The sequence below is a fragment of the Triplophysa rosa genome, linkage group LG22 (genome assembly GCF_024868665.1).
Source record: "Triplophysa rosa linkage group LG22, Trosa_1v2, whole genome shotgun sequence".
In the NCBI taxonomy this organism is placed as follows: Eukaryota; Metazoa; Chordata; class Actinopteri; order Cypriniformes; family Nemacheilidae; genus Triplophysa; species Triplophysa rosa.
This window is the reverse complement of record NC_079911.1, coordinates 8,777,751-8,899,646: the sequence shown is the minus strand read 5'-3', so window position 1 is coordinate 8,899,646 and position 121,896 is coordinate 8,777,751. Positions and strand designations below refer to the sequence as shown.

The 121,896-nt window shown below is 38.4% G+C and overlaps 6 protein-coding genes across 9 annotated transcripts; 3 read left to right on the top strand and 3 right to left on the bottom strand.

Annotated features, from left to right (window-relative positions):
* Positions 1–217: 217 nt before the first annotated feature.
* On the bottom strand, positions 218–22,337 carry ppp3ccb (protein phosphatase 3, catalytic subunit, gamma isozyme, b). 3 transcript variants are annotated; one of them, XM_057321089.1, is made up of 14 exons: positions 21,888–22,336; positions 16,052–16,249; positions 14,327–14,451; positions 10,491–10,602; positions 9,180–9,325; positions 8,959–9,098; positions 8,717–8,794; positions 8,523–8,617; positions 7,544–7,669; positions 7,287–7,364; positions 6,267–6,351; positions 4,287–4,384; positions 3,167–3,193; positions 218–737 (listed from the first exon to the last, which is right to left on the bottom strand). In XM_057321089.1, the coding sequence occupies exons 1-14, from the start codon at positions 21,937–21,939 to the stop codon at positions 562–564; spliced, it is 1,536 nt and encodes a 511-aa protein (XP_057177072.1). In that variant the 5' UTR covers positions 21,940–22,336; the 3' UTR covers positions 218–561. The 3 variants fall into 3 exon arrangements, with proteins under 3 accessions (XP_057177072.1, XP_057177074.1, XP_057177073.1); XM_057321091.1 differs by lacking the exon at positions 21,888–22,336 and adding an exon at positions 17,866–17,978; XM_057321090.1 differs by lacking the exon at positions 3,167–3,193 and having other exon boundaries at positions 21,888–22,337.
* A 3,927-nt stretch (positions 22,338–26,264) lies between these two features.
* On the top strand, positions 26,265–38,559 carry LOC130546123 (5-hydroxytryptamine receptor 7). The gene is made up of 2 exons (XM_057321227.1): positions 26,265–26,806; positions 35,726–38,559. The coding sequence occupies exons 1-2, from the start codon at positions 26,349–26,351 to the stop codon at positions 36,474–36,476; spliced, it is 1,209 nt and encodes a 402-aa protein (XP_057177210.1). The 5' UTR covers positions 26,265–26,348; the 3' UTR covers positions 36,477–38,559.
* A 6,145-nt stretch (positions 38,560–44,704) lies between these two features.
* On the bottom strand, positions 44,705–63,852 carry dmtn (dematin actin binding protein). Of its 2 annotated transcripts, XM_057321820.1 has the most exons (16): positions 63,367–63,852; positions 55,800–55,858; positions 55,471–55,533; positions 55,104–55,253; positions 54,753–54,797; positions 53,834–53,966; positions 53,706–53,750; positions 53,430–53,573; positions 52,201–52,310; positions 50,897–51,002; positions 49,650–49,714; positions 49,212–49,260; positions 49,076–49,083; positions 48,643–48,708; positions 47,650–47,730; positions 44,705–47,332 (listed from the first exon to the last, which is right to left on the bottom strand). In XM_057321820.1, exons 2-16 carry the CDS (start codon positions 55,806–55,808, stop codon positions 47,219–47,221), a joined length of 1,188 nt encoding a protein of 395 aa, XP_057177803.1. In that variant the 5' UTR covers positions 55,809–55,858; positions 63,367–63,852; the 3' UTR covers positions 44,705–47,218. The 2 variants fall into 2 exon arrangements, with proteins under 2 accessions (XP_057177803.1, XP_057177802.1); XM_057321819.1 differs by lacking the exons at positions 44,705–47,332; positions 47,650–47,730; positions 63,367–63,852 and adding an exon at positions 60,153–60,302 and having other exon boundaries at positions 48,681–49,083.
* Positions 63,853–64,127: 275 nt separating this feature from the next.
* pbdc1 (polysaccharide biosynthesis domain containing 1) lies at positions 64,128–65,616 on the top strand. Its single transcript, XM_057321576.1, has 6 exons — positions 64,128–64,195; positions 64,628–64,693; positions 64,780–64,839; positions 64,925–65,065; positions 65,143–65,254; positions 65,385–65,616. The coding sequence occupies exons 1-6, from the start codon at positions 64,160–64,162 to the stop codon at positions 65,495–65,497; spliced, it is 528 nt and encodes a 175-aa protein (XP_057177559.1). The 5' UTR covers positions 64,128–64,159; the 3' UTR covers positions 65,498–65,616.
* A 478-nt stretch (positions 65,617–66,094) lies between these two features.
* xpo7 (exportin 7) lies at positions 66,095–81,176 on the bottom strand. Its single transcript, XM_057321575.1, has 28 exons — positions 81,083–81,176; positions 77,950–78,096; positions 77,669–77,762; positions 77,272–77,438; positions 76,726–76,791; positions 76,359–76,463; positions 76,082–76,247; positions 75,835–75,908; positions 75,624–75,743; positions 74,905–75,051; positions 74,541–74,713; positions 74,156–74,349; positions 73,255–73,360; positions 73,040–73,175; positions 71,946–72,019; positions 71,765–71,845; positions 71,587–71,650; positions 71,392–71,500; positions 71,132–71,238; positions 70,959–71,047; positions 70,470–70,577; positions 70,298–70,380; positions 69,846–70,060; positions 69,618–69,756; positions 69,337–69,497; positions 68,212–68,310; positions 67,971–68,098; positions 66,095–67,867 (listed from the first exon to the last, which is right to left on the bottom strand). The coding sequence occupies exons 1-28, from the start codon at positions 81,098–81,100 to the stop codon at positions 67,774–67,776; spliced, it is 3,264 nt and encodes a 1,087-aa protein (XP_057177558.1). The 5' UTR covers positions 81,101–81,176; the 3' UTR covers positions 66,095–67,773.
* Positions 81,177–83,696: 2,520 nt separating this feature from the next.
* On the top strand, positions 83,697–101,128 carry LOC130545640 (docking protein 5). Its single transcript, XM_057320264.1, has 5 exons — positions 83,697–83,889; positions 85,241–85,537; positions 85,616–85,724; positions 97,880–98,052; positions 98,292–101,128. The coding sequence occupies exons 1-5, from the start codon at positions 83,830–83,832 to the stop codon at positions 99,171–99,173; spliced, it is 1,521 nt and encodes a 506-aa protein (XP_057176247.1). The 5' UTR covers positions 83,697–83,829; the 3' UTR covers positions 99,174–101,128.
* Positions 101,129–121,896: the final 20,768 nt, after the last annotated feature.

The following is a 121,896-nucleotide window of genomic DNA, read 5'->3' as shown; positions in this document are numbered from 1 at the left end:
ATAAAGAAATGATGCCGAGCAAATCTCGCTTGTTTAAAAAAATTCAGAAACAAATCTAATAAACTGAAATTTACAAAATGGATTTTTTGTCTTTTTTAAACTACTGAATCTAAGATGACCTTACACCACCCCAATGCTAAGTCTATATACTGTATATATATATATATATATTTATATATATTCTGTATTTTATATACACATGTAATATCCTTATATATATATATATATATTTATATATATTCTGTATTTTATATACACATGTAATATCCTCATGTAGTTCTTCATCTCAGTTTCCCACTGTTACAGATCTTAAATGTCTTATCTATATCAATCAATAAATAAGAACCATGTTTTTTTTTGCTACGCCCCTTTTTATGGTATTGTGCGATTCTCCCCTGAAGCCGTCCAGGAGATTTTTGCATGTAGGGGGCATCACCTCTACCAAAACGAGAATGACATGAGAGAAAAAGGGTGAGAGACATAGGAAAAATAAACAGAGAGAGAGAGAAAGGAAGGAAAGGACGAGGGTAAAGGAGAGCAGTAGGTAGCTGTTGGAGGTTACTACGCCTGCGCGTTGGTGCCGTTCTTGTCGGGGGAGTTGGCTGCGTTGATGGAGTTGGCAGTGCCGTCCGGCTGGATGCTGTCCTTGCGTGGAGGCATTCTCTCGTTTATTCGGTCCAGACCACGTGCTTCCTCGAAGCTCTGGATCTTGTGTTGAGGGTTGAAGCCTTGGATAGCTGAAAGTGGAGCAGAAGGTAGAGAAACAGCCAGTTAGTCACAGCTATTATGACAGTGACAGTAAAATGACTGAGATACAGCTATAAAAACCTTCAGGAATTTATTTTGCGTCATTTTTGCTTTTAAAAGCATGATTTAAAAAACCAACAAGTATTTAAATGAGAGATAAATGAGTACAGTAATAATCAAAATATGGAAATAAAACCGCTTGCAAACTACAACCTACAAACTATCATACAGAAAATGATATAAGACAAAACGAAGCAAACATGCAATTTTACATCAATGACATTCTGTCGAATACCACAAAAACTCATATAAACAGAATAATTGCAAAATTTGCACTTTTAATGGAATTCTAAATGTGAAGCTCATATCTGAATACAAAGCATTATTTATTTTATAATTTGTACTCATTTCTTCTGTGAAGTTCTCAGAACAGTTCTAAGTGGATTAACTCCAGGTCATGGATTCTCAACATAATTCATGTAGGCTACTTTTAATAAAAATCAGTACATGTCTGAGGTTAATTTCAAAATAAGCCTTGTGGTTAGACTGAAAGCATCATAGACGTCTATTAAAAGTGCAGTACTGTCAGTTCACAAACTGTGAAAGTCCACATTATTTCCACTGTTTTAACTAACATGAATTTAACACCGAACCTTGAACTGGGATTCAAAACACTCAACCTCTGCATATTTAGTCTTTAATAAGAATACCACAAACAATCCTACACAAATCTAACTTATTCATTCTGAACATCACCGGTAACTACCTAGTGTGCATCTACTACTACAAGGCCATTCTTCCTCAAAGAACACTCTAAAGACAAAGATAACGCAAAGCTAAATATACCAAAACAAATAAGCTAATTAAAACATAGGTAAGGGTGCACAACAAAGATTAAACTAGAAAAAACAGAAATGTTGGTGAACCCACGTCATCCATCTGACAGTACAGGCAAAAGCATGAACTGCTCCACTACCTTCTTTGGTCAGATATAGAAACTGATCAGATTAAGTCTCGCTCTGTGGTTTGTTCGCACCCCTGCATCCCCAAAACAGCTGCGCTGCATTTACAATTCGGAGCCTTACAGAAACCACCGTCAACAACCAAGTCCACAAAATACATCACGGCACCTTTTAACAAAAAAAGAGCTACTAGCTCGTATGTTAGAGTGCCTTGAAACATGGAAAAAACAAAATCGGAACTGACCCCATACTCCTAATCTTACTGTGGATTTATCAGTGCACGTTCCCAAGAAAATGTCTTTGTAACGGTTTATAATTTCATAATAAAAAGTTAATACATTTGTAATAATTGTTCTACCCCAAATGAGTCTTTATTTTGGATTATTTTTCTAAAACTGCTAGTTTCAACCAGTTGTTGCCACACAGTCTCCACATGTAGCCTTCGACCTCTGGACTATAAATGCAGACACCCAATACTACACAATACTTAAAAGAAAATAAGAGACCACTCCAAAATTATTTTCAGTTTTTCTCAAGTTTTGTTTCATGTTGTGACAATATCAGTCTCAAATTCTAGGTGAATTATTTGCATTTATTTGCAAAAATTTTTTAATTTAAACTCGTCAAAATAATAAAAAAGAACACTACAAAGAAAACAAGTTGATATTCACGGTTAAACAACTAGGGTTGTTTTCCGATTCCGATACTAGTATCGGTAATGCCACCGATACCACAAAAGATTCTGGAATCGGCAACGAAGACATGAAAACATGCCAGCATATGTCTGTAAGATAATAAGAATACTCTAGTTCACTAGTATTTGTCAGTTTTATTAAAGGTCAAGTCTGAAGCACACCATACAATAGTTATATCAATTCATACAGAACTATAAGTACATACAAATACCCAGATATCGGATCAGTACTTGGTATTGGCCGATACCCTGAGCCCAAGTATCGGAATCGGAAAATATATATATATTAAAAAAAGTATCGGAACATCTCTATAAACAACACAATACGAATGTTTAACTTGTATTTTAGCATCAGTTAAAAAATGAATATATGCTGGAATAAATCAGATTTTTATCACAGTTTTCATGCGTCTTGTCATGCTTTCAGCCTTTAACATAGTTGTTAGATGACTTTGTCATTCCTGAGGTTTGATTCTATTAAATTTCAATTTGAATTGGACTAAAATTGACAACACATGAAATACAGATTTAAGACAAAGACTTATATTTTTCACTGCTACAATACACTCATTTAACTTTACATGGTTTGCAAAACTGCACAAAACCCAACACACACACACACACACACACACACAAGTAACGATAGCAGCAACTACAAACGAACGTAATTCACACGAACGACAGACAGCTCATGACGGGGGGGGGGGGGTTTGGGTTAAACACACAGACAACACTGAGAAGGTTTCACAGATGTCTTGCGTACCTCGTGCTTCCTCTGCTTCTACGGTGGCTGTGTAAGCGTGAGTAGTAGTGCCATGCCCAAAACGAACGGGGAAAGAGAGTGAGTCAAGTTATCAATGCAATCACAAGTCCAATCAAATCCCCACACCTCCACTTATTCATTTGACATCAGCCCAAATGCATCCCCCGGCACACAGGAACAAAACCTGAAGGGTTAGTTGAGTTCAGAAGCATCGTGCAGAACAGATTTCTGGTGAGGTTTGCCTTTGAGAAACCATGCTTTTGAACCTGCGGCGCGAGACATCAGACAAACGCCGTTCTATTTTTAAAGCTGAAGGTATACAATAGCCAAACAAGGAGAAGCCTCTGGCGTAAAACTTCGCGCGACGTACTGTATACGCGTGATGACAGTTTATTTGTGGTCTTCACAGGAAGACGAGAAGCGAGGCAGCTTTGAGCGATGTGTCGCTTTATTTCTGTTTTCTATAAACTTCAACACGACACATTATAATCAACAGACATTATGATTTTATTGCGATACGACAATTGTCCTTGTAAGTGTAAGCTTCCATTAAAAAAGTAAATAAATAAACGCAATGTATCTATCATACAAATGTTATGGTGCATCTATGGTTTCAGCAAAGCAAACCTCATTGTGTAAAAGCGGTGTTAGTAGGCCAGTTAAGAAGGTAGCACAACGCAGCAGGCTGGTGAGTTTTTCATGTGAATGCTGGGAGAGAAAGCATGGCATGCCGACAGGCGCCGGCTAAATTGGGTCATATTGCATCACAGTCAAAAGCCCCCGTCCCTGCGACAGCATCACCCGCTGCATCTCCTCGGCACGCGCCGCAATCTTATCGGAAGTTAGGCAAATCTGAAGAATGTTAGTTGATTGAAAGCAATGTAATTTGGAGGTGCATATTTTTAGAAATGTTAATGAAAGCAATCTGATGATGGGTGTGCTGTACCAGGAGAGGGTGGAGCTGATGGCATAGAGGAGAGAGAGCGAGCGAGAGAGAGGTAAAGACAGAAAGACTAAGAAAGACAGCGAGTGATGGAGTGAGCAGGAAGTTGGTGGAGAGCAGGTATCGCTCTACACAACATTGCATGGCCAGAGCAGAGAGGACAGGCGTGAGACTTACCGCTCTGCAGAGTCTGTCTGCCTCCTGATAACACACCCAAAGGCAACGTGCCAGTGGGGGTCAAGCCCTTTAACTGCAACACGCTCTCATTCTCCTCTCTGCAATAACAAAAACACAGCCTTTAACATTCTTTACATTTATACATATGTAGTTTTACAACTATTATCATGAAATAATCATTTAGTTCGGTGGTTCCTAAAGGGGGCGGTGGGCCACAAGGCCCCAGCTGACTTCTAAGGGGGCCTTAAGGTGACTACTAATTTAAAATGAGATAAAATGAGCATTTTTAAAGGGAACTCAGGGTATAGAGATATTAATTAATATGTTGTAATAGCCTTACACTACTAGCATTTGTAGTTAGAAACGCATAAAAAATGTTCATTTCTTTAAAAAAAACCTAAATGTAATACTCTTTTTAACCTAAGAAAGCCGCCATGTTCTTTTTCGATGACGTAAAATGGTTGCACGCACAGGCAGCCAAACTGAACACAGACACACTAATCAGTTCTTCAGTAAATATAAGGTGCTGTATGATAAAAAAATATATAAAAAACAATGCTAAAATAATAAAGAAAATAAAGATGCCATTTGGTGTATTTTCATACATTTTAATATTGTTGGTCAGAAACAATACAAACATACATATTAATAACCAAAATCGCTGAGAATTTAATATATACACGATATTTTTAGACATTATAAAACGCATTTTATCCAGAATTTGACTTTTTGATGTTAGCCTATCATCTTCTCTCCCTCGGTCATTAGCTGACAGGGGGTAATATTCACGTGTGCTTGAATACAGAATAAATAACCAAACCGCATTGTTATTGTGATTCTCAGTACATTCTCAAAATGTATAAAGTATAGAATAATGGTGGATGCTGATGTCTTAAATAGTCTTAACTGTCTTAAAGACGGTAGTTTAAAGCTATGATTTACCTTGAACAGACTTCTTTTATGGCAGGCATGCTTATTGTGTCAAGAGGACATACCGCCACCTACTGTCCCTGTGTATTTATACATCTGATCTTATGTTTGACGTCGCATATTTCACTTTTATATATGGAAAACGTGTGTGCTTCGCTGTAGCGTTAAGAGAACGGGTTTAGGTTGCAACAACTTGACGTCACAGATTTTGACGCCAAAAAACGTAAAAGTATTTTTTCAAAGTTTACGAATACTGTGACAGTTACACTGTTTTTAATTTCACATTTATAGTCAATGCCATTGTTAATATATTAAGCCATACATGTCTCTATTCCCAAGGTTCATTTTAAAAACTATAAACCAAAATATTAATTTATTATTTCGCCATTTTTATAATGAATAAAAATAGAATTATTGTCAAAATCCAAACCATACTGCTAATATTTAACCTAAAGAATTTGACCTCTCTGATGAAGGAAATTGAGAGAAAATGTATGTGTACAGATTTTGCTACAGTGAGGGCCAAATCTTTTAAATGTCTCAGCATATACAGTATGTGACCCTGTTCAGGATAGTTTAGGAAGTCAACTTTGGGTGAACTATTCCTCAAATAATTTATTCATACTTTGTTTTATTTTGCACAAAAAACACCTAAAGAAAATTCATCATTTACTCACCACCATGCCATTTCAAACCTGTATGACTTTCTTCTACAGAACACAACAGAAGATATTTTGAAGAATGTTGTTAATCAAACAACAGCGCTACATATTGACTTGCACTGGTTTTGTGTACGTACAATAAAAGTGAATGGCCACCCGTTGTTAGGTTACCAACATTCTTCAAAACATCTTTTGTGTTCTGCAGAAGAAAGCCATACAGGATTGAAATGACATAACGGTGAGAGTAAATGATGAAATTTCAATTTTTGGGTAAACTAATCGCCTGGTATGAAAACAAAATGTCTTAATCATCAAGCGAAACAAACCTGTGTTAGTGTTTGTGTGTGTGCGCAAGTAAGAGCTTGGTATATGATGTGTGCAAATTTACCTAAGAACAGAGAAAACTCTGGCCATCTTGCCAATGGCACGTATCTTATTTCGGATTACTTCCTTGCGGACTGCCGGGGTTCCACCTGCCAAACAAGCCGAAATACACAGAGAGAGAAAAGACGATAACTTTAGATCATAATATTGCTTTTGCATTTGTTCAATATTGCTTATATGCCGATTTATTTTATATCTTTAAGTAAAAAAAAGACTGGTTAAACTAGAGCATTTTAAAGAAAATTATCCTTTAAACTTGTCTTTATACATACGTACTCAAGATCAAATGAGGCATAATATCCACAACTCCCTCAAGAAATCAAATAAACCCATTTCAAAAGGCTCACAGACATACAGAAGAAGTGTGTCAGGGCAAGATATAATTATACGCCATTGAAAAAAAGGACAAATCAAAGAACAGTAAATGGGACACTGTATCTCTTCATGACAGCTCTTCACAAGGGGAAGGTGGGCCCTCAGAACGGGTTCATCTGGTTTCTCTATGGCATAACTGTCCTTTATCTCTGGGCTCGAGTTGAGATCATTTAACATTTGGATGAAGTGAATAAACTAAGAATCGTGTAGCCTTAGTTCAGGTTTGAAAGTGAGCGACAAATGGGATAAGAGAACTAAACCCATTAAATAATGCGATGTAAAGTAAGCTTGTAGTTCACACTGGTACTTACCACTTCCGACAAACAGACACTAACCTATAACGTTTAATCTTGCATAATTTTCAACAGATAACTGATTTGATGAACAGAGGGGTATGCTGTTCTAAATAAGAGCTAAAAGCCGTTTTGAGAGGTCCATGAAATTTTGCTTAGGCATACATTGAATGTTTTGATATCTTATTAAATACTAGAGTCTCAATATCTAAGTGCATATCAGTATGTTAATTTACATAGAAGCAATAGAAAGATATCACAATCCTGCAATGAAATCTATAAAGCACAGACCCAGAAACAGGTCAGATCTTGAGCGATCTTTCCACAGGTTGATCCTCTTGTCCACGTGTTCTTACCTTCACAGGTGTCGTCTCCTTCTGACATGAGCTCATCATCCGAGCAGATGTTTAACACGTTCACCAGCATCTCGGTTACTGAAAGCACACAAGAGAGAACTTCAACACAACCTGCCTGATCTATTTGATCTATAATGACCATGTTATGCAAACCCATAATTATGTATATAAGTGTTAAAATTTCTTCAACTTTATTCCATAATGCTGAAAATCATTTCAAGCGGGAAGTCATGAAAAAACTATCGTTTGCTCTTTACCTTTCTCGCCGACGAAGGGTAGTGACCACGTGAAGACGTCCATGAAGTTGGGCAGCCAATACGGGTGAGGAGAGCAGTTGAACTGCCGGATGTTCATGACATTGTTCTCATATTTCAACACAGCAGCTTCAGGGAGCAAAAAGGTACAAACTGATCGGAAAGATTTGGGGCTGTGAATGTTCATCACACACCCTCACAACAGCTTTCCAACAGTGATACCCACTTAAAGGGGTCATATGGCACGAACACGTGTTTTCTGTGTCTTTGGTGTGTTATTAGCTGCCCATGCGTATTAGACACGTTTGGAACTTGATGTTACATTTCTGTCACACGCTTGCAGTATTCGACCAATCACTACGCACGGGTTAACTGGCATAGCACACCTCGCTTTTCAGAGCTTTGTTAAAAATCCCTGCGTTTCAGAGAGGCGGAGCAAAGAGGAGATACAAACATGCACGGTATGTGGAAAATACAGCGTTTTTGAACCTTAAATCGTGTTTACACATTGCATTACATCTAAAACAAACAATAATATTTGTTTTAGCCATGTCATATGACCCCTTTAAAATGAATGTAGTTTGTGTTTGATCCCGTTTTTAGCAAAGAACCCCATTTCCACCAAACACTTCTTAAAGTTCACTTAAAAATAAAAATTCAGACATCATTTACTCCCAACTCTGTCATTTCAAACCTGTGTGACTGACTTTCTTCTGCAGAACACAAAAGTTGGTAACCGAACAGCGCCGGTACCCATTCATTCTATTGTATGGACATTAAATGGGTGCCGGTTCACAACATTCCTTAAAATATCTGTGTGTTCTGTGGAAGAATTTACAGAATTTTAATCATTTACGCAAACCAATTTTGTGTAAATGTCATTTCTAATATTATTAAACGGTCACTTTATCTATCAGCCAATCAGCTCTCTACATACCACCACGACACCACCTCCCCCTCACCCCCTCAGGAGAGCTCTTACCTTTATTGTTATACACATCTAAGTAGTTTGGTGCAGAGAAGATTGTGATTAACGATGGGAAGCCTGTCGTTTGACTTTTTCTGTACATTCGATACCTGCAAGGGGGATCAGTGAAGGGGGGCAGAAAAAAACATTGAGTCAGACGGACCATAAACTTGGCAGCCTGGTTTAAGTGCGTTATGTGACGGACTCACCCTGCGTCCTGGGCTTCATGCGCTCTTATAACTGACAACAAGTTATTATTCATCAGAAAGTCACATACTGCGGGGTAACTGACAGAGATGGAGAGAAAGAAAGGTGCAATTAGTCGCTTCACTCGTCCGTCAATCAAAACCTCGATGACTAATGCCGAGAGGTTCCATTAATATGCAATTGTGAAGTCGGTGTGGACAGCTGCGCGGTACGCTTGTGCACGCAAGCCTGTGTGCTGAAGTACCTGTAGAAATATGAACATCCTCTCACGCTGTTGTGACAGAAGTGCTCGGAGCTCTTCTCGCTGCCGTAGTCCTCGCCTGGGTCGGACCACAACAGGTCGCACATCGGCCCGAAAGCTGGCGGCTCTTTAAACCTGTCTAACTGTTGAGCAAACCCAACCATCAGCCCGTTTGTAAATCAATCACAGTGCGATCTTATACGATCTCAAGGCACGTGTCTTACCTTCCTGATGTCGTCGAGGCAGGTGATCTCTGGGGACAGGCCTCCGTGCACGCACAGGAACTGCTGGTTGAGCAGGGCGGCCAGGGGAAGGCAGTCGAAAGCCTCCATGCAGGCGTCGTACACGCGCTCCGAGTACTTAATCTTGCCTGCGACGAGAGCATCCCAATAAAAACCTCCATGCATCTCTAAACAGGCGCGGACGGGGCGAGCTGCGCTGTCTGTTTGACATATCGCAGTAATGGTGGGTGGGTGGGTGAGTGAGGGCTGACTGCACCTTGCCAACTTTCCAAGGCTGGAGTGGATGGAGGAGGATGATGCAGCATGCCTTGTTAGGTGATGTTGCGGCGGGACCGAGCGCTAATTGAGATGAGCCGAGGAAACCGCCACGGCGGGAGGTTGATTAAAGCAAGCTGAGGCCAAAGACAGGTTGCAGGCAGAGCGAGGTCGCATACCGCCGTTAAATCCTGACATTTCGGAACAGACCAGCCGTGCGGTGTATTGTAAACAGCACCGCTGACAGATGAGAAACAGGCTACCTCGTGATGAGCGAACGTGGCGGAATGGCGTGACATTACCGAATGCTCTTTGATTAGCTGGGTGGAGAGAAGCCAAACAGACCGACTCAATCTGGGTCAATCTTTGGGGGGTAAAGACCGTGCCGATATGAACGGGAAACATGTCTGGTCACTGGGTTTGTGAAGAAGTAACAAATGAAAGTCTAAATTCTACCCATGCTCATGACGCAATGTAAAGTTTCATCAGGGAACAAAAATACCATCCGCTAATACTCATGGTGATCGTTATGATAACGGTTTGACCTCACTGTGGTTTGGGGGGTAGGTGGCTTCCAGGTGACTCTGGATCAAGCCATAAAATCGAGTGTGAACACAACGTAGCAATTCTAAAAATGACCAGTGGTTATCGCATCCTCTGATCATGGACATATAGATCACCGGCTGCTGGTGGAAAGCGAGCGTGAGGGATGAACAATGAGGGTTTGGGTTAGCTGTCAGCGTTTTGTCATGACTGGAATGATGTGTGCTGTAAAATCTAAGTGAGGACTGATGAGCTCTCCACCTTTAGCTTTTCATTCAATACTCTAAAGACAAGATCTCTCTAGGGATGCCGCGATGAAATGGGGAAAATATTGCTATGACAGAGTAGAATGATAGGATGTGGCAAAACCTAATTTCTCACACACACACACACACACACACACACACACACACACACACACACGCACGCACGCACGCACGCACGCACGCACGCACGCACACACACAGAAAGAGAGAGAGGTGGTAAAGAGCTTACATTCTTGTTTAAAGGTGAAGTACTCTGTGAGATGCCGACACTCGTGGTTGCCTCTGAGGAGGAAGAGGGTGGTCGGGTGATTGATCTTCAGGGCCCACAGGTACAGCACACACTTGCAAATGCAAAGAAAAAAAACAAGTATGAAAACACACAACATCAGTTGATACCTTCTATGCACTTCTCTCTAAATTTCCTTCAATACATTTGATTCTTCTTCTTCTGTCATCATTTACTCATCCTCTTGTTAACTGGCACCCATTAACTTGCATTGATTAGTGTCCATACAATAGAAGAGAATGGGTGCCAGCGCTCTTCGGTCACCAACTTTCTTCAAAATCTCTTTTTTGTGTTCTGCAGAAGAAAAAGTCGTGCAGGTTTGAAACGACAAGAGGGTGAGTAAATGATGACAGAATTTTCATTTATGGGTGAACTATACCTTTCAGAGCCACACATTGTAACTCTTCTAAAGACACACACCCTATGAAATGCATTTAAATGCTGCTGATATGGACACTTGGTATAATTAATGAGATCAAAGTGATTACAGAATTAAAAACATGATCCATCAAGAATGAACACAATGTTGACAACCATAATCATTAGCATACTGGATTAACCCAAACTGATATGCTGAAAGGCCACAACACAACAGGTATTAGGTATAAAAGGATTATACCTTTATTCCCTCTGCTTTGCTATTAAAGGAGAAGTTCGCCCAAAAATCAAATATGTCACGGTTTACTCGACCTTATGTTGCTCCTAGTCATCTTTTTGCATTAATAAAATACTGTAGGTGTAGGAATTATTACCCTAATTATTAAATTCATAATACATTTATTGCAAATGTGATACTATTGTTTCATGTGATTAGGTAGTTCACTCCAAAATAAAAGAAAATGATATTTTGAAGATTATATTTTGAAACAACATCATATGGACACAGAACCACTAAGCAGGGCTGTACAGTGCGACATATATGTCCCACGTGCTACGAAAAAATGTGATTACTAGAACTGATTCATAGTAGTTCACTAAAAAAAGGAAGATATTTTGAAGAACATCATCCACAAAACCACAAACATTTTTCAAATCTGTAACAGCAAAAATGTTCTTCTGCAATGTGAAAATAAAGAGAAGCCGCAGCGCTTTGCGTTCACATGTTTGCACTTCTTTAGCGCACTAAAGTGAGCAAAACTCATAGCATATTAACAGATCAATATGAAGTATTATAAGCCTCCCACATGCATACAAAAGAGAACTGCCCATTCACTTTAAAGTGAAAGCAGACTATAAATTTCATGACGTCGCATTCATTTAAATCTTGCATTGAAATTCTTAAACTACCAGTACAATACTGCCAGTCAAATATGTTGATATCTTCAAATCTCATTGGTGCTTGTGTGTCTTGTGAGGACTATCATTCAAGACATGCAAAAAGCAACAATTTTTAAAGTTAATTTAATTTAGTGTGATAGAAAGCATTAGAGTTTTTCTTTAAGAAAGCGAAGGTCACGTACACTTCAAAACCGCTGAAGCACTAACACATTCAAGCAGGCAGATCAGAGTTGATAGGGTAAAAAACTATGATTACAATCTTTTCACATTCGCTTCCCATATCATCTCTCAAGCCAAACCCTCGCCAGTTCTGAAACTAATTATGCGAGGCTAAAATATTTCATATGTCTCTCCTTCAAATCTTCTCCTGTCAGTCATTTTTAACTTAGCTTATCTATAATACGAAACACCTGCAAGGCTCTCCGGCTACCTAACAGCACTTTTAATCAGCATAATACACATTTCTCTCTGTTCTGTCCGCACAGGAAGGAAGTACAGCATTTAGGTCTGTTATCTATAAACAGGCCTGTTTTATCAACGCGTAAAAGTGCCAGAAGCGATATGCTGACAGAAATACTTAAAAGTACAAAGTTCTCCGCACAGCTCGGGGTGGGGTAACCTACGAAAGCGTTTGATGACTGCCGCGTCCCAGTCAGAGGGCATTAGCGGGAGGTGCGGAGGATGACTGAAGTTCGTCCTTTGTGCTCGGTGATGTCCAGGGAGGGAGCATGAACTCAGCGTGGCCTTTGTTGCGAGACATGCACACGCAAAACTCTCTCTCTCTGTGCGTCTCAGGTGGCCCGGGGCTCCGGACCCTCAGCCGTGTTTGATGGTATTGAGCATCAGCGTGTCTCCTCTTTTACGCCAGCTCTTTTAACCGTGACATTTCTACCGGCCCTGAACTTTGCAACAAACGCGCAACGCAGAGGCTTTTTGAGAGCCCGGGCAACAGTGTGACATCAGTCATCAAGGCCAAAGGCATAAAAGCTGCAGGGTGACAAACAGGCCGGTGGGGCTCCTAGCAAGAAACATTTTGCACGTAACATTAGTGATGAAAAACTGACAGTTCCTGTCCTGCGGGATACATTTTTGAAAGGGATAGTTCACCCAAAAATAAAAAGTATGTCATTTATTCACCCTTGTGTTGTTCAAAACCTGAACATGACTTTCTGAAGATGTTATTTCGAGAAATGTCTCAGTAGAAATCAATGGGGACCAGTGTTGTTTGGTTACCAACATTTTTCGAAATACCTTTTGTGTCCCGCTGTAGAAAGTCATATAGGTTTGGAATGACAAGGAAAAGTAAATGATTGTTGAACTCTAAACAATCAACAAATGTGACATGCTGATTTCATCATCACAAGACAAAACACGAGCTGCATGACACAGACCTTCTAAAGGGTACATCTAAACGTTCGTTTTTTGAAGTATTATGATTTGTGTTGTTTAGTGACGCACTAACAATACAAGTTTAAAGTGGAAATGAACCATCCAGTCAAGTTAACATTATTTATTAAATAGGTTTCCACTTTAATCAAAAAATGATATAGTAAACCAGATTAGTGTGATCCTTTATGCATTTAAATGTGTCATTTAATGCTTTTATTCAAATTTGTCTAGTTTGGTAAACTTCTATAAAAGACAATAACACTTTTCAATTTTTATTAATTTCTCATTTTCGAACTGTAAATTATCCTCTGATAATCCCGTGGCTTTACAGTTTCCACGTTTCACGGTCTCAACTGTTATCTTTCCCTATATGTCCTCCACTGTCCTGTATTTAACAGTGTCTCTCCCATTGTGTCTGATGAACTCGGGGAAGCCAACCAACCCGGTGACGTCACCGTCAGCGGTACTGCAAAATGGCGGCGCCCTTGCTACAAAACCTATACAAGGCATCCTTTTTCTTTTAAAGGGTCACACTAATCTGGTTTACTATATCATTTTTGATTTAAGTGGAAAACTATTTAATAAATAATGTTAACGTGACTGGATGGTTCACTTCCACTTTAAGCAAAGCATTTCAGAGGGTGTAAAATGTGACATCATGATCCTTTCAGCAGTAGAACTACAGTTTTACGAGGTAAAACAGTAAACAGTCCCTCACTCGTATCCTTGCAAGTATCGTGCAAAAGTTACGGGGTTCACCGCCTTTACATGGTCATGACAAGAGTGTGATGTTTACACGGACATGGCTAAAATTTTTTATTTTATCACACTAGTCCCATGTTAACATGTGCTTTGTTTAAATCTGGTGTCTACACTTTAAAATCATGTTTTTACTTGCCCCATAAACCTCCACTGTAAGCATTTTACAGAACTCATGATTCTCGTTCTTTTTACAACTTTTTGCTGGAGGTGCTCAACAGCCTGCCAAAAAAGCTGTTGACATAGTTGCGTAACACTTAGGCCTCTTTTTTTTTTTAATCTCTAAAATCTCATTTGCGGACTTTTAACCCTACTTTACATCTGACCGTCAAACATTACAAAGCAACACTTACCTCAATACTAAAATACCCTCGATCCACATAGTCTCCCAGAAATAGATAGCGAGTGTTGTGCGGGGACCCGCCCACCTCAAAGAGCTTCATCAGGTCGAAGAACTGCCCGTGGACATCTCCGCACACTGAAGACGGAGACAGCACAAACACATTTAAGGTTGTAAGCAACAACAAAGAGAAACCCAAAACAACACAAAAGTGATTGTTCAACCAAAAATGAAAATTCTGTCATCATTTACTCTCCCTCTTGTCATTTCAAACCTGTGTGACTTTCTTCTGTGAAACACAAAAGATATTTTGAAGAACGTTGGTAAGCGAACAACGGTACCCATCTAATGTATGGACACAAAACCAATGCCGTTGCGCCGTTACCCACATTCCTCAAAATATATTTTGTGTTCTGCAGAAGAAAGAAAGTCATACAGGTTTGTAATGAAGAGGTTAAATGAAGACCTTTTCATTTTTGGGTGAACCATCACTTTAACAAAGCGAGTCAATATAAGATGTGGTCAACGCACATTGCACAGCGTCATAGCACAAGTTTTGAAGAGTTATCAAAGTAATACTTTTGAATATCAATGAACAAAACACGCACCTCATGCCAACTTTGGGCGCACAAATACTTAAACCACTAAAAGGGAATGCACAGATACTAGGCCCCTTAAAAACAACAGAATGAAACATCGATAGTGGCCACCACACACACACAGGATGTGGCCAAACCAACACAATTTCCTTTCGAGTACTCACAGGGTGAAAAGTCGTCAGAAAGAAAGCACGGCCAGACAAAAATCTTCCCAATCACCACCATTGCAATTTTACATGTCATTATGTGGTCCAATTATTATACCCCAGAGTCAGGGTCGTGTGTTATGAAAAACGTAAGCGTTTGAGGGGGTTGGCAGACAGGGCAGCCATGCCCATTTATATCCACGCACCTGTTTGTGTATTCGTTTGAGTCTAGGGAGTGTTGGGGGTTTCCTGTGGCCTCCGCTGGGGAATTAAAGAAGGGCAGGTGTGGGGGTGTGCGCGAGCGAGCCCTAGGATACAACTGTTTCTCTGACCTTTATAGAGCAACCGTATTATGTGTTGCTGTGGATGACTGGCTCCATATGAAAATAATCGCGTTCTTGTCGCTGGATTGAGGATTATGTCAGGGTCGAGCATAATCTAGAAGATTAAGGATGATATCAGAGACACTCGATCGAGTAACCGCTGAGCCTTGAGGGTACTTCTGCGTGTCCGATACCCTTTTTCTGCAGAAACGGTGGGGTGCTCCTGCAGAGCAGGCTCCTATTTTACTGACTTGAGACAAATGATGATGTAACGGACATCACGCATATACAGATTTTAAACGACATAAGGGTGAATAAACAATGAAATAATATTTAACTTTTTATGAACTATGCCTTTTCATTAAAAAAATGTCCCCCGAACATTAACCACATCATTTTTAAGCTGCTAGCTCTGATCATCTGGCTTGTTTTTTGGTATTGACAGCCAGCTTGGGAGGAATCGGGTGTGTAGGCGACTATCGTTGGCAGTGGACATAAACTTCTCGATCATCTCGGAGCACTAAGTGTGCTAAATGTTCTGTGAAAACCCTGCAAGAACCACATCCTGGATGTAGACGTTGCGCTTGTCTTCAATCACGACAGGTTTGTAGCGTCACCACACGATGAATCATCAGAACGAGCATGAAACAGCACAGGCGCGTGAACCTACCTGTGATAGGGGCCTCTACCTCCAGCATGCACTTCTCGTTGCGGAGGATGTTGGCGCCGTCGTTGATGATGCGTAGGGCCGCTTCCTCCTCAAGACGGCCCTCTTTTACCAGGTGGCTCTTCAAGAGCTCCACTTTGGGCTTGCCGTCCTCATACAGCTCTTTTAAGGGGAGCCCTGTCGTGGGAGGGTACGGCACCGCTGCGGAAAAAAAAGAAGAGTCTTGTAATTACAGGAAAACATGCTGGCAAAGTTTGATATATGATAAAACAGTTTTAACACAAGTTTTAAAAACTTTTGCCTGTGTCAAAGAATGACAGAATCAAGGGCTGCGCAATTTTACGCGCCTACTGTTGAAATCACACAGTGTGAGCTACCTGCAAAAACTGTTAACGGCCATAAAGAGAGCCGATAAATGTGTGTTAAAGTCTCAGGGTCTATCATAACATCTGCTGACCAAGGTTGTCTGTAAGAATCCACAGATTCACCATGAAAGCCAGATGGTGTATGATAAAAATGCAGAACCAAAAGCAAAGCTAAAATAAACTGCTACATTGTTACTTTTAATATGACTTTACAAGCTTTTCAGAAGACATACTTTAAAGGGATAGTTCACCAAAAATGAAAATTCTGTCATCATTTATTCACCCTCAGATTGTTCCAAATCTGTTTAAATTTCTTTGTTCTGCTAAACACAAATATCTTCCTTTGGAAGAATAACCAAACAGATCTCATCCCCTATTGACTCCTATGGTATTTATTTTCCATTCTAGGGCATTAAATGGGGTATGAGATCTGATAGGTTACTGACATTCCTCCAAATACCTTCCTTTGTGTCCAGCAACTATTCCACCGTACACTCTGAATAACAGGCTTTCGGTATCGGTGGAGAAATTTAGTATCTCAATTTTAAAATTCTACAGACTTTATTCCTTCATAACTATAAATCTTGTTATTTATTGAGTAATTTTAGCTAATGCCAAACTTTCACCCATCCAAAAAGGAGCACACCCATGAAGTACCTATAATATTCCGAGCGCTATGTCTATATGTTCCTTCTTCAAAATGAGTCTAAGAGATTTTAACCTTGTGTATGACCACAAAAAAATCTGAAAAAGGAGCCGTGTAAATAATAGCGCACTTCTCTAAAAGCCACATCATTTGAGGAATCACTCATGCCAGAAGCACAATAGATACAGGATAAGTTGCAAGCTGGAGTTTAATACTAACCATGTAACAGTAATAGAAATAAAAAAAGGCATTCTTTACTTTAGCACACTTCTCCAAATACAGCAAAAATAAACGGATGCATGACATTCATAATTGCAAGTTATTACTCAACCCTCAACAAAACCTGAAAACAAGCAATAGTTTGCGAAGAGAGTTAAGAGTTGCAACGAAATGCAACACTTCGCAATACGCTGAGCTGAAAATGAAACGTATGCACGGTAACTGTCATTACCGTTATTGGTCAGGATTTGGGACTCTCCCACAAAGCTATGTGGGTTATCAGAACACATATGGCCACAGCTGGTCCCATCCCATCCCCCAACCAACACGTGCATGCAGGCCTTGTTAAAGCGGCCCTAACACACGCGGTTTCTGCCAATCTCATATTAATCTTGAGTACCTATAGAGTAGTATTGCATACTTCGTATCTTCGAAGAGTATTTAGTTTGATGACATTTATAAAAGATAGATACAGCTGTAAGATTATTTCCGAAAGCATACGGCACGTGCGGGGGGGGGAGGGGTAGGCTGAACCAAAGCACGTGCGCACCCATTGCCAACAAAACACAGACATCAGTTTCACTCACCGCATGCGGTTCATGTCCGGCATCTTTTAGCACTGGGACGGCTCCATATATCAGTTTCAAATGATCTCCAAATCCAGCGTTATATCCACCGTTTACATAACATTCATCACCCAAATGCAGTGAACAAAGAAACGCCTGAACTTCGCGAACGTATGCTCTCTCTCTCTACGTATGCTCTCTCTCTCTCTCTCTCTCTCTCTCTCTCTCTCTCTCTCTCTCTCTCTCTCAAGTGAAAGTGACGTCTGCACATGCTCCTCCTCCTGCTCTCCTTGCTGCTGCGTGGGCGTGCCACGTGCTTTTCCGGGAGAATTGTCCAATAAGAGACTAAGAAAAATTGTTACAAAACAGTTTTATATGTTTGAAAAAAACTTTCCGAAACCTGTCTGATCGCTGGGGGACTGTATGGAGCACAGAAATACTACGTAATACGCTCAACTCGTTTTTTGACAAGTTGACCATGTTAAGCATGAGAAGACAGCACGTTTAACATCGTAAAGAAGTCAGAATGCATGACACACCGTTGCACCACCCCTTTAATAAGACACGAAGCCCTATTTGTTGTGAAAACGACTGCTTAAATAAACCCTCAACAACCCACGGGCTGGGATTTCAGGCATCGTTTGTATAACGCAGCACACCAGAGATCCCTCCAGCGGCTGGCATGCAAACAAACGCCTGCTGAAATCACTCTGCATCCCACCCGGTCTTTGAGCTATTTTCAGTTGTAGGAATTCCACAACATTCAAAGCAGTTCAAGAAGAGCCGGGAAGTTACGTCCTTACGGTCGGGTAAAAGCCCAGCTGTTGGCAGCATCGTGGAATCCTCTCCGCCAGGGTCACAGGACAAGTTGGCACTGCTCGCGCTCCACAAGAATGTGGGTCTGGCGGACCGCCACGGCTTTCAGCCCTGGGACCACAGGCATGATCTGCCACAATAAAACTTCAGGCTCAGATGACTCTGAACCCTCCTCCAGTGGTGAAAATGGAATCTAAGGATCACTTTGTGTTTACAAATAAATGATTTTTGGAGCCTCTTCAGATATACATCATCCTAGTCGAGGAGGAGCAATGAGGGGGGCATCGGTCTGCCAGTACGAGGAAGAGAAAGGTTGAATCTTTCATGCCTGACAGAGTGAAGGAAGGACACCTGCTCATTTGCCTGTTTTAACTAAAGCAGTAATAGGGCTATTATCCGGCTCGAGGGTTGAGTTCATCTTTCTGCGGTGACACCAGTGAAAATACGTAACCTCTCAGCATGGCACATTTGCATGAGAAAATGAAGCCTTCAGGACGGAAGGGAGAGATTTTACTAAGTGTCAAAAATACGCAGCGAGCGCATTGTACTTGTGTACCACACCTAATGATAAAGAATAAAAGCACCCGGAAAACATAGCTGTCGTTCATCAAAGCTCCCCCGTACGGCTATCAAAATATTTTCTCATTGGACCGCACCACATTATTAAGGAAGTCAGTAAAAGCGTAACTTCCTGTGTGTCTCATCTGTGGTTTTATCACAATAACAGCCTTTTGACTTATACAAAATATTCGGGTTTTGCATCCAATTCAGAGCTTCTTGCAAGTTCACGAGTGCTATCTTGGACTACACATGCAAAACTAGAGAAAGAGAGAGAGAGATGGGCCCGGGGTCCGTTAATCATGCATGAGGACAGAATAATTACACAAGCAGGGTGACGTTGACCCTGGCAGCTCCAGTTTCTATCTGTAAATAAGCCAAAAGGTCAAAACATCAAATTCACCACCAGCCTGACAGGGGACTAAAACAATAGGCGGTCGGGCTCGAACTCATTTCTAGGCGACGTGCATTAGATACAGACAGTGATAGGATTTCAGGGTGGGTCTAGTGTTGATGCGAAGCTATGCTAGCGCTTTCCCCACCCAAGAAAAAACATAAGATGTCAAGAAAGTGAACCCTGACTAGTTGTAACTAGTTTCAATGCACACAACACTTTGCTGTGCTAAGCAGGAGAGTGCGAAAGAGTTGCGTGGAAACGTCTAGCAACTAATCAAAGCTTTTTTAAAGGCACTTAACCCCATCCTTCCTCCGCCTCGGTCTCATTGTTTCGAGCGCGACTGCGCTGATGAAAAACGGCATTGCGATCCATGATTCCCAGCGCTCCGTGGGAGGACTCATCAAGATGTGGCCTTGGCGAGAACCTCAACGCCCACACAACCCTTCAATCATGCTGGAGCTTATTCTCACAGAGCCTATAGTTCATCCAAACACAAGCTGCTATAATCATTTACCTTCCAATCCAAACACGCTTTTGTTCTGGTTAAAACAACATCAGTGCGTGTCAACCTAACCAGGCACAATACTTGATCAGTTCCATCACAATAATGACCGGCTTGATTGATTCAATAGTATTAGCTTTCAAAGAGAGGGCTTGTCTTATGAAGTCATACAAACACTTTTGTCCAACCAGAACCAACTCAAAGGTGGTTGTAAAATATTGGCGTCTACGTGGCAAGAATTCAACACATACGCAGTAGTAGTTTAAGGTGCTAACAAATCACAATTAACACTTGCATCATCTCACAGACGTTATTCCCTATCTGCCGTCCTCATTCTCCAATACACGTCAAACCTTCAGTGACGTGTCTGCCTGGCAACCACAGCCGACATGTCCCTACCAAAACATTTTTCAGACGGTCTGCAATTACGCATACACGTGGAGTAAAATCCAGGTGTTGGAGTGCTTTAACTGAAAGAAGGCATTCAGTGAAACCTGGAACCAATTTGCCAGTGTATGGACCGCAATGCTCCCGTTCTCGCAAAACGGGAATAACAGATTTTAGACAGAACCGTGTCTACGGTGCTCTTTAATGATATTTTTCATAGCAATTCAAATTTCGACCTTGTGCATTACATAGCCTGACTTGAAACGAAAACTTCAAATTATTATGGACCCAGAACTATACTACTAAAGAGTCCAGTGACATATGCTCAAGCCTTCAAATTGAGCTGGATCAGAAAACACACCCAGTTGACTGTATCCCATAAGCGACCCCTAAGAAAGAAGGACAGAGTCCTGTGTCGATGGACAGAGCAATTTTAATAAAAGGAGTCAAAGATCCTCATGTACTTTAATACCCAAGAAGACCTAATGATCCAATTAGAGTATTACTCTACTGTCTCTGTACCCTCTGGCATACGAAATTCCCTAGAGCCCTTGATAGGGAGCTGATGCTCACTTAATCGGAGGTCAATCCTTGCTTACCTCTATGTTAGATTATGTGTATAAGCTTAACTGGGATCACACAGACAACTTCAATTAGTTTAGTTCTACCTACAACTAAATCTTTGTGGCCACTGTGACATTCTGCATAGACTCACTGAATTTCACACTCTTATAATGAGGGAGTACATACTCGTTGCCTTGAACTAAGAAGGACAGCAAGAGGATCAAAGCTACAGTAATGTTGCACAAGGAAAGACATTTATTGATAATGTTGACAGTACTTACCTAATTAAACAAACCCAAGATGATCTGGCTTATTTATTTTGATCGTTAGAAACATGAAGACAACATATATATTTATACCATATAAACTCTATTAAACTGAATTTTTTTCTATGGCAGAGCGTTCAGTTTCATTTATCTGGAGGGCTTTGCATATACAGACCACAAAGAGCATCATGCTACAGCAATGATGTCCCTATTATAGTCTAATTTAAGAACCACTTTTATTCTACATAACATTTGACACAACATTTTTACTCAAACTTCGATTTGCTATGATCCTCTCATTTATGCTACTTACATGTAAAGCAGCCTGACAAAACCACTTGTCAAATGGACCTTCAACATGTGTCAATAACAAAAGCAGACAGACCAAGTTACCCAAAAAGTCAAGCAACACAACACATGTGCACGCATGATTGTATTGCTATTACACTCTACTTACCAACACGTAAACTGAATGTTACCCATCAGCTATCAGAGCGGGTAAAGCTAACAGATGAAGTGAAGGGAAACGTACAGTTTTAGAAATAAAATGTACCTTTAACCAGCCGTTCGGTGGTGGATTGTTTATTCTGCTCCTTCCCCGACATCCTTAAATGTCTGTCGGCGGAATAATTGAAATTCCTCTGTGTAGCTGAAGCCAGCTAGTCGCGTTAGCCCGCTAGCTCGGCTAAGCTACCGACGTTTCAGTTCGCGAGGAAAAAGTCCCGACCGCTCCGCTGTAGAAGCGGGTAAACCGAGTCAGAGAGCTCGTCTGGGTCGCTTTGTTGGTATATACACTCAAACGGTGAAGGGAAGGGGGAAGGGGGAGCCCACTGTAGCGGCAGAGTTTTATTTTCTGCAGTGTCTGTCCTTCGGCTTTGCTCACACAGGCGACCCAGCTGCTGTCAATTTCTCACAGGGAGGGGGAGGCGGGGGTATTGGCGAGCGGTCGATTCCCAACGAGTCGATTCCTCGACTCTGAACAGCCCTGGTAGGTGTGAGATTCAAATGACGAGCCACTAAAGTGTAGTATTTTCTGTCTAGTTGTTTTTGTGTAGTGGCGAAGCCTCCCAAAAATAAAAGAAATGAAGCCTATTACTTCCGCATTGCAAAATAAAGTGGATTGGCATGGTGAAAAGAAGCTTACGTTGCCAAAGCATTAGTAACATTATATACGTGCATCTATATACACTATTTAAAACCTAATAAATGAAACTTAATAATAAAAGTAACAATAAAAGACGTGCGACTGAGAGTCAACTGTGCTTAAAAAAACGATTCTCTTGTTCTTGATATATTTTTGACAGAACGTTGCTGATTGGCTCGGACTAGTGAATTAGATTTAAAGACCCAATCACACGCCATAGGGTAACCCTGGGGGCTGGACACTTGAACAACACAAAACCCCCAGTATGGCTTGTGTGATTTACTCTCGTTTACAGTATTGTTTGTTTTGTGTAAGGGACATAAAATGTTTTGTTTGACACTGACATAAAAAGACGAAAAAAACTCTTCACAAGTCTGGTTTCGTCGTGTATGCGCATGTTGCTGAAGATTTGGTACTATCTTTATAGTTTAACTTTATAGAAGTTGTGCAGTTATTACAAAAAGTGTGCTGCTGTAAAAGCTACTAGGGCACACATTTACAGGTGCTGGTCATATAATTAGAATATCATCAAAAAGTTGATTTATTTCACTAATTCCATTCAAAAAGTGAAACTTGTATATTATATTCATTCATTACACACAGACTGATATATTTCAAATGTTTATTTCTTTTAATTTTGATGATTATAACTGACAACTAATGAAAATCCCAAATTCAGTATATCAGAAAATTAGAATATTACTTAAGACCAATACAAAGAAAGGATGTTTAGAAATCTTGGCCAACTGAAAAGTATGAACATGAAAAGTATGAGCATGTACAGCACTCAATACTAAGTTGGGGCTCCTTTTGCCTGAATTACTGCAGCAATGCGGCGTGGCATGGAGTCGATCAGTCTGTGGCACTGCTCAGGTGTTATGAGAGGCCAAGTTGCTCTGATAGTGGCCTTCAGCTCTTCTGCATTGTTGGGTCTGGCATATCGCATCTTCCTCTTCACAATACCCCATAGATTTTCTATGGGGTTAAGGTCAGGCGAGTTTGCTGGCCAATTAAGAACAGGGATACCATGGTCCTTAAACCAGGTACTGGTAGCTTTGGCACTGTGTGCAGGTGCCAAGTCCTGTTGGAAAATGAAATCTGCATCTCCATAAAGTTGGTCAGCAGCAGGAAGCATGAAGTGCTCTAAAACTTCCTGGTATACGGCTGCGTTGACCTTGGACCTCAGAAAACACAGTGGACCAACACCAGCAGATGACATGGCACCCCAAACCATCACTGACTGTGGAAACTTTACACTGGACCTCAAGCAACGTGGATTCTGTGCCTCTCCTCTCTTCCTCCAGACTCTGGGACCCTGATTTCCAAAGGAAATGCAAAATTTACTTTCATCAGAGAACATAACTTTGGACCACTCAGCAGCAGTCCAGTCCTTTTTGTCTTTAGCCCAGGCGAGACGCTTCTGATGCTTCCTGCTGCTGACCAACTTTATGGAGATGCAGATTTCATTTTCCAACAGGACTTGGCACCTGCACACAGTGCCAAAGCTACCAGTACCTGGTTTAAGGACCACGGTAACCCTGTTCTTAATTGGCCAGCAAACTCGCCTGACCTTAACCCATAGAAAATCTATGGGGTATTGTGAAGAGGAAGATGCGATATGCCAGACCCAACAATGCAGAAGAGCTGAAGGCCACTATCAGAGCAACCTGGGCTCTCATAACACCTGAGCAGTGCCACAGACTGATCGACTCCATGCCACGCCGCATTGCTGCAGTAATTCAGGCAAAAGGAGCCCCAACTAAGTATTGAGTGCTGTAAATGCTCATACTTTTCATGTTCATACTTTTCAGTTGGCCAAGATTTCTAAAAATCTTTTCTTTGTATTGGTCTTAAGTAATATTCTAATTTTCTGAGATACTGAATTTGGGATTTTCATTAGTTGTCAGTTATAATCATCAAAATTAAAAGAAATAAACATTTGAAATATATCAGTCTGTGTGTAATGAATGAATATAATATACAAGTTTCACTTTTTGAAGGGAATTAGTGAAATAAATCAACTTTTTGATGATATTCTAATTATATGCAGCACCTGTATGTCCTGGTTTGGTAGGCTATAAACCCATAACTGCAACAACAAAAAAAACATTACGCGATGATTGCAATCTTGAACCATGATCTTTTCATAATTAAATATAATGGAATCGATTCTATCGACTCCTACGGCTGGATTCGGAATCAGAATCGATCCCCCAGGCTGGAAGCATAGCGGCGCGCGAGCGAAACAGCCCTCTGAGAGAAACTGCATCCTGCTGTTGAAAGTGCTGTTGAAAGTTTTGCCAAACGACTACTGTCCTGTTGTTATTAAACATTTACCCTGGTTTGTTTTATGTTCACGGTCAGATTCTGTTATGCGCCGTTTTGTTTTTGCCCTTTTATTTCCTGATCGTGTGGAGCATCTTTACTCCTTACTCGCGGATTAAACTAAACTCCAATCGACCACAGTACACGCAAACGCATTTCCTATAACATGGCGGCATATGTTTCGCGCACAGAATTTTGGGTACTGTAGTTACAGGTTTTTCAAACGTATTAAAACATAACCTATCGCTATGGAACAACCCCCTTGGATTATTCGATTATCTTGATATTTGATTTTATTAGATACCCCAACCAGTTTATTCATGCAAATACACGCAGTGCAGAAGATTAAAACTATAGGTGAGACAATTCATATACTAATCGAGTATTGTCACCCAGTGGTCAAATACATACAGTAAAATGTTAATGGTTAAAAAACAAAGTTAGAAAATGATCATATATATACATTTATATACAAGTTTTAAAGGTGATTTTCGGTGATTGTGGTATGAGAAGGTACACAATGAAATTGGAAAATCATGCATTGGATGACTTTGTCATTATAAATAAACAGGTTAGTACTACTATTTCACAAAGTAGGTACATTTAAAAACATTATTTCAAATGTACTTAATAAAATAAAATGACACGATTCAAGAACCATTATTGTCACTATGCAAAGTACAGCAATACTAGAACAGTGCATGCAAGCTAAATGACAAATTTAAAGAACTTTAATGAATAGGCTAGGGCTAGTCTAAAAAGATGGTAGTGCGTGACAGTGTTAACTGTTAAAAATCATCCCAACTCTCACATTCTATATAATTCAATCAATGTACGACATGACTAAATATCCGTCCTGCTCATTGACCTCCTTGGTCAAATTGAAACTTTCTTAAAGACAAAGATTCATCGCCAGAGGGCGACCTTTACTGCACATAAAGTGAGCATCTATGCATTTCAGAAATTAAGTCAAAGATTCACTGTTGTTTTTATATGAAGTGTTCTGCAGACACTATAGTTCACGTAGAAAGTGTACCAAAATAGTAGGCTGCATTTTTAATGTTATTAAAGTTGCATTATTCTGTAAAAACGGAGAGAATTGCATTATTGATTAGGCTACATTTAATTACACGTATTAATAATATTAACAAACAACATTATTGCACATTCAATTATAAGATAATTCAATAGCAATAATGTTTTTACCAAAATTAGCAAAAAATATTATTGTTCCAAGAAAAATATAATATACATTAGGCCTACTTTAAAGAGAAATAAGAGGATGGATGGCTGTTGCATATAATGCAGGGTAATTTCTCAATGTCGCGGAGAATGTTCTGAAAACTAGGCTACACACACTCTGTGTTTGGTTTTTCCCACTCGACACACCAGTCCAGTCCAGTGTGGACATGCATATATGCTTTCGTTTATTTGGTTACAGTGGAACAGTGAAGCCAGACTCTGAAAGGTCGTAGGCATAATGACGTTCAATGGTCATTTCATGCGCGCGGATGCTTTATTCACTCTCAAAATATCGATACCGTGATGTTCACGACACTTGGAGCCGAACTGGTTGTGGGATCCAGACACACCGACATCGCATTTCTCAACGGAACAACTGAGTTTTTACCAACTGTGATAACCACAGCGGTGTCCAAAAGTAACGAGTCCTGTGGAGAGCAGCAGAACCTGGACTTGACTAAGACCATCATCATTGGGATAATGCTTAGCACCATAACCGCGATCACGGTGATGGGTAACACTCTGGTTGTCATCGCGGTTTGTGTTGTGAAAAAACTAAGACAGCCGTCAAACTATTTACTAGTGTCTCTTGCCATAGCGGACCTGTCCGTGGCGGTGGCAGTGATGCCTTTTGTTATAGTGACTGATTTGACAGGAGGCGTCTGGTTGTTTGGGGAGGTTTTCTGCAACATCTTTATTGGGATGGATGTCATGTGCTGTACGGCTTCAATAATGACATTGTGCGTGATCAGTGTGGATAGGTAAGTTAATCAATTGTGTAAAGATTTTCTTCTCCACCAACCAACATATCGGTGACACTTTAAAACAACTTTTTTAATGACGTTAGCAAACATAATGACGTTTTTAGAGGCTTAATAGATCATTTTAAAGTGCGCTTGAATAGTCGAGCAATATCAGAGCAATAAACGACAATGTTTAACAGCATTTTATAGCGAAAACTTGGTAACACTTTACAATAAGATTGTATTCGTTAACATGCATTAACTATCACGAACTTACAATGAACAACAGAGTTTGTCAGCTTTTATTAATCCCTGTTAAATTTAGTTAAGATCAATACAATTACTAATTTTAGTTTATGGTGCATTAACTAATGTTAACATTTACCATGTTTGATTTTAAAAAATGTATTAAAAATGCTAAAATTGACATAACTGAGAATAATAAATAAAATTATTATCATGTTAGCTAATGCATTAACTATTAACTTATCGTAAAGTGTTACTGAAAACTTGTGAAAAGTGAAAATCTTATCCAAGCTTTTGGAGTAATAGTTAGGATGTAGCCTATATCATAGTTAAACCTGCTTAATCTAATAATGTAATACCAACATTTATTATAAAATATGATTGCATTTTATTTTTATTTGGAGCAGAAGTCGTCTTTATAACAGTACACAAATCCAAATTGTTTGAAATTGTTCTTCTGACTCAAAGTCATATGTGACAACTAGCCCCCCCCCCCTCTATTCAAAACTGAGCTGACAACACCATTCATTTGTTTTCATAAAATGAAAAAAAATCTTAAACACATGCATTACTCTAAATCAAATAGGCTAACAGAGATTTAAATATCATTTGAAACCCCGCCTAGACTTTGAAGCTGTGTCCTGGTGTGTGTGCAATTTGATAGCTCTCTTTTGATAGCTGGAACCCCAATGCAGGAGGTGAGTTTTGCATACTGCATTAGCCTGCTTAGCTGTAATAATTCAATTAAATAGTCAGTCCCTTTCTAGAATAACAGTGATGAACAATGGTCTGATCAAAATGTGTAAGCATTTAATTTAAAACAAAGACACATTATGCATAATGTCAATTCAAATGCACGGCTGTGAAATGACATCAGTATGGTGGTGTGTCCTGCATAATTAATGGTGCATTTACTTAATAGGGAATATTGAATATCTTTATTATTACACAATGAATATTAATCTCATGAAATGAGAGCTATTGCATTATCTTTTTGTAAACTATATTGGATTTAGCCATTAAGATATATTGGAATTAACCATGAAAAACTGGTAAATAATGAGTGCAGTTTTAGTTATCTTCATTCAGTTTAATTATATTATAGTTTTCAAATAAATAAATAAGTGTATTTATAACAAATGTGTTATAAGAAACTACTGTAGGCTACTACATGACAGTATTGTTTATTGTAAAGTAACAGAAAGCGATTGTAAAAAAGTCAGAAATAGGTTCCAGTATTGCTGTACAAGGTGGTGTATTGTATAAGTACATTCAGTACCACATTTCAATTTTAAAGTACAATAAATCTGTGTTTAATTACTAAAGAAAAGTAATATGTTGTACTTTCTCAGCATAATGTTTAAGTTTTCATGGGTTGGTGATGGTGAGCTGAGAATTTTAAATTCTTAGAGTAATCCGTCTGTACAGTGTTTTTTTGTTGAGTAAGATTTTAATGCTGCATGCTAAACAGGCCCAGACTTCAATTCGCAGCCATAAGTATTCAACTGCTTCACCAACCTTCACAGTTACAGTGAATTTTGCAAGTACTGGAGCTAAATAATTCAAGGATCATAGATGGCTGTAGAAATATTCTCTTTTGAAGAGATTTTCAGCTTTGTGCAAAGTTTCCTCTCAAGCTTAAGGTCTTCATCACAGACGGTAAATCTCTGTCACGGTGACCGGCTGGAAGAACCCAAGCGCAGGCAGCGGCGATGAAGGGGTTAACAAATATATTTATTTAAACACAAACAGAACAAAAACACCCACAATGGGGAAAAACCGAACTAAGAAATAAATATCAAACAAAAAGACTTCCCACGAGGGGGCAAAAATGAAAACAAGACAAATAAACTGAACTCAAGGACACGACCAAACGTCTTAAAATAATACAAGGCACAAAACTCACAAAACACGAACAGGCAAGGAACAGGAACACGGGTAAGCACACGAACAGGCAAGGAACAGGAACACGGGTAAGCACACGAACAGGCAAGGAACAGGACCACAACACAATCCAGACAACGCACATACATAATACAAGAGCACAGGACAAAGAAACAGGAGGGTATATATAGGGAAGACAAACGAGGGATAACGACATGGGGCAGGTGGGGACATTAAACACTCAGGGAAAGATAACGAGGAAACGAGAGGAATGGGGCCAATGACAAGACACTGGAGAGAACGTATATTATTGTCAAACGGACAATAATATGTTTCTCTCCACACATAACCAAAGACTTTGCCATGGCTCTGCTACAGGACCAAGAAAAACATGACTAAGGAGGCAGAGCCATGACAGAAGCCCCCCTTTAATGAGCACCTCCAGGTGCTCACCAAGGGGTAGACGGACAAGACAAGGCAGCCCGAGACAAAGACAAAAACCAGACAAACATGGTGAACATGACAAGGGGTAGACAGGACAACAAGACTACAGGATTGGGGTGGGATAACAAGAACAACAAACATGGGAGGGGGGGTGGGCAAAACAAGAGTTCACGGGGGGAAAACCAAAAGGGTTGGGGGAAACAGTCCCAGTCCCCGGCTGCGCTCGAGGGCGCTGAGTCCTGGGGGACTTAGGAGGAGTCCCGGGGGAACAGTCTTTGGCCCTGGGAGTCTCCCAGGGACCGGCTGGACAGGGCTTGACGCCGGCTGGAAGGCGGCTTGACGCCGGCTGGAAGGCCGGCTGGACAGGCTTGACGCCGGCTGGAAGGCCGGCTGGACATGGCTTGACGCCGGCTGGAAGGCCGGCTGGACAGCACGCGGCTGGACCGCTGACAGCACGCGGCTGACGTGGACGCCGGCTGGACTACCCGGACTGGACCTGCGCGGACTGACACCGGACTGGACGGCTGACGCCGGCTGACACCGGACTGGACGGTGACCGGCTGACGCCGGCTGACCGGACGACACGGTGACCCACTGACGTGCACCGGCTCGGTGTCTGGAGTCCACTGTCTGCCTTGCCTCTTCTTCTTCCGCCAGCCACCCGGCTGGTGGTCGGGTGATGGAAGGAGGTATACAGGACGGCTGGCTCCGGCTGGGACTCCTCGGAGGTGGTCCCCAGGACGCTCGCCTCCCCCGCTTGCCCACGAGGCTGGTGGACGGTGGAGAGGCTGCCGAGAGATGAGGGGATGGCGTGGTGATCCCACAACCCCGATCTGCAAGGGACCGTCCTCGGGGATAGCCGCCAGTCCCGTGAGAGGCTCCGCCATGGACATTCCCCTGGGCTCCTCACGATTCATCGCGAGTTCGACCTGGTCCGCGAAGCCCAGGTGTCTCAACCGGCGCATCTCAGCTGGCTCGAAGGGTTCATCGAGGCAGCTGTTGAAGATTACCTTCAACTCTGCCTCGGTGAACCCCGAGTAGCGCGCGGTGGACAGGAAGTCCATGGCGAAGTCCTTCACAGGGGTCCCCCTCTGGCGGAAGCCGAACAGGACGTGAGCCTGGCGGCTCCTGTACGCCTCGTCCGACTCCATGCCTGCTGGGTTCGGTGTGGCTCGTATATTCTGTCACGGTGACCGGCTGGAAGAACCCAAGCGCAGGCAGCGGCGATGAAGGGGTTAACAAATATATTTATTTAAACACAAACAGAACAAAAACACCCACAATGGGGAAAAACCGAACTAAGAAATAAATATCAAACAAAAAGACTTCCCACGAGGGGGCAAAAATGAAAACAAGACAAATAAACTGAACTCAAGGACACGACCAAACGTCTTAAAATAATACAAGGCACAAAACTCACAAAACACGAACAGGCAAGGAACAGGAACACGGGTAAGCACACGAACAGGCAAGGAACAGGAAACACACAACACAACACAACACAACACAACACAACACAACACAACACAACACAACACAACACAACACAACACAACACAACACAACACAACACAACACAAAACCGAACAGAACAGAACAGAACAGAACAGAACAGAACAGAACAGAACAGAACAGAACAACACAGAACAACACAGAACAACGCACATACATAATACAAGAGCACAGGACAAAGAAACAAGAGGGTATATATAGGGAAGACAAACGAGGGATAACGACATGGGGCAGGTGTGGGACATTAAACACTCAGGGAAAGATAACGAGGAAACGAGAGGAATGGGGCCAATGACAAGACACTGGAGAGAACGTATATTACTGTCAAACGGACAATACTATGTTTCTCTCCACAAATAACCAAAGACTTTGTCATGGCTCTGCTACAGGACCAAGAAAAACATGACTAAGGAAGCAGAGCCATGACAATCTCCACGTACCCAAATACACCCAAAGCACCCCATGCACTTGTTGGAGATCTGTTGATTTCAGTCAATAAGCATGACAAAAAAATGGACTAAAAACATTTTTATTGAAAATAAATGATAAAAGATGTAGCTTTCATTCATTTATTTTCTGAATATAAACATAAAGCCCCATTAGCGGCAAGATGGGACAAGAGTAGGAGAATTTTTAACATTTAGCCTACACAAATATCATTGACAGTCACATACTTATTTCGGAGAAACATGTAAAAATTTTTGCATTTCAAGTACTTTCAGCGTAGTATCTGAATAATTTCATTACAACTTCTGTATTGTTCTGCTCCAGTGAACACGGTGTACATCATGGAGCTATGTTTAGGCATGGCATTGTTGAATCCACAAATGCATCTCCATTGTGATTGGAACAGGCAATGTGGGCCCCTTTACACATCCATAACAACGAATTCATTCCCCCATAGAGAACAATTCATACAATACAGGCATTCTGCACTTTCCCTGTCTGCCAAGAAAACCGTGTGTTTGGGTGCCATTTATCCCAAATACATTTCTTTCAATACAAAAATGGTATAATTGCCTAGAAAAAAATAAAATGTTTGTTTAAAACATTAATCAAATATTTCAATATTTCAAATTCTTTCTTGATATAATGTTATGGGACATGTACATGTAGTGTGATCCATAATAATGAAATTATATAATGTCCTCTGTAATATGTTTTACTAGACATACTGTTCGTGTATAAAACAGGGACAAATAAGATACTTGAGAATACTAATTCATCATTTCAAACTGAAAAACCTCTTGATGAAATCATTTGGATTTCACAAAAGGGGCTTGAAATCCAGATGATGTTGAATTGAAAGACACAATTCTCTAATCAGACCTCTGCAGATCATTTGTTTTATCTTTTTGTGTATCTATTTCAAGTGAATAAGTCTTGATATTATCCATCAGTTCAAGAGGCTTTCATTACACATCATTGAACACTGAGGTGCAAATTGACTAAGATGCATATAATTGACAAATTACAGCCACATAATGATCCTGTTATATTCAGACCTTCAACTTCACTTTGATCCACATTTTCCCTTTCGTCTGACCGCCGCTCCGCTGAAACCATCTGCCTGTGCCAGCTTCAGTCGAATCATAGTCGAACACATAATGTAGCTGTTGGTGCTCGGAACATTGATATAACACAATTACAATTACATTTTGTTCCCTCGACTGTACTTCAAGATCAAAATATTGTGCTGCTCGGACTGAAATGTGTAGCCTACAGCAACTAAAATAATATTGATGTTAGCTTGTGTACCGTGTTACTGTCTGTCTCTATAGGAGTAGATGCAAGTTCTTTAAAGTTCTCAGATGTGAAATATAACTTGATATTTCTTTTGCAGTATATGGTCCCCGATTAATTTCCGACTCATTGAAAGTCACAGTAACAGGTTTGTCTAAGATGCATTTGATTGAACTGCCAATGTCAGCAGCTGTTCAATCTTGAGAAGTGCATTACAATCTACCATATTCTCTTTTCATCCCACTTATGAGCTGCGCACTGTTTCCAATTCAGTTATTATTTGCAGTCTTTGAGTGGCTTCTTGTATTTGTATTTCGTCCATTTGGATTGGGGGCGCACAGAGCAAAGTGGAGTTTAGAACGTACTCAACATCAAAAGATGCCCACACTGCTGATTATTTTGCTTTCAAACTTGGCAAATTTGCTTTGTAACCTTAAAATGAATATTACAAGTAAATATAATGTAAAATGCCACTGTTTAATTTCCAGCAGAAAAAAGTAATTAGGTTAGAAAGCACTTTATGGACTAATATGAAATGGTTTCATGGTCGGCCGATTTATTTGGAGTTTCTGTGTCTGTGAACGAAAGGTTTTAAATAACTTAAATGACCAGTCCAATAAGAGTGTCTCTAAGCTGTTCTTGATCACGAGGAATCTCATGCGTGAAATTAGTTTAAAAGCCAGGCGGGGGAATACACACTTTTTAAAAAACTTTTTTGCTACCTTCAAAATATGGATCCATAACAGATTCAGGCTTGCAGAAAGATCCATTGAAATGAAAAAGATTTCGACGAAAATTAAAACAAATCTGTAGAAGTATATGGATTAAGAAGAAATGATTGGAGAGATCGGGGCACAGTCGGGAGATGTCAGGTTTGAACTCATATGATTCATCTGAGCACCAAGACTCACTCAATGAGTTGGAGGATGTGAACGAACCACGGTGCATTTGAATGTTAACACTTTCAATGCATTCATTCCGTGTCTTTTGTGCTCAAGGTTAATATATCACTACAGAGAGAGAGCCTCAGGAAGAAAGAATTCTAATGCATTGCATGTTCCCTATAAAGTAGGTGTTATTTTAAAAGCTTTTGAAAGCATCAGAAAGCCAAAGTGAACACTGATACTTTCTGACAAAGCCATCACACCGAACGTATGAATAAACATTTAACATGTACAGAGAAACTAAACCTTTTATGTACATGCATCTATATGAATTATGGATTAACACTTTCAGGTGAAAAATATCTGCTCTTAGCTTTGCGAGTTCACTTATCTGAGACTCGCACCCGAGCAGCACAAAACAAATGACCCGTGTTGAGACTTTTGCAGAGAAGCTATAAGCAACCCCAAACCATAATTTATCCCTAAAATCTGAGGTAAATTATAGTTGAATAACAATGGTGTATGGACCTAAACCTGGTTGTAAGCTTAAACTTCACATGAACTGTAAACTTATCCCTGAAATCTGGTTGATTGAAATGTTGTCCCAGGATAAGCAATAATGTTAAACTAACCTAGCTATGTGTAAATTCGCCCCCTATCTCCTATATAGTGCACTCGGGTGTCTGCCATTTTGTAGTGTTGTCCGAATTTTGAGTGAACAACTCATTCCCTACATTTGTTCACTACTTTTTACCCAAAATGCACTCTTATTTTGAGTGTACATCATGTATCATTCACTCACTCTATTTTGATACAACGCTAAACAACAGCCTGATTAGAAACAGCTGGAGGACAGTGACAGTTAATGCCACGAATGTAAATTTATACACTTGTATTTGTTCTCGTTGACTTTTTGAGAATAAACAGATTAAATGAATGTTTTGGACAGTAGTGTTTTATTTGAAATATGTTCAATAATTTTATCAAACGTAATAAATAAAAAATAATAATAATAATTAAACGTGACAAACAGTTGTTTTGTTCTCTTTAATATAAACTAATACAATAAACGTGACAAATAAGGTGAAAATGAACTTTACCATTTTGCAAAACCCATAAAGCCACACAGGTGTAATATAAGCGTTATGATGAATGTCCACGACAGTACTGTCAGAGTACATATTAGATCCCTTAGGAAAATTTACCATGGTTTTACTACAGTTAAAACCAAAAAAACATGGTTACTGTAGTAAAACATTGGTTATCACAAAATAACCATGGTTTTGAAAAACGATGTAAACGATGGTTAATGTATGGTTTTGCCCTAAGTAATCAATGCACCAAAAAACCATGGTTACTACACTTGTACCACAAAAAAAACATGGTTAATTTTCGTAAGGGATATTACATAATATTATGTCAGTGTCCGAAATCTTTCACTCATTTTCATTCACTTCTTCCTTATATAGTGGACTATTTAGCATTCGCTATAGGCTATAGGGAATAGTGAATGAGTGAACTAGTGAGAGACAGGATGTTTATAAAACTTATTAATTGGGTTTGACAGGGTTTTTGTAACTAACCACCCCAAAACTGAGTAAAAAACAAACATTTGGACTCCTGACCGATTGAGACTTAGCTTAGATTTATGCCGCTGTCACACTAGACTTCACGTTCCATTGACTTCCATTCATACGCATGCGAATGTGTTAGACCAGAAACGCAAGGTTGTGCGAAAAAATGTTGCATTTCGCTACGTCCAAAGGTCAAGTTTAGAGAACTCGGACTCGACCTGTGAATTCGTATCACATGACAATGTGTGACCAATAGAACATCGATACGCAACGATGTGACCTTTTCAGTTGGAGGAAATGCTAATAATAATTTCACAATTTTGTTCAAACAGCTTTAAAATAACAAAAACATTCATTCTGAAAGCCTTGAAAGACTTGCACCTCTTGCAAACATGTCTGGTTGTCATGTCAGAGAATCATCTGTACACGCAAAATCCTTTCCACTCTGGTTGCTGATGAACTTCAGGTCAGTAGGAATTTCTTGGGTCTGATGCTTTTGAGATATGTTGAGTCCTGTCTGGCATATTATGGGCAGATCTTTGGGTTCAGTTCAGTTGCTTTGAGGAATGCTGTTCTTAGCTGAATCGTCAAACATGTCATGTGAAGTTATCTTATTAACCGCGTACCTCGTCTATCCTCTGTTTCTGTAGATACCTTGGAATCACTCGACCCTTGACTTACCCCGCAAGACAGAACGGACAGCTGATGGCCAAGATGATAGTGGGCGTCTGGTTAATGTCTGCATCCATCACTCTACCCCCGTTCTGTGGCTGGGCTCAGAACATCAACACGGCGGGAGTTTGTCTGATCAGTCAGGACGTGGGCTACACCCTCTATTCCACCGCTGTGGCCTTCTACATCCCAATGGTGGTCATGCTTTTCATGTATTACAAGATTTTCAAAGCTGCCCGCAAAAGCGGGGCCAAACACCACTTCACCGCCCTTTCCCCAACCCAGCTGCCATGTCCCGAGCCCACGTTAAACACTGTCGAGGGACTCTGCATGCAAGGACTGAAGAACGCCTCAGCAACCGAGGAGTTCTCCACCCTGTCCTGCCTGCTGAATCGCGAACGCCGGAGCGCCTCCATTTTCAGACGCGAACAAAAAGCGGCCACCACGCTTGGGGTGATCATGGGTGTCTTTTCGTTCTGCTGGTTGCCGTTTTTCCTCTTCACAACAGCACGACCGTTTATCTGTGGGCTGCTCTGCAACTGCGCCCCCATTTGGCTGGAGCGGGTACTGCTGTGGTTGGGCTACACCAACTCGCTCATGAACCCTTTCATCTACGCCTTCTTCAACCGAGACCTGCGTTCAACTTATAAAGACCTGCTTCGCTGCCGTTATCGGAACATCAACCGTCGACTCTCGGCTATGGGAGTGCATGAGGCTCTCAAACTCTAAAAGGCTCACAGGCACACTGTACATAAAGCAACAACACTTGGGGTCTTATCCATAAAGGCCCTTTCTCATGGCTCATGCCGGTGTTCATTACATCTAACTGAATGAAGCAAAACGTCAGATGCGATGTTTCCAGAGGTGCCGCATTACATAGTGATCAAGTGTGGAAATCATGATTCTTGAAATGTCGAAACAAACCATTTGATGCACCGATAATGATTCCTGGACAGTTTGCATGATGTTTGTAACTCATTGCTATCCTTAACTCTGCAAAACGCCTATTCCGTAAAATCCAATAACCAATTTGGTGTCATGTTGAGTTGTTTGTTAAGGCAGTGTGAATTAGATGCATAAAGTGGTCATTCTAGACGTTTCATTCCATTCATGTAAATGCAGCAAGTGAGAAATGCAAGCTCGGGCAAAATTTCAGTGTACCTAAATTCAAGTTTGGTGAACTCTAACCTGCGAATTTGTATCACTTGAAGACGTGTGGCCAATATAGTCGTGACCTTTTCAGAAAATCCATGATGGAGAAAACACTGCTAATAGCGTTTTCACGCAATGAAGTATACACAGGGGTCTGTGTAGAAATATCGCATGCTAAAAGTAATTGTACATGTTGTGTAAAATGTTACCATTGTTAGGTCGGTGAGCTTTTTGTTGAAAAGAAAAGGTCCAAAATTGTTTTGTTGCCATAGTATGGCAGTCCTTCAATTCAAATGCATTCCAATATTGTAAAGTCTGTGAAACTTTGTGAGACAAGTTCTCATTTCTGTATTTCAAGACTTGTTGTAATGTACGTTTTCACATTTACTGTGCACACTTCCCATTATCTTGCTACCTAGCAACCTTATAAAAATGGCCTTCTGTGATGCTTTCTGCAAGGCTTTTCGTGTCGAGGTCAAAGCCGTGCGTAACGTTCGCTTGGCGCGGCAATTGAAATCAATTGTACATAAGATGACAATGGCTTTATTTCTTTGATAAGTAACACAAGGTAATGGCCTTTCATTAGCCATTCGGTTTGTTACTCAAAGAATACATCGGTCACGAATTCAAACAAAATACCCTGAACAAACAAATAGACGAAAAACAAGATGACTGAGTAGTATTGCTGATGTTTACTTGTGTTTTCAGTGATTGCTACATTGAAACATAACACTCTGTTTTGCCAGTGGATTACGTTTCAGTGTTTACTCAGCGCATTAGCATGAAAGTATATTGCTTTATTCATTTATTACAAAATGTCATGCCGAAGTAAAATGAGTAAATATAAGCAGGTTACAGCATTCAAATGATGTGCATAAGTGGCGTAGAAGATGCATATGTGAATAGAGTGCTAAGATCAGCCGAAAACACATTAAAACAATTTATCAACACAATTATTTGCAATATACGCTTTAATGAAGCAACATACTAATATCCTGCTGACTGAAAACACCGTTTGATGCCTGTTTGACACACAGTGATGGCACACAGACAGCACTAGATCATTTATGCGGGTTAATCGGTTACACTTTGAGGTTTTGCTTTACTTAAATGTGAATGTGACACACATACTCATGTAAATAGATTTCGTGACGATCGGGTTAGCAACTCCTCTCAAGAGTTTATTCCCGATACCTGTTACATAATTAATGGCCGCTATCCAAGAAAACGCTCAGTGTAGTAAAAATCTGTACTTAGTGTGTAGAGAGAGTGTATAAGTGACACACAAACGTGCGCTTTTATTTTGTAAAGGCTACAGAGCTACGCGCTGACTATGCATGCGGTGTAAAACAACCTTTATTGTCTGTTGTCTGTGTTTAAGTGTGTTTTGAGTAATCTAAATAATGTGAAACGAAAAAAGAAAACTTTATAGACTGTACAGCAGTTGTGTGATATTGTGATTCCATGTGCTAAATACTGAAAAAATATCAGCTCATGAATTAAAACTCATTGGCAACACATTGGCCCTCATCATGCGAACACGGAGAGCTTGTATTAATATTCTCCATGCTGTTCACTCCGTGTTAGTTTTGGAAAATGTTAATATGAGTTCTGGTGTACATGCCTAAACGTATCAATACCAATGTTTTCTTAATAAATATTACCCTCATGAATATTGTATATGTGTTTCATTTACATACTATTAAAAGCCCATGTGTTTGCTGCACTTGTTTACCATTTGGTGAAAGTCTTGAATATTATTAGCACAAATATGTTTACTTCACCTTATCGGTGAAGTCAGCTTATTTAGACTGATCTGGGTCTTTCAGGTGGAAATGACGGAAACGGAAGATAAATAGATTGATTTAACATGATGATTAATCAGAGCGTGTGCTTTTAATTAACACTCAGATGCATTTTACATGCAAAGCGACTTCCTGTGAGATGTTGTTTTCCTCATGTTTAAAACTCATCTGTTTCTCTCGTGAAGTTTCTCACGACAACTGCTTGGATTTTACATCTTGACAACCATTTTACGTCATTATTTCTGAAATGTGTTAAAGAAAGCTAAAACATGCCTGAGCATGCTGGCTGGTTTTTAGCTGGCTGGTTTAACTGGTTTTGACAAACTTTGTTGCTGGTTAGGCTGGACTTAACTGGTTAGCCTGGAAGACCAGTTGACTCACCAGTTAAAACCCCAGCTTGGCCATGCTGGGAGGTCCATCTTAAACCAGCTGACCAGCCAACTTTTCTAACAGACTAGCAATGAAATGGGCAGAAAAATCTTATAGACTAAGATTGTAGGAAGAACCTGACCCATAAATAAAATATTTCAAAATGTAAAAAGATGTTTTTTTTAAAGGGATAGTTCTTCATATTCTGTCATAATTTACTCACCCTTATGTAATTTCATACCTGTATGAATTACTTTGTTCCGTTGAACACAGAGAAAGATATTTGGAAGAATGTTAGTCATTTTCAGTTCCGGGACATCATTGACTGCCATTGTAGGAAGAATTAAATGGTAGTCAAAGGTGCCCGAGAACTCTTTGCTTTCCTAAATTCTTCAAAATATCTCATCATGTGTTCAACAGAACAAAAAAATACAATATTTTTTTCCTACTATGGTGGATGATGTCCCAGAACTGAAAATTGCTAACATTCTTCCAAATATCTTTCTCTGTGTTCATTGGAACAAAGAAATGTATATAAGTTTGAAACAACCCGAGAGTGAGTAAATGATGACAGATTTTTCATTTTTGGATGAACTATCCCTTTAATCTGCATTAAAGAAATTATAGGGGAGACCATAGCTTGTCGTCATATGTTTACTTAATTTGTCATTGTTGGATTGTTACGTAATGGTAATGGTTCCACCATTATTGACCAGGAGACAAAGGTTGGAAATGTTGTCAAAATCATTAAACTAAACATGAGTATTGGTAATGATAACATACAAAAATATCACATCATTCTTTTGGTTAATATAAATTAAAATCAGGGCTGGAAATCTGGGAATGTGGGGTACAGGGAGAAAAATTCAAAGGGGATGGGTGATGGGCCCCCCTCAAAATGTACGATTTCTCATTTTTGTCCATGAAAATGCCTCAAACCCTCTAAAAATAAGAAATATGTCTCTATCTATAGAGTCCCGCCATTGATTTTCAGGCATTTACACCACTGATTATGATTAATACATTGCATGAAATTACATAAAATATGTAAATATAAAATATGTTAATACATATGCAAAATTGTCAACAGCAGTGTGGTTGTATTATGTTCACTTCTTTAAACAAGAGCTCAAGCTTAAATGCTTAATATTTTGATTAGGAGGATAACGTTCACCAACTCGTTCTACCTTGTTACCGAGATAGTCCAACTTCCCTTTGTGACAACTAGCCCCGTTATACCCATATAAACCACAGCATAATTACAACATGCATAATTATGAAGGCAATCAACACACACTAATTAAGTATGTCTAGATTGCCCAAACTCTTCAATTTCTAGGAAATTTTATGCATGCTAGATGATAAACAAACTAAGAAGTGCATCTGCACGCACCCAAACAGTTTTCCCAACGGTGAAATAAACCACATACAGTGAAAACAAGCTGGAGCTCTGGAGCTGTGGACGTAACGGCTACACCACCCAACTAGTGATGGCAAGGTCAGAGGTCCGATCTCCAGAACATACTGATAAATTGCATGCACTATAGTTGCTTTGAATAAAAGCATCTCAATAACACATAAACTCAAGTCACTGGCTTAAATGTAAAGAAACACACCAAAGACGCTATATCATTTACACGAGTGTAATGCCGCATCACTTAGCAATAAGGAAAGAACAGCGTCCCAAATAATCAAGTAACTTTTTTGAGTGCTGCTCAAGGCTCCCTGCGCCCACTTCAGCCGGTCAGAACGTTGCATTCCAAAACTAGACATTTGAATTCAAGTTTCTCACTTGAGGGTTTGCCATCTGCTCTTCTGTCTGTATTCTACAACACTGCTCCATCGAAGTGACAGCTTCTACCTTCTGCTTTATCCCGCCTGGGCGCTGAAGACACCCCTAACTTCGCTTAACCTCAATCTAACAGCAGGAAGTCGAGATTTGCGGGGGGGCTTTCTGCTTGAATCAACCGAGCTATCGAGCTTTCACGCTGAATATGTTCACATTCGCTCCACGCCTCCGAGCTGTGAATACTCAGATACTCCCGAACACCAGCTGAAGTTATCAGAAGAGGTGAAAGGCTTCCTACTTTTTGGGTTTTGCGGCATCATCAAGATTTGCCTGGTGATGCAATACTCAGTCGGGCTCATTTATGAAACATGAACAGAATTTCGGTATAAGTGATATGGAACAAATCATCTCTAAGACTAATATTGCAACCAAGTTACCTCAGATTTCAAAATGGATTATGCATATGGATTATGTATAGTTTCTCAATGGCCCTTTGTTAAGTGATTTGCATTTAGAACGACCCCACAAGTGGCGTCTTTTGGAAAGCGTTTTTACTTTTTTGTTGTTGAAAACACTGAATAAGTAACAGACAGATTTCTGGGAGTTGGGTCACACTCAAAGTAAAATTACATGCACACATGCACTCACAAGTGAAGCCAGCTAATAGACTAATTGAAATGAGATCAAAGCAGAGGAGCATGAAACTTCAAAGTGGTATAAGCTCGAGTATATGCTGCTTGGTGGAAAAGTACATTAGTCCTTGCTTCTGATATATTTGCATTGCCTGGGATCAAAGGGGGCTCATATGGCCATCTGAAGTTTTGTTAATTATCATTCATTTTCAAAACTAATAGGTCCGGCAAAAACATGAATGTGAAATGTACGAATTGACAAACAGATCACCACAAGGATTGTCAAACTAATTTTAAAATACCACATAATAATCCTAAAATACACGATCTACGGAACAGCTTGCAAGCTACTTGATAAAATGAATTGCTGTTGCTTAAATCAATTAATAATTTTCAGTTTTTCTGAATTTACTGTTGAATATCTGGTAACAACAACACAGTTTTCACGTTCTTGAATGTGCCGAATGTAGTTTATGAAAAAGAAACACATCTCAAGAGCCTTGTTCTCCACTAATTTGAACGCAAGACGTCTTGTGTTAAGTGCAGTTAGTCAGTTTACATTTCACAGGTGTTACTGTAATTCGTTTATAAATCGCTGTCTGCATTAATACATCATCAGTTACTGTACATGTACTAAAAATCAATATATGTTGGCATACAGCAAAATAACTGAAGATAGATATCCGATCTGCACAAAACTGAAAAAAGCTCTGTGGGTTTATTGATATGAATTCAATTTGTGTTAGGTCCATGTAACCTCACTGATATATAAATATAAAAATGAATACATTGTTTTAATTAGTAATTTACTCACCCTCATGTCATTCCAAATCTTTATGACATTCTTTCTTCTGCAGAACACAAAAGAAGATATTTTGAAGAATGTTGATAACCGAACAACCACTATTGACTTACATTGTATGAACACAAAACCATTTCTTTAAAAACTGTTTTTATTTTCCACAGAGGAAAGAATCATGCAGGTTTAAAATGACAAGAGGATGAATACATGGTGAGAGAATTTTATTTTCATAATACTTTATCTAGAATAAACTGTATATTTTATTCAGCCGCGGAAAAAAATAAGGAGTAGTTCCCTTCAAAATTTGCCCCCCATTGACTTTCCATAGTAATTTTTATTCCTACTATGGAAAGTCAATAGGGGCCAATTTTGAAGTTAACTACTCCTTTAAGAGACAATTTCTGAGACATTTTCTCTGATTTTAAAATGTACTATTTATAGGTATGTGTTTAGGTAAAATGATCATTTTTGTTTCATTCTGTGAACTAACAATATTTTTACCAAATTTCTGATTGCATTTATTTGCAGAAAAGTGGAGAAACATACGGCAAAGAAAACAAGTTCAGAGTCACTTTTGAGCAATACAAATATTTGTACATGTATTAAAAAAAAGTTAGACAAATATTTTTAAGTGATAACTTTGGTTTTATTCACAGTTTCCATGTGTCTTGTCATGCTATCAGTCTTTCGCATTGCTGTTGGATGACTTTATGTCACTCCTGAGGTTTGATTTTGTTGAAATTCAACAGACACTGGACTGGAATGGCCACACAGAAAAATCGCCAGTGTTAAAAAAGGTCAAATTAACACTCACAGTGTATATATAACACTCTCAAAGTGTGGATTATATATAGACTGTGAGAGTTCATTTGACCTTTTTTAACACTGGCGATTTTGCTGTGCACAACACTGTACATCTAGAAATGCTGATCTGAAAATTTGGAATGGTCTCTTATTTGTTTGCGCGTTCAACCAAGGATGTCCACAATACCTGAAAATCATTTCCGTTGATCTTAGAGTCAGCTGCTCAGCTAGCACAGGAAGTACACTGGAATGTTAAAAACCAATGACAAAACTGACTGGATGATAAATGCACAAGAACCCACAAAGTCTCTAGAGCCCTTTTATGAGCCAAACTAAAAAGAAATGTGGCACAGCTATATCTGAAGGCCTATAGAAATATTTGCGCTGAATAAAAGAAAACGTCTTACGAAAGGTATCAATGGAGAAAAATGCATTTTTGGTCCAGATGGTGTGGTTACAGCATTCATCAACAAGGACTAATGCAGCCTCTTCTAAAAGCAAAATCCTTAAAACGATGCTGTAAAAATGTTAAAATATATAATGAATAACATACATCTCAAGCATGTATTTCTGAAGGTACAGTAACCATAATGGATTACTGAGTGAAACAAGGCTCACACGGCACAAATGAAACAGGCTCACTGCCAGGTGTATACGAGGTGTTGCCGCACGCTTTCATTCCCTGCGGTTATCTTTTGTCTTGATATGAGTCATAGACGGCCACGTGACCCGTCTCTAGTTATTCTATTGTGGGAGTAAAACCACCAGAAGCCCATTTAGACCTCCAGAAAGTGAAAGACATGGCAGCAAAGTCTAATGACCTGATGGACCACCTGAGGGTTTGCGACTCTAACCACACAATGGAGATCAGCAGTAAGCACTCCTGCAAATTCAATTCAGCGTGACATTATGGACAGCATGAGGGGACTTTGTGTGGAAGTAATAAGTAGAAGTAAAAGCGTGGTTGAAATGAACATATTTTATGTATGTGGAAATCTGGCACTCCTATGAAACTGCAATGTATTTTGTTGTCAAGGCTTTTAATTCACAAATATTTGTATTTTCTTTATATATTTGAACAGCTGTACAGCTGCTAAAAGTGCTATAGAAATAAAGACGACTTCACTTTTTAATTATTACAGAAGGCTATGTTTGTAATTGTATATAACCAAACTTCATATACCACTACAAATGCTACCTATGCCAAGAATACCCATTTTTATTTTATCATAAAAGCAAGTGCACTCAAAAAAAAAGATACTTTAAACTATCTTACTACTTAATTCAATTATGTACAGTGGTTCCACATAACAGAAACATGTTATCGCTACTTAAATACTAAATTGAGTAAACTTAAATATCCATGACCAGAAACTCTTTTAAACACAAACATAAAAGAGTATTAAAAAAGTATTATAAAAAATCATTTTGATAAAAGATGCATAAAATAAAATTGTATTACCACGTTTACTCTCAGCCCCGTGAAAAGCATGATGGGAAGCGTAACTCATGTTCCTAGTTTCTATCCTGCTACTTTAATGCTACTAAAGTAATTTATGTACCTCAACTCAAATGGATAAGTAAAGTGGTTCAAAATTGTTGCGTTGTGTTAACTTGATTTATTGAAGTAAATTGAACAAGCATCAAATGTTATTTTGATCTACTTCACTGAAACATGTTATTTTAAAATGCAAACATTTAGGTAAGCCAAAGCATTACTTTTTAAGTCCGTTTAACACAATGCAATTGTGTTTGAACATAAAACCTAATACAATGGTGTTAAAACAAAATGAACTGTTTAAATAAAGTGAACAGTATCGTAAAATCATTTATTTATAAATATGCAGAAAAATGCGGAAGCCTACTGTGTGGTCATGTGAAAAGTGTAAGTAACAGCCTTAATATTTTAAACTATAGGCCTGTCACAAGTCCTTATTATTATTACACAAAATACGCAAATTCAACAAGTGCTTTTCAGTTATCACGATAGACTTAAAATATGTATAAAATGTTTGATCAGTTGACAGTCTGATCAAATCAAATAGAGAATGTTAAAATTACGTAAAAAGAACTTAACATCGCATTAAAAAGAACGTAAAAAGAATGTTAAAATCGCAACTCACATCCCACATTTGAAACAGGATGGCGTACACAATGCACTCAGTTCACCCAAAAAGGAAAATTCTCTCACCCATCCTCATTGGGTCTCATTTTTTCTGTTGAACACAGACCAATACATTTATATTCGAATGACATAATTATAATATGTATCATTTTATCATATACATAATAAGTAACCCTAACTCCAGTCAGTTAATTAATGTCCTCTGAAGCAAAACAATAGGTTTTGTTCTTTGCTTCTGAAAAAAGAAAAGAAAAATTTCGGTACAGCTGAAGAGATGACGTCACATGAATCTGACGGCAAGAGGGTGAGTAAATGACGAGAGTTTTTGGGTGAACTTTCCCTTTAAGAAAGGGACCACTAAGAGTCATTTCTCTCAGCTTTCTGGGCCGTTTTCTTGTTAATATTTGTTTGGCTTTGACAACAGTGTGAACAATTTCGCGTATTTGTTTTCCCCTGAGCCCTCCATATTTGTAAAAGTCAATACATTACAGAGAGATTTGTGCAGACAAAATAATGTCTTTTTTTAAATACAGCAGCAATGATATTTTCTTCTTTTAGATTTGATCCATATGATGACTGAAATGCTGCAGTAATTTAATCTTTTGTGGTTTCTACAATTTAAAAAAATGCTGATTAAAATCTTCTACGCGGTCTGACAGCATTATTGAGCACTACTGACATCTTGTGTTGAACTATTGGAAAAACAGATCAGACAGGCAATAAATGACAATGCTTGTTGTTATCTTAATAAAGCAATTAGTGAAAGATAAATAGATCTGCATTAAAGTTCATCAATCTACTAAATAGCCTGTCTACACTTCTTTACAATTGTCCTTTAAATAAACCTACATTAAATACATCTTTTTCCAGAAACGTGAACAGAAAATAACGCACATTTACATTTTGTCATTTCATTACATATGTCATTTAATACATATGGTATTTCATGTTTGTGCCTACATGACATATATGATATTATATACAGTAATGAGTTATATAATATACAACCACTCAATAAAGTTCTGGCACCTACCCACATTTACCTGTAAGGTTTTTTTTATATTTGTTTTCATATATGACACAAACTGCAACATGAAGGTTTTATTGTCAACATTGCAGAATGATGTTACAGAAAAATGTGTTGAGAAACACGGCGTGAACATACAGATGGCTGGACAGTCTCTGTTGTAAGCATATGATGTATTATTTGATAACCCAAGTAAATAGATTTGCTATTGGCTGCGTGTGGAACAAAGATCTTCTAATGTTGTTTTCAAAACGCCATTTATTACATCCTACAGTGTCAAGCGCCAACAGTGTACAAAGACCAAAAGCCTGAGTTTAGCACCAAGCCTGAGCTTAGATATTTCATACTATTTCACAATATAAACACTGTAGCTATGTGCACGAATAGGTGTCGTAGATCATAACTGAATAAATAATATAGCCTAGACTCAGTGTCCATGCATTTTTTTAAATGAACGATCAAGAAAGTTGTCCCCGAACATTTTGTTCTAGTTGTCAGAAATTTTGTAGGCCCTACATATAAACACCAACAATAAATAAAAACATGATATATGTACAGTGACACATTTAAGTGTAATATCAGTGACCACGTCAAAAAAAAAAAAGATGGTTTAGAATTAAAACTTTGTGTTAATAAATATATAGGCCTATATTATACATTTCTCTGGGCACTTTGAGAATTGGAATAGTGATGTAAGGCGTAAAAGCGGGTTCAAGCAGTTCATCATGGAATTCATATAAAATTCCATAACTATCCAATTTTTGCTGCGATTGCAGGGTATGGCAAGAATCCTCATCCTGCTTTTTATGTACGCCAGCTACTGTTGTGAATATGATTGAAATAACATTTGGTATGTGGAATCATCTCACTTGCTTATCTTGACATGTCTGCATAGCATCCGTATTAGATTAGCATGGATAGTATTAGTCTCTCGGTGGGGAGAGTTCGAGAGTCCGAGTCCAAATGTTAGAAAAGGGACACTTTTTTCTTCAGGTCGTTCCGTTTCCATAGGGACATACGATCGAATTCTGTGATGGACATTCCGAATAAGCTGTGGAATTCCTCTGGAGACAGATGTCTCTTTAAAAGGGGGAAGGACAAATAAAACAACCAATCGGTTTTTATGTACAATAAGATTATGTATACAGTTTATTATAGTTTAAAATAAAAGGGGATTTGCAAATATTACAATCATTATTATTAATATTATTATTAACAATGTACATTATATAACATTAAAGTGTAAACACTGTGGCACTCAATACATTGTTTTGTTTGTAAACTGTAAATTTCAGTTGCGGTTACAAAAAAAAGTTTAATAAAGCTAGTATCTCAGACGTTTAATTTTTTAAAAACTTCTTAAACACAACAAAATTTGTGCTTTTAAGTGGGTTTACCTCTAATCTGGTCCTGTCAACACCCGGTGGAAGCTTACTGCGCCCTCTGTGGGTCACTATCAGCATTTCATACGGATATATCTGAAGTCAGAGACATTTTGTTAGGTTTTAGGGTCATTATATGAAAAATCATGTATTGTTTTGTTGTGCAGGACACTAGACACTAAAAACAAGCTGGGCAATTCCACGCAAATGTCAACCTTAAAGTTTTAACCAAAGGCTTTCACCATACTGATAGGTCGGATGTCCATATTTGGTAGTTAAAACACCCATGTAAAATCTTTCTTAAAGTTTTAAAGCACCTTTAATTTTGTTTTTAAAGCATGATTGTCCATAGTCAAGTTAGTAAATTATCACATCCATAACGGTCCATATTCCTCATAAATGGGCACATAAAAAATATATACTGTATATGTTTTGTGTTTTCTGAAGAGGCTTCCCTTCGGTATTTGTTGGGTATTATTGCTTCTGGTTTGTGCATTTTAATTGACAGAAATCCTACAAATGTATGTTTTCGCTCAAAAACTTTCTTTTTTTGTCACATGCATAACGCGTTAATTTTTCACTCTTTTAAAATAGAAAACTCATTTTTGGACTGATATTTTTCTAATGTCTGGACTCTATCACCAGGGGTTTAGAAAAACATAAACAGATGATTCAATATATTGGTAATAATTACATTCTCTGAGCATTTACATTTCAAGCTTTGACTGAAAATGTCACATGCGTAACGGTGGAGTTGCCCAGCTGCTTTCACATCAATACCATGCTTACGGAAAAACACATGACACTGAACACTACAAATTCTACCTCCAAAGTTTTCATTTCCATGTACATTTTAGTGACATTGCTTAATTCTACATTCAATGGATGCAAGGCTTTAAAGCAATATGGAATATGAGGGCATGTATGACATGGGGTTAGAACGGTGAGAGCATGAAAACTTTGGAGGAGCTTGAGAGTAACAGATTCACGTCACTACATCTACCTCACCTTCTGCTCCAGAATACTAGGAAGAGAGTTTCCTCGGTCCATTCGGCCACTCTCTGATTCACCGTTCTATGAACAGACATCACCCCAGCCCCCAAAAAATCCCCACGGGGACAAAGGAGAAAGTAAATTTAAAGAGAGGGGCCTCCATTGCATCCATAATAATGAAAGTCATTCGATTCATTATTAATAATTTTACTCATTATGAATACATATGCAAACAGCGTGTGGAGATCAAATGAGTCGGAAGCCATGAAACAGGGAGGGTAAGCTAATGTCTGCCACTCAGGGCAAAGATACATTAGTAGCAGGGCGTGGCAAACAGGAAAGGATGTGGTTTACATGTACTGTAAAAAGCCTAATAACAGAAATAGCTGTTGTCATATTAAGATCAAACAGCCATGCTTGTTAAATGAAATAAGCAAAAGCATCTTACCTGTACGCCTGCAGAAAATCCCAAACAAAAAAAGACATTATAATGTGTTTTAAAGTGGAAAATAATTTTGGTAATATATTCCTAAACATATGTGGGATGACTTTGACTTTTGCAAACTAGAACATTATAATCTTACCGGTTTTTGCTTTTCCATTGTCTGTCAAGGTGAAGTCTGCAGACTGCAGCTAGAGGCGTGAAAACAAAATACAAATAAATGATAGCCACTCAATATTGCCAGAAAACAACAGGTGATGAAACATCATGTTCCTCGCATAATGAAAACTTTCAAAGTTTCACTGTGAAAACATCTTGACGGGTTGTGCTTTTGTGTTATCAGAATCATGAACACATGAACAGATTGCCACCCACATGTACACACATGAACAGATGGCCACCCACACCACTGCAACGGTACTGAACCCAAAAACAAAACCCTGTTACTCATTTCACATGCAAAGAGGCGAGCCAATCATATAAGAGGCCATTTGCATATGGTCTGAAAGGTACTGCGACACAGTTTAATTTTAAATGAGAGGTGAAAATAAATAAATATGACCCCAAGTCTGTCTCTTACCCTCGTGAGGCCTGTTCGACTGCACGGAGGTAAAGATGCGGATTTAGTCGCACTGGCTGATGAACCTGCAATGTACAGAAATTACACAAAAATTGTAAGGACAAGCTTATGACTCTGATAACAAGCATAAAAACACACAACACACACAAGGATGGTTACGAATTGCCATGAGACTGTGTCTGTCTTACACTGTGAAAAATGTTTGTAACGTTTACAGAAAAACCATGTAAAAATGCTACAGTGAACTGTATAAAACCTCCACATATACAGAAAAAATAATAATGTCAAATGTGTTTTTTAAAGTATGAATTATACATTTTATGGTTATGAGTGATTTCTATAAATTTCAACAAGATGATACATGTACTTTCAAAGTATTTGTTAAACTTTTTTTGAGTTAAAAATACAATTCACTGTAAAATTTACAGTGTACATTTTTTTTCCATTAACTCTTTCTGTGACTTCACATTTAATTATAATTTTAAATAATCTTCCTTTTATCTCTATACCAGCTATGTACAATAAGGTGTTTTATATAACATTAATGTCATGTAATCAATGTTTATACCATTATTTTCATGTCACGTGTGTAATGGTTTTGCATTTGTGTACAGTATAGTCACGGAAAAAAATTAAGAGACAATTTAAAAAGTATTTTTAGTTTTTCTGAATTTACTATTTATAGGTATGTGTTTAGGTGAAATTATAATTTTTTGTTTGATTCTGTGAACTACTAAGAATATTTCTATCAGATTTTAAATAAAAATATTGTTTCTATTTGCAGAGAATGAAAACTGGAGAATCAGGTCAAAATAACAGAAAAGATGCTCTGTATTTTTTCAGACCTAAAATACAGGAAAGAAAACAAGTTCATATTCACTTTTACACAATAATATTTTTTTAAATTCTAAAATATTGAAAAAACTTGATTTTTATCAGCGTTTTCATGAGTCTCCAACACTGTTGTGATCAAGTTTAAATCATCATGGGATTAACTGTAATAACTGTATAACTTTTCCGCAATGCAAACATCTTGACAATATGTTGATCATGCGCTAGCAGTGGACCTAAAGGAATTCTTGAAGGTAGTGAATGATTTAATTTAAAAATGAATATCTATTTTTAAAAGATGTATCTTATGGCTTTCTCCAACCACTCATTCTGTAGTGTTCAAAATTTCAACAAATATCAACAACAGATTGCTTTAAATGAAACACACGCAGACAGAGCGTTCAAGCATCACATACCCAAGTTTATGTTTGTCCCATCTGGCAGTGAACGTGTTTTTCTGCGGATGAGCACTGATTTCTCGATTTCCTCCTTCAGGATTATTTTGCCCAAATTGGACTGTATCTGTATAACAAACAGCACAGTCATGATTAGAAAGCTCCATTAAGCCTTGCCTCTCCATATCCATCCAGCGCTTACTGAAATTTAATGGCTGAAAAATGAAACACTTCATTATAGAAATGATTCCTTATTCATTCAAGACAAACTCCAGACAGTGAACGATTTTAATCTTACAAGGGTGTATTGATGTGGGACTGTGATGCTGCTGTCAGGTGAAAGCATGTATGTATTTTTTCATGTGGATTGCTTAATCCCATTTGTATGATTGGTCTGGAGTTTTTGATATAGCCAATTATTCATTCTCATTAATAAAGTATTCCAAATTGGGACTGTTTTTATTTAGATCTGTGTATTTGGGACATTTTGTAGGTCTTAATTACGAATTATCACAACATTGCACAGTACCATGATACTACTTGGTATCGTGATACTTCAGATGGTATAGTATCGTAAAATGTTTATGGTATGGAGTGGCTCAGAGATGACGTATTTTTGTAGGCTAACCCGGAAGTAAATTCCCTCAACCGAAAGCCCATGCATTTTTCCCATAGACTTTTGGAAGATCGCAAAAAATAAGATCTGTGATTAACAATTGTTCATGTTGTTTACACGTTTTGTCTATCAAGATAATCTTTACAGATTAACACAATATTTGCTATTTTTGAAGCCTAAATACAATCGCCAGAAGTAAAAAGCTAACACGACAAGAGGCTATAAACAGACAACACTATGTTCGCTCGATATCAACGTCACCAACACCAATCCTCCGACAACTTTCAAACTTGATTAAAAACACGTTCCCTGGCAAGTTATTACTGAGTGAATGAATCCCCAACAATGATTTTAGACATTTGTGCCCATGTTGCATTATTTGCGAGATTTATATGCGCGATGACGTCTAACGTCCCCGCCAAAGGAAGTAGTCTCTTTCAGCAAATTGCTGGCAACTGCTGTTTTTAAGGCGCAAAAAAGCTTAAAAAAATGAAGAGCGAGTTATGGTGTGTTTTATGTCATAGATTAAAACATGAAAATAATTAGAGGTTTTGTTAGCTGCAGACCTTATTTCAGGCGATTTACAAAAAACCCATTCAAAAAACCCATCGACTTTGGCGCGATGGAAACGGAAGTCTCAAAATGCTAACTCGCTTCTGGGGTTTGCATGCAAAAATTCGTCATCTCAGCAGTACTCCATTGTGACAACCTTCTGAAGTTCCTGCTCCTGGAGTTTCTTTGCGTCTTCTGTCAGGTCCTCAAAGTCATCTTCCTCGATTGGTTTTCCCTGCTCGACTGCTTTCTTCCTCCATTCGATTTCTGAGAGGAATAAACTGGTGTTAGTCACGAACGACACGTTTTCTTCTCTGAGAAGAATAAATAGTAATATACAGCCGCAGAAAAAAATAAAGAGACCATTTGTTTAAGAGACCAAATGTTTATTTTATAGGCATTTATAGATATATTGTGGCCATTCCAGTCCAGTGTCTGTTGAATTTGAATAAAAACAAACCTCAGGATTGACATAAAGTCATACAACAGCAATGTGAAAAACTGACAGCATGACAAGACACATGAAAACTGTGGTAAAAATCCAGGTTATCATATAAAAAAATATTTTAAAAATGTTCCCAAATACTGTACAAATGTACAAATATTATTGTTGCATTGCTTAAAAATGAAACTGAACTTTTTTTTCTTTGCAGTATTTGAGGTCTGAAAAAAATACAGAGCATCTTTTATGTTATGTTAACCTGTTTCACCAGTTTTCATTCTCTGCAAATAAATGCAAATAGAAACAATATTTGTATTGAAATTTGGGAGAAATATTGTTAGTAGTTCACAGAATGAAACAAAAAAGTTCATTTTACCCAAACACACACCTATAAATAGTACATTTCAAATGCAGAAAAACTGATTTGGAAATGGTCTCTTAATTTTTCCTGTGGCTGTATATTGTGTCATTGCCAGTCTAAAACTTTCTAAAAGTCGAAAAGTTTCAAGCATTTAGTTATATTTTAAAGAATCTTTTTTCGAACATATACTTTATATTACTTAAATTCTAAGCCGGAATCACATTAGGGAGATGCAGAAAAGGTAATCCCACAATACCAATGTTGATTATAAATAAACTATAAACAATGAAAACCTTAACGTGTTAATAAAAATTGTTCAAACTGATTCATTATTGACTGTTTTACCCAAAATGTGTGTATGCTAATGCTGTGTATTTGTGTAAGTTAATGCTTATGAGTATTGCATTGCATTAATCACATGTTAGTATCAGTTATTGAAATCAATTGTTGGTCACTCAGCTACTTAATATGCTACATAGGCTGTTAGTTTCCAAGGGAAGTCACTAGATTTCAAAGAGAGCTAGAAGATGTATCTCTGTGTCAGGTATGTGGACACGGTATTAAAAACGGAAACTGGACTTACCCATAGAAGCTAGAGAAGGTGGACACGGCCAGTACTCGGTTTCTATCTTTGAGGGCAGGTTGGGATCAGGAGGTTGGGCTGCTGGGAATTTGGACGACTCAATGATGCTGCCATGTTTATTATGGGATGCTCCAGTATGTGTGTCTGAGGAGAGTATAAAGATCCAAAGAACCGACAAAATGTTAATTCATAATATTTCTGTCTTCCTTCTAAAATCAATTGAATATTAATGTACGCCTCTAAATAAAGGCTTTAGGAAACTAAGAGAACAATTACCATGTTTGTAAATTGGAGGCTTCTTATAGATGTTCATGCCAATGTCTAAAAAAACAACATGTGAACGATTATGTTCAAAAGCATATCATTTTGTCATAGAAAAGACTAATCGTGAATTATATAATAACCTGGCCTGTGAAAATGCTGCATGGGGCCTTTGGAGGCGGGACTTATCTTGCGAGGCTGCACCGTGGAGCCCATGTTGGACCCTCCTGGAGACCCCTGCTCTGACGACTCCTTAGACTCTTTTGAAGCAAATATCTGAAGAAAGATGTAAGAAGCCTGTCACATATATAATATTATTAAGAAACGTCAATTCTTAACACTGCAGCTTAATGCTTTGACCCCGATTATGGGAATCTGACAACTTAGCACATTTCAGACTGTAATGGAAGCCAGACCATCATATTTCAGCACCTGCATCAATAATATGACACTGCAAACCAATGCCTTACTGTAAACTATGCTAATAGCTGCCAGGAGCAAAGAACATAATGTACGTTTTATGGTCTATATCAGGTTTTGTTAAGTTTTGTCCATTTCGATCCAAACACCATTAATTATGATAAAGTTCTTGCAAAACTGTTTTAAAAACCTGTCATTGTTCCATATAAAAATAATGATATAAATGGAGGATGCAATTAATTACAAAATGTTATTTTTTTCTTAGATTAATTTATTTAACTATTAATTGTTCTGTATATCTAAAAATTACGTTAAAGGGATAGTTCATCCAAAATTGAAAATTCGGACATATTTACTCACCCTCATGTCATTCCAAACCTGTATGACATTCTCTCTTCTGCGGAACACAAAATAAGATATTTTGAAGAATGTCGGTAACCAAACAACATTGGACCCCATTGACATCTAGACCACTGAGACATTTCTCAAAATATCTTCTTTTGTGTTCCAGAGAAGAAAGGAAGTCATACAGTTTTTGAACAACATGCGGGTGAATAAATCATGACAGAATATCAATTTTTGGGTGAACTATCAATCACTAATAATGATCGTCCCATGATTGACAACGGATTAATGTCTCACCTCAGGGGAAGGAGGAGGCGAGATTGAATGAGGTGACATTGATCTCTGGGGGAGACGGAAAGAGAAAACAGAAGACACACATACATGCATCTTCTTTATGGCCTGACATTTAAATGGCTCACATTTCCGACACACACAGAAACAGATTATCAATCACGCATAACAAAGTTCGACTGTACTAAAGAATAAAGCTACTATTACATCTATGCCTGTTTGCCAAAACATACATACTGATTTCATACAATAAGATATATTGTAAAACATGCAGTAAAGCTTTTTAAATGTATCCTGATGGAACAATAAAAACAAAGAGTGATACAAAGACAGACTCAATGTTTCTGGCATTCTAACCTCTCTGCTTCTCGAGAGCAGATCCAGGGCTGAGATATTGAAATGTGGCTCGTATACCATCAGATCAGGCCGTTCCACCTCAAGTATAGCTTTGTCTTTGGGAATGGCTGCCAAGTCCTTGTATCCAATGACCTGATTGTCCATTCTTGCCTTGGGGAGTGAGAAAAAAGTGTGTAAAATGTAAGATTGTGGAGAAAGAAACAGTTGTCCTCTATTGCCTCATGGGGTTCCTGGGAACTGGGATATTAAGCATGTGCTTTTGACCGAATGGAACTAGTTTTCGTTGAAACTGATAGCTGTATCATTTAAATTTAGGCGAGATCATAATTTAGTGCTCAAAAACAAATACAAATATCTGGAGACTTACCACAATAGGGGTGGCTGGAGAGCCAGGTGCACTAGGACCTCGGGAAGACGGGGCCGTCCCTGTCTGCAGGCAGCAGGCCAAATCAAAGAGGTCATAGGTTATACCTTAACTGGTTGGATTTTATGACATCTTGTTAATGAAAAATAAGATCTGTATCTGATATCATCAATCAAACTGATGATATCTGTCACTCGGCCACACCCCTTTCATTCCCTTTTCATGCAGATCGAACAACACTTAAAAAATTGAGTAATACAATGGATAAAAATAAAAAAAGGCTAAAAAATGCCCAGGTATTGCATCACGAATTTTTACAAATGCATACATACCTTCTGCATGGCTGGAGCAAACTATAAACCCAGGCTTTCGTTATTCCAGCTATACAGTTCTGAAATAAAGCACAAAAAGGCCATGAAAGAATGGGGGGGAAAAGGTTATGGATCATAAGATGCACCAGTAATTTAATTGTTACCAGGACTCATATTGGTATTTCATGACAAATTTAGGGTTAGAGCATTACTCAAGAATTAAATATAAAACTTTTAATTAAAGTGATGTGCTCAATAAGTCATATTAACACGTTTTATCAATACTAAATAATTTTACCAATTTCAACTTCAACTACAAATAGATTTGTGAGTCAATTTAATATCATTTAAATTCATGTGCTTTGTAAAGCCAATTTGATTTAACCTCTTAAACTCTGAAACCCCCCATATTGTCCAATATTGCATCATCAAATCTATAAGTTGTGGAGCACAAAACTAGTCATATGAATTTTACATTTATGTTTAAGAACATAATAACAGCCGAACAACCCCCCCCTCGTAAATCAAACGACTAATATTTAGTTTTACATATCGCGCAAACTTACAAAACATAGATGTGTCGTAACATAACATAGAATAGTTGTCACATTGTTTAAATTGTATAAAATAAGTTTTTAAGTGGATTTTTTCACAGGGACCATATAAATTGCCCACAAATATGAACATATGTATGTGTATTTAATATTGCAATATTATACAGTATATAATAGTGTGATTTCTTTTAAGCAGTAAGCAACCTTCCAGCAACCACCCAGAGCATCTCTGCCACATATTAAAAACTCTTATATTGCACAAATGTAAACTTCAAAGCATTCTTTTCACCAAAAACTTGCTGTTTCTACATAAAACATCCCATTTCCCCACATTACATTAGGAGACTGTATCACAGGTCCTGAAATCCATTTAATTACCCACCAAGTGTTAACACAATAACACCCCCGCTCATATCAAACGCATTTATCTGTTATGTGAATAACAAGGTTGCATGTTGCACTGCTCACACCGCATTCAGAAATGCATATTATTTGTTTACCCTTAAAAAGATTATAAGATATCCGGATAATTCCTTTTACCAGCTGCTGTCTGCTGGAAAATGCATGAGGTGCAGCAAAATTACTTCCACTAAGGGGATAAAACCGAGCAGCTAATTCATTGGATGCAGGGACATCCTGATAGTGTGGGGGAGGGGAAGGGACATATCGCTCACCCTCTTTTACCTTACACAGCTTTTCAGTTCAATAGAAATATCTCATCTCAAATGTTACAACAGCAAGGGAACGCCCCAGTTACTACAGCTCCATTTAAAGGGATAGTTCACCCAGAAATCGAAATTCTTTCATGGCTTACTCGCCCTCTTGTCATTTCAACCCTGTATGACTTTCATTCTTCCGCAGGACACAAAAGAAGATATTTTGAAGAACGTTGGTAACCAAACAACATTGGCCCCCCATTGACCTCCACTGCATGGAAACAAAACCACTGAGACGTTTCTCAAAATATCTTCTTTTGTGTTCCACAGAATAAAATCATATACATGTTTGAATGACATGAGGGTGAATAAATGATGACAGAATTTAGATTTTTGGCCGGACTATCCCTAACATCAGAAAACAGTGGGATAAGTATAGCACGGGTTACCAGATGGTTTTGGGTTGTCGGTCAAAACTGTACTAATTAGCTTGAAAAGTCATTTCAATTGCATATAATGATGAGCCTTGAATATTTCATGGAACGCTCACTATCCTACAAAACTGAGTAGGGTATAAAGCCTCTGGCATTTTGAATCCATTTCCTCTAAAATTGTAGACAAATATCCTCTATTTGGGAAAAAAACAGCTTTTTGATTTGATGAAGTTCTCTCTGGGGTTTGATCTTTTCTCGTTCTGGCTTGTGTTGACCCCTCATGACTCTCACACATAAGGTGTCAGCTATGCATGTCATCGTTTATTCACCCTCATGTTGTTCAAACCTGTATTTGACTCTTTCTTTCTGTCTTTCTTGAATGCATGAATGAATGAGGTTATCCATATGGCTGCTGGTTCTTCTGTGGAACATAAAAAAAGATATTTTGAGAAATGTCTCGGTGGTTTTGTGTCCATACAGTGGAGGTCAATGTTGTTTGGTTACTAACATTCTTCAAAATATCTTCTTTTGTGTTCAGCTGAAGAAAGAAAGTCATGCAGGTTTGAAATGATGACCGATTTTTAGTGGTCAAAATAATGTTTCTGTTGATTTCAGGGCCTCAAAACAACATACAAAATTCCCTCAATAGTTTAGCCAAGAAGTAGCCAGCTGGAGCTAGATTTTCTTAAGAGTATTATACCAAAGGTAACAGGAACCCCCCGTAGACCTTTGAGACAAAAGGCAACAGATCAGATTTCTATTTTAGCCCAAAACATCACTTTCCTCCTCTGTCTGATATCAGTCACACAGGGCTGTCTGTGCTGGTTAGAAGGGTTAGTGATCAACTCGGGTCGGGCCTATTCTGGCGTGAAGGACATTGTACCGAGAACATGTGTGCTGAAGAACCTCAAACCTCTTTACTGCCATGATTAATCACATGAGGCACAATGCAAAGGGTCTTTCATTTGTGAAGAGGGACCCATCTGCATCCAGCTGTCTATAATTCAAGTTCAATCTGCTTAAAAACACGTCCCTGAGCACAAAGCTCAGATAAAGTTTGATTTAGTGGTTATTCACATGATTGAAGTGCATTTAATACTTCACTAAATACTTAATGCATATGGGCTGCCCACATTTTCATTTGAAAAAGGTTTTTGCATTTTTGCAAAGAACATTTTGCAAGACGAAAACAATGCTGTCCAGAAGCACTTCCTGCACTATAAAAAATTTCTTTATATTTCTCTATAAAAGACTTCCTTACTTAGTCTTTTTTTCTTGTTTTCCAGTAAAAATGTCTACAAATTCTTCAATCAAGATGCACTTTCTTGATGAGCAAAATGACCTAAGAAAATAAGTCGTGTTTTTAGTAAAAAAAAACATGAAATTTCAGTGTATGTGCTTAATCTTGAATTACACTCAATTCAAGATTATTTTTCTTACCAAATTGGCAGATTTTTTTGCTTGTTTTAAGATCATCAAGAAAATGAATCTTGATTCAAGAATTTGTAGACATTTTTACTGGAAAACAAGAAAAAAGTTTTTGCATTGTTTTCAGTGTATTTCAGATTTTTAACACTAGCATACATAAATTTTAGAATAAAATACAACAAACGGTTTTTTATTTAAAACTGAATAATGTTAAACCAACATCTTCAAGACTTGTTTTTCATGTGAAATAAAATAAATAAGTAAATAACACACTGAAACAGGAAGTGTTTCTGGACCGGTGTTGTTTACGTCTTGCCAAATGGTCTATATAGAAATTCACAGACATTGAGAGACCCCTGACATTCAAATAAGTAAACGGATACATAAAATTCCATAAAGATCCATTAAATTGAACTCGCAATAACACAATGTCATTTAAATGTACTGTATCTGAATCAAACATAAAGGCAGATCTTTAGACAGAATTTTAAGATCCATCTAACCTCAAACATATAACTACACACATTTAAATACAAACTACAACAAATCAGACAGATCAAACATAGAAAAGCAAAAATGTCCCAACAAAGCACAGTATTGTTCCAGATAATATTTAATAGGCCTGTTTCATTAGAGAAAACAGTGCTTGTTAATACGGAAGCAGGACATGCACTCATGAGATGAAAAGCATGCCTCTTATCTTCCATCAGAGAGGGACTTTTAGCGTGCATGATTAAGCAATGAGGGAATATGATCAAAAATCATTTTCTGACTCAATATATTAAGTGCTGTGCGAATGGTAGATTATTTTTCCTTAACTCTGTTTAAAACATAAACTTCAGCTCATCATTCATCATTCAATCAATTCAACATTCAAATTCTTTGAAAAGTCTACTATATTTTCTGTCACAAATAAACGTACAGAAATGTAGATAAAAATACCGAATATGAAAAAAAGATCTTTAGCAGACTAATCGAGTGAAAGCACCATTTAAAAACCTCATCACTGACACACATCCAAGCATACCCCGATGTTTCAAGTTTCAAGCAACATTTGAGTGTTAAAATCATATTTTATTTTTGTAGCTACAGACAATATTGCATTTTCCATTGAAAAACAACTAGATCAGCCCTAAATGTAACCATTTGATTCTGCACAGAAACAATTGATTTCATGGTATAAAATAACTCAAACACTAAAAGGACTGGAAAGGTTTTAAAAAAGGGATAGATTTAGAATGAGCAGAATAATTTAAAGAGGAAAGGGTCATTTCTGGAGACAAAACAAACCACGATACACACCAGGATTTTAGCTTGGCTCCAGTTCTGTGACGAAGAGGAAATCCTATTCTGACAGATCCAGACTTCCTGTCATCCTTCTCCTGTTCTCCTCAGTTCTCACTGTCTCTCTCGCTCTCCGCACGCTGCTCAGAAGACCCCACCCACTTCTCTCTCCACCCAAACTGAAATGCACTTATCTCAGCAGAGCAAGAGGAGCCAACGCCCAATCAGACCAGTCGGTTGCGTCACCGGGGCAACGCTCCGCTCCGTCTGGAGAGAAGTCTCCAAGCAGTGCTGATGGATACAGGATACATTACCACGGTAAGACCTTTCAGCTCCACTGGGAGAGCATGTGAGGAGCTTCTGTGCCACCTTATTAGTGTTTCTATATGGACATAAACAGCCTGAGGAAGCCCTCGTCTTTAATACCACCTTCTTATAGAGCAATAAAACTCCACCCCTTCTGAGCAGGTCCAGAATGCCTTGTTTTTTTATCCCAAGCCTTGTGTTTTCATGAATGTGATGTTCAGGCTGAAAGCTACAAGCCACAGCTGGGACTTAGTGGTGATATAGACGGTCTTATCAGTGTTGCTTAGTTTATTTAGCAGTATTAGTTTAGCCGTAACACACCAGAGAGCAGCGAGACTGACTGCTGGATTCGCAGATTACTGTTCTATTGATTAAACCAGTGATGCCTCCAGTTTCCTCCTGTAGTAAAGCACTTCACTGTGATCACGAGAGGAAGTGGCAACTGGCTAGTATCACATCACAACTCTATTAAGAATTGATTTCCAGGCAAAATTTAAGACAACATTGCAGTTTCTTAAAGGGGTCATATGATGCAAATACGTGTTTTTCTGTGTGTTATAAGTTGTCCATGCATGTTAAAGACACGTAAAATTGCAAAAATGAAAGTATCGGAACAAAAGATGCATTCTATCTAAAAGCGAATGCTCACCCAGACCTGCCTGAAACGCCTCGTGTAACCACACCCCCACAAATCTACATCAGTTAGTGGTATGATTTGACTAAGACCGCCCAAATGTATACACAAGTAAGGTGGGCGTACCTGTCAGTACAATTGCTATGGAACCTGATGTTCCAAATATGGTAAGAGGCGTAACATTTCAGTCACAAGCTTGCAGTATTCGACCAATCACTACGCACTGGTTAACTGGACAATCATAGCACACCTCCAAAATCTGCGCGTTTCAGAGAGGCGGGGCAAAGAGGAGATACAAACATGTGGAAAATACCGCGTTTTTGAACCTTAAATCGTGTATACACATTGCATTACATCTAAAACAAACGATAATATTCGTTTTAGCTGTCTCATATGACCCCTTTAAAGAATAGAATACAAACTAGCCAATCTGGAAACAAATGCTGTAAAAACATATTCTTTATTGTTAGTTCATGTTAATGCACATGTAAAGTGTGACTATATTTCCTTTCTGAATGACTGGTCTTAGAATGTCTACTACTATATATTACAGGTAAACTTAATCTGTAATTCACTCTGCTAATGTGCATCACAAAACAGAATATTTCAAACTAAGCACTGATTTGTTATTTCACTTCGGCTCTCATCTTCTATGCAAATCTAGTCTAAATCAAACAGGTCACCTGCTGTCATATAAAATTTACAATATCAAACAGTTGTTCAGCCAATAAAGTGCATGCGTGTTCCATCTGCTTTAATGTTTCATTATGCTCCATCATTACATATCTTCATCCGTTACATTAAAGGGACGGTTCACCCAAAAACAGAAAATTCTGTCATCATTTCCTCACCCTCAAGTTGTTCCAAATCTGTATTAATTACTTTGTTCTGATGAACACAGAGAAAGATGTTTGGAAGAACGTTCGTAACCAAACAGTTCTTGGCCGCCATTGACTACCATAGTAGGAAAAATTACTTTTTAATTCGATATTTTGAAGAATGCAGGAAAGCAAACAGTTCTGGGTAACTTTTGACTATACCATTGTCATTTTTCCTACTAGTCAATGTTGGCCAAGAACTGTTTGGTTAAAAGCATTCTTTTAAATATATTTCTCTGTTTTGATCACAACAACAAAAATTATACAGATTTGGAACAACTTGAGGGTGAGTAAATAATGACAGAATGTTTATTTTGGGGTGAACTGTCCCTTTAACTGGTCTTCACTATAATGGATAATATGAAGAAAAAAAATGCATAACATATTTCGGCTACATGTGGAAATATCAGGTGTCTAATACCAGCAGGGAACATGCCATCAGAGACAGTGTTACATCCTTCTTAAAATGAAAATCACTGCAATCAATATGCAATAAAATGTGTGCTTGTGTCATTTGAGCTGTCGAAGTGTTTGTTTAGTTATTCATTTCATGTACAATTTTACAAATGTGAATCAGAGCAATGTCAAATTTTCAAAAACCTTCAAACTTTTGTGCATTTAAGAACAGCAGGTAACAACAACCTTTAAAAAAAGTCTAATGCATATATGAATTTTAAAATAAAATGTAGTAAAAAATAAACATCTACTACAAGTAATCCATCAATGAAACATTGCTGAAAGGAAGCAGCAGTTTCCTGTTGCTTTTGACAGGAAAGTGAACCAGCGGGTTACGCGCAGATGGTCAGGTCTTCCAAGAGCTTTAAAGTGTCGTATTTATTTCTTTATTTGCTTATTATTTCGTGACACTGATATATATATAGCACAAGTAGACAAATAATTTGTTAATAAATTAAAAATAGGAAAACGCAATCAGGTAATAATAAATACAGAAGAGACAACTGACAGGCCTACACAGAGCAAATTCTTCATAAGCTCCAAACACGTTGAAGGTTATTGCCGTATGGCCTAACCAAAAGGTCTCGGACATTTATTTTTATATTATATCTCACATACTATACTATTGAAATACTTCTTCCATTATTTCAGTTTTCCCCAAAATCCTAAATGTAAAGTTTGATTAGTGATGCTCTTATGTGTACATTGATGGGAGCTTGTGATAATGCGTCTGCACCTACAACCATTCGCATCCATACACTGAGAGCGATGAATGTCATACAATGATTGACTTTGGATGGTAACAAAAACACCCACTCAGCATACCAAACAAAACACAATTCCATTTAAACCATAACGGCACGGAGTCCAAATCTGAGCGTTTATAGATCGCAACATATTTCCATCCAATGCATCCCCAGTGGTATGATGAAGAAATAAACGTATGGCATAATCTTACCTCTTAGATCCTTTAACAGTGATTTATATCCGTCCTTTGCGTACCAAGATGCAGAATATCAAACGTAGGCTGCCCTAAACACTCACTCAAAAATATCGCTTGTATTACGCGTCGATTTGCGCTTGCCACAATGGTTGTGTCTTAAAACCTCCCTTAAAAGCTCCCTATCTAGACAACATTGTAGGCGTCACTGGCGCTATCTGAGTCACCTGATTTAGAACGCGCATCTGGGGGGAAATGCGCATCTGTAGCACATTTTGCTGTAATGTTAGATGTCTATCAAATGAGCGAAATTAAATGCATCGCTGAACACCGGGACCGTCCAATTTCTATCCATGAAGGGCAAATATTCCTCCCTCCCTATTTTTTCCCTCCTGAATGTATACGCCTGTAATAGTTAACATCAATTTAAAAAATGAGTTAGAATATGTTATTCAAAAATACCCTAAATTGAAATGTACAGCGTATGCTTCTTAACATATAGCAGTAAACTACACTAAAGATCTGTACATAATGTATATTAAACTGAGTATTAACAGATCTTGACCACTAGAGAGCGCAGTAAAACAAATAGTCTACTTAATATTGGGGGACTTTATTGAAAGGTATCTTTATAATATCAAAATAATGTAAGGCTTACACATTATTAGAGCTTTCTAGAATGTTACTATTCTTGAAAAAAATAAATATTACCTGGATGAAAAAAGGAAAAAACCGGACAACATGCCGCACTTAAATCACATGATTGTTTATCATGACGTGCTCGTGCACATCCGGGTCAAAAGGCGTCAGCATGGACACGGTGACGGGGGATGTTATTGCATCTCTGGTAGGCAGTTAGTTATTAAGTTAAAGGATTAAAACATCACTATTAAATAATGTGATAGGCAAAACTATCATTGTATTGAGGCATGTTCACAAACAAGGATTTGATTTCTGTTTAGAGGCCAGATTAGTAAATCTACATGTCTTAGTTAGCATGCATTGCTAACAAGCATGTTACGTTCCATGTGGCCAAAAAACTGGCAAAACAAACACGATAAAAATAATGAATAAAAATATTTTTGTACTATGTTCAATGCTATAACGTGACGATTGTGATTTAGTAGTCTAGTCGTTTCATGTCAAAATTATACCGCGATGCAATCAAGTCTATAATTGTTTTCAATGGTATTAATGCCACATTTTATGTATTATTTCTCAGTAGTGTTTAATTTTGTTCAATCAGATTGAATAATTATTTTTCCTTTAAATGAAATAGGGGGCCGAGGGAGCCACCGCTGCTGCGCATGCGCTCTCTCTCCCAGCAGAGGCTTATGGAAATGATGTGAGTGATGACGTCTTATTATTTGTAAAATTATTAGCATCCACTCCTCGACAGACTAACCTTACTTATAAAACATGTCCCATCAGGCCCAATTGGAGGTAATGTGGGCTATGAAAGCCTACAATCATGCTGAAGTTTACTTTAATGTAAGTGCTGGAATTGATCAGGATCACGATACTAAAACCCCTTGCATGTCCAGCTTTACCAACCATTCATTTCTTCCCTCTCCAGCTCATTTCTGCAGTTGATCCAAAATTTCTAAAACTAACTAAGTCAGACGACCAGATCTACATTAAATTCCGGGAACAGTTTCCTGACCTCAGTATTCAGGTTCTGGACCCTGAGCTGCTGAAGTCGGCCGAGGCTAAAGAGGTGCGTAAAATCCCCACCTACGTTATAAGATACTGCCCACACACAATAATTAAAGTTTTTGCTCATTTGTTTTACAGACATGGAGGCCTTTTTGTAACCAGTTCGATGGCATCGTAGAGGACTTCAACTATGGCACATTATTACGTATAGACTGCCAGAAGGACTACACAGAAGAAAACACAATATTTGGTATGTTATGTCAGACATAAACTTCTTAGAAGGCAACAATGACAATCTTAGTCATGTTTTTAATTGATCACACATTTAAGGCTATGATTAGATTGCAGGTTTGGATATAAACTAATATTTCTTATTTCAGCCACCAGAATCCAGTTTTACGCCATTGAGATCGCAAGAAACAGAGAGGGCTATAATGAGGTCATCCACAACGCCGGCTCAAAAGCCAATCAACAGAAAAAAGATAAGAGTTAATCAACATCAACATAAATCACCTTTAGGTCCTCAGATGATGACATTTGGAACATTGAAAGTTAACTGTTCCTCTATGTAAATGTATGTAATAAAATATTGTATTTCGCATCTGTACTCCATCACTTTTGCTGCATGGTGGATAATTGTTTTGCTTTATTAGTCGAGTCTTGGATTTTTTGTATGAACACAAGTAAAAACAAAGTTCAGAAAATTGTGTTTGGTGTCCATTGACGACGTATTATCTGAATCGATGACCTGATTAATAGGTGCCTTGTGTAACCTTAAAAGTGAATATGTGCTACCTGTTAAGAAACTAAAAAGATTTAGTCGGATCTTAAAGCTGGGGGAAATTTTGAATAGTTTGCTGATCTCAAAAATGAACAAAAGATTGAATGGATATTACAACAGACGCACGTCTTGAGACCTTTACCAAAATGCATATCACTGCTACTAAACAATTTTAAAAGAAACTTTTCTTCAAGATAACTCATACAAAACCAAGAATGTGCATTAAGAAAATAAAGGTCAACTGAAGTCGGACAAACCTTCATTATTGTGCGCCACAGGGCTGCCAGTCACAAAATATGCACGTAGTAGTACAAACCAATGATGTTTATTTTGCAGTCACAATGCTTACACTATATGTAGCAGACATCCAAACAAACAATTCAACCAGCTACCTTACCACTCGATAGACCCAACACACAGTCGCCAAAACACACATTCACGTCAGGGATCCAAGAGAAAAATAAAGAGAACTTAATAAACATCCATAAGTGTTGGACATGGTTAAGAGATGAGCTAATTCTTCACAAACAGTTAGCAGCAACATCTGTCGAGTAGCACAAGTTGCAAATACATTCCGTCCGGGTTCTGTTCATAAATCTACCACGTTCTGTTTACGCTTCTCTGCTATTAAAAATAAAACGGGAATCCTTCTGAGGGGTAGGGGAGGAGTGAAAAAACGTGAGGGGTTAAAGCTAAAGACAACTGTCCAGAGTGATCCGCTGCTGTTGCCCGTGAGACCTCGAGTATCAGGGTCTTTTGTTAAGGACACGGCTACATTCAAAGGGCTTCACTACGCCAGATCGACAATAAAGCCACGAAAGACTGGAAGCCTGTGAGATTAAAAAGCCGGGAAACGGTTGACGAAAGCTCAGAGAGCAACTTCACCACAACCATAAGTCACTTTATCTAATCAAATCCACAAAAGACATGATCAAATCCTTTAGAGACAAAGGGGAAGGGAACAGTCGAGTGTGTATTCTCCGAATGATGGTAAAAAAAAAATCAATGGGTCGTTTTAGGGCTGTTCCAGGTCAGCGACGAGCAGATCTCGGAACACCCTTGATGGTGACGGCAGTGGGATGTCACGACAGCTCTCAAGTGGGAAGGGTTGACCCAAGATTGACTTGACACCATGCCCGTCAACGTTATGAATGAGGGAAATGTTAAACCTTTTGAAGACGTTACTGCAATATAGTGTATTTACAAACTCTTCTGTGCACCAATGTTTGTTCCATAGATTTAATCTGAAGAAAAAAACTAATTGAACCTTTGACCCCCGCCCATGTTCCGCCCCCCTCCACAGACGGGTGTCAATCCCAACACTCACGCCACCCGGATATAAACGATTCTCTCTCTCTCCATACAGACAAACCCACACTTCAGCACAGCTGCACAAACTTACTAGACTGTAAAAAGATTCAATCACACTCATTATTTTTCTTAAATCGTAATTATTATAAACATTGTTGAAAATGTTATGAAAAAAATGTACACTTTTTTCTTTATGGGTTTCTATACAAGGCAGGCAAAAGCAGAGCACTATGTATTACAGCTCATCTTAACCCTTGCTTTCCACAGACACGCGCTCCAACACAATCACACAAACACACAGACACTCAACGCCCGTTTTTCCATCATCCCAAAGAGCTTTTGGACTTCTGCCGGCCGCTCTAGAATGCACACAGGTGCTGTCCCACACCCCAAACCCATTCCCTACCATTCCCCTCCTCTCTCTTTGGACTTTGAGCCCCAAATGACAAGAGAATGGCTAAAGAGAATGACCTCTAGAAACTGGCTTTAAAATATGTATATATTTATATGTGTATATATATAAAAAGGGATGGTGGGGAGGTGTGAGGGATTTAGGGATTGGGGAGTGGGAGGTGCAGGCTTGCGCAGCAGTGGTCCCCCAGCATCCGGGCCAGGGGCGGGTGGGAGTACAGGGCGGGGCTGGGCCACGTGGGCGGGGCCTGGTTCTCTATGGAATGTCAGCTCATCATATCGTTGCTGTTTACCCCGTATGTGGAATTCTTCATGGAGTCATTGACTTCTCTTCTAAATACTGAAAGATTCTGTGTAAACCTGGAAGTACAGAGGGAAAATCTAAAATTGATGTAACGGGAAGAAAAATAAAAAATACAAGAAATTCGGTGGAAAAAAAATCACAAAACTGTATTCAAATTACCTGTCTCTGTTTTTTGTAAGCAAGTTTCTCTCTATGCCCTCCATGAGATTTTCAAAGCATAAGTGCATGGCTTGCTGCTTTTCCGGTGGCTGGCTGTTCACAATGCTGTTCCTTAGATCTGCAAAATACTTCACACAAAAATAACGCTCTGATCAGGCATCCCCTGAGGAATAAAATAATGGGCAAAACCCAATTACTAATTGACATTTATACCAACAATATATACCCAAGCATCACTTACCTTCTCGTTGAGTAGAATCAAACCAAGAAGTGGCCGTGACATAGACCACTGATTCCTACAATCTTCAAAAATGATGATATTCAACACTGTGGACAGCATCTGGAAAATAACAATTACACAATTATTTACAATTAAACAAACAATTATTATCAGTTAGTTTTGTCAATGTCCATCTTGTTGAAAAAAATGCAATAATATCCTGTATTTAACATATTTAATCATTTCTATACTCTTGCGTCTCTGCACTTTGTATTGTTATTTATTTACTAACAACGCAATGTTGTGAAAAGAGCTATAAAATAATTTTAATTTACAACTGAAACAAAGGTTATTATGGGTTTACTAAAAAAACAAAAACAAATAAAATATCAGTCTAATACAACAAAAACTTAAACTAAAAAATTGCAAATGTTGCCTCAGCAATAACCAAGTTTAAGGCACTAAAATTACTAAATGAAAATAAATAAAACCTATATCAACCAAAAAACTATTAAACAGAAAGAAATATATAGAAAAACAAAAAAGATTCTGTGTAAAAGTATGGAGAGAAAATCTAAAATTACGGCAACTAAGAAATGATTATAAAATGCAAACTGCACTTACATTTTCTACAAAATAAATAAAATAAAATATAATTACTTAATTGAAAACTGAATTAAAAAGACATGTCTCTGTTTTTATTAATAATAATAAAAAATACAACAACATAAACATAATATTTATATAAATATAATAATTTGCAGTGGGTCTGTGAATGACGCGACTCAGCGTTGCCCTCTGACGGTCTGGTAGAGCACACATACTCATTTGTATTGCGCATGTGTCGAACTCGGACATCCGCGCTTAATCCGTGATGAGTATGCTCAAGAAGCTGTGCGGACGCGTTTGTGCGCGAGACGGACACGGAAAGTCAAGTATACCCACAGCTTAAGATATACACGATTCACATAAATGACCTCTTTTTGATTCAAAACTGAATTTCGCCGAAAAGCGACTAGTTTGCAGGTATGACAAAGGTAAGTAAATAATAACTGAATTTAGTATTAGCCGATACTAACACCTCCTGTAGTAAAGTATGTAATACCAGAGCTAGAGCTGGCTTTAAAAACTTCAGCTGGATCTCACCTGCTGGATCATCTCGGGGTGCTGCTGCATTATATGAAGGAAGCGGTCGCTCTCTTGGGCCATGGGCGCTGCTCTTTTCTTGGTGCTGCGTGAAAGCTGCTTGAACAAATAAGTGACTATGTGGTCCAGGCTGGAGCAGCAACCAGTGCAGACCATTGTGTCTGTGAGGGAAGAGATAAACACCACCACCCACCCAATGATGACTTCAGCTTCACACCTCTGAGGCAAACATATCCAGCCAGAGGTTTGCAAACACACGGTTCATAAAGAAAGCTCCTTACCAAGTGCTGTGAGCCCCTCTGATATGGAGGACAGGATGTACATGACCACATGAGGTTCCAGGCTGGCGATGAAGTTCATATGGTCTTGAGTTAGCACCTCCAGAAGAGAGTAGTAGGACTGACTGAGCTTTGGATAGTCCTGCGAGAAGAAGAGAACAAATCAACCAATGCAAATGGTAAAGGACACAACAATGCTATTATAAATCACGTATAGAGCGATGGTCTCACCAGCAGGTCACTGTGAGGGATGGATAGGAGCAGCTTTATGAAGGTCTGCAGGGCGTTGTCCAGGGCATCGTCACCGTATAGCCGGAAGACGCCGAAGTTAACGTAGTTGCCGCTTAGCACGGCTTTCAGCATAGAGAAACAGATGGAGATTCCCTTTAGTTTCAGTGCGTAAACCTGATCTTTTGGCACCTCACCCAGCGTCAGGATCCGATTTCCTTTAAAAAAAAAAAAAAGTTGTTAAAAATATATTTCAAATTGCTAGTTCATGTTAGCTAATGCATGAACTAACGTTATCAAATACAACCTATTGTAAAGTGTTCTAACATTTATTAGTTCTCACAAGAAAAAAATGAAAAACTACAGTGTACGATTTGTGGAAGTGCATTAAACAATCTGTAGGAGGAAACGCTTTGTAAAGATGAAGAAGTCAAGCACAGAAGAGGAGGATGTACCATATGTTGTTATCATCTTGCTTGTCTCTCTGAACAGCAGGATTCCATTTGGTGAAGACACATCAAATTGTAATCTTTGTGACCTACAAGGCAGAAAATGAATTTTATAAACCATGAACTACATCCAGAATCATTCTAAAACATTAACTACTACAGAATCATGTTTACATACCTGTTGTGGACGAGCTCGGCCATGAGTTTAAGGACCGGTGTGGTGCAGGCAGGTACATGATACCAGAGCTCTATCGCCCGCTGTAAAATGGGCATGTAGGAAGGGTAACTGTGCAGAAAAGGTCTGTTAAGGAAAACGTCGATAATAGAATACAGCCACAACCTGACATGGTTATTTTGGCACGGAGATGTTTGTTTGAATCATTGCAGCTTTTCTATTTTAAATGACTCTCTCATGCCCTAGTTTAAATACAGATGCCACATGCTGAAAATGTATGATGCAAGTTTAAACCTGGGCAATAAGTAAATTAGAAATAGTAAAAGCATTTCCAAGAACCAGAACCAGATTGATTCTCCCCAATTGGAAACGGCTGAAAATCGTCATGACTTTCAACATTGATCTGTTTTGCTCGCCATAGCAAAACTGGCTCAACCAATGGCACAAGTTGGGGGCGGTGATTTTTGCAGTGACATTTGGTCTAAAAGATACATCCAATCGAAAAGCATCATAAAGCTGGTCTTGGCATTGAAGGCAAAGGCAATTCCTCTCAGATCTCTCACCAGTCCCACTAGAGTCCTCTGAAAGAAACAAACATCTGTTCATCTACCATGTGAAAAACATGAAAGATTTGAAGAGGCTTTAAAAAAAATATGACATCTTACTTTAGCTTCTTGTTCATTGAAGGTGTTGGTGCTGAACATCTGAGCGACGGCTTCAAACGCAGCAGTGAGAGGAAGCATGAACTGCTCAAACTGGTCCTCATCCTCTCCTGTCAAAACAAAGTATATAACTACAGGTGTCTAGAAGTGCTAACTAACTGTTCCTGTTCTCGTGTTAAAAAGACACAATGCAAGGATCCTTTTAACGTAAAATACACAATACATACACGTAAACGTATAATAGCTATAATAAGTACCCTTACCCAAATCTACCATAAGAAGTCTCCCCAAGGCTGTGTAGAAAGTTGTCCGACACCTCATGTCGCTGAGGTTGGCCTGATTGTTCACGCCCAGGAAAGAAAAGTGCTCACTCTGTCGCACAAAATGAATTGCCAGTTTGTTACAGTGCAAAGTAACTGTAGAAGTAACTGTAACTGTATCTGAGGTTGGTGACGTACTGTATGGTTGTTTAGCATGAACTGGACAGCACTGAGCTTCACTAGTTTTCTAACACTGCTGTAAGTGAGAACAGAGGTTAAGGAAATATTGCAAACCATATTTGTTGTGTAGAACATTTCAGACAGAAAAAAGACGATTCTGCAGTGTCATGAGCAAAGCTGATATTGTTAAGGATATCCAATAGAGAGGTCATTGAGAAGCTGTAGTGTCTTTGATGTGATTGGTTCGCACTGTCCCCAGTACTTCAAGTTGGTGATTCTGCATCAAAACAGAAGTTTTAGTAACTTAACTAGCAACTTTTTTACAAATAAACATTTACATGATCACAACAATTATTTGATAGTTGACATATACTCACATTTTCCCAATGAAAACACTAAGTACCATCGTCTCATCATTCAGCCCAAGAACTTCTGATAGTCTCCGATACAACTGGGGATCAAACAAAATTATTGTTTTCTGTCATATTATATTTATGCAAAATGTATTTTTTCACTAGAAGATATAGACCCTGACATGTAAAGTAATGTTAATAGTTGGTTATGCAACACTGTCTCGTGGGAATTTGTGACATTGTAACAATGTCATCTGTTCATAGACACAAATTTCCCCATTTTTTTGTCTCAGCACAAATTTTTTTCGGTGTCACCCAGCACAACTTGCAATCTAACATATTTTAATACGCGGTATCTTTCATATGTAAAAATAAATATATATCAAAGCAATCTGATGGGAATTCGTAGGCTACCCATTTCACGAAGTGGTTCATTCGTGTGAATTCCTAAAAACTCATTTGTACGTTCTATTATGATTTGACTTTACCCCTGTGACGTTAGGTTTTGCGTCTCTCAAAATATAAAAAATATAGGTCCTAAGTCAATAAGTCATATAAGCCATTAGCCTATATCACTTTAAAACTGTGTGTCACAAAAAAACGGAGTAAGTAAATAATGACAGAATATATATTTTTGGTGGACTGTTCCTTAAACACAGGTTTAGCAGAGAAGCTAGTCACGCTGAGGGTAAACTACTTATCCTCGCTGTTCACGGATTAGAAACTGAGTGACAGCAGAGAAAACGTCATCTTTCTGGTTAGTTGAGACGCAACACTTTCATCTCCGACATGAAAGAGAATCAGACTTGTTTTCAACCCTACAAGTGCGTTTACAAAACCACCCTAAATAAAAAACAGATAACAACACGGCATACTAAAGAACGGAGTCAACTGACGCTTTTACAAATCCCAGATGCAACACAATCACAAAAGTCGGCCAATCTGAGAGTTCAAAAGTAAACTGTGTATGCTACGAGGGGTCAGTAATGAACTCCCTGCTAGCTAATTTGCTAGTTTGTTTTGCTGTTTAAACAAACAAGCTAAAGAATTTCGTCGCTCGAAATGTTTCGTACAGTTCAGCCTCACACAAACTAAACACAACCAAATTCTCCAATTACCTTTGATGATTTTTGCACCTGATCACCGATGTAGATCTTGCGGAACTGTTCGAAGAAACTGAGCATGGCCAACTCGAGCTTTTCATTTCCAGCTTGTGCCAGTCGAGAGTCTGTGAGATTCATTAACTGCAAAACCCTGAAAATGACAAAAGGCAAACATTCAGGAACTATCCACACGATTGATATTTCATTAATATCTACAGACGATTCCTCACCGACACACAAGCTCCCCGTCCATGGCATCCTGCTCATCTGTGCTGGCGAAAGAAACTCTTCCTCCGATTACTGCGCCAATGATGTACACCAGCCACGTCAAACGGCCTGAACAGAATCATATCGTAAGCCAAGTATAGTGATTTACCATTTTATTACAGGGTTTTTCCTGCATAGAGAAATTGGAGGCGGCCGCCTCCGTCAAATGTCGTGCCGCCTCAGACTCTTGCCAAAATGATGTCGGGTGTCTTCACAAGAAATGCTGCGTGCATTTAACAGACTGTCATTTGTAACTGCAGTTGCGGCATTACGCCACAGTAGAGGCGCTGTTTAGTTATCAGCACACTGAGGCGCTAAAAAGAGTTGCCGAACAGAGTACATTTAATTTCTTGAAATTTCTTAAATTAACATGACGCACATCATTGTAATGTCTTTAGTTGGATCGTTGAATCAGCGTATACTGTACACAGCGAGTTCGCCAGTATGAACGCACACGAATGACTCATTTGAACCGATTCATTTAAACTATTGAACTTTTCAGTCACTAGCGAATATAAGAGATCATTGAATCATTTAAAGTGAACCACAGAGTATGCAAGATGTGAAGACTGGTTAATTCAGTGGGCTGAAAAGTTATTTGAAAATGATAAAAAAGATTTATTTGATTAAAAAAATGTCTGTTTGGTTGAATACAAGTAATGTTTTATATAACTTAATAACTGTCATTTTCATCTAATTTTATTAGAACTTTTAATATGTCAAAGTCAATTTGGTTAAGCCACTTAAAGGCACGGTAGGCCTACGTGTGTGTACAAGATCAGGATGGCACCACCTCCGCCTCATTTTGAGCCAGGAAAAACGCCGTTATTACGTGTCTGGACTCTAGAATGTGTTTAATCTCACCCTCCTGTACTGCTATATCCATTGTGCTGGAGTTGGTGGACTGCAGAAGCTCTTGGTAGGACTGGGCCGACTGGTCGAAGAGCTGGACCAGCAGGGCACAGGTCTTCTCATACTCGCATCGCCCGATGGTCGACAGCTGGTCCAACTGCTGCTGCACCAAACCGGCATCATCCAAGGGGTCTTCAAGACCATCCCTTTGCAAACCAGAAATATCATGCTGTGACAATTCATTGATTTGACTTGTTTGATCATTTTAATAAAGTAGATAACGTTCTACATAGCCGTCAATTGAATTGTGACTATTCATGTGAAGAGCACACCATTCCATTGACTACATACACGGGTATGTAGTGCAGTATATTCTCATCATTAGCTATTAGCTCACCTCAAAATGACGTGTACGGACTCCAGGCGAGATGTGATGTAGGCTTTGGTCACCTCAGGGGTGTAGGTCTCCAACATGTGGGGTTCTGTGGCCTTCACGTATGGGACAGAGGCGGCCAAACGCTGCCACAGACTCAGCAGATAGTGCACACTGTTGGGTGCAAACTCCCAGTGCTGCGAGACATCAAAGATTTTAATACATCTTTTTATAAAAAAATACTTCTAATCTTAATGTGATTCTGACTTCAGCAGCAACCTGGTCATTATTTGGCTTCTGGCTGACTTAAACTTTAGATTTGTTTTAGGTGCTGTTGAATTAATGTAGAATTTAGCTGTGGGTTTAGAATGCAGAGGCTTTGACTCACCTGCAGACTAGTAACGGTGAAGTTAGCGATCAGTCTGATGACTTCGGGGTAGTTTTCGACTTTAACCAGCTCTCCTAACTGATAGTTGCTCTTGAGTCGAGCCAGCAGACGGCAGAATTCGTGGTAGTTGTTAGGATCTGACAAACTCTATAAAAAATGATTTAGAAAAAATACAAATATTTGCACATTTAACAAAAGCCATTGTCTCAAAACAAAATAATATTTAAGGCATATGCTTTCTTTATGCTCTATATACAGTATATGTATGACAGAAAATAACGCCAAAAATGGATTTACAAGTGGTTTACATTGCTCTGAATATGAAGAGTTTGGTTCCAAAATGACATAACTCATCAAACAGATTTTTTATTATGTTATCATGTTTTTATTGTGCTTTATTGTGTTAGTTAGCTGTATTCTTTTAGTTATCATGGCTTAAATCAAAACAACTAACTGCAGTTTGATTGATATTGGAATGCGCAATAAAAAAAACATGATTTTTGAGTTCTCATTTTGGAACCAAACTCTTCTTATATTTTCAAGTTTCATAACATTTCTACCATTGATTTTTTTAAATAAATTTTTATACTATTTGAGATTATACTATTTGATACTAAGTGTATATTTTGAACAATATTTCTCATTTATGTACTTTTCCTTCTAAAATGACAAACGCTTATAAAGATGCTTATTAACAGGTATAAAGATGGGTGTCATACTTGTGGGTTCTCCAATATTCTCTTCACACCATCCACTAAATGTGAAAGGAACTTTGCTCTTTCGGCATTGTTGAAGAGAGACCTCCGGACAGACGCTATCTGAACTAGACAAGACAAAACCTGAAAGAAATTTAAAAAAGCACATTTAACACAAGATTTAGAGGAATAGTTTGTTTATCTCCATGTGCCGAGCTGTTTATCTCACACTTACCAAGGGAGAAAGTGATGGAGGGATGGAATGATACAGATCAAAAAACAGCTGCAAGGTCGAGGAATCCAAAAAGGCTACAGATGAGAAAAAATACATTTTTTTTTCTATTTCAGTGCTTTAATTTTTTAAAACATTTAATACCTAAAGGAGAAATAATAAGTCTTGAATACAAGATTTTTTTGAACTACAGGAACACACAGGAGTACAACACGTTAAGACTTCCATCACAGAGAACATGGAAGTTCACCTGATCTCCAGCTGGTGGGGATCTGGACGGTGCACAGATCGTCTGAGGACTCATCGGTTGATGTACCGATGAAGTCAAAGTTGAGGCAGTTGTGGGCCAGTTTGAGGAGCTGCATGAGCAGCCCGTGCTGGCTCTCATCGTTTAGATTCAAGTTCTTCCCAGATGCCTGAACACATACAGAACAAGCCACTGAGCCTCATATATGACATTGGAGTGTGCTGAACATACTACAGCTTTTCTATGAGAACACTGAAGAGACTGATGAGTTTATCCTTACCTGCTTGAGAAGGTTGCAGGAAAGTGTGAAGATGTCGAACAAAGAGGAATCTCGAAACGATGACGCGATCTTCCTGTGTTTTGTGAGCGGATGCGTTGAATCTGCCTGGAGAAGCAAAAACGAGGGTTTAAATATATTTAGTGACTTTTGCTTCCTGAACTTCCTATAAACACGCCAGATATATCTGATCAAAATGATTAGCTGTTAAGTTTCCTAAATTATTAACTGATATTCAAAAGTGTTAAATTAATGCCGTGAAGGAATTATAGTGGGATCGTCTTAATGTCAATAAACGTACAGCAATAATACAAGCTCACATACAGGAGAAAACATCATAACAGACATGATAGAGAGCAGAGAAACTTACTTGGTTAATCTCATTGGTTAACTGAGAAAGTATTGTGACTCCTATGATGCAGTGTTCAACACTATCCTGAAATAAAAAAAAGACGCATTTAAATATACTTCAACTTAATGAATCCAAAAATAATTTAACCATTTGTGGAACATTTGACAAACTTAAAATTCCTTTGCATTAAACCGCATCACATTCCACACATGATTTTATCCTTAAAGTGCATTAAAGCTATACATTTTTTTCTGGAAAAATCACACCAGCTTAGCAATTTAAAAATACATTTATTTTTCGAACACGCATCAAAATCATAATTTAAGCCATCATTCAGAATACAAGTGTATGTCTGAAAAATAAGTGTATGGTTGGCTAAAGCGATAACCAAAATGAAACACTGGGTTGAAAACCAAATCTTGACAGATCATTTGATTTGCAAATGTGTTTAAATAAAAAAAAAGGCTCATCAAGACATTGTTTTTTTACCTTAAAAATAGTATTACTGTGAACTTAGGCATGAGCAATTATAACCGTGATGCTCGCCTTGTCAAAAGATCTTACCTGCAAGAATCTTGTCACATCGACTATGACATTCCTGAAGACGTAATCTTCCTTTTGGCAGTCGAACCAGCCAAGCTTGGTGATTCTGGCGTACAGCTGAATCAGGGCTTGTGTCACAAAGGCAGCAAGCTTTGGCCGGGTTGCCAGATAATTAAGAACATAATTTCCTAAGGAATAAATGGTATCATTTCAGAAAGGTTTAATGTTGTTAAATGATGACCTAGGGTTTGTTATTCCAAAATAGCAATTCGGTCATCATGTGTTTTTTTTTAGTATGATGCAAGTTAATGGACAGAAGAGGCCCATTAACAAAACGATAACAAGAACTTAAGAGAATAGCGCCGTCAACAACACTATAACGACAGAGGAACAATGCGAAAGCATGTTTTAAACTTACGAATGTCAATGCGTTGTTCTAGGGGAAGTGGGTTGCTTGTACGAGATACCAACTTGGAGAGACTCGTTGCAGCCAGCAACTGCGAGTATGACGACTGTAAAAAATGACATAAAAACACAATATCAGGTTACCCTCAGCAATACCGGTCATAAGGTAAACATGATGCTATTTCCAGTTGTTGCTTGACCTAGTACTTAGTAGAAAGAATTGGTATCTTTAACACTGATGTCAGATCACTTCGGTCATCCTGTTCTACAGTTTTGAAAAGGTTGAATTCTTACACTTCCTCTCTCCAGCAACAGCTGGCATTTACTCAGGCAGTCGGGACTGTTGGTGAACTCCACCAGCGCTTTCTCGGCCTGCAGACGTGTGGTGGTGTCTGTGGTCTCATATAGCTGCTTGCACAGGATCTCTAGCTGGGCTAGGCTCTGAAAGAGACGGGCAAAAAAACACATACAGATATTAATGTAAAAACCCCAGTTTATCTTTTGACACATTTAGAACATGTTGTCTTTCTAAAGTCTTACAAACTCCAGCATGTAAATGTGTTTGTCCTGAAGGTCAACAGAAAGTAAGATGATCTACTAGGAGATACAAGTAAGTGTCATTATCCATTATGACAACAGCATGGCTGTAAAACCCACCAACCCAGTACTAAAGATCCAGATAACACACCAATGCAGTGCCAAGTGACTTTATTACACCAGCTCGACTGTTCCATTAATGTCACATCATATTTTTAAGACCTTGCATTAAGCGAACCGCCGGGCTGCCGAATATTGTTTCATGCAGAATAAATGAAAAAAAAAAACTTGAGTCGTGCTTGCCTGTGCAAAAATCACCCCCATGATAGGATGACATGAGAGGTTGCCAGGGTGTTGCTATGCAGTTGCTAGGGTGTGGAGGGTGGTTGCCAGAGCACTGCTATATAGTTTAGAGTGGTTATTGCTGGCCCAAAAGATAACAGAACCCATCCCACAAATCTCTATGATATTCTGGTTCAACTGCAGATGAGATGTTGACCAAATTCATGTTTATAAACACCAGATCTTATAAACAAACAAGCTCATGCTTGGCATCCGCTATATTTTTCCGGGTCACTAGGAGAGTATCTGGTTTATGCAAGGATGAAAAATTAGACTGTAACTGAGAAAAGAAGTCATTGATAACGGCACGCAAAGAGCTAACCCGTATTATGCAGCAACAGAGCCTTTGACTCTAAACAGGTCTTTGTTCCCTAGTGGAGCATAACCACACAAAAATCAACATCAGCAGAAAAAACAGCAACGACAACACATGCAGAGCTCCCACTACAAAGTTCATGTACATTTTACAAAGACGCTCTTGAGTGAAATGAAAAGCGCACGTTCTGGTGCATTCTACAACTTAAAGTTGGCAATTCACGGCACGATCACATATGCTTGATGCAACCTATTGAGAAGTGAATCAAGGGCCCCGAAAAAGAACAGGGAGTACCCAAAAAGTTATTCAAGTTGTATTGGAAGGAGCTGCGCAGTCGAGATAAGACAACTCAAGACAGACAGAAGGTGTGTGTTTGAAGAACTAATGTCATTACGAAACTGCAAAAACGGTTATGCCTACTTTAAGTGTATTAGTTAATGGTTTAAAAGCAAAATGAACGTGCAGTGGGTATTACATAATGACACTTTTTACGCATATACCATTTACAAGGCAACATCAATATTTCCAAGTCTCTGAGCATTTAAAAATGAAGCCTAAAATGCTGAGTCATTTTAAACGGCCTCAAAACATTTTTTGACAATTACGCAAATGTAGGTCAACTAAAACATGCAGTACTTTAATTCGGGGTTCAAGACAAACACACAACTAAGATCAACAATGTATGTCCTTTTAACAAAGCAGGCCGATCATATGATAATAAATAATATATTACTGCAAATGGAATGACTTCTTTATCACCTAATAGGACACATGACAACAGCGGAAAGCTCATGTTTACTGTTGATCCCTCAGATGGGAAGCAGGTTAAAAAACACAACACACACTTCAGGAGAATAAACAGTTATTTAACACTGTGTTTGAGACCCCCTTAAACTTTGACCTCAAATATGACCTGTCCTGTCAGCTGTCAAGGACAGGTTGTTTACAACAAGTGACTGTGAAATGCTAATGTACTGTTCATCTATGATACCCAGTAATGCTGTCTTGGTTACCAGTTTACAGCAATAATGTGGCTGTCAAGAGCAGCAATGGCTGACATTATAACTACACAAACAGACACAGAACATGAGGTGTAGAACTAGAGAAACTATTTCTCCATGAGCACGCCTGAAATGAGGTTGCCAAGTTTGTCTCATAAATCCCCATACGAACGTGAGCAATATTGTGAAATATAATTAAGTTAGTAAAGGGTGGATCTGGATGTAACATTAAAGGCAACCGGGCTGACTATACAGCGCGTATTTCGTTTACACGTGTTAAAACATCGCGATAATTAACGAGGCGTTTTGCACAATTATAAACTTTTAAATAAAGAATATTGTACATAAATATCTCTAACTGCCTTTAATAACACTTGTGGTACATCCCTTTTTGTTTTCTCACTTCATCGAATAATTCCGCGGAGTCATTTAACTGCCCTCTTAACCAGTAAGTTACATTAAAAAATTACAAGCAAAATGTGTATTTTACTATTATTTTAACCTTAAAGTGGTAATGTACAGTCTATATACATTTTTTAAGGATTTATTATTTTACGCTTTAAAAAGAAAGTGAATTCTCGCTGGGCTTTTGCTTTGGCGAGGCGGCGCGCGGGAGAATCTCATGAGTTAGCAAGTGAGCTACAGGCTAACATCGCGAGGAGCTTGCAGAGCCGAGAAAACGGATCACATTTGGTTACCGCAACACTATGACAGATAACTAAATGCATATGTGCCTTCGAGCTTACCGAAAAGCTTTACTCTTCAACTAAATCTCGCTGAGCTCGATTTACTGTTGGTTTTATATACGAGGCCAGCGCATTCAATGCATTGTAAGCGGCTGAATGAGAGATGATGCCTTGTTTACAATGTAAAACATTACTGTCGCTATGGAGTTGCATGCAAATAATATAAATGATCTCTCGGGCGCCACCGATCCGAGTTGCGTCAAATAAAACTCTTTGCATTTTGCTTTCAGTCAACTTTCATCAATACTGCACAGTTCTGTCTTATCATGGACCACAGAGTTAAAATCAACATGATGACAGGCCACAAGTCAACACTTGGTAATCGCATCCAATAAACCATGCTAGTCAGCGTCTCCCGCAACGCGATGCATGCATTTAAAACAAACATGTCTGCATCGCCGAAATGAGCCTCGGAATCCATCAGCTGACTGCAGTGGATCAAAAGTGATAAATATAATAATAGCAAAACAAAATCATTTACTTACCTGCACATGATCCGCCATTTTGCTCCATTCATGCTCCTCTCACTCCCCCTGACAATGAGCATGCGCGCATCTGCCCACAATCACCGAAACATTTACGCAATTGGCGCAAGTAGTAATAAAGCCAGATGTTCGCCGAATGCTTCGGGAATACCTCTACGACAGATCCAGCACCGAAACCAACGCCGAAAAGAGCCTTTGTTTACATGCTTCTTAAAGTGAAACCGCAAATTCAAATATTAGAGGTCACGTGGAATTGTTTCTAATAATATCTAAGCGTGTTTGACGGTGCTTAGTTGTAAGTTAGGAAATAATGATGTCAATCTTTCGAAAAGGTTTTTATGAGTTGTATTACGCCTGTTTTAAATGTTATTCTCGTTGCTACCATAGGTGAAGGTCATGCTATTTTTGTCCGAATCCTGAAGGTGTATTTCTGCGCACAAACTCTTGAATTAAGGTGAATTACTAATAATATGACAACACAATAACGGTGACATATTTTAAGTAATATCAAGAGTTTGAACGTCAGTGTACATTTTGGGAATATTGTACAACGTAATTATTTTTGTATTATTTTATTGTATTAAAATGAAAATGTGCAGTGTACATAGGATTTCCTTTATTAATAAAGAGATAAAAGAAATACACTGAAAAATATACCAAAATACAACAATAGGATGTGCATGAAATAACAAAATTGTACGACTATGTAGAAAACCGAGGCAGCAGTGCTAATGTAAGACGGTGAAAAGTTTTTGGAAATGCACACCGTTGGTGAAAACGTCTATTTTTTAACTAATATCATATCACAATCATTATGAAAAGCCCACTCAACATGCATAATTCAGTAAAAATTAAAATATATTAAAACAATATCCAGTTTGCCAATTACACAGATTTTTTTTTTAGAATTTTAAATAAGTTTTTACAATCAATAATTCAAAATGTAATTTATTTAAATAAGAATCATGCATAAATAAATAAAAAAATGAAGAACCAATGAGAGAGGACCACAGTAGTTTAAGTGAAAAGTGAAGTGAAAGTGACCTATTAGTCAGATATGGTGACCCATACCCGAAATGTGACCTCTGCATTTAACCCATCCAGAGAGTAGTGAACACACTCACAGCAAGTGGTGAACACACGTACACCCGGAGCAGTGGGCAGCTATCACTGCAGCGCCCGGGGAGCAAGTAGAGGTAAGGTGCCTTGCTCAAGGGCACCTCAGTCGTTACCCGCCGGCCCTGGGAACCGGCAACCTTCTGGTCACAAGTCCGACTCTCTAACCTATTAGGCCACAACTGCCCCAACATTATTTTTAGTTATTTTTTGTAAAGGCATTATTTAAGAGATCTGTGCATTATTACAAACATACAGAAATAAGTATTTATGGGAACCTTTTGTGATGCTGTGAGGTTGGTAACATCTGATGTGCATCTAAACAGAGAACAATTCGAGTTATAAAGGTTTTAAGATGCGGAAACTGACAGGTTTTACACTCTCCACCAAACCTTGAAAGATCCACAGCTTGTGGAAGTTTCACTCTGAATGAGCTGAGCCATGAACAGCTCATTTAAAATGTTCACTGAAGTGAAAGAGAGTTGAGCAGGATTAGGTGCTTTTTCACTCACGAGTTTATGTTCCTTATTATTGTAATGGTTTTATCACACTGACTCAGAACGACTCTTACCAGTTTTGCAACTACCATTGAGGAACTTCTAATACATGGATACAAAGTCATACCTTTCAAAATAGAAAGAGATGTGCCTTGAACTCCTCTGATAGATTAATTCAGATTAGTTAGATTGGTCAAGTTTATTTAACACACTGCACCTTTGCAACATAGCCCAAAAACATGTTGTTACACTATAGGGGCAGATTGTCACAACTAGATCCTTCTATTAAATAAAAGCTATAAATAAGCTATATTAAGCTTTCTGACAACACAAAATTTTCTAAACAAGAGTTATATTATCATCTAGTCTAAATGGATATTAAAGACTTATTTATAATATAATTGCATGTTGGTAAGTGCTGTAATAACCCCTAATGGTCACAAAGGGGCACTAGATGCATGCTCAAAACCTTGTACCTAATGTGTGCAGTTGACATCCACTTCACATCAGACAGTTTCCTGACTGTCTTTCACATGAATAGTGTGTACAGACGTACATTTGATAAACACGTCTGCACAATCTCTCCAGTATAATAAACTAAATAAAGAATAACATCAGATATGACATACGCACACTTTGCATGCTCCGTGAAGCATTCATACACCTCTGGAAAAGGTTAATGTTTCAAAGGTCATTTGCATGTTAAACTAATTTTAGGCTGATTCAATGATGCACCTTCATCTGCACAGCATTCAGTATTCACCACTGTAAGACATGAGGACTATATCCTCCTGATCATGTGATTGATTTTGTGGAAATAGTAGGATGTTAAAACATCCACACATTGTACAGACGAGATGCAGCCTTCCCCACGTAAATAGTGTCAAACAGGAAGAATCGTACACATAGGAAACCGAGCCTACCGCAGCCGTGCAGACACACACCCACTCATCTGACTTCTCCAAGTGACAGATTTAGACTTCATTTGAGACAGGAAGTAAGACTGACAGAAGTAGCTTATAGGCCATTCACAACAAGTGCCACAGCAATGCATCTTAGCAAGCAAATAGGTTAAAAGCAAAAACCAAAGACAAGAAAGTGAGATAAATTGAAATAAAGTCCAGCTGACGAACTATGGAGGAGGACATCAGGAGAAATGGGAAGCTTTACCTCCACCAGAAGCGCTTCGGAAAGGTGAGACTCCTTGAGTTTCAGAATGTACAGGTTTTTACACAATTAACAATTTTTTTGTAATAAAAAAAATTTAAAAAGTTGACTGGTTGACAATTCGGCATGCAACGATGCACTGAGGTCATAAAGTACGAAGCTGCCGTTACTGTAACTGTCGTACAGTTTACTGACCACAGTCAACACAAAATAGAAAGTAAATACGTAAAATGATGTCATGCTTGGATGAAAAAGTAATTTTCAAGCATCTCCACTGTTTTTAATTTATCTTTATTAATAATGTCTCTTATGTTGCGGTTTGCAGAAGAAATCAAAGTGTACTGATGCAATAAATAATAAGAAACAATTTTCAGACAAAAATTTTGGATATGGGTCTTTGCGAAGTAAGGATACATTTTTTTTTTACAAAAGTGTTTTTGATGATGAAGAATACAAGATTTCAAGGTAAAGCATTGCTTATGCCCTGCATATGTATGTGTATTATAATATCAATGTTATCTCATGCTTTTCTAAGAACGAAAACTTTTCTTAAGTCACTTTTTTTACTTTTGTAATTACTTAACTGAGAGAAGGTCATTTATAATGGCTGCTTAAAGTTAACTTCAAACAGATGTCTTTGAAGAGTAATTAAACTAGGGATATTTTCCACTATGGTTGTATAATGAACCGTATATACATTATATCTATCTATTGATTTTTATTTTCAAATCTTAAACAGTGTGTGTTCAAGAAGTATTTGAACACTGAAGTTCCACTTTATAATGTGAATGCCACGCCATTAGAGAACAAAAGATCAACCCAAGTGACTTTTATTTTAATGAAACACAGTACAAGCATAAAAGATAAAAAAAATATGTTTGTTTGGTTTTAAATTATACCATAAACTACATGAAGACAAACACATTTAGACACTTGTGACAACTGTTAGTCTATACACTAGTTACTTCATCTGTGTGCGAATTGACTTCATACATACATTCACTAAAAATGATTAGATTAGATCCACTTAGTAACAACAACAAATAGGCAAATAAAAGATTGTTTTCATTTATTTTGTTTCTGCACAGACCATTTGGTTTGCAACTTGTTTTTAAATGCAAAGCCATTGATACTTACAGCTTTCCTGTGGCTCAGTGGTAAGAGCATGGCGCCAGCAACGCCACGGTCATGGGTTCAATCCCAGGGGAATTGCACATAGTCAGAAACAAAAAATGTATAGTACAATGCAATGTAAGTCGCTTTGGATAAAAGCGTCTGCCAAATGTTTAAATGTAAATGTACATTATATGAGTTATAAATTTGCGGTAGACTATATGTTACACGCATTACAGACTATAATGTGCATGCCATCTCTCAGAGGTGGAGGAAGGTGTGGTGCGTGTTGGTGGCGGAGGGCAGGCGCAGTGTGGCGCGGCTGGAGCTCTACGAGCACAAACATATGTCCGTTAAGGAAGGATCTAGCAGACGCAAACCCGACTACAAACAGGTGATCAGGCTGAGAGAATGTATCAGGATATCAGAAAAAGAGATGGACGACTGCCCCAAAGACTGTGCCACTTTCTTGCTGGAAACCACAGACAAACTGTACGTGTTTGCAGCCCACCAACCAGAAGCAGAGGAGTGGATCAAGTGCCTCTGCGAGCAGGCGTTCCCAGTAGGTCACATTCAGTTACTACATGACATGATGAAAGTGATGATCATGAGTGGGTTAAAACCACTGTATGTTTTTCAGGACACACAGATTGAGCAAAGATTACAAAGACAGAGTGGGAACCTCTCTGAACCTGTGAGCGGTTACAGAGAAATGCAGGAAAACTCCCTCTATGACACAGCAGACAGTGGTAAGGTCACGCTAACATGATGAAATTACATTCTTTTGCTATTTTACAATGTTTTTCACTCGGAACCGGATTGTAAAAAAGGAATAATTATCAACCCGTGATACTTGGAACCAATTTCAAAAACTTGCCCCCACTGTTAGATGCTGCTAAAATCTCAACATTGCTCCTTTAACCTGGGGGCGGGGTCATTTATTTGTCTGACAAATGGCAGTTCAGGGGAGTGGTCCATTTGTGTTTCTGTGTTTTGAGTGGCAGAGGAATTATAAATACAGCTCTAAAATCAAGTGCACAGCTGTCAATAAATAAATAGATAAATAAAATAGTAAAATAAATAAATACATAAATAAATAGATATAAATAGAATAAATAAAATAAATAAAATAAATAAATACAATAGTAAAATAAACAATTAAATTAAAAATTAAAATATGCTGAAATGAAAATAAAATAGTCACCCAAAAAGGAAATTCATGTCATCATTTACTCACCCTCAAGTTGTTCCAAACCTGTATACATTTCTTTGTTCTGTTGAACACAAATTAAGATATTTTGAAGAATGTGGGAAACCAAACAGTTCTGGGGCACCACTGACTGCTATAGTAGTTTTTCCCTACCTTGGTAATCATTTCTCTGTTGAGTTTTGATGTTGTTGATGTTTGATGTTGTCTCATGTTGATCTGTCAATTCTGTGCTCAGCCCCTCTTTCAACATTTTTCCTGATTCTTCTATATCGTTGTGTGAGCAATTTTGTACATTTTTAATGAGAAAATTGTTCAACTGAGATCAAACCTGTCCCTGGGGAATTTTGTTCAATTTGAGTCATCAAGTGAGCCGATGCTATGGAATGATTTTCAGCCTATTTCGTTTGAATCTTGTAAAGACATTGTTGAACATCTGAAATCAACTTCATCTTTACGAGATATCATTCGACCTAGATTTCAGATTTTTAATACCATTGGATATGATCATGTATCGCTTCTTAATCTTAGTTTAACTAACGGGGTTGTTCCTGACTGCTTAAAATCAGCTACAGTAACTCCCTTAATAAAGAGGCCCAATCTTGATTTTTCAAATCTGAATAATTTCAGGCCTATATCGAACCTGCCATTTCTCTCTAAGATTCTTGAGAAAATTGTGTTGACTCAGTTGCAATCACATATGATATGAAAATTCCAATCAGGTTTTAAGTCTAAACACAGCACGGAAACTGCACTTTTAAAAGTTGTAAATTATATTCTATCAGAAACAGATAAAGGGAATGCTGTGGCTTTGGTGCTTTTAGACTTAAGTTCTGCATTTAACACGGTTGACCTCAAAATCCTGATTTCTAGGCTGGAGAGTTGTGTGGGGCTAGGGGGAACGGTGTTGAATGGTTTCAAACTTTTTTAACAAATTGGAGTTTTTGTGTCTGTATTGGCCAACACAGTTCATCCTCACACCCACCTGCTAATGGGGTGCCTCAGGGCTCAATCCTAACCCCCGTTTTATTTTCTATATTTATGTTTCTGATGGGTGCTATCTTCGAGAATGGAGTTTCTTTCCACCTGTACGCGGATAATACTCAGCTTTATTTTCCCTGGCAACATAAAAGCAAGGAATCCTTAGGACCTCTGCTGCACTGTTTGAAAGAACTACAACCATGGTTAAAGCAGAATTTCTTAGTGCTTAATGAAAATAAAACTGTAATCATTTTGTTTGGTGTAAAGTCATATGAAGACTATGCCCCTCAATTTGGCCATCTCCTCTTATTTTACATCTTGTGCTAAAAATCTTGGTGTCGACTGCAACCTTGGTTTTGAGAAACAAATTAGTGCAGTGGTCAAATCACGCTTCTTCCACTTACGGCGTCGATCAAATCTCTACTTTCTAACAAACAGTTTGAACAGATCATTCACTTGTTTGTTTTATCTCGTTTCGATTACTATAATTCAATTTACTATGGTATAAATCAGTCTTCTATAATGCGCTTACAGGGGTCCAGATTGCTGCTGCTAGGTTGCTGACGGAGGTTCGATCATATCTCGCCTACCCTTATTTCATTAAACTGGTTACCCATCAAATCTAAAATTGTTTTCAAAATTTTAACCTTTGTTTTAAAAATACTTTCCCACAACTGTTTGGTAACCAACATTCTTCCAAATATCAGTCTTAGTGTTCAGCAGAACAATAAAATTCATACAGGTTTGGAACAACTCGAGGATGTGTAAATGATGACAGTTGCGCAATTCCTAAATAAATAAATGGCAAATTGTGTGTGGTATTTAGCAAGGATTAGGATGGCATGATATATACAGTATGTAATGTAATTTAAATTAATTCTCCTCCTAGTTTATTCATATTGTTGAAAATCACTTTGAATCGTCTTACGGTCACAGGTAATATTGGAGGGACAGTGGAGGGACAGAGAGAGAGATGCTATTTTAGTTTGTCCTATTGCAAGGTCGAACAGGCTCTTTTTCAAGTGAAACCTCGGGCCTAAGTCAAACTGCCCATTTGGGCCACAGGTGGCCAACCTTGATTCCATTAAAGGACAGAAACGAGGGGACACTGTTTTCAGGTGTATGTATAGAGAGAGCGCATTCAGGGGCGACGACAAATGAAATGAAGCAGAGGGATGCAAGCTGTCCTCAGATTCACCCAAGGCGACTTCCTATTGACTTCCTGCTTTTTCCTTTTCATCTCGCTGAAGACATTTTATTGGCCCATGTGTATCATTGAAGGGGCACAACTTTTGTAAGGTATGTTTTCAGCGTGGTAAGGACCCTCATATGTGTCCTCTATTTGATGTTTGGAAAGTTTTTAGTGACGGTTGATCAGGCAAGCAAACAGGGTTTAAGATTTGAATAAATGTCAATACGAAAATAGAAAGTGCACTTTGTGACTTATACCTCAAAAAGAGTGCTATTACTATTCTATAGACAGTTTCAGCGGCAACAACATAAACAAACATTATGTGGCCCAAACTTAACTTCCGGGAGACCTTTTCAAAAAACCATAACTTATATACAATTTAAATATGAAAACATGAAAAATATTTTTATATGCAGCCCCACATTCAATTTTTGTTTTGTTTTGTTTAATTAATCTAGCATCACTTTGCAAACTTTTCAACCCAATCTAATGGCAAAAACGTAACTATTTCAAGATGTGGCTAATTTTGGCTATATGAATTTGCACGTTCTCATTAATACATTCCAGTACGATTTGCTTTCACGCCAGTGACGTTACAATTAGGGGGGGGGGTAGGTGTGGGGATCAGTATTCCTTTTTTCTAGTAATTATACGTTTTTGTACAATTCACAATGCACAAATTCATATGAATAAGCCACCTCGTAAAATAGTTATGAATTCTCATGAGAATCAGGTTGAACTTTCTACTTGGCTCCCAAATAAAAAAAGACACTTTTAAGCTTAAAGCCAATGTGTGAAATTTGGATCTCTGTTGGTCAAAGTTTTATGAAGTTGCAGATCCACAGTTTTTTTTAATACACATACAAACTTCCCATGAGCTTGCATTCACACTTTCACGTATTTGCATAGATACAAATAGAAGCACAAGGAAAACCACAGGCTTACGTGGAATGGACGAGGCTAATATCATACAAAACTTGGGGACAGGTTCGCAAAGCTCTATTGTTTGTGTGCAGTTCATTTTGGTAGAGTTCATATAGCTGAAATGAGCAGTTGGCCTAGAGAGGAGCTTCAACTTCTGCTTTGTGGGTGAAATACCCCAGCAGAGTGTTAAAAGCGTTTTAAAGCTTCACATGCAGACAAAGTGGTGGTTTAGTTTAACTGAAAACCAGCTATTGAACTGTAAAGTTCAGGGCAAGTCTATTTTTGAGCGGTGAAACATCACATCCTCATTTTGCTGTCCTCATGCCACTGCCACAAACAAGTAGTGCCTGACTTCTTCATGAATACGAACTGTTGCAGTCTGGAGACTCTAGTGTGAACCAAAGACTATTCAGACCATGTAACCCATTCAATGCAATCCTTTATGCAAGAATATGTTAATGACTTTACACAACACTAAAAAGGTTGCAATGTCCTTGTAGCTGTGAATTAATTGCACATCATGCTCTGAATGTGAAGTGATTATATATCCTCATCTCTTCATGTGCACTCAACAAAATGTCTGTTTTTCTTTGGATATTAAGAATTTCTTTATTTTCGTTTCTTTTTTTGGGTGGGGGAGCTCAATATAGTTGTCAACAAACTTGAAATGCATTTCAGTCTAGCTGCCTCTCTCCTAAATCCAATGTGATGGTGAGTTTAAAGATACCAGCCAGAGGTCAGGCTCGCAGCAGTTTAGGGATAATTGGATTGCAACCACTCTCTGACAGATTTGATTGGACGAGCAAGAATGTTTTGCGTCGTATGGTTTTGGGTGGTGTATGATGTGTGTGGAAAAAGCTTGACTTCAGAAAATAAACTGAGAGCAAGTGGAATCTCAAGATTAACAAAGCACCTTCTATTAGGCACCGAATTTCTTTCAGGCAGCTTTTTTTGTTTGTATGGTTTATGGTTTACATAACTCTTTAAACAACCTAAATTATTTATTCATCTTCAACTTTAAATGTTTCGAAGTGGTTATGTAAACATTTTTGAATGGTGCATGGTTACCAGTTTACGCAAAGTATGAGATGGCTGTCATCAGAAACTTTGTATCATGTTTGGTAAAGATTACTTGCATGATACTGCATACTGTGCAGTATACTAGACATGACCTATTATATTGAAACAAGTATAGAAAACAACACATATTATTTAAGGATATCTCTTGGCAGTCCAATCAACTTAAATCACATGATGTTACAAATGAGAAATACGTATTCATTTATGTCACAATAAAAATGGAAAAAAAAGTTGTGAAGAGATTTTAATTTTGGTATGTGTACACAAAGATGAACGACAAAGATTTAAAACAGATGCATCAGATGAGGGGGGTTTGATACAAAAAGTGCTGTTCTGGGGTATCAAAACAAGTGTAGTAGTTTTGGTCTATTTCTGTGGTCTATTTCCAGCCTAGAGATGCTTACTATGTGAACATATGCGCCAGATCGGAAGGAAGTAGTTGCTTTCTGTCTCTGATCTATAGTTTGAGAGTAGAGATACTATCAGCAGCTCGCAGGAATACATTTATCTTGCCTTACCTTAGCGAGACGCCCCAGACTCATCTGCAGAATTCAATGTGCAGTCCCCAAATAACCTGGAATCTCAAAGCATCTTATTAATGCAAGTATCATCGTTTCACATCGAGGTGAACTTCACACTGGCCTTGAGGTGGTCTGTAATAATACCTCTGGTGCTGCTGCGGTTTCCAGCGTTTCTTTGATAGCTCTGTGAGCTTAAAACATGAAACACAAACAGAAAACTAATTAGTGCAGATTTTTTAACCATGCATTGTTGGAAATTGGCTTAATGGTTGTTGTTGCGGAAGAAAGACAGAAATGTAAAGACCATTAAACAGGGGCGATTTCTATTTTGAAAAGGAGGTCTTTCTTTATTAGAAATAAATGGATAAAATAAACAGCATTGTGCCAACTAAAGCTATATAAATAGAAATATGTGTTCTTCTTTTAAGTGTTTTCTTAACTTGTTTTGTGTGTATGTTGGGGGTGTAGGGGTGTATGAATAGTCTAGAATCAACAATATGACTTTCTATACATAATAAAAAATAAATTATTACATAACATAGTACATTTACAGTCTCTTTAATATGGTCAACTTAATAAATCTTGTCATACATAAATAAAACAAAAAATTAGAAATAGGAAATGAATACAGCTAATATAAAAGATTAATAGGAAATATCAATAGAACTAACATAAAATGTATTTTTGGAAACACGGACACATCATTTTTATAATGTTATTGACATATATATTTTAAAAATGTAAAAAAAAATGCATGAACGTGTACTGTATTGTCATGTACCTGTTTGTGATTTGTGGTCATGTCGTTTATTTTGTATGTCAACAGGAAATATTAATATAAATATATGTTTTAGAAATATTGACACATAATCTTAATAATATTTTTCGTATGAAAAAGGTAAAAACATGTAAAGGCATCAACATATGTATTGTCATGCACCTGCATGTCTTTTATTTTGTAACTGGTATTTGGTATTATGTCATTTCCTGTTGTAGTCCGATCCATGTTCTTTTGTATTTCTGTTTATCGTTGACCTGCTCTAGTGTTTCCGGTGTTCCTTATTTTCCTGATTCCCAAGTGTATGAATACCCCTATGTAGCCGTTGTCTAGTGTTGGTTATTGATGGAATTTAATGTGTTGTTTTTTTTGTGTTGCTCCTGTTCGGTGTTTCATGTTGTTGGATTATATTAATTCCCCTGCAAACACATCCTTTGCTGCATATTTTAGAATATCATGTTGCATGCATAGTATAACAAAATACACCATCAAATCAAACATTATTTAAATTAAATAACCATAGGAATTTATTTTGAACGAATATCCTTAAGCTGCAAAACACTCCATAGCAAATTTTTCATGTAGTGCACTTAATCAGTTGTCGAGCCCAAATAGTACGGTTTTCATTGCATGACTCATGCACATGCACAATTTTGCTACCCTACAAAACACACAGCTAATTATTGTATCATCTTTTCTGATCTGTGTGATGTACTGATGAACAAAGGTCTTTAAGACTGTTTTTAACCAGTGACCCGACAATCAGTGACCCGCTGCTGATTAACACTCGCAAGATCTCTTCAGACACCCTTGAAAGTCAATTTACCAGAAATGAACACATAAAAGTAATTGTTTCGTCCTCCTTTGTTCCAAAGTACAGATTAAATGTGTAAATAGAACAGAAGGGGCATGTTCAAGAAGTTATTTTTTTCCAAAGTAAAAAAACTGACAACAGCGTTATTAAAATCAAGGGCGTTCTAGATGATTAAAATGCTGCCTATGTTGGCAGCTCAAAGCATTTTTGAAAATAGCTTTACATTTTAATTTATGTATTTGGAAGATGCTTTTATCCAAAGTTATGCTGCATTCAAGGTATACATTTTATCAGTATGTGTGTTCCCTGGGAATCGAGCCCACAACCTCATCTACAAGAATATTGTAAAAAAAGCAAATGCTACTAAAAATAAAAGATGGAAGAACGAATGAAAATGTGATAAAAGTGCAAACTACAATAATAATCAGCATACAGTTTCTCTCTCTAAATAAAAAGTTTCACACGTGACACTAACAATAGCACAATAACGTCCAGTGAGTCAGCGAGTCGTGCCTCGTACTGCCTGTATCTCCAGATTGCAGGAGACGCGCGCATGGCGGCGTGCAGCTCTCCCCCCGAGCGATGCTGCAAACGAGCATGAGCGGGAGAAACAAATAAATCTGACATCCGCGGTCATGGGTGAGGCTTCCCAGGGCAACAAGCCAGCAGTCTGAGAGCTTGTTTCATCCAGGAAGATGTAGCGCGAGGAGGAAGAGGCTCGGAAAATGACAGCTGTGAACAATTTGCCAAGGAACAAAGTCTAAAGTTAGACAGGACTGCCTTCTCTGACTTTCCTCTGCTCCTGTGGACATCCAGTTTTGAATTTCAAAGCTATCTTCAGAGAAAAGGCAGTGGATCGTGTTCCCTGCTGACTTTCGGTGCAACTCCACTATATGTTTCAGTGACGAAAATGATAAAACGTACTGCCGATTATATTCTGGCTGATGGAAGGGTAGGATATTGGAAGCAGATGCAAATATTTAAAGGTACTCTATTGACTTCATGCTGCGTTCAAGTCATGTCAGAATAATCAGATTATGAGTTGAGCGCACATGAATGCCAACATTAAGTCATTCATTAATTACTGTACCAGTAGGAAACCCAAGGCTTTCTTTAGTCTAGGATAGCTCACCCAACAACACATTTCTGTATTTTTTTTCACCCTGATGTCGTTTAAAACCTGTATATGACTCTTTCTTCTGTGGAACACAAAAGAAGATATTTTGGTGAGGGTGTATAAATGATGAGTGGATTTTCTTTTTCGGGTGAACTATCCCTTTAAGCCCTAATTTTCTGATTTGGGGTGTGTCATATAGTATTGAAAGAGAACTGAAAACACATTAATATTTGAAACAGAATATTTCAATAATTCTGAATAATAATAGTAAATGTTAACAGTGCAATTCAGTTTATATGCATTTGATGTACTGTTGATATAAGGTACGCTGGGTGATTTTTTAGCTGGTTTGTGAGGTCACAGGCTTGTGCAACAGGACTACATTTCCCACAATTCACTTTGGCACAGCCCAAATGCAAAACCTTTCTCATGATTTTGTTAAGGCAGCACTAAAAATCTCCCTGGCTTTGTTAAGAAGTTAAATAAAGGGTTATTAAATTGCCCACAAGGTCTATTTTATTCAGACCAAAATCACCTCTATGCATACTGCATTATAATAATTACTTCTAAGCTTTCCTGTAGCTCAGTGGTAAGAGCATGGTGCTAACAACGCCAAAGTCATAGGTTCGATCCCAGGGGATTGCACATACTTAGAAACAAATGTATAGGATAATGCAATGTAAGTCGCTTTGGGAAAAAGCGTATGCCAAATGCGTGAATGTACTTCTGTACATAACATTTTCTTAGTTAATAATTTTCCAAGCGCACTGTTGCAAAACACTTTTACAGAGAACATGATTAATTAAATTAAAAAATGAATGCAAAATGGGCCAAAAAACCAAACAGGACGGAACACGAAAGTTACAACTTACCAGGGTTTGCGAATTCACCAGGGGAAAGCAAAATGCTGCAACAACACCCAGGTGCATGCTTGCACTGTAACAGCAGGTCAGACAAGGAGGAACTGTAGCCAGGATGAGCACCACAGTGCTACGGTGCCCACCATTTGCACCCAGGGGAAAGGAGCAAGAGCAGCCCCTACAAGTGGATTCACATCATTTCCCAACCCCGCAGCTAGGTCTTTCCAAAGCAACAGCAAGGATGGAACCCGCAAGACCCTCATCTGAGATGCCTCCGAAAATTGTGGAGGAAAGCTAAAGACCACGAAAATGAGGGCCTGAAGAACCTGTGGAACCAGGTTCTTCAGGAGAGCAGAGAGGATCAGGAAATGGAGAAGTCGAAAGGAAAAAGCAAGGGCCAGCTTCCTCCGGGACCCATTCAAGTATGCCCGTAGCCTATTGGAAGAGAAGAAAACCGGGACACTGCATACAACCAAGCAGGAGCTGGAAAACTATATCAAAACCCAGACCAGCAACAGCCTCCGAGAAAGTCCCCTCGGTTCACAATGGTACATCCCTCAGCCACCATAGCCATCCTCACAGCTTGATACTACCTCCCCGAGATGGTCTGATGTCAGCCAGGTGGTACAGAGCCGCTTCAGCAGCCGGACCAAATGGCGTTCCGTACAAAGTCTACAAGAACTGCCCCACAGTCCTGAAGCTGCTGTGGAGGCTGATGTGTGTTGCCTGGAAAACCAAAGCCATTCCTTCAGCATGGTGTACGGTAGTCACTGTATTCATCCCAAAAGAGAAAGACTCCTGTAACATCAGCAATTTTAGAGGCATTGCTCTTCTGAATGTGGAAGGGTAGATCTTTTTCTTGATGATGGCAAAATGCATGACTAGTTACCACTTAACAACCAAATATATTATTGACACCAGTTGTCAGAAGGCAGGCGTCCCAGAATTTTTCAGGCTGCGTGGAGCACTCCGTGATGATTTGGGATCAGATTTAGACAGCCAAGCTTAATAAATCAGATCTCCATGTCGTGTGGCTAGACCTCGCAAATGCATATGGGTCTGTCCCCCACCAGCTCATCAGGTTTGCCCTCAAATTCTTTCATATTCCACCATGTATTCAGACCCTCATAACCAACAATTTCGACAACCTTCAAGTCTGCTACACAACCTCCGAAGTTACAAATGGGTGGTATCAAGTGGAGAAAGGAATAGCCATGAGATGCTCCATCTCTCCCATATTCTTCACAACAGTGTTTGAGGTCATACTTATTGGAGGAAGACAGATAGTTAGAGGAGTCAGATCTCGTCAGGTCAGCGGCTTCCTGCTCTACGGAGCTATATAGATGATGTCACCACACTCCTTCAGACGGCGGCATGCACCAACAGGCTTCTGAAAAGGCTTGAAGACCTGTTCACATAGATGAAGATAAAATCATCCAAGTCATGCAGTCTCTCGATCAGGAAAGGAGCCAGGAGGGACAACATCTCCTTCTCAGTCAGTGAGAAGATTCCATGCTTGAAAGACCAACCAGTGAAAAGCCTGGGAAGGCTCTAAACCGCTGACCTTTCATACAAACACATGGCTTTCTCTGTAAGTCGATGAGGCTTTCTCACCTCATCGACAGTCCTGAAGATGGACGCAAAGGCAAATAACTATATCTGGAAGTGGCTTGGCCTTCCCCCGATGCCTGTCCACCTCAGCTCTGTTTGGGAAGAACACCCTGAGGCTTCCCTGAAAACCATCATCTCGGGCTACAAACTGGAAAAAGTGAGGCTGCTGCTCAAGCTGAAAGACTCTCCCATTCTGGTGGTACAAAATTCTAATGCCTGTGTTCGTACCGGAAGACAATGGGAAGCACCACAAGCGGTGCATCAGGCCATAACTCATCTGAAACACCAAGAGGTTATGGGACTAATCAAGCATGGCAGGGCAGGCTTCAGATGGACAACAGCAACCAGCATGTGGTCCAAAGCCAAAAAGACAGAGAGGAAAAGGCTGATTGTCCAGAAGGTCATGAAGGAGGAGGAGGAAAGCTACAGGGTCAGAGCAGTGAGCCAATCTCAGCAAGGGAAATGGACAACCTGGAAGGCAGTAATCAATAGGACCATCACATGGGCCGATCTGTGGAAGCTGCCCCAAGCAAGGTTACGTTTCCTGATCAGGGCTACGAATGGTACCCTCCCAAGCCCCCAGAACCTGTATCGCTGGTGCGTCATAAAAGAAATTTGCCAGCTGTGTGGCCACCAGAGTCCCAGCCTACAACACATACTCTTTGGCTGCAAGACTGCTTTGACTCAGGGCCGGTACGGGTGGCGTTACGACTGTGTCCTGCGGAAGCTAGCAGAGGTCATTGAAGGCGCTAAGCAGCTTCGTATGGGAGAGGTCCCTGTTGTTACCGGGAGGCGAGTGAGACCTGAGAGCCAATCTTGGTCGCCAACTGAAGTTCCCACAGCAGATTGTCATGACATATCTTCGACCTGACATTGTAATCTGGTCATCATGGCCGAATTAAATGTGCCATGGGAAGACAGGATGGAGGCATCGTTTGAGAGGAAAAGGGAGAAGTATGCAGAGCTTGCATCTGCATGCACGCAAGCTGGGAGGAGAGCATATACATTTCTAGTGGAGGTTGGCTGCAGAGGCTTCACCGGAACCTCCGCACAGGGATTTCTTGAGTCTCGGGGTCAGTGGCCCCAAGCTGCAGAAGGCCTTGAAAGACCTGGAAAGACCCGTCCCTGCTGCTGCTCCACCACCTAGAGATGTTCCGGGATTAAAGGAGTGAAACATCAAGGACAGATGGCCCCCGCTGATGACCCTGCAGACAGGGGCGACTGGCCATCTGGTGTTCCGGGTGTTTTCCCGGTGGACCGCTAACGTATGGGGCCGGAACGGATGCTTGGCCCGCTCAGACGGACATATTATAAATGCGAATGCACATAACGCGAATGAAGAAGACACGTATGCATGCCACCCCCCCGGTTGACAGACTTGACCATGTATCCCCCGGTCGACAGACCCGATGCCATGCTCGTACGCCATGCTCTTACCACTGAGCTACAGGAAAGCTATGTGGATTATTGATCAAAAGTTATTGATCACCCTTTTGACTTAGGTTTTTATATATTGCACTTTTCTCAATGCTTTTTATTTACAGGTTAAAGGGATAGTTCACCCAAAATAAGAATTCTGTCATCATTTACTCACCCTCTTGTCATTTCAAACCCGTGTGACTTTCTTTTGCAGAACACAAAAAGGGATATTTTGAAAAATGTTGGCAATGATAAGTAAATGATGACAGAATTTTCATTTTTGGGGCACTATCCCTTTAAAGTATTAAGAAAATATCTGCTTGGAATTTATAAGATTTTGACTAGATGGCTTTTATAATTTTGTGTCTCTAACACTCCTGATGGATCTTTTGTTTTGCAGTTCGAGAGTTTGTGGTCATAGCAGTGGGTACAGAGGCTGCTGTTCGTTGCAATCTTTATGGAAAATATATTCTGACAGCCCAGCCTGCCTGTTTACTTCTGAAGGACTCCAACACAAAGAAAGTGCTCCTTAAATGGCCGTACTGCTACGTCAGAAAGTTTGGTCAAGACACGGTAAATCATCTTAAAAATATTTTGAGATAAATCACGTTTGTGAGAGTCAAAGTATAGACATTGTGCAAGTGTAAATTTTGTGTAAACGTTTCTTAATGTAGCCGCATTGAATTTAATTTGCATGCTTTCCTCGTGGGAAATAAGCATCCTGTCTTCATCACCGCTTGAGTAATTGTGGAAAAACATATCTGGTTTCAAAATAGATATCATAAGTTTCTCTTCTCCTTTTTTCTTCTCAGCTGTCTTTCTCTTTTGAAGCGGGCCGCAGATGCGAGTCCGGTGAGGGGAATTTTGAGTTTGCGACCCATCAGGGAGAACAGATATTTTGCATTGTCAGCGAAGCCATCCAGCATCTCCCCAAAACCTCAGCAGCAAAACAGAGCGGCAGCACCCATGAGGTCCAAAGCACAGAAATCACTGATAGAATATATGATGACATCAATCCGTCAGATCGTTCTTGTCCATCACAGCAACTGGTTCAGCATCCATCGAAAAAGCTCAGCGCTTCCACGAGGAGCTTGTCTTTGAATGCGATACAATCGTTGTGTCAAGTGACAAGTATCAAAACCAACAGCGAGAATGAGGAACCGGTGTACGCCATAGTGTCAAAAGCTCAGCCAAAATCAACTTCCCCCACAGACCCTCACACACACTGGCAAAACCTGAGAAAAGCTATCCATCAGTTTGAACCTCCTCAAGACTCTTGCACGGCCGACACTGATATTTCGCAGTCTGCTTTCGTGACTCCCCGGGAAGATGGAGAATATGATGAAACGGTGACCGGACAAGATTCCACTGACTTGTTGAGTGATTCTATCCACCAATTAGCAATTAATGATGCATTAAAGAACATCAGCGCAGAAGCAATTTACGCAGATCCACAGGACCTAGAGCCCATAGCTGAGAGCGACGTCGATGCTGTTTACGATGATCCAGAGGAGGTCATCAAGAGTAATCAAAGAGCTCAAGATGGAGTGGACCACTCAGCCGAGTGTGATTTCTTCTATATCCCTGACACTCTCTCGACCCACGTCATGGCTGCCCGATCCAGCCCTAGTCAAAGTTTAGATGACATATCCTCAGAATATGACAATTTGATGTTAAAGGGAAGGCGAATGTAAAACAGCATGATATTATCTTTGAAATGATAAAAACATGGGCGACATTCACTAAGAATGAATTGTGCCGGCGTCGATAGCATAATTTATTTGCACAAGATGTTAAACTCAAAGAATCACAGTATACAAATCCAGTCATGATGCAAAAATGCAGATTGCAAAGTGCAATTCACCAAGCAGTCTCTCCAAGTAGCAGGCATACTGTGCATACTTGGTTACAGCATGCATATGAATTATTTATCATTTGAAGGAATAGTTCACCAAAATTGTCATGCCATCCAAGATGTAAACGACCAATGCTAATATAAACTAGTTGCGCCACTGATATTACTATGAATCGAGAGTGAATGCAACACTCAATATGGCCGCTCTCAAAGTAAGGATATCGAATGCACGGCATGTTGCTTGCTTAGTTTGCTCAAACTATGATGCATGTAAGTCTACATGTCATAATAAAAAGGAACTATGCTTCAAACCACAGCTCTAGACCCGTAGTTCCAACCAGTGTTGGGTGTAAAGTAAGGGATTACTCAAATTTTTCTGTAATTTAATTACAGTTACTTCTGATGTAATTAAACTAAATACTGTGTGTAATATTTGTGTGTGCAATAGTAGAATTGACATCAAAATTCCAAGTCTAAGTTTAAAATCCGTGCTTTAATGTATAATTCTCACATTTGTGTACTTTAATCAGTTAATAATACTACTTTATGTAGTTTTATATTATTTATTTGAATGAATTAAAAGAGCTGTTTCATGTCTATCCTTGAATCACTAATAACAACTAATAACGGTTGATATAGGATATAGAAAGTAATTAGCAATAAGTAATTAAATACTTTTTGGAGAGAGTAATTTGTACAGTAATCTAATTACACTATTGAACATTTATTTAGTAACTAGTAGTTAATTACTTTTTCAGAGTAACTTACCCAACACTGATTCCAACCACGCAACTTTGCGATGCTGTTTGCGATTGATCGTTGGAACGATTGTTTCGGGAAACACTTAAATCGTTGAACTATGCTGGAACGAGGGAACTTGCGGCTATAGTTGTCTAACGATGGTTTTGGGAAAAACATCCCAGATCGATGTGATGACATGTTGATAAAAACTTATTCAATTGTATTCAGCTGAAGAAACAAAGTCATATACATCTGAAAAGGCATAACGAGAAGTACTTTATAAGACAATTTTCATATTTGGGTGAACTATTCCTTTAAAGAACTACTGCAGTCATGGTCACTAAAAAACGTGCACATCTTTTTTAAACAAATCTTTCTGCTTTGTTAATAAGTTACAATCTATAACCCATCTAATGTACATATAAATGCACAATGTACATACAGGCGCCTGGGGAATAAAACGCTGAAATATTGTGCTCGAAAGTGGCACTGTTTAGTGAATTCTCCTATGTGCCATATTTTCTTTGAAAATGACTGAAGAAGCACTCCCGAACTCATCTTTTATGGCTTTTACTTCAATGCCTCTTCCAGGAACTCTTTGATTGCTAGCTAGAGAAATGTTGAAGAAATCTGCTTGGCTGTAATGAAAGGGTAATAATTACAGTCAGTGGTAGATGCATTGGCAGTGGAATGAACTGGAGGGGCTCTTTCCTGTGTAGACTGATTTAATTAACAGTGCCGAGGGACGCGGCTTGAAACTTGATTGGGATCCCGACCTGCCTGAGAATGAAGATGTCACAGCAGCCCATTCATCTGCTGTCTGTCACTCTGTCTGCAGAGATGGACGCCTGCTGTAGCGGACAAAATGATGGTGAAGTGTGTTGAGATTTAATGTATTTTATACTCTACTCAAAATGTGTGTGTTGCTTAATCTGATGATGATTAATAAAGATAATTGTAAATGATGTAGTTAAAATAAAATAAAATTCTTCTACATGCATCATTTATGGTGGGGGATGCTTTTTGCCAATACCCATTTTGTTCTTTTTACTTTATAAAATGAAAGTTTGTGGCATGAATGTGCCCCATATAGTAAATATAACTGATGTAACGTTGAATCAATAATCGCATCCAGAATAAAAGTTTGTGTTTACATAATGTATGTCTGTGTACTGCGCATATTAATTTTGAATTCATAAAAACACACATACATGCATATATTTAGGAAAATTATAAAATATAAACATTTATAAATAACTTCAATTATTGGTAAATATAAATGAATACATCTAAATATTTCCTAAATATGTGTATGTTCTTGTGTTAATGAATACAAAATTAATATGCACAGTACACAGACATATATTATGCAAACACAAACTTTTATTCTGGATGAGATTAATCGCAATTAATCGTTTGACAGCCCTAGTTAAATTGGTTATTCTCAACATTTATTTAACAATTATGTTTGCAATATGGGTCTGCATCAACAGGAGTTCAGATTTCATTCGTACATACAGTTTTTAATCCGTTAAAATGTAAAATCTTTTGCACATATAGCGACAAATCTCGCAATTCTGAGATTCTTTCTGCACAGTTTAATGGATCATATTCAGTCACTATTTCCTACTTAAATACATCATTTTTGATGAAAATATGTACCGTAAGAGCGTTATTGGGCATTGGGCTGCATGTATTAAAACACACATGAGCACATGATTACGAAAGAAAAACAACAGATGCAAAGCGCAGACAGTAAACAGAATGCAAATCAATGGTGTCATGAATATGCTAATTGGCATATGATGCCATTTAAAATGACAACACAGTTGGATATACAGTTTTGACTATATTACAGATTAGATATCTGGATCAATATTTCAAATAGACTTTTTTATCGAAACAGTAAAAGTTCAAGTTGCATAAATTGTGAATAACCCAATCAACATTCATTAGCTAGAAATGTTAAATCCATTTTGTGATTTCATAACTTCACAACTTGCTAAGTTACTAAGTGAGATGCTTCAGGAATAGATCTGTGAGAAAGATCCATTTCACATTGTAGTGTCACAAGACATCACACATTTGATCAGAATTTCACAGGTCTGCATTTTTGTAACATTTTTACTCCACTTTGTAATGTAATAACTGACTGACACTAGGGGGCAATCTCCCCCTCTCTCGCCTATAATAACTAGGAGAATTCACAATACTGTTTTGCAGATGTAAAACGTGAAATGATCAATTTAACACGAGTCTCCAGAGGAACCAGTGAGATCCACGGCTCTGATTTGATTTACATTCGGAAAGATTGCAATGAAAACTAGTCAACTTGAAGTGTGATACTGTTTGTTCTCCTGAGAGGATTGGGTTAGGCAAAAACACAATTGTGTTAGTGTGAAAAGACAATATTTTGGTTATTTTGTGATATGAAGGGTAAACACAAACAGAAATTACATTAGTTATTATTTAAAACATAACATATTATTTTTCATTTTCCTGTAAATAGACACAGTCTTCATATTCCTTAGTCATGCTTGACTTGTGTGCACATTGATTGAAATTCAAAGTGAAGATGAATAAACAATGTTTGTCTCCTGTGACACTCTACAAGTGTACTGAAAATGAGAGCAAAACAGCCCACAGGAAAACTACATGCAGTTACAACCAGTGGGTACATTTAAAAAAAAAAACATGACATAACATCAAAGCTTTAACAGGTAATTCAGCATTAAATCTCAGAGCTGGAAGATTAAGATCTTCTAATAAAACAACTGAGGTATTTCATGTTAGACAGAGTAAACATGTTAATGTGTCACCTTGTAAATTCATTAACTCCGGTGGGTTAATATACGTCTTCTGACATGAAATCGTAGGCTACATTCGTGAGAGAAAATGATTCATATTTCGAGCTATGAACTAATTCTTTAATATTTTAAATAATAACCTGGTGACCTTAACCGGAATACAGGGTGAAGATTTCAAAACTGCCCTAACATTAAGTTAATGTGAACTGGACAAGGGCAAGATCTTATACATTTTTCAATAGTTTTACCTGAAGCAATGATTTTAAATGGAGAGCAAACGCAGATATTTGCTGTTTACGGTTTCTAAGCCTCATCTCCTGAGAAAATACTTCAGCTTTCAATACAATCTTTAACATCATCAGAACCTTGCAAGGCCACATAGACGGTTTTAGCAGCAACAACATAAACAAACATTATGTGACCAAACTTTACTTCTAGTAGACCTCTGCAAAGAATCAATAACTGTTGGGTAGTTTTAATTTAATTGAATACAATTAATATACAATGAAATAATAACATAAATTCAATCTAAAATAAATTGTTATATTATGACCAAACATGGACTGGAAGTTAACTTCAAGGCCATTGACGACCTTGGTAGGAAAACAACAATGGTAGTCAAAAGTGCCCCAGAACAATCTGCTGTTCTACATTTTTCAAAATATCTTCTTTTGCGTTCAAAGAATTATGAACGGGATTTCAGCAATTTTCCTACTGTGGTAGCCAATGGTGGTCTCAGGGTCTGTCAGTACAATTCGCTGTGTAGGCCTACTCTCACAGCTGTCTCCAGTTAGAAGCTTCCCGAAATGTCTCCCCCCTCACTTCGACTGCGGCCGTAATTAGAAGTCAGATCGGCGGGAGCTCCGCCACCTCTGTCATCTGACGGCTTCAGAGGGATCTCGCTGGTAAAACCAGCTGGAAGTTTAATGAGCCTTTTCTGTCGATCCCCAGTTGCCGCTGTCACACCGAGTCTCCATACATCTTTTGCAGCACTTACTAAAAGCATACCCCCCTCGGCAAAACCCTCCCTTGCCCAAGTTTTCGTGGTAAAGTGCAAAGGCATCTGGGAAGTGTTCTGTAGCTGCTGTGGTCTGTGGGTGGTAGGTAATCTGATTAGCCCGTTTGTTCCCCCCCAACACTTTTACACCGGGTGGGAGAGATGAGAGGTGATGGATGTTTTTTACAGGTTTCATTGGAAAGAGGACGATTATGCATACACGGTGCGTGTTTACTTTGTATTGCCGGATTGCTTACATAGATATGCAAATGAGTACTAGTTGAATAATCACGTCTTAATCTCAGATTTCCCTTGATGGATAATGCAGATTAGCAATTAGCAATCCATTATGTGGAAAAAATCCACAACCCCGTCCACCCACAGTGCACAGAAAGGTGAACAGAGAGGTGTTCCAACCTGATCTCACGGGATAACGTAACTATTTTATGAGGTAACGATTTCATATGTACAATGTGAATCGTGCGAAAATGTAGTTATTCGAAAAAATAATGAAGCCCTGCCCCTAAATCTAATCACACTAAAACGGTAATAAGATACAGAGTACAAATGCATACAAACGAGCCACCTCAGATAATCCTTACGAACTGGCATGAGATTGTGTTTGGTGTTGCTTTAGCTCAGTTGGTACTCATATTAGAGAATTTCAAATAGAGACGTTATCCTTAATGAGCACAATTCCTTAATCCTTAATCTATTACAAACTATTACAAACAACTCTTAACAGCAGATCTAACCTTCACTTGACATATAGTCAACATACTGTACATAATGTCAAACTTTGGTAATTTAACAAAAAGTTAAGAGATCATTTCAAATTTTAATGTAATCAGCATTTCTAGATGTATTGTGGCCATTCCAGTCCAGTGTCTGTTGAATTTCAACAAAATCAAACCTCAGGAGTGACATAAAGTCATCCAACAGCAGTGTGAAAGACTGACAGCATGACATGACACTCGAAAACTGTGATAGATCGAGGTTATCACATAAAAAATAATGTTTGAACTTTTCTTAAATAAATGTAGAAATACAACCTGTTTTCTTTGCAGTATGTGAAGTCCGAAAAAATACAGAGCATATTTTTTCACCTTTTTTCATTTTCTGCAAATAAAAGCAAATAGAGACCATATTCGTATTTGAAGTATGTGAGAAATATTGCTAGTAGTTCACAGAATGAACCAAAAAATATCATTTAACTTAAACACCTATAAAGAGTAAATTCAGAAAAGCTGGAAATTAATTTTAATTGGTTTTAATTTGAAATGGTCTATTATATATTATTAGATATGTATTCATGTTGCTGAAGTTCAGCTTTGAGAATAATTTATAGAAGATTGACAGAAAAAACACACAACTCATGAGCAAAGTTTATAAAGACACCTCAGGAGAATGACTACAAAATATCACTAGACGAAAGGATCAACAAATATTAATAAAAGAGAAGTCATTGTTTACTTTGTTTCCAGCAAGATTTTTGTTTTTTATGCATTTTTTGTATATTTGAATTAAATCCATAATTCCCGATATGATGTATATTTTTATTATGTTTGATGTTTGTTTTTTGTCCAATAAATACCTTAAAAGTATAGCGTTTTGTCCATTTTGTATCATACAGCTCATATTCTAATGGTTTAATTGAATCTGAGAGGGCATTAAAAGCCCATTTTGTACAAAAAAACCCTCACGGTTTAAAAAAATAAAGGTGCTTCACGATGCCATAGAATTATTTTTTGTCAAAATGGTTCCATAAACAACCTTTAATATCCGAAGAACCTTTCCGTTTCACAAAAGGTTCTTTGTAGCTAAAATGTTCTTCAGATTATGAAAAGGTAAGAAAAATATGGTTCTTTAAAGAACCTTTGACCGAATGGTTCTTCTTTGGCATCACTTTAAGCATCTTTATTATTTTAAAAGAGTGCAGTATCACTTTTGACCACTACTGTACAGTACATATCTTCCCTCTTCTTGCTGCTAAGATGGAGTTTGACTTCGATTTCCTTAGAGGCTGTTCACAAATTAGCGCGTGAAATATATTTGGAAGCGTGAAAATGAAAGATAAAGCAAACAAGGTATTCTCTTCTGACACACATTGATTTTCACTGCAGGATAGACGTACAGTATAATGATGATTGCATTGATGCCACACCTGGATTTCCAAATCAATGACATTGTTTGCTATGTATTTTCATCTCAAGTATGTCTGAGGAAGAAAAAAATCTGTTTTTGTTTGCATGCACCTGCAGACAAACATTTGCGAGGAATTCAGAAGTGTACATATCATGACAACCTCAAGGGCAGCATTAAATGTCTTCGATGGTGTATTGGCAAAACAATCTCTGTAAGATCTGTCTGTAAAAACGTCGTGACCGTGCAATTTGAGCTTGTCACTTCTCTACACTCTTTCCTGAAATATCTCTCTCAGCTTTACACCACTAGAGTACTGTTGCCAGTTTAACCTTCAGTAAGTGAGGGAGGACACAGGACTGAAACCACGTGATGTAAGGAGAGGTCATTGGAGACAATGGATGCTGAGTAAAGCAGGTGGCCCGTGAAAGAGGAGACCCTTTGCCCACACTTGCTGCTCGATGGCATGTGCTGGCACGAAGTCCAGCGATGACTGGCATTCCAGCAAGGGAAGGAAAAATATACAGTTGTGGAAAGAATTCCATAGGATCCTTTAATGTGTGAAGAAATAAAGTATTTCAAAGGACTTTTGATGCATGTGGAATATAATATAGAAACTTTTTCATTGGATTCTTTGATGTATGGACACTTGAGAATCAATTGCAAAGAAACATTTGATGTCCAGTAAATACGATTGAGAAAAATCATTGAATAGGTATGTATGTACAGTACTATTTGGATCACTCGATGAACACAATAAAAAAATCTGATCATCACCACCCAATTCCACATATTTATATTATATTACTATTATGAGTCAGTTTGGATTTTGATTGGTCATGATCTGTCCCCCCGTGGAGAAAAACGGGTGATGAGAAGTGTGTGAACTCTTTCATGTGCTTTGCCGTATCAACTGGAGGGGACCGGGATCCACGGAGGCTTTATCACATGTGGCCAGGCCAGAAGGGAGCTGACAGTAAAGCGAAATGACGACTTCATCGCTGGCCACATGACAGCGGCGTACCCGTAACTGATGAGGCGTCGAATCGTTCCTGACAGCGACTTGTGGAGCAGGGCACGGGGGCTAAACATGATGGCTTTAATAGAATTCTGTACCTCTTTAAAACAAGACGTCTTCAAAAATGTCAGTACCTCAAAACAAATGACTGCAAAACAAATCAAAGAATTTAGAGGTTAACAGAGAGGACTGTCGCCGAAGGATGAGAAACAAGTGGCGGTTGAAGTATCTATGAAAAAGATGCGCATCGACGTTAAAGATTATTTACTCAACTGCTTGTTAAGTGAAACAACTTTTAAATGAAGAGCTGCCAGTATAACGTTCAAATGTTTAAATTCAACCGATTTACACAATTTACTGTGCTGTCTTAGCCAGATAGAAGACATCCAAGACGTTATTTCTAGTCTACATTTCTATGGTAACATGGCTCGATGTTGTATTACGTTCTTATGTGTATTTTAATGAGCATATTTTTAAGTCATGCATGTCGGCCCTGAATGAGCCGCACAGTGATAATCAGATTAAGAGATAGCACAATGAATCTGTAAAACAGAATTATCCTGATCCATGTGATCTGCTGGCTACCCTGAAATGGAAACGAAGGGATGTATTCATCCCTGCAATCATTTCTCTCTGACTGCATATTGAGAATACTATTAAAAATCCAGTTAAACAGAAAAGACTTGAGTGCAGTTGAAATTTATGCTTGATAATAATTGAATTATACAATGTCCCTTATCTTTTGGCCCTCATCTATGTGCTTAAAAAAAGACTACTTCTAAAGAGCAAAATCAATACACAGTCATGGAAAAAATTAAGAGGCTATTTCAAAGATCATTTTTAGTTTTTCTTGAGTTACTATTTATAGGTGTGTTTATGTAAAATTGAAATTGACCTGGCAGCAAACAAGCAGCAAGTAACAGCAAGAGTCAATACTGTATAATCAACATCTAGGAAAACGTAAGTAAGTAACCGAACAAGTAAGTGAATATACACTATATGGACAAAAGTATTGGGACGCCCCCTTTTAATGACCAGGTTTGACAACTTTAGTGATTTCCGTATGTTCAGATCTTAATGCTACAACATACTATGATATTCTTTGCTTGTGATTTTATAGCAACAGTTTGGTCAGGGCTCTTTTCTATTCCAACATGACAAAGCAAGTGCACAAAACAAGATCAAAAAAGAAATGACTGATTTTGTCTAGTGTGGAAGAACTTGACTGGTCCCAGACCTGAACCTAGCGGAACACCTTCGAGTCAAACACTCATCACTCAAACCCATCAATGACTTATACAAATTACTGCGATAGACAAACTTTATGTGATCTGCAAGAAATTGAGAGGCCGGACACACACTGAAGCCACTGACTCATGAAGTGCTTGTGCTTGATCAGTAGTCAAAAGCTTCTTTCAGTCTAGAATCTGAAGGCTTTAGGACACAGGGAAATACTCGCAATACTAGAGCTGAATATCAGTATCAGGGATATCGTGGTGTGCATCAAGCTCATTGACAAAGGACAGACAACTACCTGTGCCGGAGGCTCCTGGACTTCAGGGCAATGCCACTATACACAAAGACACTGTTCACACAACACACATCAGATACAAGCAAGTTTTACTGCTGAGACTGCTGTGGTTACCTCCGTCCTGAATACCAACAAAGGGATAAACGCTGTTTCCTGTGGTAGATAAATACTTCATCCTTACAGGCTGGTAAATCCTTTTCTGACTGAGATGTTTTTATTGTTAGTGTGTTTGTTTGCTGTGCTGTTATTGGAATTGGAGTTGTTCTTCTCACCCAACACGTGTAAGGGTTGACAGATACATACCAAAATCCCAACAACATGATTCTGCACAACAAATATAGATATAACAGAGAATTATATATTCCATTTCGCATCTATACAAAAGCAAATAGCAACACGTGTAGATGAATATAAGACTACTGGGCGAATGTTATAATAGACTTGGGGAACTCATCTCTCGCTGGCAGATATGACATTAATAAATACGAGTGCATTCCTTCGGCATAAAACATAAAACCATAATCGGATAGAGGATGCAGCAATTACTATAAAACCCTCTTGATTTCTCTAATAAAAAATATGATGTAATTACGAGTCATCCATAACTGTGTAATGTTTTCTACTTCAATTAACTAAATTACTTTAACAGCACAACTGCTGCACAGAACTGTGTTAATATTGCCCAATTGGATGAGGGAGGATCAATCCTATTCAAAATGACTCAATGGTAGTCCTAACAAATTGATCAAACCCAGTATTATCATTGTCATTAGATTAAAGAGTTTTCCTTCAGAGCGAGTTAGCAGGGCTGTTTAACTCCTGTGCCATACAAAACATCTTAAGGCTAAGAAGCTCCTAAAGAGATGGTTCATCCAAAAATGATCAATTACTCACCCTCATGTAATTACAAACCTGTAAGACTTTCTTTCGTCTGCAGAACACAAAAGAAGAAATTTGGACATTTCAATGTCAAAATTTGTGGAGAGTAGATGAACCGAAAGCAGAAATTCTGCACTTTACATAGATACCAAACTTGAGCGGATGATTCTCAAATACGCAGCGAGTGAAGTTTTTATGCGTGTTTCAGGCCATTTTTGTTCGTGATTTTGCTGCATCCACTCACAAAAATGAAGTTTTGATATGTACAATAGAAATTTGACAAAATATCTTCACGGAACATGATCTTTACATAATATCCTAATGATTTTTGGCATAAAAGAAAAATCAATCATTTTGACCCATACAACTGTTGCTACAAATATACCCATGCTACTTATGACAGGTTTTGTGGTCCAGGGTCACATATGTGTGTCTGTGCATACAGATACAAAGCCTTCATAACAAACATTGTAAGTAATGTATATATCATTTTCACAAACAGTGAAACAAGCTGATATTTCCATGGAGCTTTTATCATGATTAAGTTCCACTATACAATGGCTGTAAATTACATTTCTTTTGTTAAAAGTCTCATATGGATTTGGTTAATAAATAAATAAGCCATTTAGAAGGATTTTCACCGTCATTTTGTAATAATTGAGAGTCTGGCTACAAGACTTCTGTGTGTTGCAGACTGGCTTTAGGATTTGGGAGACGTCAAGTCAAATTGTATTGCTGTGTCCCAATGTGCCTCCTTATGATATGCACTAAATATACATACTCTTTTTATGATAGATCTGAATGTGTAACATACTAACACATAATGAAAGTGACTGTTGTTGATGCACATTGATGCACATGATTGTTAACAATCGCACACATCAAAATACAACTCCTTGCATTTTCTTCATTCATTATTTCTTAAGTGTACACTAAAAGAAACAAATACAGTGTGTTTTAAACTGTTCACAAATTTATTAATTGATGTTTAATTATTTTTTGTATGAATGCTGATCACTGCAAAGACACATGTGCATGCAAGGTATTTGTCACATTATTTGTAAAGCATTACCAAAATAACAACCAGGTTAAAGCTAAATCGGGTAGTTACGGTGCTCATTGTTTGTTTGTTTTTGCCCCAAAGAGCATGAAAATCCATTAAATTACAATATTCTTTTCACAGCTACTGTTTTACAGCAGATCGAAAGCCATTTTCTGTGTGCCCTTTCTCCCCACTCAAGATAGCTATAATAATCGAGCCGATGAGATTCGTGAAGTTTTATCAGCCTGAAGTTCCACAGCGACACTTTATCAGCTGCACCATTCTACTACAAGAGCTCTCAGTCCATTAGGAACTGACTATAAAACAGCATTACTGATGAGATTCGAATCTAAATAATCCAAGCAGATTTCATTGGAAACATAAATGAAAGCAATGTTTTCTCTGTGACATTTCATAAAAATGGAGCTATATCAATAGAACAATAGGAAAAGATTGAAAAGTTTGTTTTGAAACTATGCATTTATGCACAAATGCATGAATTTCATGTACTGTATGTCTTTATGAGAAGTATGAACACTGTAACAAGTCGTACATTTTGTGAAACCAGAACCGACAGCTTGACTTAAATTATAAATTATTATTATAAGCTCACTTCTGCAATTCGAGTTTTGAACCCTGATTGCTCATGTACTTGTTTAAGTTTACCCAAAAAGGTTACACATATCGTGGCTGTCCTTAAGGAACTTCGGATGTCCAAATTCACAGTTTTTTCAGGAAATTGAAAAAACACAGTACTTTTTAAAGGGGTCATATGACTGGATTTTATGTTTTGCTTTTGATGTAGTGTGTTATACAGTATAACTGTTTATGCACAAAAGTCACAAAAGTTTTGCACAAAAGGATTTACAGTACTCTAAATAAAAGAGAAGTCAGAACTGCCTAAAACGCCTCGATCAGTCACACACCCTCAATTCTATGTAATTATGTGGTAATGTTTGCATGACGCCACCCAAACGTACATGCAAAGAAGAAGGCGTATAGCTTCGGTTATTGCATCTGTGGTGCTGCAACGTTGACAAACACTTTTTAATACTTTTTATTGGTTAGATATTTGCAAAACCCAGTGACAAACATAAAGAGTGACTAATAATAATAATGATTTATGGCACAAAATACAAATCGCAAAATATGGAGATACAAGGTTTCAGAAGGACAGCATCGATATTGCAGCTTTAAGTAAATTAAGGGATTGTTTTTAATGATATATAAATAAAAAACATAAACTGAATGTATTACTTCTGTAACGTCTATTCAATGGTTCATTCATTTGATATTTTTTGGAAGGGAGGTTTTAAAGTCATTTTTGTAATTTACTGTTCTCTACATAAAACATCCAACAACGTAAAGAACATTCTGTGAAAATTCAACCTTGTTATATTTAAGAATGATGTGGAAAGTCATGCCAAAGATTGAAATATAGTGAAATTAATGATTGAAATCAAACTTGAAGAGACTTTGGGCTGCATGGTTTTCACAAATATATTCGGCAACCAGTCCATTTAGTTCATAGATGCCAATCCAGAGTATTCACAGAAATGCACGAGATATGTCCTCCTTGAGCATCTTCTTCAATTATCATCACAAACAAATCAGGAAGCGATGGGACATGCATCTGCACCTGTTAGCTGGCTTTGTCTTAAAAAATAATGGCAAGCCCAAACTCAAGTTCTCAGTTGCACAAGACTGCGAGACTCTTATGAAATCACCAAAGCCATCTACTGTAAATTTTCACTCTTCACATCATGAAATAATTCAGATGTTCTGCGACAGTCTCCTTCCTGTAGAAAATGATGATTGCTCATATATCTGAGCCTCAAACAATTCAGTCTAAAACATTTCCAATTTCTTTCACTCTTAATCATGGTCCATCAGAAGCATCGGTATGATTGTACTCTGCTTCTGAGTGTCTAGAGACGCAGATTAGGGCTGTCACGATTATTAAATAATCGTCTCATCGCGAATGTTTGACCTCATCGCGATGATTTCAGATCATCGCAATTATTGCACATCTCTATAGAAGACACTAGGGGGAGCTGTAGTGCATCTGCATATTGCATATTTTAGTGTATATATTGTAACTAAAGCATGGTAACACTTGTAAAATGTACCACCACAACACAATCACTTAAAAAAAAAACTAAAACATATACAAATTACCTGCAGTACAATTTAATATTATTTAAGCAAATCTCAGTGTGAAAACCAGTCTACCAAAATTTCATTAACACACAAGTAAAATTTTACTGTAGTCTTGCAAGTGAGAAAAAATTTGAAATCAAATTTTAATGGTGGCTTCAATTCACACCTGATCAATTTACTTCATTTACAAGTATTTGGTGGTTGTATTATTGACAGGTAAAAGCCTAAACCTTAAATATATGATGACCCAATTTTTTCCGATGTATTTCCAAGAAAAAAACATAGTCTTGTATTCAGAACAATATGGTCGTTTCAATCGCTGAATCAAAAATGAATGAGAATTAAATGTCAAAGCTCAAAAACAGACAATTAATCGTCATAATCGCCAAAGCCCTAAAACAGACAATTAATCGCCATAATCGCAATGATTTATTAGACAATTAATCGTCAATCAAATGTCATAATCGTGACAGCCCTAACGCAGATAAACAATTCAAATGAGCGGGAAGACTGAATGTGAATCCGCTCACTGATCCTCAGGTAATTACACTGGCTCAGAGTCTACACAAGCCTTTATCTGAGCGCTCCAGCAGGGCACGAGGCTTCTCTCTGTACTAGATTGCTGGTTGTCTTCAGATTCAGCAGAAATTGCTGCTCCAGGAACTGAGTGACAGATAGACATCTTTTTATGGCAATCTTTTGAGAGAACTGAGAGAGACTCCCCGTTTCGTCTAAACCACACATTCGGCTAATGGCTACGGCACATACTGGCAGTAACTGTCAGTTGTACTGGGAGAGACTGCAGTTGACTGGCAATAGACTAAATAGCAACAGACTCAAGCCAAGGAGACGTTCTGTGAGAAATAAAAAATGTGTCAGGTTTGAATCACATATCTACTGAATGTGTATTTATATCATTTTAGATGATGATAGATGATGATTTTAGAGATGTTGCAGATGTAGGGATTAAAGCTTAAAAGTGTAAAGAACCCCTTCGAAGGTGCCGGTCAAGGAAGATAAATATCTATGTACAAGAAAAACCGACCGTACACTCACTTGTGCTTAAGGCTTGTTGCCGAAAAGTCGGTCTAATAAAAAGCTTGCACAAGTGAGTGTGCTTTTAGATGTTGGGACCTCACAACATTGGCAATAATCGTGATATTGATAACTGTGATTTTTTTACAATTCCTGTATTCCTGTAGTCCAAATGGTAGAGCATTGCGTTACTAACTCAGGGATGGGCTCGATCCCATGGGTTCGATCCCTAGGCAACACTGGTAAAAAATGAACAAGCTGAAAAGTCATTTTGGATAAAAGCATCTGCATAAATGTAAATGTAAACTTCAGATGTAACCAGCTGTGTTTACATTATACCCCCTCAGCTCAGATGAATCTAACCGACCAGCTAAACCAGCAACATAGCAGCTTGGCCAGGCTTGGAGACTAGCTAAACAATCTGGTTTAAACAGCTTTTATCAGCAGGGGAGTGTTTAGATTAAGAACAAAGTTACCTCACAATAACAGAGCATTTGGAGAACACGACAGCGGGCGGAGAGCTGCATTGTTTGTTTACGGGTTGGATGCGAGTCAATTAAACAGAACCTGGCTCAGAGCCTCAAGCGCAACCCGCTCCTCGCGTTCTGCAGCCGAGCTCTCCTCAGAAGCATTTCCTCCATCATTTCTTGAGATAGTGGAAATCAAAAAGGCTTGCTTGAGGTGCCGCAGGTCTGTTTATAAGAGAGCATCTTCAGTTTATACCGAGCAAAGGTGGTGCCAGCGGTTATACTGCTGGAGACATTTATTTGGCAGGAAAACGGCATCGGGATCTCCTAAAGTTGTTTAAAATTTCATAGGTCTATCGCCCTGAGTTACAGCGCACTGCAAAGTAATGAGGTCATATGGGAGGGCTCTATTGATTCACGTTCCCCTATTGCCAGCCACTCAGCCCTGCATTAAAGCCAACTATGCAGTGAGAACACCGAACCGCCAGATGGCCGCCCTCAGCCTACAAAGCTATTAAGCCCTTAATGAGTCACATCTAATTGACCGACCAACTCCTGCATCCATACGAGGGGTTAAAAAATTTTCCTTCCAAATGCAAACAAAACTACCGTCTTGAATGTTGAATCGCGCAGGAATCAGTGTCTGAATTTCTCAAACACCTCATCCCAAAACGACGATTATGCATGCATGATAGAGAACAGAAATGAGATGCCAATTACGGCAAGAGGCTAGCGTGTATGCGGACCACTGTTAGCATCTCCAGAACTTTAAAGAGACCCAGTGCGGCACACGATGCTCCTCTGGGCATTTCCTATATCTTGGAATTATAAGGTTCTATCTGCATTCTCAGCAGTTTTGAGATATTGAGCTTCAAAGTTTTTGCATTCCATTCGACTTTGTAGTTAAAACATTTTCTAAAAAAGTCTCAACATGCACACAACGTAAAGAAAAAAAGATCACGTAATGTAAATAAGTTGTCTAGAATCAGAATATGTGAATAACTCAATTTTAGGGCTGTCAAACGATCTATCGTGATTGATCACATGCAGAATAAAAGTTTGTGTTTACAAAATATGTACCGTGCATATTAATTTTGCATTTATAAACAAATACACATACATGCAAATATTTAAGGAAATAAAAAATATACAAATTAATAAACAACGATGTTTAATTTAAATGAAAGGTAAATATAAATAAATACATGTTAATATTTCCTGAATATGTATACATGTACTGTATGTGTTTTTGTGTTTATAAATACAAACTTAATATGCACAGTACACATACGTATATTTAGCAAACACAAACTTTTGGATGTGTTTAATTGCGATTAATCGTTTGACAGCCCTACTCAATTTTGACATAAATGTCAGATAGTAATTCCAAAATGAGGATATTACAGATAACCAATGCAGACACGTCATAAATATGGCCGAATGGGGTATATGCATATGGGTCGATGACGTACTTCTGCTAAAATCTCAGCCAGGCTGTTACATCCGGCGCCATAGGGAACAGTGCCGTTTCACTTCAGGACGCACATATAGGATTAGGATCAACAACGTGAGTCTAATTATTCAAACACTTCGCCATACGTCGACAACCAAAAAGGAGAAGCACTTCAGGCTATCCGTTTAAGGTACATCAACAAATATGAAAACAAGCAAAGTGAACTTTTACGATTACCAGAGGCATGATCACAGAGGCACTTAACAATGCTCACCGGTAATGCTGTCGGTTCGCTGAAATTTGAGCGTTTTTTAGCTAAACACATCTTTATCACTTCGTGAAAAATCCCCTTAGTGCTATGAGAGCGGAAGTACGTCATCGTCCCGTGTGCCCCATTGACAATACACACATTCCATTTATTTTATCATGTAACTCTTAAATTTTGGTCTGATGTTAGCTCCTTTTTATTTGCCCATAAAAAAATGTTTATATGTTATCTCTTAAAGATAGTATATGTTCATACACTAATGATTGTAAAATGTTTGATTATGTGGTGAACTTCTATATTTTACATGGCAAATATTATATTCATACACAAAAATTTGTAAAATCTGCACTTAGCTGCAATTGATTTTTGTTAGAATTGAAGATTTTAAAAAAATCTCTGCTTATAAATAACAAAAAAAATGACAAATTGTTAAAATTTATGGAGACGTTTTTTTTTTCAATTTAATATCCCGCCTGTTTTTATCATACAGTGTTTCTACGTATGTTCTTTTCTTTTTTTGTATTTAGAATTTGTCCATAGGAAGGAGAAGAAATACATGTTGTGTTTTGTTTTTTTTCCTTCTGTTTCTTTTCCTCTTTGTATCGTCCTTTGTTGGATCTGTTTAATATTGTAATTTTCAAGATCTCCAATAAAAAAAATACACACATTCCACATTTGACATGATGTCATTTCCTGACGTAAAGTGATAGTTCACCCAAAATCAATGCGATGACGTATTGTGTGCTCGTGTTGTAGTTCAGCCCCCCCTGCAGGCCTCCAGGAGCTCGTCTTTTTCCTGAAATAATCGTCCAACTGTATCTGTCTTTTATAAATTTGATCAAACTAAAGACTCTTCGAAGTATGCAATACTATATGTACTTAAGATTAATATGAGATTGTCAGAAACTGCGTGTGTTACCTCATCTTTAATGCCCCCCATCACGTCCCATGGATTCCACAAGCAAAATGCCATCAACGTGAATTTAAAACCAACATCCCATAAAAGATTCTAGTCATGTGAGCAATAATACTTTCCCATCTCCAAACAACCTGCTTCCCTTTAGTTTTCCCCTCACTGTGGTTTCACTTTTTTTTAAGACGTCAGCTTTGGCAGATAACAAACTGTTATCAGCTGGGGTACGGGCCCTTTTGTAATTGCCTTTCACTCACAGGCGGGACCTGCCGGTAACACCAGCCCCATGTTTGGCCTTCGTTTTTTCATTCCTGCAGCCCGCTCACCCGCCCTGCCCCACCGGCAGCGACAACCACAGCTGATGCCTGATGTCATGCCTCACGGGGCCATGATTGGATGTGTGATTGCGGTGCACTGCTGCTTGGCTGGTGCTTCATTCTGCAGGCCTCAAACAAACACAGGAACAGAGGCGGGGAATACACAAAAGTTGGTAAGTGTGGATTACAATGTACCAGTGGGGGTCAAGGCATATCTGGTTAGCACGGTTCTGTCAGACACTGATGGTAAAAGCTGTACTACATTACAGCATATGGTTTCAGAAAGCTTTCTTCCTTGTTTTGATGGCTATACAAAAACAGTCATGTGTTCCAACTAAATTGCTTATTTTAAACACACCCAAATAAACTGTACATGTGTCCTATGGTGTGACAGCAAAAATGCTAATAAAAAAACTGTCAATAATACATAATTTTATATTATTTATATTATTATTTATAATTTAAAACAGCGAACAGAACGCGTTTTTTGCTGTTAGACGAGCAACTTTTGAATTGTTTTCAGTTGGCAGGGAGCGTTTTGTGCGCTGATTATGCTGTGTTCTCACCAAACGCGAATTAAGCGTTTGGCACGAGTAAATTACATACAAAGTCGATGCAAAGACGTGCATAAAAGCGAACTCGCGGCAGGCTGTGCGATATGGTGTTATTTTAATGACAAATGTCGCGAGCGCATTATTACAAGGCGAGAGTACATTCTTGTAATACGAGCGCGTGAATCTCTCCGCTCGCACGCCGATTTCCTTTGCCAAAACTGGACACGTGCTTAAAATTATACGCTGCTCTTTTATGAATTTTCTCTCCTCTTGCTCAGTGAGCGTGTGCGCACTCAAAATGCGTGCCGTGCGTCCACGAATCCTTTGGTACTCTTGCTCTCCAGAGGTCCTCCTGTGTGTTCCAGGCATTATAGGCTGTCAAAAGTAGACAACCAATCAGGGATAGGCTTCCACTGCGGGCCAATGAAAATGGGACCTCTTAACTACAGTAGGCCTAATTGTTAAAATTGCTTGATGAAAAGAGTTGTTTTTGTGTTCTTTTCTACAAAAGTGTCATGTTAATGTGTAATTCTTGTAAAATAGTATATTGTAAATTGCTGAGTTTCATTCTTATAAAATCTTTTAATATATAAATCTTTTAATGAGTGGATTCTTGCGTGTGGGTAGGTGGGTGGATGGAGGGCACCTCTGGGGCTGTTGCCCAGGGGCACCATGAGGTCTTAATACGCCTCTGGATCCACCACGTTCTCAGGTAACAAAAGTAGTCAACCAATCAGGTATAGGCTTCCACGGCAGGCCAATGAAAACGCGACCTCTTACATGGCATCTTATTGGTTGAAAGTGACTAGACGTAACGACGCAAGATGGATCCACCACGTTCTCAGGTCACAATATTAATATATTTGATGCAACATTATTAATCAAATGTATATTCGAATTTAACGGGGTGTTAGGATGCTTTGTAGGCTACATATAAACATCCTAGTCAGTTTAACTACGATGTTATTCAGACTAAACAGGCCAACATCCACCAAGTTCATGTGGTCCTCATGCATGTCGTACACTAAACATAGTATTGTCAAAATAGTACTAAATTGATTACAGAACAATTTAGATTGGTGTCTTAAGTTAGCTTTATTCTAAAATAATATTTACTACAAGTAACGGACGGTACATATCAAAACAATAATAGCAGTGGAGTATGATCCTCCCAAGATGGCAGCGCAACATAGGGCATGACGTCAGCTTCACACTCTTTAATTATCATGGTGACGATTTTAGATTATTTTAGCATTTTATTTTATAGTAACAGATTTGGAATGCATTTGGAAATATCATATAATATTCTATACCTATTTGGTTATGCATTTAATGCATTTACAGACAGACACTGTAAGTGTTCTGCATTCAGTGTTCCAGAAGTTCAGGGCATAAAACTGAACTTCTATGCAATATACAAAACGCTTCCTTACCGTTCATTTCTGATATACATTTGATTAATAATGTTGCATCAAATATATTAAACTTGTTACCTGAGAACGTGGTGGATCCAGAGGCGTATTAAGACCTCATGGTGCCCCTGGGCAACAGCCCCAGAGGTGCCCCCCATCCATCCACCTACCCACACGCAAGAATCCACTCATTAAAAGATTTATATATTAAAAGATTTTATAAGAATGAAACTCAGCAATTTACAATATACTATTTTACAACATACATCTGTTTAGTTTGAGAGACGCCATGTTTGGGTAGACGCGCAGCACGGAGCAGTCTCCGCGCTCCGCCGCGAGTTTCTCTAGTAGGCCTACCGAAAGAAGAACCGATAAGGGCGGAGCTTATCGATGTTCCAGTCTTTCATAATTTAGCCCAGGGGCTCTTTTAATACCGGATTTCGGTACCCATCCCTAATTGGCACCCATACGAGAAACCACTTACAAGAGAGACAGTGTTAAAAGTCATGTGTGTCCGTGTATCACATTACATCTGACTGCATGGTCGGCTCGCAAACGATTATTCCTATAATTACCAACTGAAAGTAAAACCACAAGGGTTGTAATTGATTTGGACCCAGCAGGTACTTTCTTCAAACAATGATCTCATTCTCTCTCACCCCACGCGTGATGCTGCACAGGCTCCTTTATGTATCATGAAGAAGCTGCGACTCTCAAGGTTAAAGATAACAATGTTTTCCTGATATTAAATTCCTTCGAGGTAAGGATGAACATTTGCCCTGCTGGAACAAAGCAGCAGACTTTGGGCTTTACGTCTTGGGCATAATTAAAATTCAAATTTTTTGCAGACTCTATATCAACAAACCGACACAATACAGCTTTGGTACAAAGGAAGCTGAGCATGAAAAATAAACAGAATTGATGAAAGCATATGTGACCCTGGATAACAAAAACAGTCTTATGGGTCAATTTTTCATCATTGAGATTTATACATCATCTGAAAGGTGAATAAATAAGCTTTCCATTGATGTATGGTTTGTTAGGATCGGACAATATTTGGCTGAGATGTTTAAAACTCCGGAATCTGAGGAAGCAAAAAATCTAAATATTGAGAAAATCCCCTTGTAAAGTTTTCCCAATGAAGTCCTTAGCGTAGCATGTTACTCACAAAAATAGGATATAGGATAGTATATAGGATATAGGACAGTTAACTCAAAAATAAAATGAATCATTTACTCACCCTCATGTCATTTTAAACCTGTATGACTTTCTTTCTTCTGCAGAACACAAGAGGAGACATTTTGAGGATTGTTGTATGGTAACCAAACAACTTTGGCCCCCATTGACTTCCAATATGGACACAAAACCACTGACACATTTCTCAAAATATCTTCTTTTGTATTCCATGAAAGAAAGAGTCTTATAAAGGTTTTCAATGACATGAGGGCGAATAAATGATGGCGGATTTTTCATTTCATTTTTCATACACAGTAAAACTGCCAGTGTTGATTCAACTCCATGGGAGTTGATTTCAACACTATACTAGTGTTTATATAATTCTCACAGCCCAGAGTTTAACTAACACCCTTGCTAGGGTTTTAAGTTTTACTCTACCACAGTGTTGATTATTTTACTCTGTTAGTGTTGAGTGATTAACTCTAAATACTGATAATTAAACACTCTTTAATAGTTCATTAACACCCTTGCTAGTGTTTAGTTTTACTCTAGTGTTGATCATATCAATCTGTTAATGTTGAGTGATTAACTCTAAATACTGATAATTCAACACTTTTTAATAGATAATCACACTTAAATAGTCAATATTGAAACACTATCTGTCATTGTTTTTAAATAGACAAAGAATGAAATGATCAGAAGTACTAACGACTGTTTTATTTCACATTCTGAAAACATTTTAATCTGACGTGAAATACAGAGCATTGCTTAACACTTACGAATTTAGAATAAAATGGACTAATACATCACAAGAGCATTACTGTTGGAATAATATAAAACTGGATGCCTCTCTTTAATTCATATTTGATACAGGAAATCGCAGCAGATGTTAATGTTTCTGTAAACATACAAAAAACAATGCAATACATTCTCTTAATAAAACCAGCTCAAGTTAAACTCTGGATATTAAAATCATTTAACAAGGGTCAAACCAAGCTTTTTAGACAAACACTAAATTAAACAATGAGAAAGTAACACAAATGCTTTCTTCTGGTCCATAAGCACACTGCATATCAAAGGGCTTGTAAAATCGCAGACTTTTGAGTTGAATAACAGTTTCCTTGATCTTGATCCATCACTCAGGCTAGGGCCCTGGCCACTAGGCGGCTATACGCCTGTAAGTGGTGCCTCTTCTCATCCTGGTGCTCTTCTCGAAGAGAAGACCCATGGAGTTGCTCGATCAGGAACGTGCTGTCCTTCCAGAGACTCGAGAGTAATCTCTCCCCTTCCACACTGAACGTGTATGTAGCCGCTAGTCCCGCTCATCACGACAAAGTTGCTGGTAAGTCTCTAGGACAGCACAACCTGATCATTTGGTTCCTAAGGGGCGCGGGAAGGCTACCGCCTTACGCTCCGTACCCTCAGGCGACCCTGATGCTGTCCTGGAGCCCCTCGGAGATGCCGCTCTTTTTCACCTCACGATGAAGACGGCTCTCCGGATGGCGCTCAAGAGGGTAGCGGACCTACAAGCATTCTCCGTGTCCACAGATTGCCTAGAACTCGGGCCCGGTGATTCTCACGCTATTCTGAGACCCCGGCTACGTGCCCAAAGTTCCCACCACTCCCCCTAGACACCAGGTGGTGAACTTA

Bases quoted from the DNA above. Each gene is read 5' to 3' on its own strand.
- ppp3ccb (XM_057321089.1), bottom strand. From the start codon at position 21,939: ATGTCGGGGAAGGAGCAGAATAAACAATCCACCACCGAACGGCTGGTT. The intron at 7,365-7,543 runs GTAAAGAGCAAA...GTGTGCTTTCAG, and splicing joins ACCCTTCGTCGGCGAGAAAG to TAACCGAGATGCTGGTGAAC. The intron at 4,385-6,266 runs GTAAATTTGCAC...TTGTTATTGCAG, and splicing joins AGAGTTTTCTCTGTTCTTAG to AGAGGAGAATGAGAGCGTGT.
- LOC130546123 (XM_057321227.1), top strand. From the start codon at position 26,349: ATGTTCACGACACTTGGAGCCGAACTGGTTGTGGGATCCAGACACACC. The intron at 26,807-35,725 runs GTAAGTTAATCA...CTGTTTCTGTAG, and splicing joins TGCGTGATCAGTGTGGATAG to ATACCTTGGAATCACTCGAC.
- dmtn (XM_057321820.1), bottom strand. The intron at 54,798-55,103 runs GTTAGAATGCCA...CGTCTCCCCCAG, and splicing joins TGCTCTCGAGAAGCAGAGAG to AGATCAATGTCACCTCATTC. The intron at 53,751-53,833 runs GTTATTATATAA...TTGTTTTTTTAG, and splicing joins GCAGCATTTTCACAGGCCAG to ACATTGGCATGAACATCTAT.
- pbdc1 (XM_057321576.1), top strand. From the start codon at position 64,160: ATGGACACGGTGACGGGGGATGTTATTGCATCTCTG. The intron at 64,694-64,779 runs GTGAGTGATGAC...ATGTCCCATCAG, and splicing joins CAGAGGCTTATGGAAATGAT to GCCCAATTGGAGGTAATGTG. The intron at 65,066-65,142 runs GTGCGTAAAATC...TTTGTTTTACAG, and splicing joins AGTCGGCCGAGGCTAAAGAG to ACATGGAGGCCTTTTTGTAA.
- xpo7 (XM_057321575.1), bottom strand. The intron at 74,350-74,540 runs GTGAGCTAATAG...TGGTTTGCAAAG, and splicing joins TCCGTACACGTCATTTTGAG to GGATGGTCTTGAAGACCCCT. The intron at 70,381-70,469 runs GTATGTAAACAT...TCTGCCTTGTAG, and splicing joins GCCGAGCTCGTCCACAACAG to GTCACAAAGATTACAATTTG.
- LOC130545640 (XM_057320264.1), top strand. From the start codon at position 83,830: ATGGAGGAGGACATCAGGAGAAATGGGAAGCTTTACCTCCACCAGAAG. The intron at 85,538-85,615 runs GTAGGTCACATT...TATGTTTTTCAG, and splicing joins TCTGCGAGCAGGCGTTCCCA to GACACACAGATTGAGCAAAG. The intron at 98,053-98,291 runs GTAAATCATCTT...TTTTCTTCTCAG, and splicing joins GAAAGTTTGGTCAAGACACG to CTGTCTTTCTCTTTTGAAGC.